The sequence below is a fragment of the Pipistrellus hanaki genome (genome assembly GCF_964339955.1).
Source record: "Pipistrellus hanaki genome assembly, chromosome: 8".
Lineage (NCBI taxonomy): Eukaryota > Metazoa > Chordata > Mammalia > Chiroptera > Vespertilionidae > Pipistrellus > Pipistrellus hanaki.
Window position 1 is genome coordinate 54,640,492 of NC_140510.1, and position 141,706 is coordinate 54,782,197.

Here is a 141,706-nt window from a genome sequence, read left to right on the forward strand (position 1 = left end):
AGGAGCACAGAATTCTTAAATGTGAAGGCTGGGTGAGCTTCAGCATAGCAGGCTCCAGGAGGTGGGCAAGGCTATTAGACCCATCTCTCCCGCTCTGCCCGGCTTTCCCTCAGGCAACTCCTCAGGTGGACTGTCTCTCCAGGCGAACAGTGAGGCCCAAAGAAGCTCCCAGCATACCCCCTTCCATAAACTTCGGATCTCCCATGGGACTGAGACGGGTGGCCTGGACTGGTGAGAGTCTCAGGGGCTGGGCAGTGCTGACTGGCTGGTCTGGGTCATGTGTCCACTGCCACTTTGACAGTCCCTCCAGGGTCAGTGGACTGGGGAGAGGGCCATCTTCAGAGGAAATTCGGGGAATGGAGGGTGGCTGCACACAGAATAAGCAAGTGGCGGTCCTGGGTGGCCAGAGAGTGCTCCCACAGTGAGGTGTGTGCTCAGGTAAAGCCACGCCAGGAGGCCAGGGCGCCTCCTGCCAAGCTCCTCATTTGGAGCAGAACCTGCAGCTGCCAGGACCTGCACCTCCGAAAGCCCCCGCCAGCTTCAAAGGGGCCTGTCTGCTCGCCCGCTTTGATCTCAGACGGGCCTCGCTAAGAATCGTGATCAAAAGAACGTGTGCGATTCCAGGTATGCGCAGACACCATCTCGGGCAGACAGAGCCGAGGCTTTCATCCCGGCTGCGGGAGCTGCTGTCTGCAGAGACGTATGTGTCCTCAGAAGCACGGTTCTTTTTATGTTGGAAATGCAGCAACAGATGCTTCTCTGGAAGTCACAGGGATGAGAGCGTGGAGCCCAGTCCGGCCAGGCTGAGGTTGGGTGAGGAAGACCAGCGTCAGGCAGTGAGGACCCAGGCAGCAGGACTCCAGGTGCGGAGGCCTGACCCAGCTAAGCCGCTGTATGTCCCTGCAGGTTGCTACCCCCTCCACTCTCCACCCCCCACCCCCCACCCCGGGGCCAGTGTGAACTTTTATAATGGCAACCACCATTATGCACAGTGAGTGACATTATGTGCCATGGCGTTTGGGGCCAGGTGACCCCTGCAGATCCTTCCAGTCCAATATTTTATGATTCTCAGCTCCTGGCACAAGATGGTGGGTTGGAACTCTTGGACTGAATGGAACACACACTTTGTGGTCACTTCTGAAAGGCAGTCTTTCCAATTCCAGTCTCCGGTCTGGGAGCGGAGGAAAGAGTGTTTCGGCAAGGGCTGTAAAGCAGGCAGGTGATTCCCAGGGAGGATGGTGAGGGTGGGTCACCTGGTCGCCAGTGGCCTCAGCACATGGACACCAGGTGGGAGGGAAGAGGAGACAGGCCAACACAGGTCATTCCTTAAAGGAGCTTAACAGTGAGGACTGGGGGAGGGGCAAAGACTGAGAGATGGTGCTGAGAAAGTAGACAGACCCACAAGGCAGGCTGAATGCAAAGGGCAGAGGAACCAGAACCAGGGCAGAGTGTAGAAGCAGGGGTGAAGCTGTGACTGGAGCCACGAGATTGACCTTGGAGGGGGCCCCTCTTCTGCTATCGAGGGAGGTGGTGCAGGAGCAGCTGGGCTTTGGTTACTCAGTGATGGGAAGTCAAGGTTGTGCTAAGGGAGGTTGTGCCCAGCCTGGAGGAGCCATCAGTCTGCAGGGCACGTGACCTCAGCACCACGCTCCACAGCTGAACCTTGCAGAGTGTACAGGGCAAGGGAGATGGGAAGAAGGAGAACAGGACCTGCTCCTTACCGGGCCTGGGAGGGACGGGTGTGTCCCTGGGCACACTGTGACAGGTCAATGGACTAGGAGCTAAGGACCAGGAAGGACCCTGTGGGGTGGTCCTCCTCATGGCTCAGGTTTTCTCCCATGCTCACCTATGGGTGCTCCCTCAATACACATCTGATCCCAAGGCCTCCTTCAAGTTGAACGGGACCTCCCTAAGGTCCTGGCATAAGAATCTCTCATCCAGTGCATCACAATTGGGCCCTGTTCCAAAAACAGATGGCTCACTCCCCGAGGTGGTGGCAGTGTTGGGGACACTTAGCATGGCTCCCCCTGAAGGGATGAATGGTCGTCCTTGAGCTCCTGTTTCAGAACTTGCCGTGAGCTGATCTGGATTGAAGAGTCTGAGTTCAGGGGAGTGTTTGTGGGACTGTGAGAAGGCATCAGGTTGGAACAGGAGAAGAAATTAAATTTCTGTTGGCGTTTGGAGGTTGCTCTGGGTAAGCACCAGGAGGCAAGAAAAGCTGACCTCATCAGGAGGAGGTGGCATGGGCCAGAGAAGCAGATCAGATGCCGATATCAGGCAATCAGAAGGGCGTACTCATTCTCCTCTCCTGTCACCAGGAGAGGAAGTGCTCCAGGCCTTTAAATTAAAATCAATTTCTGTTCAATCTTTGGCTAACTTGGTTTGTGATCTCTTTCAGGTTGGATGGAGGTATAGTAGAAACAAGGCCTCTTTGATTGACACCTAGACGTGACCTTGACCTGCCCTTTCCAGGGTGACTGGGAGGCTGGGTGATGGACAGGCGGCCTCTGCCCAGGGTGGCTCCTGGGGCGCTTTGTGCAGTGACAAGCCCTTGGCGATGCTGGCAGCAAGTTCCCATCCAGCTGGTCCCAAGTCTCGGTCCTATGGGACTCAGAGACCAGTGAACCATGGTGTCTACAGGTGGCAGTCCCTGCTGAGGGCTGGCACCATGCGATGTGGGAGCTTGGGCATGATTGGTTTTGAAGGGTTCCCAAGCAGTTCTGGCCAAGACATGGTGAGCCTGAGGGCATGGGGTGTTCTTTGAACAAAGGTCCTCCCCTCAACATACTCACCAGTCTCAGCTCTGCTTGGGAGAAAATGCCCATGTGCCTGGGACGGCACCTGCCTGAGGCCCACAGCTCACCAGGGCCGAGAACTCCCGCCCCACGGTTTGCCTTGTGTCAGGAGCTGAGCATCTTCTGTGTGCTGGCGCCCTTGAGGACACGGAACACACGACGGAGCTGAGACCCAGTGGAGGTGGGGAGGTGCGGCGAGGCCAGGCACGGAAGGCCTGGAAAGGCTGGAAGGAGCTCCATGGCTCGCTGGTCTCTGAGTCCCATGCACCTTCAGGAGGAAGGTGGCCTGGGTCTCTGCAAGGAGCTGTGACCTATTCAAGGACTCATGGCTCCTCTGGAAGAGGCCCCTCATGTCCCAGTGGGTCCTCGGGGCGGGCCCCTGTTATCGCAGGGCTCTTCCAGGAGGGGTGGGGCTCAGACACCCATCCATCTGTTTGCTCCATGTCAGCTGGGACGGGCAGGCCCAGGCTGGCCGCTTCAAGAGTTTCCTGGTGCTCAGAGCACACTGTGCAGACCCTCGGGACACAGTGCCGACTCCCAGTCTGTGAGGATAGGACCTGGGGCCTTCCCCACTGTGACGGGAGGTCCCTGTAGCTCCGAGGTGCCTTCAGGGTGTCAGAGCAGACAGATGGAGCTGGCACTCAGCTCGGCCCAGCCCACACTTGGTCCACAGCCCAGAGCTCTCCTGCTTCTGCTCCTTTAAACCCAGTGTCTATGCCGACCAGGACACCTCCATCCACCCGTGTCCTCCCACCCCCAACACCCCGACTCCCTGCTCCCAGCGCCCCTTTTTTGGGGTTGCCCTGTAGATACCCCCGAGCCCTCAGCACTTTTTGCCCTGACCACCAAGGTTGGTGGCCATTTCTTATTTGTCTCTGTGGGTCCCACCCTAAGAGCACGATGCTGCAGCAGGGCATGTCCCCACCCATGGTTTGGGCCAGGACCCCTGCATCCGGGGGTTCTGGGCAAGAAGAAAGTAGGGGCTTGTGGAAGAGTATTGAGGATGCCCAATGGGACGTCAGCGTGTCCTCCGCCGAGTGACCACAGGCGGCCCAGCTGCACACGTCCCGCTTCTGTGTCGAACTCGGGTGGGATGGGGGTTACCCTGAGCCCTCCCTCCCATCTCCATCTCAACAGGACGGCTTATTGCTCAGGCGCTCTGCTCAGGGCAGTGTGAGCTACCAGCGCTGGGCCTGCATGTCCCACAGTTGTTAGCTCCTGCTTAAGATTAAATCCGACAAGCCGTGTCTCTTATCTCTTAAATTAAAATAATTATGGTCAGCGCAATGGTTGGCCCCTAACTCCGACACATCGCCCAGAAAATTCTATGGAGCCCAAGCCCAGTTGCAGGGTGGGCGCCGGCTCAGTGGGCATTTGGGGCCACCAATCCACATTTCCGGTCACTGAGGCCCCCGGGACCAACCCATAACCTGGGGTCTGCATGAGGTGGGGGCAGAGGACAGAGCCAGGGCCCCTTTCCCCGGTCAGCAGCGAGCTTCCATCTTTAACCTGACGGCAGCGTGAGAAGGGGGCGGCTCTGGGTAGGGAGGGTGGGGAAGACGCCCCCTCCCATTTTGGATCCTGTGGGCTTGGTTCCAGACATACTGAACGGCTGGTGGCCCCACAGTCCAACTCATCCCCAGGGCTTCACAATTCACGAGTGTTCTGTGGGCGGGGTCACCATGTCCCAGCCCGGGCACAGCCGGCTCCTTGTCTTCGGGTGGGCAGCTGGGGGCGAGGGGTTGCTCACGCCGGCTGTGAGTCAGGCCCGGCCTGCCAGGCCGGCCACCCACTCCGCCCTAGAAACAGACGTGCAGGGTGGGAGGCAGAAGGTCAGGCTATTCTGGGATCTGGGACATGACGAGGACCAGCCAAGCCCCTGCTGGGGCCTTAGTCCCTTCTGTGTGAGATGGGGACTGTGGGGGTGGCCTCTGAGGCCACTCCGAGGGGCAGGGCCACCAGCACAGAAAGCACAGGTCCCTGAGACCCTCTGTGCGTGGGGAGGAGCTGTCCCTAGTCCAGGGGTGCCTGTGGGAACCATGGCTCACCAGTCCTAGTGCCTGGGGACAATTTTGGAACCAGCCTGGCCTCCTGCTGCCTCTTTTCCAGGAGCCACTTAGCTCCAAGGGCAAAGAGCTCTCGTCTATGTGGGTATAAGTGATGGTGGGGCGAGTGTTGTGCTCACCTTCACTTCCCAAGGACACAGAGGGGAAAGAGGGAGGTCTGTGTGTGGCCAGTGGGGTCTGATGGGTCAGGGCCAAGTTCAGGGCCAGTGAGGTGATGAGATGCTGTTGGGCCTGCTGTCTGCCCCACAGTAGAGGGTGGAAGGGGTCAGAAATGGTACATTGTGCCTGGGAGGGCATCAGGGACCAGAGTGGGCACCACCATGACTCTTTCCCAAGCCCCCCTTGTCCCCAGGCTGAGCCCAAAGCTGGCCTTCCTCCATCTGTAGTTCCTCTGCTGTCTTAACCCTCACCTCCCCCCGACTTATCCCACTGCACCTGTTCCAGCCACTCTGACCCCTCATACCCAAGAGCCTTTCTCCGTCCTCGCTGTCCCCATAGCACTGGGCCAGGCACTGGTGACATGAAAGCTCTCCTGGCCAGCGTCTCCTGGCCCCCATCCCCAATCTTTCTCCCTCTGGCTTCCTTCTCCTTCCCAGGAGAGCTCCTTCATGCCAGCCGGCGGGCCACAGGTTGCTGTGAGTCCCCGTCCTTACAGGTTTCCACGGCAAAGAGCACAGGCACTGCCCGACACCCTCCCCACCATCAGGCTCACCAGACTGGCCTGGTTCCCTGGAGTCATGCTCCACCCTGGGGAGGTGTCTCTGTGGGAGGGGGAGGGAGGGTCTATCTGATTGGTGGGCCTGTAGAAGGTAGGTAAGCAGAAGAGTGTGAGTGACAGGTGGCATCCCAAGTGTGTGTGTGTGTGTGTGTGTGTGTGCGCGCGCGCGCAGCACCCTTCACCTGGAGGAAAACCCCTCCCAACCTGAGGTCCTGGCGTGGCCGCCAGAGGAAACCTGCTCCAGCCCCGGTTCACAGCCGGTGTGGGGCCCCAGGAGGGGGGACAGGGCAGCTGGAGAGGGGCTGAGCGGAAACAAGAACCCCCTTCTCCTCCCAGCCTGCCCTGTTTGGCTCTGTCTCAGCTCCCGGACCAAGTATGAGACAGTAAATGCATTCAGTGGAGACGTGGTCCCAGCCCTGCCCAGAGGTCAGGGGAGCATGGAGGAGGGGCAATGGGGTGTCCTGTCAGTTGAGCTGGGGCAGGGAGGGGCCGGAGGGAGTAAAGGGGAACTTCCCCAAGACTCAGCAGCAGAGAGGGGCTCGGGGCCTGGTGTTCACACCGGGAGTGCTGCCTGGGGTGGCCTCCGGGCAGGCGGGTCCTCTCTGTGGACCCAACTATTTGGCTCAGAAAAGGTGCCATGATTGTGAAACAGGCCAAGAGCACAGTCGGGGTGAGGTGAGGGTGGGGAGAAGGGGTCTCAGCCGTGGGAGGCAGGGTCCAGTCATGGTGTGGCAGACAGACTCTGAGAGGCCCCATCCCCGCTCCCTGCAAAAGCTCCTGGTCCTTCCTCCTCCTCCGAAGCCCCAGCAGCTGCGGCCTCCTTCCAGGGCAGCAAACCTGACCCCCAAGCTAAAGATCAGCAGGGCCAACATTTACTGTCGGGCAGACTCAGTCTCCCCCTTGGGGGATGTCCAGTGTCTAAAAGGCCCGAGAAGCACGCCTCAGGGCAGCGTGCCAAAATCAGTGTCTCCACTCCCCTGAAAGGACAGAGGGTCTGGTAGCCTGGCCGGGGGACAGCCCCCCATGTCCAGGAGGCCAGTCTTATAGGACCCTTCTCAGGAGAGCCACCCAATGCAGCCAGGCAGTAGAGGGCAGGTCTGGGGGCTGACCCATGGGGGCTGAAGTGGCTCTTCCATCTCCCTCAGCCCTTTGTTTGTCTGTCCTGGATTCCAGAGCCCTGCCCCCACCCTCTCCAAGACAGTGGCCCGGTCCCCAGGTAGGGTCCTCTGTGATGTGCTCCAGGATGGGTTTCCTCTGGAATCTGCAAACACACATCTGCCTTCAGAGCCAACAAGTAAATGAAACCACATGGGATGGTTTGAAGCTTCTAGACACTTTTATACCGTAATAAAAACAGGCGAACTAAGCCCCAGGAGGCGCAGGCTCAGTCTGTCTCCAGCCAGGAAGACACAGGAGCCACAGTGTGGTCAGGGGGCCGGGGAGCCAGAAATGCCCTTTCCTCAATGCTGACTGTTGAAATCTAGCACATCCGTCAAGGCCAGTTTCCACGCCACCTCTTCCAGGCTTCTCTCCAGGGTTTCCTCCATTTCTGTGCTGCTGCTTCGTCACCTCCAGTCTTGATTCATTTGGAGATACCCTCATGTGGGTCTCCCCACTGGAGCAGGGTCCTCTCTCACCACTGGTCTTGGGCACCTCAGGGCTGACAGTAAACCCAGACTGGGGTCCCTCAGAGGGAGGGGCTGTGGTTTGGGATGAAATGACACCGTCCTTAGCTCACAAGGATGTGAGGACAGCTGGAGTCTCCAGCTTCAGGGCCAGCTCCAACCCACCCTGCTGGGTGACCATGGGGACTGCTGGGACCCCAGGAGCCCCCCCCCCCCCCCTGCTCTGCTTTGAGCCTAAGCTGGCAGATTCCGGGCACGCAGCCCAGTGGGGAGGGGCTGAGCCATTTCTTCCAGACACACAGACACTTCCCTCAGCTCAGCTCAAAGGGCAGAGACGATGACAGGTGCCATCGCCCAGGCAGCCTGTCACTGGGAAGCAGCTGCCCCCTGTCAGCAGCCTGAGGCTCAGGACAGCCAGGCCTGTCAGAGCTCCAGCCCAGCCTCCCACCCAGCAGGCCCTGCTTCCTGGGGCTCACACGCCTGACTCCAGCTGGGTCCAGAGGCTGGGGGTAGACCAGACCCTGCTGGGAGGTGGGGTGTGAGGCTCAAACAGTGACCTAGGGCCCAGGGAAGCTGCTGGTGGGGGACGTTTGGGGGTTTCAGGGAAGGGGCTGATTGTGTGGGTCGGGGGGGTGGGGGCAGAGGTAGGGACAGGAGAAAAGTGGGTGTGTCAGGCCAGAGGCCAGGAAGGGCCCAGCTGGCTGAAGGCCAAGGGCCAGGCTGCAAGGCAGACCCCGAGTGGGGAATTCTGGAGATGTTTTGGGGGGCCAAGGGGCTGGATGGCACCACTTGTAGTGGTGGGGGTCCCTGCGGGTTCTGGCCCAAAGCGGTCCCTCCAGAGTAGGTCAGGGGTCCTGGAGGTGGGGCGGGGTAGGGGGTTTCTCACCCTGAGGAGCTCTAAGAGAGATGAAGGTGCTCAAGCTCCGGTCTGACTGATTGTGTGTGGGGGCAGATGTGACAGCGGCCAGTGAGAGCACTGAGTCTGCCTGTCACGAAGCTGAGGCCAGAATCAGGCCGGTCGGGCCGACGTGGCTGAAACTTCCTGGGAAGGTACCTGTATGGCATGTTGACCAAAAAGCAGCAGCTCCCCAGTGTGCCATGGGGCTTCCGAGTATTTGGTGTGCCGTCGAGAACCTGCATTTTGTTTTGTGCCTTTGACATCACCCTGGGAGGGGCCTACCTCTCCCTGGCTGCCCCGGGAGCAGGGAGCAGTGCACGGAGGAGCGAGGCCACCAGCCTGCTGAGCTGGGGACAGGGACAGGCAGAGGAGAAGAAGCACTGTGGGGATAGAGGTCGAGTCACGAGGAAGAGCTGGGCTGAGTGCCTGGGGCCCAGGCCACACCCTTGGCCACCCCTGAGCCAGCCTCCACTGGCTGCCCAGTGTCCAGCAGGGGCCATTTTTAGCCTTGCTGGAGGCAGGCCACAGCCTGGCCAGTCAGCTACGGTGACCTTGTCAGGGGTCACGCCACACTCGCAGGGGCCACTGCAAGGAAGGGCCAGTCCTGGGCTAGGGCTGGTGGGGAGGCAGGAGCAGGGGTGGCCTGCTTGACCCTGGGGTGGACACTTCACCAGCCCTGCCTCCTGCCTGCCTTCCCGGAGCTGGTCCCCAGGAATCAGCCTCATAGGGTGTTTGCCAGGGCCCGAGGGTGACGGTCTCACAGTTATTATAACCGCAGGCTGGAGGCAGGAGGGGTGGAGGAGAGGGTGGTAAGGGGGTGCATCCTGCCCCCCGTACAGTATCCCCTCCTTCTCTCTGTGCTTTGTGGTTGGGGGGGCCCACAGGTGGACTCGCTGCTCACAGAGACTGAGAGGTACCAAGGCATCCTGGGAAAAACAACCAACCAGGAAGCTGGAGGTCGGGGCTCTGGGGCCACACAGAAGTCCCTCTGGTGCAGGAAATTCAAAAGCATTTTGTGCTCAGGGTTGGCGTCCAGGGTGAGACTTCTTCCAGACGGATTTGGCGGCCACTTCTGGGGTGTGGGCGGGCACGCCAGAGCCATACTGAGGGACCTGCCCTGTCAGGGGTGCAGAGGCCCTGCCAGAGAGGGCTGTGTCCTGTGGGTAGTTAGGTAAGATTGAGCCACACCCTCCTCGTTCCCCACAGCTCATAGTTTGCCAACTGTTTTCTGGTCCTTCCTCTCCATCTACACTGCAGGGCCGAGGGCTCAACATCGCAAGGGAGACAGCTGAGCTGGCCAGGTGTCCACCTCCTCTGAGGCTGCCAGTCATTCTCACCCAGCTGTTTGCACACTTTGCGGTGAGGGGTGGGGTCTCTGAGCTGTGTGACCTTGGGCAGGCCGTTAACCTCTCTGGGCCTCAGCTTCCTTTCCTATGCCTGGAGGCTGACCGCGTCCTGCATCCCGCTGAGCTGAGAACTGAGCAAGCATCGCAGACTTTGAGGGCACACAGCCTCCACGTGGAATGACTACCCCAGCCCGGGGTGCAGCTGGGAGGGTGGACAGGCAGCGCAGCGGAGTGACCGCTGGGTGGGTACCCATGGCAGGTGGGACAGCCAGGGACAAGCGTGCCCACTGGGACGGCTTTGACTTCTGGAAGACACTTGTTTCCAGCCCGAAGAGCGCTGCCATTTCCCACAGCGTGCTGTCTTCTCCAGCCACTGGAGAAGGCTGCCTCTCCCCTTTCAGGCTCGCTCTGTGACCTCAGTGTCCCCGCAGCTCGGGGCCATCCACGAGAACTATAGAGGTGGGGCTGCCCTGCCCCAGGCTGTCAGCTGGGGGGCCACTGTCCCTGAGGTGTGAAGCCATCCCTCTGGCTCCCCGGCCCCCTGACCACACTGTGGCTCCTGTGTCTTCCTGCTGGAGACAGACTGAGCCTGTGCCTCCTGCAGGCACCACCCTTATGTGACAGGCATCCTACCCCAAGCCTATCACATGGGATGAGGTCTGAGCTTGCACCCTCCCCCTCAATGCCAGCTGAGTCAAGGACTGGGCCCTCAGCACATTCACTTTGGAGGCCTGGCCGGCAAACCCAGGCCACCAGGGACTGGCCCTGCACTTTAAAAAAGATGTTTGTGCCTTGTCGCCCCACGGGCGCTTTCTTGAGCTTGAGCGCCCCCTGCCGTGGGAGTCAGTTGTGGAGAAGCCCTGAGGGTCCAACCTCCCCTATTTCCTTAAGTCCTGGGGTCCTGGGCTGCCTGAAGGTCCACACCCAGGGAGGACACTGCCAACTCAGATGCTCTCAGCCCCCCTGGCTCCCAAGGCCCGGATGTGTACAAGATACACTTGGGCAATTTGGGACAAACAGTAGAAGTCACTCAGCATCAGTAAGAAACAATGTGTCCTGTTTGAGGCTCTGGCTTCTGGGGAAGCAGCCAGGACACAGTGGCCGTAGCTCATGTTGCTAAGAAATCAGCAAGCAGGCCTACGCACTCATGAGGTGCCAGTTAAATTCTGAGGGCCTGGCCAAGAATGACGCTGCAGTGTCTGGACAGACCAGGTACCTCAGGACGCCCGATAGCTGGGAGTACCAGTACGGCTTCCCTCGGGGCCCTCTGGAAGGACACCACCAAGCTCATCAAAGGCAGGGAAATGCACTGGCTTTCTGTGCCTGGAACCCATGTCAAATAAGCTAAGGTGTGTGTGTGTGGAGGGATGGGAGTAGGTGGGGGGGAGGGGGCGCAGCGCGAGCAGAGGGCGTGGCAGCTGCTGGGGCCCATGGGTCTTTCTCCCAAGGCCTGCCCCACCCTCTCCTACCTGCTTACCACGCGAGGATCCATACCTGGCCTTCAAGTGCTGCCTATTTCTGTCCCTCTGATCTCTCTCTGTGGAAACCCAGATGCTGCAGGAGGAAGTACAGATCCTCTAGCTTGAGGCAGAAGCCAATGGGAGGAGAAAGCTATGGGTCTTGGTGGGGGCCAGGCACATTCAGGGGCAGACCCAGTTCACCTGTGGGAGGGACTATACCTTCGCGCTCCCAGCGCATCGGACTGGGCTAGTGACGTGCCCCAGGGTCGCTGGGTCACTGGGAGATGGTAGCTCCTCCAAGCTGGGACTGTGAGTCAGTAGTTCCCCAGGAGCTAGGACCTCACCTGGCAGCCGGAAGATGCCTTGTCAGCACTGACTCAGGTGGCTGGAAAGCTGGGGTCTCCATGCAAGGCCCTGGCCACTCACCACTGCTCCATCTGGGCAAATGGCACGGTTGCCCCTCAGGGGGCTGCCATCGGATAGTCAATGGCAAAGAGGACCTGGGAGTGGCTTGGAGCAGCCCAACCAGCCTTCAAAGGGCTTGGAAGCCACAGGGAGATAAAATCACGTGGACCCTCAAAGGGTCAAAGGCCAGGGAACTACACGTGGTTGTCCTTCTCCTTTCCTGAGTGCCAAGAGCATCACCTCCTGTTTTCAAGATCACCTTGTGAAGACGGGAGGCAGAGTGGCCACATGACGTTGGGGGCACGAGGCTCCCGGTAAGGGAAGCACCTGAGGCCGGGCTCCCAGGTGCCTTTGGGGGCTCAGCCTGCACTGCCTCCACACAGCACCCCTGTTCGCAGGAAAACAGAGGCCTCGGAGACTGAGTGCTGTGAGGGATCGGCCACTTCCTTTCCACCGGCCCAGGATGAGCAGGGTTAATACAGCCACCCGCAGCCACACTGAGCTTGACAGTCAGAGGGCCGGCCTCACGCTGGATGCAGGGGCATTGTTTTGACACTCTCACGGACAGCCACCTGCCAGACCCCAAAGGCCCCACTGTGCAGGGACAGGAGAGAAGACAGGAAGGAATGCCCTCTGTGTGGGGAGGGCTGGTCAGGGTCTCGTCGGGCAGCTGTCCTCCCAGCCTGCCAGTGGGCTCGAAGCCACTGAACTCGCTAGAGTAACCAGGGAAATGGGGATCAGACCCATCCACCAAAGCAGGCTGTACGTAGCCTCGGCACCAAGAAGCCTTCGCTGGACATTGTGTTACATTATTAATTTGTATAATGTAATCTCTTCTGATGTTCATATCACCGTGCACACACGGTAGCAAAGTGTTACAACTGGAGAAGTGTTGAGCCAGGAAGAGCCGGGTAACCCGCTCCCCCACCCCCCAGACGTCTCCATGCAGCTGATGCCCCTGGCTGGGCCCCTCCCCTCCCGGTAACATCTACTGCGTAAACAACAGTGGTCACTTATTTTAAAGTTTTTCTTGTTTTATCTATTTATTTAATCATGAATATACGTGGCTTTCATCATAAAAGAATGCTTTCCCCAAAAAGTTGCTTGTTTGCTTTTTAAAACTGGAATATTTGCAAATGATTCTGTCCCGGTAACTTCCCGGCTATGCTCAGTGGACACGCAGGAAAGGGTGTGGGAGGAGCAGTGTCTCCAGGCCTCAGTCCTGCTCAGGCCCCTCCCCACTCCCCACAGCTCTCCTCCAGCACAAGCCCGCTAGCTGACAGGTGTCAGCTCCTGCCGAGGAGTCAGCCCCCTGGCAGCACCATCTGGTCCTGGGGTGAGGCCACAGCACTGGCCTTGGAGGAGCAACAGCCCCTGCTGGCCCCGCCCCTGCCGCCCTGCAGACCACCACCCACCCAACCCTCCCTCTGCAGAGGGAGAGCCCCTGCCCAGATCTGCAGCTGCCTCAGGGGGGCTCCCAGTCTGGAGGCAGCTCAGGACAGGGGTCTGGGACCGCAGGTCTGGCTGAGGGAGCCTCCGCCTGGTTGACCGGCCCTGATGTTGATCCTCATCTCACATGGAGACCCTGTCTGCCTCCAAGATGTGGCACCAGGAGAGGAGCAGAGGAGCCCCAGGGGCCGGAGCCTCCCTGTGAAGCTGGGGGCAGCCACATCGGAGGACGGAGGACTCTCTGCTGCCCAGAGCAGCACCCAGCAGACGGAGAGCAACCCATCTCTACCAGCTCTCGGTGTCACCCAGCTTCACACCACCAGACCCTCAGGATGAGTCCTCTTATTGCTCTCTGTCTTCATCCAGCGGACACTTTATCCAGAAGGGGCAGGTGGACACGGCTTAGAGAAGGCAGCTGCGGACACCCAGCTGCCCAGACTGCTGTTTCCCTTTCCCTCATCCTCCCTCACTGGCTCACTGCTCCTCCTGTGGCCCTTCCCTGACCCCCACCTTTCCTGGGTGTGCTGCCTGGGCATCGGTGTGAGCTTACACTGACCTCAGACGGGGGTCTGTCCCTCACCAAAGGGCTGCAGCCTCCCTGATGAAGCAGCTTGTTCACCTGCCCCTCTCACCTAAACCTCACCCCTGCCTACAGTACTTCCCTCACCCCCACCTGCAGTCCTGCCCTCACCCCCACCTGCAGTCTTCCCTCACCCCCACCTGTAGGTCCTGAGATGCTCCTCTCTGGCTCGGTGCCCCATCATGGGAATCTGGCGGGAGACCTGGGTCCAACAGCCTCTGTCTGACTGCAGCTCCCTGCCAGGTGTCAGGAAGGAGCAAGGCTGAGGGTCCTGCATGTCCTTCTGCCCTGCCAGCAGTCCTGGGCTCTGTCTGCACTCACAGCTCCAGCGACCACCGCACCAGCTGTCAGCAGCACATCCCGGGCACCCGGCAGTCTAGCTGGCCCAGGCTCAGAGGTGCTGCTTCTGTGCTGTCTGCTCATAGCCCACCCAGGTGCTCCCCCAAGCCTGCCCATGCTGTCCATCCCTGGACCTACACCACCAAGGGGTGGGAAGCTGTGTAGGAGCTGGGGGCCAGGGGCTCTCCAGGGCTGGCCTTTGGGTCAGTCCAGGTGGTCACCTGCTCAGGCCACTTCCCACACCCTCACCTGGCCTCTGTTCAAAGCAGCGTTCCTAAGAGCCCTGCAGGGAGGAACCCACACCCACTGGTCATGTGTGATGGGCCCCTGTGCTGCCTAGAAATGAGGCAGGAAGCCCAGGAATGGCCACTCACCTACTCCGAGTGGTACAAAGGAAGACCTACCAGGGAGATGTGTGTGTGCCGTACTTATGAGCCAGAGAATGGTGAGAAGAAGCAGCAACAAAGATACTCGGTTCTCCCAGAGAGAAGGATGCAGGGTGCGGGGGGGGGGGGGGGGGGATTGCTGACTTTTCTTTTTAAATATATTTTATTGATTTTTTACAGAGAGGAAGAGAGAGGGACAGAGAGTTAGAAACTTCAATAAGAGAGAAACATCAATCAGCTGCCTCCTACACACACCCCACTGGGGATGTGCCTGCAACCAAGGTACATGCCCTTGAATAGAATCGAACCCGGGACCCTTCAGTCCGCAAGCTGATGCTCCATCCACTAAGCCAAACCGGTTAGAGCTGCTGACTTTTCTTCATACTCTTCTGTATTACTTTACTTTCTGGAATTAAAAAGAAATCAATAAAATAAGTAAGAAAGAACAATGAAAAGACTCTTATTTTCATGAAATAGAAACTAGAAATCCTTGCCATTGGAATTACATGGAGCAGAAACCATTGCTCACACATTTTCTGACATGGGATTGTGGGTGGGGCAGCCAGCCTGGGACCTGGGCACCCCGAGGTGGGGAGAGATCACCGGAGGTCAAGGTCTCCTGTCAAACATCTCTCCTGTCCCTGGAGGTTGTTTGTGATCTTGTGCTTGTCAGGGAGCCGTTGAGACAAAAAGCAGCCATGTTCTGAGCGCCATTCCTCCAGCTTCTGGGAGGACAGGCCCAGGGGTGGAGTCCGGCTTTCAGGGGTGCATATTGATGACGAAGAATTTAATGGCGTGTTACAACTGCTGGCTGGGGGCAGGATCTGCCTACCCGTGCTGGTGACTGGTCCCGGCCTGGTCAGGCCCCCTCTCGCCACCTTCTCCGGGCCACAGCTCTGCCCTGCAAGGTCCTGCGGCTCTTTCTTTCCGCTTCCGTTTGGGGCTGAGGTGGTTGGTGAGGGTGGCCCAGAGGCCCATGGAGCTCCCCTCTCCTGCCTGCCATGGAAATGCCCAGTGCAAACAAGTTCTACAGTGTTCCTGGGTTTGCCAGCTGGAGCCGGCTGCCATGGGAGGCGAGAGATGGTCCCCCTGAACTGGACAGGAGAGGGCTGGGCTCACAGGCAGTGGAGCGGCTTAATCCACAGCACTCACCAGGCGGCCTGGGATGGCTCAAAGGAGGGAGGAGCCAGGGATCGGGTTGGGGCCAGGGATCGGGTTGTACTCTGAGCATAAAAATAAATGTAGCTTTCTTTTGTATTCCTAGGCTGTTGAGGCCTGGGACATAAACATATATATGTTTATATAAAATATGCATATAAATTACATCTCATATTATGTACCAATTGGTTGTGAGTTATACATGCACAAAGTATACATAAATTATATATCATATTTATATATAAATATAAAAAGTGTTTTATCCATATTTATATTTCATCTATTTATATATTAATATATTGCTTTTCTGCTTTCTATTCTCACTTAATAATTTATGTTGCAATTCTTTCCCTACAGGACATACAGACCTCTCTGAATCTTTCTGATGGCTGCGTAGCCAGCCGCTGCGAGGATGGCCTATGATTTATTCATTCACTTCATCTTTGACAGGGATTTGGTTCATGTCCAGTTTTCACTGGTGCACACAGTGCTGCAGTGAATACATGCTTCTCTTCCTTTATTGTTAATGTGTGAAATTAGTAGATTTTTGAGTATTGAACCATCCTTGCATCTTTTTTTAAAATATTTTATTGATTTTTTTACAGAGAGGAATAGAGAGTTAGAAACATCGGTGAGAGAGAAACATTAATCAGCTGCCTCCTGCACCCCCCCCACTGGGGATGTGCCCCCAACCAAGGTACATGCCCTTGACCGGAATCAAACCTGGGACCTTTCAGTCCACAGACTGACGCTCTATCCACTGAGCCAAACTGGTTTTGGCCATCCTTGCATTCTTGACGGGAATATTAACAAGGCAGGGCCCTTCATTTTTCTATGTACTAATAAATTATGCTTCTTAATATTTTGTTTAAGATGTTGATAACAAAAGTCTGTAGTCACCACACGTGTCCCAGGGTACAGTTCTGGTGAGCTTGCTTGGGGGTATGGGGGAAGATGGGGGCCATGCCCAGAGGCCTGGAGGGTTTCTAGTTGACGCCGCTGTGGGCCAGAACCCTCAGCCTTCCACCCAGACCAGAGGCTAAGAGTCCTCAGTTGAGGGCACGAGAGAGCCCTGGCCACACCCGAACCTAGAAGACTGAAGGCCATCAAAATTTCCACGGCCTGGGCTCCAGCTGCCACTTAATTATTCAAGGCAAGTTCCATTAATGCTAATCTAATAACCTTCTACCAAGAGAAGAGAGCTGAGCAGGTATAAAGGCAGCTTTGGCTTCTAAACATCAAACTGAAAAGAAAGAGGGAACCAGAACCGCTCAGATGCTCAAAGGTGAGGAGGGAGAGAGAGAGCTCTGAGCAAGGCCCTGCCATTTCTTACCCCGAGGGCAACAGCAGGTGCTGGAGCAGGTGGCGAGTGGCTGCGCAGGCCGGTGGGGGCGGGGGAGGGGCAGGAGAAGCCCTCAGGGCCTAGGGCTCAGGGTCCTCCCTATTCCAGCTGCATAGAGAGATGGTGCTTTATGCCACAGACTGCTGCCACCAGACACTCCTGGGAGACAGGTTGGCAGGTGAGATTCTACTGGCACATAGCACAGAGAATATTCCAGAAGTCACATGTACCCCAAGGTGCAAGGCAATTTCTAGGCTCCAGCTTCAAACAACAGGAATTTCCATTTCCCCAGGGCCATCCCCAAAAATCACCCCAGCAAAGGCAGCCTCTGTCTCTCTGTCCACAGCTCAGATGTTACCTTTGAAGTTCTGGGATTCCTGAGTTTGGCTGGCCTTTGAGGAGGCAGGTTTAGGAGCTCACTTTTACAAATGAAAGCCTGGGGGCTCCCGGAGTGCTGAGACACAGGCGGGGCTTCTGAGCTGGGACAGGAAGGACGGAGGACCGGAAGCGCCTGCGCTGATCCAGGCCAAGGCGGGTCCTCGCAGGGAATGGGCAACTGTGTCAGAGGTTTCTGCTTGAGCGGCGCCAGTTTTCTCCGTGTGATTGATAAGCTTCCCCGACACATCCCCCGAGCTCCAGCCTCTCCTCACCCCTCCCTCTAACATTTCCTTTCGCCTGCCAGTCCTCCTGTCCTCCTGTGACAGCATGCTTTGGCAGAAGCTTACAGCTGTCCTGGGCCTTCAGCTCATGACAGAGGCCGAGCCCACGTCTGCCAGGCATGGAGTGCCCCCACTCCAGGGCCCCTCAGGCCCAGGGCAGACATTCCTCACCAGCGGTGGCTCACACAGGTCTCCAAGGTGCTTGACGTCTGGGCCCCTATTGCCCAGCACACATGGCACCCTGGTGTTCATACGAGCCTGCACAGCGTGGGGGCTTGGTAGGTGTCACACACTGAGGGTGAGCAGGAGGCCCCCGGCAATTCTCAGGGTGACCTCTGCCCTGATCCTGCCCACCTGCCTCACCCCTGCCTTTCTCCATCACCCTTCCTCCAGGAAGCCTTCCTGGACGGATGTGGCCATGGTGAGCACTGGTAGCTTCACCTCCATCCTTCTGTCCTCAGATGCCCAGGACCACACAGAATCCCCGAGGGACAGGCTAGGGTCGGTGGTGGGAAAATCTTTCTGACTCGATGTCCATCATGTTTCCTCACTCCAGTGTACAACCAAATAGCTCCTTTGAGAAACATTGTACTGCTTTTATTTAAAAAGAAATAGCTGTTCAATGCTGTTTTTGAAAGTCACACATTCAGAAAGTGTAAGAATAAAAGGAAAAAGAAACCCTGTGAATCTCACCAGCCAGAGAGGAGAGTTTGGTGTATTTCCTTCCAAACTCTGCACTGACTGCCTGGAGATAATTTTTTTAGGACCGGGATTATATTTGTTAGCACTAATAAATATTTGCACTTGTGCACAGAAATTATCCTGGGTAATTTCCCACATTGATAAATATAGATGTAACTCATATTTATGCAATATATAAAGTATATAACTATGTCATACATGTGCTTTGTGTGTTTGCATCTGCTCACTGGACATTACATGCGTGCAAACACACCCACATGCGTCATGTAGTTCCATTCATTTTAGGGCTGCGCTCCGTCTCGGATGTGCAGTGGTTTATTTAACCAGCTTCACCTTGATAGACACTTGGCTCGGTTCTACTTATTCAGAATAGGAAATAATGCATCAGTGAGCATCTTTGTATTCTTGCGTGAGCGAGTGGCATTGCGGGGTCAGAGCGTGCATAGATTAGCGTTTGACGGGCCTGGCAGCTCCCAGATGGCGGGGCCTCTCACCTTGTCAGCACCGGTGACGACAGCCTGTCACACAGGCCAGTCTGCGAGGCCGGAAACGCCTTCCATTTGAGTTCTTCACATTATGAGTGTGATGAAGGCGTCTTCATGTGCCTACTGACTGTATGGCCAACAAAGTAAAGAAAACGTTTGCTACCTCACAGAAATAAATTTCAAATGGATAAAAGATTTACGCATTTTTAAAACTAATAAAAGTAGCATTGTGTAACATAGGAGGGGAAGTCTTTTCTTAGTGTAACAAGGTCAGAAAGCTTTTTAAAGACACGTTTGATTACAACTTAAGGTAAGGGTAAAAGCTGTCGTGCTGAAGTTGAAAAGAAACAACACAATGGAATAATGGTTCTAAAATAAGACACAAACGAATATAAAATGACAGTTTTGGGAGGAAAATTATTCGCAATCCACTGGAATGTGTGGACTTCTCTGGAGTCCCTGGGATGACAGTCATCACCAAACAGAGGACCACAGAGGACAGCACCGTGGCCATGAGGGCTCAGAACTTCCTGGATGAACATGGGGGAGGGGCTCCAAGGATGGCTGTGGTCCCTGGACTGCTCTGGGATGGGGGACACATGGCTCCTGGAGAAGGACACGTAGAACAAGGTGTGGCCGATGTGTTCCTGGAGGGGTGCAGGGGTGTGTCCAAGTTGGGGATGCTTTGGTCTCAGCTGCAGAGGAACTAGAAAAAGGTCAGGAGAGCAGCGCTACCTTTACTCGGTCCGCAGGTGAGGGGGATCTGCATGGTCATTGTCGGGCCAGCAGGGAACGTGGAGTTAGTGCAAGTGTGGTACAACCCTCGGGGTAGGGGGAAGGGAGGGATGGCACCAGGTGAGCAACCCTTTAGCTCCTAGAGTGAAGAGGCAGCAGATAACGTCTGCTGTTGGAAACTCAACTGTGCTACCATGTGGGCAGTGTGATGGCTTAAGGCTCAGAGGTGGGCACTGGGAGCAGGCTCTGGGCCGCTGGGGGCAGGATTGGAGCCACTGGGGGCAGGATTGGAGCCACCGGGGGCAGGCTCAGGGCCTCTGGTTTCATCACAAGCCCCTGTTCCTCAGTGCCCCTTCTTCCTCAGCACTGGCAAGTCTGCCCTCCCCAGAGCCCCATGCAGTTCGGAGCAGCCTGTGGCTGACTTGCTGTGAGGCTTGGCAGTTAGACCACCATGTGAGCCCCGCTGCCTGTCCCCTTCCCACTGCTGGAGCCAGTCAGGTCCCACGTGGTCAGGCAGCAGACAACACGCATAGAGAGAAGGAGACAGAAATGGATCCTTAGACACAAAGCGTAGCCACGACAAAAGAGCTTTCCGTCTCGGAGCTTTGAGGCAGCACTCCATTACATTAATAGCATAAAGACAAAGACGTGATATTTTAACAGGTGGTTATTCTGACAGCTGTATGAGTTATCAACAGCTGCGTAACAAATCTCCCCCAAACGTAGCAGCTTAAAACAATAGACATCCATCATCTCACAGTGTCTGTGGCTGGGAATCTGGGCTCAGCCGGGCAGGTGCCTCTGCCTCGAGGTCTCACCAGGCTGCCATCAGGTGCTGGCCATAGCAACTGCATCTGCAGGCTCGACGGGGAAGGATCCACCTCCCCAGTCACTCTCTGGTTGCTTGTGGCCTGGCAGGCTGCTGGCCAGTGGTCTCTCAGTTCCTCATGTGGACACAGATGGCAGCTGCCTTCCTTTACAGCCTGTCCAGCAGGGACACTCTTCACCTCCGCTGTATCCTTGGGAGGCACTACTCACGGGCCGCACAGACACCAGGAGAGAGAAGAGGAGGCCCAGAATGTGTGGCTTCATTTCACAGCCACCCAGCAGCTTAGGTGGAGACCTGTGAGAAGGAGGGAATGGAGAGGCTTTCCCAATCTCACACGAGTTGTACATTACATTGTTAAACCACTCAGCAGTGACGCGCAGCATGAGTTATGATGGTGTTTAAGACAGGCCTTGGAAATTCATGGGGCTTAATTGGAGCCATTGCGTAGGCTGCATGGCTACTGTGGTCACTCGTGGATGTGACAATGAAAGGAGGAGGGAGGGCCTCCTCTCCCCAGGGGAAAAGCCTGCCTTTGCTCTGGGGGGTGCCTGGCCCCTCAGGGTCCCCGCTGTGTAGGGGAGCACCCTCTAGGCACGCCACATGATTGGAGCCAGAGGCCAGCCCTCTGCACCCAGGTCCCCCTAGATTCAAGTCACATTGTTCATCAAGCTTTGAAGCCCCATGAGTCCATGTGTGAATCCTTCTTATCAGTTGATTTAGAGTCTATGGTGAGGAGGGGAAGAAGCACAGAGCCCCCCTCTGGTCTCAGGAACACTTCACAGAGGCCCATGGCTATGAGACGAGGGGGATGGAAGGGCCAAGGATGGCACCCGGGCTCAGGGTGGCTGGGAATGCCCTGAGTAGGCTTCTCAGCTGGCCCCTTTGGCTTTCTGGGCTGGGTGGCGTTGCCATGGGGCTGTCCTATATACCTCTGGCCCCTGCGCAGCAGATGCCAAACACCCTCCCAGCAGTGAGAGAGAGATGAATTGGGGCACCATCCACGGCTGAGGAACACGCTCCTGGCCATGTTCCCCAAACAGCCAAAGGCTCTGACCAGGAAAACTCCCCGCCCTGGGACGGGTTCGACATCCCTGATATGGAGTGGAAGTGTTACCACCTTCCTTGCTTACAGTGAATGAGACCTTTGGAGACAGCAAGCTTACAAGGGACCACTGTGCCCCCACTCAGTGGTCAGCCTTGGCCAGCGTTGGGCGGGGCTCTGGTGGAGTGGGCTGAGCCTCAAGGCTGTAGGGCACATAGCAGAGAGAGGCCCAGGAGTCCTGGCCCAGCTGACTCAGAAAGCAGGACTGGCTAAGGGGACTATCCTTTCAACAGCACAGTGCAGTGCGAGGTCCCCCTTCCATCAGGCACTTTTAAAGCCGACAATCAGAGGGGATGTGAGTAACTTCCAATATGTCTCAAACTAATAGGTACCTGAAAGTCTAGCCCACAAAAACGTCACTTTAAATCCCACCGTGCCCCACCCCACACACACTGCCAGTGCTTTCCCTCCAGCAGCCACAGCCGCCTTGCTTTCCACTTTCTCTCACTTTTCCTTCTATGCTGTCTTCAGTCTTCACTCCTCCCTCCCTCCGAGTATGCAAATTAACCACTATCTTTGTTGGGTTAATTTGCATACTCACTCTGATTGGCTGGTGGGTGTGCTTGTGTGGTGGAGTGGTGGTTAATTTGCATATCACTCTTTATTAGATTTGATATTGAAAAGATGAAAATGTCTAATACACATCGAATACTTTCCTCTCTCAATAATGGGGAAAGAAAACATGTAAGCAGAGAATCAGTAAGGACCTAGCAGACTTGAACACCGCTATAAACAACTATGTTAGTTGACTTAACTAACATTCAGAGAACATTCTCGCAAAAACACCAGAATAGGCATTCTTCTCACGAGCACTTTTGAATCAAGATACGCCTCATTCTGGACTGTGAAGTGAGCTCAATACATTTTAAAAGATCCAAGGAATACAAAGCACGCTGCCTAACAAAAGTGGAATTAAAATAGAAATCAATAGCAGAAGGATACTAGAAAATTCACAAATATGTGGGAACTCAATAACACACTTCTAAATACCCCACAGTTCAAAGAAGAAATACAGAAAGAAAGTAAGAAAAAATTTTGAACTAAATGACAATGAAAGTAAAGCATGTCGGAACTGGAGAGGCTGCCGCGAAAGCAGTATTTACACAGCCCTACGTGCTTGTCTTAGCAAAACAGCAAGGCCTCACTCACATTATGGCCTCAGCTTCCTCCTTAAAAACCAGGAAAAGAGGAGTGAGCTCACCCCGTGTAAATAGATGGGGCAGAATCACAATTGCAGTGAAAATCAATGACATAGGAGAAAAGTAAATAGAATAAATCCATGCAACCAAAGCCAGTTCTTAGAGTAGATCAATAAAAGTGGTAAACCTCTGGTTGGACCAGCCAGGAATAAAGGGGAGAAGACAAATAACCAATATCGGCAATGAGGAGGCGACAGATTCTATAGATAGTGAAAGAATAATAAGGGGATATTATGAACAACTTTATGCTAAGCTGACAGCTTAGATGAAATGTTTCAAATTCCTTGAAATCAGCAAAGCTTGCTGGAGTAGAAACACGTGTCTGAATTCATAACCTTCTATCTATTAAACAAATTGAATTTGTAGCTAAAAGCTCTCCCACCAAAAAAACTTCCAGGCCCAGGAGGATTCACTGATGCATTTGATCAAACATGAAGAAATAATACCCTCTCCACAGACTCTTCCAGAAAATTGGAGACAAGGACACATGTCCTAGCTCATTCTATGAACCAACATTCCTTTGCTACCCAAACCAGACAGAGATTTTATAAGAAAATGGCAGATGAGTATCTCATGAATATAGATATTTCTATTTGTAACTAAATGTTAGTCAATTAGATCAATACCCTAGGCCTGTTTGGAAATTAAAACTTATCTCTGTAGATGATAATAATGCATTTGATAAAACCCAGCATCCATTTCTGTGGAAAACTCTGCGCAAATTTGTAATGAAACAAGCATCACCTACCTAACCAAGGTGTCTATGAACATCACTGCTAACGTCATTCTTCGTGAACACTGGATACTTTCTCTCCAGGATCAAAAATAAGGCGGGTGCCTGCTCTCACCCCCTCTCTTCAACATTATGTGATCAGGCTAGTCAGTGTGGTAAGTTACAAAAGAGAAATTCAAGGGTTCTGACTGGAAAAGGAGTTTAGCTGTCTTTAGGTAACTTGATCATCTATGGAGAAAACCCACTGGGATTTACAGGGAAGTTATGAGAACTAACAATTGAGTGGAGCAAAGTTGCAGGGTACAAGATCAACACATTAAAATAAACATCAAAATTCTATGTCCTGCATGGCTAGTGTGGCTCAGTGGTTGAGCCTTGACCTATGTGATCCAGGAGGTCATGGTTCCATTCCTGGTCAGGGCACATGCCTGGATTGCAGACTTAATCCCCAGGAGGGGGTGTGCAGGAGGCAGTCAATCAATGATTACCTTTCATCATTGATGATTCTATTTCTCTCTCCCTCTTCCTTTCTCTCTGAAATCAATAAAAATATATATATTTAAAATTGTTTTCTATATCCTGGAAACAAACAAGTGGAATTTGAAATGTAAAGAACATTTACAATAGCATCCACAATCCTATATAATAAATCCTATATAATAAAAGCCCAGCGACCATAACAGCAGAATGACCAGAACAACTGCTTGACCAGTCACTATGAGATGCACTGACCACCTCTTGGTCCCTTTTCCTGGCCGGCAGGCTCTGAGTGCCGATGGCAAACGGGGAACCAGGGTGGTGGGGGGATGCCGGCGGTGCCAGGCCATTAACTTGGTGCTGTTTATCATATGTTAGAAGTTGCCGTTAAAACTCTGTGATCTGTCCTCCATTTACTCTATGACTTAAACTCCTATGACTTTGTCCCTTGCTCAGTCCACACTGACCACAGAGGACTCTGCTGGGTTTTGGCCATGCCCTCACCTCAGGGCCTTTGCACATGCTATTCTCAATGCCTAGGAGGCCTTTCTCCTGGGGCTCATCTCTCTCTCTCTCCCTCTCTCTCTCTCTCTCTCTCTCTCTCTCTCTCTCTCACCACCATAACCTCCTTAGGCCTTGTCTCTAATGTGACCTGTCAGAGGCTTATTTACAATCAACACTCTCCACCTCCCCAACACACACACACACACACACACACACACACACACACACTCCTCATTCACTTTGCTGCTTTAATCTTACCTGTATCCCCCACTGGTATCCTAAATGTTATATTTGTTCCTTTGCTGTCACTCCCCTGTGCTACACTCCCCTTCCCCCTCCCCCCAAGCGCGCTCATAGTATTATATTAGTTTCACAAGGGCAGGCACTTCTGTCCCTTCTGTTTCCTGCTGCGTTAGAAAGTCTCAGGACAGGGCTGTTACTTTCAGACACTCAGTACACAGGGGCTACACAAATGAACAACTCAGTGCCCCTCAGTCAGGATTCCTAGAGATACATTTTTACGTAGGGACTATCACACAACTATTTACACAAAGACAAAATGGGTTTACTTATATGGAACTTCCCCTCCTCGTGAATGGGGCTCACGGAAGCCATTATTTGAAGAGCTTCTCAGGCTCCGCTGCACAGATTCCCAGTGGTCCGGTCCCAAGAAAGCCTCAGGGGGAGGACCCAAGATGGCTGCTCGGGTATACACCTAGCCGCAGCAGCTCACAACAATTTCAAGGGAATACAACTAAAATGTAGAGTGGACATTGCCCAGAGCTACAGGTAGTCGACTGACTGAAAACTCTACAATAGGAAGGAGGGAGAAAACCAGAAGGAAAATCAGAGGAGCTGAAAAAAAGCCTAAGGTACGGAGACATGCTGCGCGCTCGCACACACGCGCGCGCGGAGAGGTCGCAGCCGGAGAGGAGGAGAGGGCTGGGTGCTGCCTGGCGTTCCCTAGCAGGAAGGAAATAGAACCCCCAGCCTGGGCTGAACCCCCGAACCGGCAGCGCTGAGCCCCAAGTTATGTGCCAGACCCTGGGGACCCAGGCTCCGGCAGGGGGAGACAATCCCGGGGGACGGCGAAATGCGGGGCCCCCGGAGTCGCGCGCACATGGCGCGCAGAGGACTGAATGTTGACTCTGATGCTGGATTACCCTAGCCGGAAGAAACAAAGCCTCCGGCGGCAGCTCTGAGCCTCAGTCCAGACCGCCCCGAACTCCAGGTCTGGGCCAGTCCCTGGGGACCCAGGCTCGGGCAGGGGGAGAGGGAGCTGTGAGGTGGAGTCCTGGGAGCGCGGCGAAAGGCCGAGCCCCCGGAGTCGCGCACACTGTGCGCAGAGGACAGTCTGTTGACTCTGATCCTGGACTCCCCTAGTGGGAGGGAGAAAGAAAGCCCCAGACTGGAGGAACGCCACGAGGAGCAGGAGCCCCTGCCGGACACCGGCCAGCCGGGTGCCAGCAAGGAGCTGGGCGACGGGGCCCCCAGTGGGGGGGGTGCCCCTGAGCCTTCGACTGCTGAGCGCTGGCAACGGAGCCAAGGACGGGGGCTGCTTCCTGGGCGGCGCCGACCCCGGCAACAGGCTGGAGCAGCGCGGGAGCCCGCGGAGAACAAAGGGGTGCCACAGGCCAACCTGCTGAGCTCCCAGGACAAGGAGGAAGAAACCAAAGAAGTTCTCAATGTGAAGAAATCAAGTGAGAGCAAATGATAGTAAAATTACTTAAGAAAGAATACAAAGAAGATCTTGAAAAATCAAAGACTAAGTCAGAACTCAACGCACCAGCCAACATTGCAACATAAATGCGTTTTGTTTTGTTTTTTTAAAAGAAAAAAAAAAAGAGAGAAAAAAGGGACAGAATGTTGGAACAGCGGCGACCAGGCCTAGAGAGGCCAGGCACAAGGCAGTGGCAGCTGGGCCCGGAGCAGCAGTGGCCAGGCCCCAGAGCAGCAGCAGCCAGAACAAGAGCATCAACGGCCAGCACTGGAGCAGCCAGACCTGGGGCAGTGGCAGCCAGGCCTGAGGCAGAGGCGGCCAAGCCCAGGGTGGCCAGTTCAGGAACACCCAGACACGGAGTGGCTGGGCCCGGAGAAGCCCGGCCCAGAGCAGCCGGGTTGGGAGCAGCCAGGCCCAGAACAGCAGTAGCCAAGCACGGAGCATCCAGGCTGGGAGCGGCCAGGCTCGGAGCAGCCGGGTCGGGTGCGGCCAGGCCTGGAGCAGCGGCGGCCAGGCTGGGAGCGGCCAGGCCCGGAGCAGCTGGGTCTGGTGTGGCCAGGCCTGGAGCAGCAGCTGCCAGGCTGGGAGCGGCCAGGCCCAGAGCAACAGCTGCCAGGCTGGGAGCGGCCAGGCCCGGAGCAGCGACTGCCAGGCTGGGAGCGGCCAGGCCCGGAGCAGCCGGGTCTGGTGCGGCCAGGCCTGGAGCAGCAGCTGCCAGGCTGGGAGCGGCTAGGCCCGGAGCAGCCGGGTCTGGTGCGGCCAGGCCAGGAGCAGCGGCTGCCAGGCTGGGAGCGGCCAGGCCCGGAGCAGCCGGGTCTGGTGCGGCCAGGCCAGGAGCAGCGGCTGCCAGGCTGGGAGCGGCCAGGCCCGGAGCAGCGGCTGCCAGGCTGGGAGCGGCCAGGCCCGGAGCAGCCGGGTCTGGTGCGGCCAGGCCAGGAGCAGCGGCTGCCAGGCTGGGAGCGGCCAGGCCCGGAGCAGCGGCTGCCAGGCTGGGAGCGGCCAGGCCCGGAGCAGCCGGGTCTGGTGCGGCCAGGCCCGGAGCAGTGGCTGCCAGGCTGGGAGTGGCCAGGCCCGGAGAAGCGGCTGCCAGGCTGGGAGTGGCCAGGCCCGGAGAAGCGGCTGCCAGGCTGGGAGCGGCCAGGCCCGGAGCAGCAGCTGCCGGGCTGGGAGCGGCCAGGCCCGGAGCAGCCGGGTCTTGTGCGGCCAGGCCCGGAGCAGCGACTGCCAGGCTGGGAGCGGCCAGGCCCGAAGCAGCCGGGTCTGGTGCGGCCAGGCCCGGAGCAGCAGCTGCCAGGCTGGGAGCGGCCAGGCCCGGAGCAGCCGGGTCTGGTGCGGCCAGGCCCGGAGCAGTGGCTGCCAGGCTGGGAGCGGCCAGGCCCGGAGCAGCAGCTGCCAGGCCCGGAGCAGCAGGGTCTGGTGCGGCCAGGCCAGGAGCAATGGCTGCCAGGCTGGGAGCAGCCAGGCCCGGAGCAGCGGCTGTCAGGCTGGGAGCGGCCAGGCCCGGAGCGGCCGGGACCGGAGCAACTGGTCCCAGAGCAGCCGGGTCGGGTGCGGCCAGGCCTGTAGCAGCAACAGCCAAGTCCAGAGCAACTAGGTCGGGAGTGGCAGTGACCAGACCCGGAGCAGCTGGTTGTGGAACGAACCAGAGCAACAGAGGCCAGGCCCGGAGCAGCCAGGCCCGAAACAGCTCGCTCCTCGCCTGTACCTGCCCACGGCTGCCTCTCAGACATGGCTGGAAACTTTTGCGGGAACTTGAGGGTCTGCTGAATCAAGTGATGAAGGCTTAGATCTGGATGTGTTGAGTTAGTATAGCGCTGGGGTGTTGATCTGTGAGTGCCTTGGGTGGGGCCTGGATGAGGCTGGTTGACCTATTTGGAAATGTCTTTTGTGTGAAGTGTATCATTGGGCATGTGGAGGTATTATTGATATGAGAAAATGCTAAGTAACAGATTTACTATCTTAAAAGGGATTTACTATCGGGGAGAGGGAGGGAGGAAGAGACTGAACATAAACTGTGCACCTATGGATGAGGACAATGGGGGATGGGGAGGGGGCAGAGGGTGGGGTGGGAACCTGGTGAAGGGGGGAAGAAATGAGGAACCTTTGTAATAATATGAACAATAAAGATTGATTTAAAAAAAAAAAAAAAAAAAAAAAAGGTCCCAGGTTCGATTCTGGTCAAGGGCATGTACCTTGGTTGCAGGCACACCGTCAGTAGGGAGTGTGTAAGAGGCAGCTGATCAATGATTCTCTCTCATGGATGTTTCTAACTCTCTATCCTTCTCTCTTCCCCTCTGTAAAAAATCAATAAAATATATATTTTTTTAAAAGAAAAAAAAAAAAAAAAAAAAAAGAAAGAAAGCCTCAGGGCGCAGGCACAGGCCCTCCTGCCAACAGCTCAGACAGCCTCCACCTGCAGCAGCCCAGCCTGAGCGGGGCCCTGAGCAGACGCACCATCGCACTGCCGTCCCATCTTGCCTTCCACTCTCCCAGAGCTGCCAGATAGGAAACAGGGGAGGGGAGTCCAGAGTGGGAAGGGCCCAACTTAGCATTATTTCTGGATCGATTGATTTTTTTAAAAATTTAAGCAGAAAAGTTTAACAAATCAGAAAATTGCTCTCATTTACTTGTGATGCATTTTGAATCAAACTATAGTCTCTAACTCTAAACATTAGCAAGAGGGGAAAAAATCTAAATTAAAAAAATTCCCACAATTAGCCCTAGCCAGTTTGACTCAGTGGCTAGAGCATCAACCCACAGACTGAAGAATCCTGGGTTTGATTCCTCAGTTTCAGGCTCGATCCCCAGCCCTGGTCAGGGTGGAAGCAACCAATTGATGTGTCTCTCTCACATCAGTGTTTCTCTGTCACTCCCTCTCCCTTCCACTTTCTCTAAGAATCAATGGGAAAAAATCCTTGGGTGAGAATTAACAAAACAAAATAAAAAATTTCTATAATTAGATAAAAATCCACTTTCTTAATTTTTATTTCAAGTCCACTTTGGGTTAAAACAGACCCTTAACACGCTGTCTCCATACATGGAAAGGCGTCCAAGAACTAGTAAGAAAATACAGAACAAACACAGGAAGGATTTCCGTTACATAATGAACTTTGTGTACACAAAAAAAAACAACTAATGATTGTTGGTTGCAGTTAACTATGAGGGTGGCATTGTGGGGGATTTGCACTTTTTTACATTACACAGTTCTATAAAGTTTAAACTATTAAGCTTGCATTATATTTGTCATCTCTGAATAATAACGGTATTTCCATTTTGGTGGGAAAATAAACAAAATGGAGGAAGGAAACATTTGCAACTTTTCTGGACCTTCTAAATATTCCAAATAGGCAGTTTATACAAATCAACTAAGAATAAGAAGACCCTTATTTTTGCCCCTAAAACCTCTTTGTTATTCCAAGAATGCTTGAAAAATCAGTATTGAAATCGTTTCAGTTCCCCAAAATGTCTCATTTGGTACACATTCTTTTCCTCTTGGCAAATGCTCATTTGAACTTAGCTGGCTGGGGGACACATATCTGTCAAAGATAAGCGTGAGAGCCCTGGAGAAAAGAGGGCAAATGCTGAGCCCTCCTCGCAGGGCCCCTCCCTGCTGCAGGAATGTCCTGCTCAGTGGACGTTGTCCTCGTCAGCCAAGCCTGTCCCCGGTGAGCAGAGGGCCACAGTGTGACACATGTTCCCCGTGAACCAACACTTCCACAGTGGGATGCTCAGAGTCTACCTGGAGGCCTCACTCGGGTAAACACCAGACCTAAAGGGTAGAACGTCCAGCTGCCAGAGTCTGATTGACTCATTGCCCTGAGGTCTGGAAGGCCCGGGAAGTCACTTGAAGCCATGGGCACTGCCCCAGCATGGCTGCTGCAAGAATGTGGCTGGTTCAGGACACTGGTGGGAGCTCGTCAGCCCTTGGCAGCTGGACTCCAGGGGTGTGAATGGAGGTGGGGTGGGGAGGGCTCATCCACTCAAGGTTCTATAACCTAAGCAAAGTCTGTTTTCTGGCCCAACCCTACTGTCTACCTAAATTTATGTTAATGTTCAAAAAAAGGGTTCCAAAACCATGATTGGCTCCCACTGTTTATAAAAGGAAGTAACTTTTCTCACCCTAGCACACTCAATTTCTCAGCCTTACTTACGCCTGTCCCCCCTGCCCTCCCCCATCCTCTGCCCTCAGACCTGGCTCTCCTGGCTGGAAGTACCCCTTTACTCAACCTGCCTCCTTTATTGTGTATTACAGAACCTAACATGACCCCCAGTGGGTCACACACTTGCATAATCTGCCCCCTTGAGTGTGGCTATGACTTGCTTCTAGCCAATGCACTGGAGCAAAAGTGATGAGATTTTCATGCCTGTGACTGTCATCTTTGCAGCCTGGAGTGGAGATTCTCCTATTGGCCTTAAAGAACCAGCTGCTGTGAATCCTTCTGTCTCACAGAAGCCAGTTCTGCAACAACCTGCATGAGCTGGAAGCAACCCTTCCCCAGTCAAGCCTCCAAATGAGACCTCAGCCCCACCAACACCCCGGTTACAATCTAGTGAGACACTAAGTGGAGAACCCATCTGGGCTGGGCCTGGACTCTGGACCTACAGAAACTGTGGGATGATAAATGGGTTTGTTTGAGCTGCTGTGCTGGTGGCAATTTGTATACAGCGTAGAAAATTCCTACTGCTATCCATTCATCACTGTTCGTGCACAAGCTGCTCTAGAAGAACTAACTTATTACTTCATGCACAATTAATAGCATAATTTTCTAAGTAACCCAGATGAGCGCACGATACCCCCACCATCAATGTCTCCAGGGCCTGGCACACCAGGAACCTCGGCAACTTTCATCAGCTGGTGGACTATATAAAACACTCACAGGTAGGTGTTCCATAGGAAGGGACATAATTTATGTATTTAAGATGCAAAAAGATGGTTAGTGCCTACAACAGGAGACTGGCCCCGAGTTCCCTTTTATGAAAGCGTTCCACCTGAAAGAGGACTCATACCTAATCCTCTGGCAGTCAGACCCCTGAAACCCACCTGAGTCTCCATAAAGCCAATTTGTATCGAGCCGCAGGTGTTGGTTTGCACTGGACAGACCCTGCAGTGGTTGCCCTCTGCTTAATCCAAAAGAATTTACCATTTCATGCACAACTGATAGCATAACCTTCTCTTAGTAACCCAAATGAAGCCCCAGTATTTGATTTAACATGAAATAATTAAAGGAACTACTACTAAAGACTAACCCAGCAACCAAAACATAATGCGATCATAGTTGAATTGTTAATCTTTTAACCAGAACCAAGTGAATACCCGATTCACCTTTCTCACAATGAACTTGGTTACATTACCAAGCTCCTACATCAGCCCTGAAAAATCAAATGCTAGACTGACTCAATATCGTTGACTTAATAAAGGAGCAAAAGAAGTCTCAATTTAATAAACAACCCTGTAATCACATTTGTAACCGCATGCCACTTGAGACTAAAGAAAACTAAGCATTTTGCCTCTTCAGGAAAGCTCCGTAATCTCTCAGCATTTCTGCTTGGAGCAGAAAGACACGAGTCCTCCGGGCAGACACATCGAGTGGCCAAGCTTGGCCGAGAGGCAGCGGTGCCCAGCCCAGCGCCTCCGAGAGGTCAGAGCCCGGTTCCGAGGACAGCAGGCCTGTAATCCTGAGATGAGGGCAGAGGGCGGGGTGTGTGTGAGGCAGAGGGCGTGGCTGTGCTGACTCTCCTGGCCTCTCACAACAGGTTCCCACCTGGTCACCAAGTTGAAATTCCACATCCCAGGTGCCCAGGGTCTTGGGACAATGTGTAGCTTCTCACCAGCCAGGGCACTTTTGAAAGTGAAAGGGGAGCCCTGACTGGTTTGGCTCAATGGATATAGCGTCAGCCTGAGGACTCAAGGGTCCCGGTCAAGAGCAGGTACCTTGGTTGCGGGCACATCCCCAGTAGGGAGTGTGAAGGAGGCAACTGATCGATGTTTCTCTCTCATTGATGTTTCTAACTCTCTACCCTTCTTTCTCTGTAAAAAATTAATCAAATATATTTTTAAAAAAAGAAAAAGAAAGTGAAATGGGAACCATTCCCAATCCTGCCAGGATTATTGACACGCACAGGCTGCCTCTGAGAGGCCAGGATGTCCGGTTGTCCTTCTCAAGCCACCTGGGAGATCCATGTTCACCAGCCCTTCCAGCTTGTTTCTGTCCCCTGACCACCTATCCCAGTCGTGTGATAGGCCAGCACCAGGCAGGGACTGTCTCAGTGCCGGGGCAGAGGGACGAAGGAGCAGGGTGTTCGAGAAGGCCCCCAATGGTCAGCCTGCCACACCGACAGGACTCCCCAGGCCCAGGGCCCAGTCCTGGTGCCCCTGGGCCAGCAGGACAGAGCACCGTATTTCCAGGTCACAGTGCACACCTCACATGTTCACAGGTGAGAATCCCAGGACACACAGGCACCTGGTGAGTGTGCCCAAGGCCCTGGAGGGCACAGGTGACCCTCCCCATGGGCAGAATAACAGCCTGTGGCCACAGCCCACTGAAGCTGGGTGGGCCCATGATATAGGGAAGCATCAGTCTCTCCAAGAACATGCAGTGACCCAGCAGGTCAGCTGTGTTTGAACCTGGAGCTGGAAGTCATACAGAGTCATCTCCACAGCCATGTCCAAACCCAGTGGCCAGAGAGCTGAGACAATGGTTGGGGTGGAGTCAGGGGCAGTGGGCAGGAGAGGGGATTGGGGGGCGGGGGCGGCAGAGGGAATAGACCAGCCATCCTGAGGAAGGGAAGGGGATGGAGGGGCAGCTGCCTGGTGACTCCCCTGGTTCTCGCGGTCCCCTGAGAGTCCTGCTGCACAATCCATCATGGGACCCCGTAGAACTGGGCTTCTTTTGGCACTTACCTTGTGCCACACTCTTTTGAAAGGATCTCTCTTTCTTGCAACACCAGGACTGCTGCCATTTCTAAGGCTGTGCTCTGTGCACAGGCTTCTCCACTGAATCTCCCCCAACCCCACTGGGAGCTGCTGGGTTGTTACCTGGGGTCTCAGGGCCTCTGGGAGCAGTTACCCCACAAGGTCAGGCAGGTCCCCATTTGCACCCCTGTTTTCCATCAGGATCTAGCCCCTCTCCCTCCTAGGCTGGCCTTCTGTCTTACAAACCCGGAGACTCCTCCCAGGCCCTTCCCTCTGCTGCCCCTTCTCACGGCCATGCCCAGAGGCTCTGTCTCCAATGCCTTCAACCCCAGTGGCCCTCCCTGCAAACCCCTGCCCGTCCCCCCACCGCCAGCACTCGCTCTCACTCTGCAGCTCCTCACCCAGCCCTGGCCCCCAGCAGACCCCTTTGGCCCCACCCCCCGCCTGGATTCCAAGGTTGATGGTCTATGACTCAGGTCAGGACAGCAGCACGGAATCCCAGGAGGGCTGGGCTGGGGTGCTGGTGGCAGTGGCCAGTACACCTCCATCCATGCACACCCCAGCCCCAGGCCCCCTTCTCTACTCCTGCCTGATCACTCCTGGAGAAAGGCCAGGCTCCGTTTTCATCAAGAAATGAGGCTATCTGTCACCGTGCCACCTGGCCACTCCAGGCAGAAATCAATTCCCTGAAAGCCAATTTGCTGATGGCAGAGTGAGTGATCGATTGCTGAGAGCCACCAAGCCTCCCACGGGAGGGGCACGTGTCGAAGAGATGAGAGCCTCACAAGCGTGCAGGCGATGGGGCCTCTGTGTGTGGCCGCTGGGTTTGTGCTTGGCAGGCCTGGCAGTGAGGGAAGCTCAGAGCCTCGCAATGGTTGGGAGCTGACTTTTTGGAAGAGCTGCTGAGGGTGCGAAGGACTGTCCAGCAGGCCCTGAGCACACTGTGGGCCCCGGGAGGGTTCTCTGATCCTGGAACAGGCCCCACCTGGAGCCTCAGCCAGGGGCGGGAGCTGTGGGCAGGCAGCGGCTCCAGGGAGGCCTCTCCCCTGGGTGGCCTGGCAGTGCCACTTTACCCTTAGGCCCTGCAGTCAGAGCCAGTGCCATCTGGGTCCCGGAGGCATTGCCCTCTCCGAAACGCTTGACATCCTGAGGCAGCCCCCTTCAGTGACGAGACCTCAGGCCTGAAGGGGAGGAGGCCCCTCTCGAGAGCCAAATCCTATCACTGGGGCTAGCAGCCACCGGGCAGAGAGAGGAGCCTGTGCAGGGAGAATGACAGCCCCACAGATGCCCACTGCCACTTCCAGGTCTGAGCCTTCTTCGTATGCTACATGGCAAGGGAAACCTGTAGCTAGACAAAGTTAATTTCATTAATACTCTGAGGGTGGCCAAAACCGGTTTGGCTCAGTGGATAGAGCGTCGGCCTGTGGACTGAAAGGTCCCAGGTTTGATTCCGGTCAAGAGCATGCACCTTGGTTGCGGGCACATCCCCGGTGAGGGGGTGTGCAGGAGGCAGCTGGTCAATGTTTCTCTCTCATTGGTGCTTCTAACTCTCTATCCCTCTCTGTAAACAATCAATAAAATAAAAAAATTAAAATTAAAAAAGACTCTGAGGGTGGAGGGTAGCCTGGGTTGCCCAGGCCATGCAGTGTCCTCTCAGGGTCCTGAAACACATAGGGCCGGGCTGGGGTTGAGCCAGGGAAGGGGCTGTGATGGGGCAGGCAGGTCAGAGGGAGGCACTGTGGGAAGGCCTGGACCCAACACCGTGGCCTTTGAAGATGGAGGAAAGGGTGGGTCACGACAGAGGAATGCAGAGTCTTCCTGGAGCTGGGGAAGGAAATAAAGGGGACCCTCCACTCTGTTTGCATGGTGGCTGCACCAGTTTGCATTCCCACCAGCAGTGAATGAGGCTTTCTCTCTCCACCTTCTCCTACACTTCTTATTACCTGTCTTGTTGATGATAGCCATTCTAAAAGGTGTGAGGTGCTATCTCATTGTGGTTTTGATTTGCATTTCCCTAATAACCAGTAAAGTTGAATATCTTTTCATGTATCTATTGGGCCATTTGTTTGTCTTCTTGGAAAAAGAGTCAATTCAGGTCCTTTGCTCATTTTCTAATTGAGTTGTTTGTTTTTTGCTGCTGTTGTTGAGTTAAATGATATTTTGGATAATAGTCCCTTATTATAGGTAAAAAGTTAATAATAGAGCTATCATATGACTCAGTAATCCCTCTTCTGAGTATCTACTCAAAAAATGTCAAAATAGTCTGGCCAGTGTGGCTCAGTGGTTGAGCATCGACCTATGAAATAGGAGGTCACGATTGGATTCCTGGTCAAGTCACATGACCCAGTTTCGTGCTTGATCCCCAATCTCAGCACGAAATGTGGGGCATGCAGGAGGCAGCCAATCAATGTCATATTAATGTTTCTCTCTTTTTCTCCCTCTCCCTTCCTCTCTGAAATCAATAAAAATAGGTTTAAAAATGTGAAAACACTTTTTTGTAAAGATACATGAACCCCAATATTCATTGCAGCATTATTCACAGTGGCCAAGACATGGAAATAACCTAAATGTCCATTGACCAATAATAAGTAAAGAAGATGTAGTGCATTGAAATATCAGTCAGCCATTTGAGACAACATGGATGGATCTTAGCATGTATCATGCTAAGTAAAATAAGTCAGATGGGAAAGGACAAAAAATATATAGTTTCACTCATATGTGGGATATCAGAAAGCAACCAATGAACCAAACTAAACCAACTCATTGAATCAGACAGCAGTATGGTGTTCACCAGAGGGGGTAGGGGATGAAGAGAGTAAAGGGGTCAGATACACAGTGATGGGAGAAGACTAGACTATGGGTGGTGAGCATACAATACAATATTCAGATGATGTGTTATAGATTTGCACACCCAAAACTTGTATAATCTTATTAACCAACTAGGGGCCCAGTGCACAAATTTGTGCACCTTGAAAGAAACTGTGGGCTGTGAGGCTGCAGTGGGCACAGGGGCAGGTCTCGGCCCATCCTCCACCCCTGCCCGGCCCCTCCAGCTATGTCCCCCCTTTCCTGTCTGCCAGCAGCCTTACTCCCACAGCTGCTGCTCCCACACGCTGATGGCGCAGAGTGATTGGGGCTGATACCAGCAGTGGGTGTGAGCAGTGGCTGCTGTCCCAATTGCCCCTCAGGAGCAGGGGGAAGTGGAAAAGCCCTCAGCTTGGGAGCAAAGAATTTTCAGTAATCACCAGATGTTCACCCTGATGACAGTGAGTGTGCCTTGGTCTGGCACCCCCACTCACCTGATCCACCATCTTGCCACAGCTGATGCTCACCATGTTCTGTGCATGCCCCCTGGTGTTCAGCACACATCATAACTACTGGTTGTTCTGCTATTCCATCTATTTGCATATTATGGTTTCATATATATAGATGTTACTGTAATACATTTAATTTTTTTTTAAAAAAAAGAGCAATAAATCAATGGGTGCAGGAAAATGTGCAGGTCTTCTTTTTTTGTTGTTGTTGATCCTCTTGCAAAGATATGTTTTCCCATTGATTTTTTTTTTAAGAGTGTATGGAAGGGTGAGATCCTCTTGCAAAGATATGTTTTCCCATTGATTTTTTTTTAAGAGTGTATGGAAGGGAGGAGAGAGAGAGAGAGAGAGAGAGAGAGAGAGAGAGAGAGAGAGAGAGAGAGAGAAAACATCAATGTGGGAGAAACACATCAACCGGCTGCCTCCTGCATGCTCCCCAACTAGGGCATCGAACCTGCAACCCAGACACATGCTCTTGACCTGGAATTAAACCTGAGACCCTTTGGTGCACGGGCCAACTCTCTAACCACTGAGAAGCACCTAACCACCAACCACTAAAGCTATTTAGCTCTTCTTGAGGGGCTGGATGGGGGGAGGGGGTATGTGTATTGTGTGTGTGTATATCTGTGTTTCTGTGTGTGTGTGCGCACGCACGCACAGGAACACTCCAGGCAAGGCCTTTGGGGGTAGGCTGACTCCCTGCAGCAGAAACTTCCAGTGAGGACCCTTCCTCCTCCTGCACGGGAGCCCTGCTCTGGAAGATTCCGTCGTCTGAGGACACAGGTAGGTAATTAGTGTGTGGTCCTCCTCTCATCCTCCAGGGCCCATCCAGGTGCTGGTCTCCGTCCGTGTGGCTGCTAGGAGCTTGTCTTCCCTGCAAAAGAGGAAGAACAACCCCCTGCATTGTCTTGGATGTGTAAGTAACGTCTCCCCTGTTTTTGAGGCTGAGGCCCTGCTGATCAGAGGGCGCTGGAGGGTCCGTAATGCAGAGAGGGCAGGAAAGGCAGCGGTCCAGGACCAGAGACCATGCGTGCAGACATGCTCCTGCTGGTCCCTGTGCCCAGAACCCGGAGACAGCAGGCACAGGGGAGGGGCCTGCGGAGGAACCGGATCAGCGGCTTCTCAGAAACCTATCTCAGCATGGCAGAGAGCAAGTGGGCCATAAGCCTGGACTGGTGTGGTCTGTGCCCACCCCACAGTCCTGACACACAGGCCCTGCTGCCTCAGCCACCCCTGGGCCTGCTGCCTGGTGGGCGAGGGCCGTCTTCTTCACGCAGGCTCCTGGTTCTAATGCCACCCTTCGGGACGCACCCTCACAGACACACCCCGAAACAGTCTTTTGCCAGCCCAGTCAGGCTGACAGATAAGTTAGCCCGGCCTGTGGCAGGAGAAGACTTGCCGATGCCTCGCTGAGAGCTGAGCCCTCCACTTCAAACGATCTTCTGGCTGTGTGCGTGTCAAGCCTTGCCTTCCTCGTCCACCCACACACAGTTCAGGTGCCAGGCGCTGGAGGGCACCTTCGTGATGTGGTGTGGCCTCTGTCCCCGCCCCTTTCCCAGGAGCACAGCACGGGGCTGGCAGGCCCACGGCTTCAAGCTCACCCCTGTCTCAGGGCTGCTGCTGACAACCGACCTCCTCCCAGAAGTGACTGTTGACCTCATAAGTTTGTCCCAAGAGACCCCAGGTGCCCATGGCGCTGGAAACGGGCAGCAGATCAGAGACAAGGGGCTCAGCTGGTTGCCAGTAAAATAGCAGGGTTCGGTTTTTGTTTTTTGCAGATACAGCAAAACTCCGTGACTGCAGGAACACAGCCCTGGGCCTCCCGGGCTTTGGAGCAGGTCCTCACACGTGCCGGATACATGTTGCTTTCCTTCTGGGGGACACCCGTCTGGGGAGCCGATCCAATGGAGTCAAACCACGAGCATAGGAGACAGTTCAGGATGCGAGCTGCACCGCTGCTCAGAGAGACGAGGTCCTGGAAACAACCGGTGCTCACCAGCCGCGAGTGCCGAGCAGGTGTGGCCTCGTGCGCACAAACAAACGTGTCCCCAGGGGCATGTGACATTGGAGTCCTTTGGGGTTGTCTTAACGTGGGGTGGTACTGGCATCTAGAGGGTGGAAGCCAGGACTGCTGCTGACCTCCCCACCATGCCCGGGCGGCCCCACCGGAACTCTTCACCCTGTGTCTGCAGTGCCGAGGTTGAAACACGCCCAGCTGCAGTCTTGACAGCTGATGGAAAGAACGGGGGCTCTAACATAGACCTGGCAGATGTCTGAAATGTAGCATCTGATGAGAAGGTGCATTTGTGGGTGAATGTGTGGGATCTGTGTCTGTCTCTGTAGCACATGTAACAGTCACCACACCCCACCTCCCCCCTCCACCCCCATCCCCTTATCCTTCTGTGCTAGCACAGCAGGAACCTGCGAGGGCTGTCCACACTGGCACTGACATTGAGGACTCACTCAGAGAAGGACACGGAGCGGCAGGCAGGTGTGTCATCTTTCTTCTTTTTACTTTAAAAATATTTCTTTACTTGCGACGTGTGCCCATTATTTGGCCTGCTCATGGGGAGAGCGGCCGGCATCTCCCTGGGAGGAGCCGGAGCTGAGCTTCTGCTCTGAAGGCGGCGGCTGCCTCTAGACATCCAAGGAGACAGATTTAGCGCGTGTTTCAAAAGGCATTTCCAGCCATTAATTCCGAGATGCCATTCTCGGCCCCCGGGCCCCTGCCGGGAGCCAGCCTCCCGGCTCCCCAGGTCCTTTCTGGGGCTCACAATACCTGCTCTCGGATGAATCACAAATCTAGGACAACCAGCTGGAAGTGGGAGAGGCAACCTGCTCTTTATCCACATCAGGGAAGGAAGAACCAGAAAGTCAGAGGGAGGAGGCGGGTGGCCACCGGGAAGCAGGTGGCTGGTGCCCAACTCCCAGCAGGGACCTGCAGGCAGGAGAGCACAGGGGCCCCCAGGGTGGCGGGACAGGCCCTGTAGCCTGGCTGCTCCGCCAGGCTGAGAAACACGCTGAGCCCCGGTTCCCATAAATCCGGCTTTTATGCGGCGATGAATGAGCTGAACAATGGATCTGTCTCAGGCCGCAGAGAACAGGCCCCGCCTGGGTCTCCCTCCCGCAGCCAGGAGCCTCAACCGGGTGGGTCCTGTGGTCTCGGGGCCTGTAAGCCTCATGAAGACAGACGCCTGTTTGGGTGCCCGCGAGGACAGTCCTGGCCACCTGGGTCTGTGGCTGGCCCGGCCTCTTCCCCAACCACAGAGGAAGTGCTTCGGCGGGCCCAGCTGCCTGCTGGCTCCTTCGTCCCATTGTGGTGGCCACGGACTTGGCCCTGGGCCTTGGGTGGTAACTCCCAACTTTCCCCAGGATGGGAACCCCTCCATGGACCCCTCCCACATGGGGCCAGCCTCTTCACAAACTCTCCACCTGCTGGCGCCCACCCTGCAGACGTCTCACAAGCTGTTATCTGCTCTACCTGCCACCACCATGGCCTCACTCTGCTGTGGCCCTCAGCCCTCCCACACCGCTGAGTGGACGGAGTGTACTGGGTGCGGATGGAGCCTGTCGGCCACTTCCCCTGGGCAGTACTAAAGGGCACGGGTACCCTCCCCCAGATAAGTGTCCCTGTAAAGCTCACATTCTCCAGACTGTCATCACCGTGGCCCTAGCCCTCCCCACGGCGAGGACGGCAGAGGGACCTTAGCACCCACTGCCCTCACTCGGCGCAGGGCCTCGGTGGTTTGTTTGCACCAGGCACCACGGGGAGAAATGCTGCCAGCCTAATCTCCACTCCCGGCCTCGCCTCCCGAGCAGCCACTCCCACTGCTACAGCTGGTCTGCTCCTATGTATTTCCAAAGAATAGGTTTGCTCTCTGTGATGGTCATTGGTATGTGTCACCTTGGCCAGGCCATGATAACTAGTTGTTGGGTGAAACACCAGTCTAGATGTCCCTGTGAAGGTATTTTTTAGATGAATGTAGATGGCCTAGCGTTATGTGGGTGGGCCTTGTCTAATCAGTTGAAGTCTTTAAGAGAAAAGACCTGTTCTTCCCCCCCCCAAAAAAAAGAATTCTGCCTCCAGGCTGTCTTTGGACTCAAGACGGTACCATCAGCTCTACCCTAGGTTGATGTCAACCTGCTCTAATCCCATGAACCAATTCCTTAAACTCACTCTTTCTCTCTCTCTCTCTCTCTCTCTCTCTCTCTCTCTCTCTCCCCCCCCCCCCCTTCTGTACACACACATCCTATTGGTTCTGTTTCTCTGGAGATCCTTGACTAATACACACTTGATGAGCAATCTCTGAAGTGGCCCCTGAGGCCATCCTACCCTATCCCCTCCCCCTTCCCCAGCTTCACACAAATCTCCCAAGCCTGCCAACCCCCCTCTCCTGGCCATCCTTCAGTGTATCTGCTCCAAGCCAGCCCCAAGACTGAATTCCCAGGAAAGATCTTTTCCCTCCAGCCTTGCAGAGACCAGACCCCATGGCCCAGCCACTGCTGCATAAGAGAGGGGTCCCACAGGGACGCTCAGAGACCACACGGGAGCCTGGGAGTGCAGGATGGCAGCGCAGAGGGGCTGTGGAGAAGCTTGCCCACACAGAGCTTCCAAATGCAATGACAACACACACCTTTGAGGACTGAGCATCCCTGAGGGCTGCCAGTGAGCCTCTGCTCCGGCTTTGCTGCCTGGGAGAGAGAGACAGGGAGCTGGGCAGGGGCGTCGGAGCTGGGCAGGAGGAGAGCGCTTCCCACCTGACCCAGGACCTCGCTGGCCCCCCTCCTCAGGGGGTGGGGGGGGAGGGCCTGACGCAGGCTGCCTCCTCTGTGGCCTAGAACCCACGATTAGACAAATTAAACTTGAGTAACTGTCCAGTAAGCTGCTGTCCTTTTCTGGCTACAGTCCATCTCAGCTGAACTGGGACCTGATCAGAAATTCTCACAAGTTAGATGAAGAAAGGGAAGATTTTTAAGAAGCATCATAAGGACTTCAGACATGTTGGCTTTGAAACCTGTATTGTACCTTTCCTGTCTGGGCTTTGACCATCTATTCCTCCCACACCCCATCTTTGGAGCCCAGCTTCAGGGATTCTGGGGGAATGGCGCCCTCTGGAGCCCATTCCTGGGATGCACAGTCCCTGTTTTCAAGGTTTGGGTTTCAAAGCCTGGATCTGAAAGATCTGAGGTCCAGATTCTTATAGCTTGGGTTCCAGCCCTTCAGAGTTGTCATACCTGCATCAAATGTGGCAGTAGTTCCTAGAAATGTTCACCTTGAGTGGGCCTCTCCAAGGCAACGTGGTTTTCATCCAAAAACTCTTCAAGTTCATCAGATTTCATGACATTTAATTAAATCCTTTCCTTAAAATGACAAGTACTGTCGGAAGTTGTGGCTTTGGGAACAAAATAGGTGACTGTGAAGGTGTCCCCTCACCTGGTGGGAGCAAAGGGGCAGACCTGGGTGGGTCACAGGCTTTGTGGAGGGAGCAGAGGGCCCTGCCCGGATGCCCAGGGACAGCTGTGTGGGCAGCCCGAGGACTCGGCTCTCACACTAACTGGGTGAACCCGGTGAAGCCCTGACCTGACCCCTGGGTTCAGTCCATCTGGTTCTCTGTGACCTCAGGTTCTCAGTGACCTCAACAAGAGGTGGTGCTGGTGCTCCTGAACCAGGCAGCAGGGGGCGCCCCAGACCACCTAATGGGAGCATTGCCGTGCAGGCTGAGGACAGGCCCCAGGCCTCACCCGATGTAGGTGAAGCAGCAGAGAAGGTAAGGGTCCCCAGGTAGTTGTCCTTGCTAGATCCCTTCCTGCACTGCTGCCGAGCTCTGCAGCCTGCCCTTCTGTCGGCCCAGTTAGCATGGAAGGGAAGCAGACAGGGTGGCCTTTGTCCTCTCCCTCCACCAAGACCAGAGCTTCTTCTCACCCCGGGCAGGTGGGGCCTTCAGAGGCCTCTGGTGCATCCTGTGCAGGTGGGGGCAGGGGCTGGAGGAGCCGGGGAGCTGACCTACCCCAGGCAGCGGTGGTCACCCAGGCTTCAGAGCAGAGTCACCAGGGAGATTTTATAAACACTAACCCGGGCCTTGCCCAGACAGTGACAGTAAAATCCCACCTTAGGAGACTGGGGGCTGGAAATCCCCATTAGCTAAAAGATTGGCACGTGGTCCCAAATGGGTAGCCAGGGTTAAGAACCTCTGCTTTGAGAACCAGGTGCTCGGCGCCCTAGTAACCAGATATAAATGCAGAGTCCCAGCCCACCACTGAGCTCTTGAGTCAGGGCCCTGAGAGATGGGGGCCCAGCGCTCTGCATTCTAAGGTGTCCCCTACGCGATCTGACCCTGCCCAGGTTGAGAACCTGCCCATGCCTCGTTATCCTGGCTGCTCTGGGGCCAGCGCAGAGGCATCTCCTGGGCTGGAATCTTGTTAGGAAAACAGAGTCCAACTTTCTGAATCAGAACCTGCACTTTAACAGGACCCCTGGGCAATCTGCGGCTCTAAGTTCCCCCTAAGTTCCCCATCGAACAGGAACAATACAAGGCTGGTGTGCGAGCCCCAGCAGGGGTGTTGGGGAGTGGCTGCTGAATGAGGGGGAGTTGTCCTCTAGGGGGCGGACAAGCAGGCCTCCCGGTGGGTCCTCCAGATGCGGTTCTCCAGGTGGGTCCTCCAGGTAAGAGCCTCCAGGTGCAGCTCTGCAGGTGGGGTAAGGGAAGGTCTGCAGTCAGGCCCAGAAGGGAGAGTGGCTTGATGGGTGCAGCAAGAGAGAAAAGGTGTGGGGTGGGCATGGGTGGCAGTGGCAGTGGCTGTGGAAGACCTAGGAGGTCAACCCAGGATGGAAGGCAGAATGCTAAGGGAGCTGTTGGTGGTGGTTTTGTGAACATGTTTTCCCTACATAAAAGTAATAAATTAACTATATATATATATGTGTATATATATATATATATATATATATATATATATATATATATATACACACACACACACACACACACACACACACAGAAAGAAGAAACAACAGGTATACGCATAGCTCCACCCTCCCACAGACCATCATTGCTCATCACTCATTTTTCAAGGTATTGTAGTTTCCACTGAATAGTTATATTTTTCACTTGAATGGGGACATGTGGGCAGACTCTGATGAAGCTGGGGACCTGAACCTCTAAATTCTGCTGAACCTCCTTTGTTGGGAGAAGCCATCCTTCCTACCCATCCGGGGGTCAGTCCCCCCTCATCTGAAGAACCTGCATAGTCTCCCCCGAAGTACTTGTCTTGCAGGGGGCTGCTGGTCCCCCTTGGCCCAGCCCACCATGTCTCTGCTTGTAGATATAAGACCAGCTCCTGAGGTTTAGAATTGACCTAGAGGATGAGGGACCCAGAGTCACAACATGTGACCATTTATGTCAACAGAAACCCAGGGAACAGATATGGGGGCCGGGGTGGAGGTGATATAATACTGCATGGACCTGAGGGTTGGCTTGGGTCTGCTCAGCAGGGATTCTGGATTTTCTCATGACAGGGAGTGGCTCGTTGACAAGGGGGCCGATGCAGAAGGAGGCTGAGAGGCCAGGCTGTTTGCCCCTGGAGGGGCAGGTGCCCAAACGCTTGTGGAGCCCGGGTGTGTGCTGGATGGATCTATCACCTGGGACCTGCTTGCCACCCTTCCCCGCCTCCCCCAATGACATGCCGTGCACTGTGGCTGCAAGAAGCACGTGGGTGAGGGAGCCCTCTGTGTGGACCCCTTGGGCAGGGTGAGGAGATGTGGCTACCATCGTGGGTTTAATCAGAGCAGCCGGACCCACAGAGACCCTGGGACCACTACCCTCCCGACACAGATTCAGTTACTGCGCTTACATAAGCAGGAGGCGCCGGTTGCAGATGCAAAGTTGGGTTGCACACCCCCACTTCCTGCCTGGGACTCTGCTCGGCCTGTTCTGAGGGGGGGGGGTCCCTATCCAGGGCTCCCTGGGTGTCCTGTCCTGCCTCCCAGCCCCCAGGCCAGCTCTGTGATTACCCTGCTCCTGGGGGGGGGGGGTGTCAACCCCAACGTCAAACTCAGAACGTCTTCCTCTCTTGGCACAGAGGGAGTGGATTCATGAGTGCCAGGGTTGAATTCATTCCTAAAACCCTCCAAAGGGGCCTGTCTAAGGATGTTTTCCTCCCAATTTCATCTTTGGATGAGACTGCAAAAGTGCCCCTGTGGGATTCCACTGCCAGCAGGGTCACAGAAGCCCTCAGTCCTCTGGCAGGAGATGAAATAAATTTAGTTTGACGGTTCCCGTAGGTGACGTCTCCGTCCTTGTCCCGCCTTTTATAAAGAGGAGCCTGCGTGCTGGTGGCTGACGCCCTCGAGCTGTGCACTGAGGCTGAGGGACGGCGCGGCCAGGTAACCTCGGACAGGCAGCTGGTTGGGGGGCAGAGGGGCTGCAGTTTTTAAAATTGTTAAAATTAAATAAGGCAATGAAACATGGGCTAGCCTCTGAATAATGGCTGGAAGCCACTGAAATTGCTGTGAAAACACTGGGGACTTGTCCTTTCACTGGAGCTTTTTTCCAGGAGCTGCCACTTTGGGGGTGGCGGGAAGAGCTGGGGGTCCGGGGGGGGGGTGGCCCCACCTTTCTGGTTCCTCCTGCGGCAGGTGGACCTGACCCAGTCCTTCGGTCAGTCGGTGGGGATGTGCCTGGGGAAGATGAAGACCTGCCTGGTGCCTGGGGTGGCCCTCTGCCTCTTGCTGGTGCCTCTGGTGGGTGAGTGGCTGCTCTGTCCCTCTTCGTGCCCCTCGGGGCAGTGGGTGCACGGCAGGGTCCTGCTCGGAGGCGCTCCTGCTGACTGCTCTCCTCTTTCTTTGCAGGGGCCAAGCCTGTGCAGGATGAGGGAGGTATTGCATCTGCCTCCAGTTTCTTTTCTCCTGCTGGTGGGGGCGGGGGAGGGGGGGAGAAGGGTTGGGTGGGCACTGCTTCTTATTCTGAGAAGATGAAGGGGAGCCCTGAGTCAGCTGGAGGTAAAGCCCTGTCCCTTCCCCAGACTGTGCCTCCAGGCCTCTGGGGACACACCAGGAAGGAGGGAGCCAGACTCTGCATGGTGTTGCAACCCTCCAAGCCCCTGAGGACGCAGACATTTCACCCAGTACAGTAGCATACAGATTCTGGGGGTGGGGATTGGGGGTGGTCTCCTTTGATATCCCACCAAGAGTCCCCCACAACCTCACACAGTGACCCCTCCCTGCTCAGTATGTTTGGGACAGGGGCCAGACTCCCTCGCCTCTCCCCACCCTCCTCACCAGGAGTCAGGGCAGGGCTAGCTCATCCCCCACCAGGAGGCCCCGGATGACCCGGGCTGTGCTCCCAGCTGGGAGGGTCCCTTCACTGCACTGGCCCTGCTGGGCACCTCCTGCCTGAGGCCCCCCCCCCCCCTGGAGGGCAACCAGGGCAGGACCAGGCCCAACCCCTGAGCCAGGCTGTCACATGTCTTTCAGACCCATATGCCGAGCTGCCAGCCATGCCCTACTGGCCCTTCTCCACCTCTGACTTCTGGAACTACGTGCAGTACTTCCAGACGCTGGGGGCCTACCCCCAGATCGAGGACATGGCCCGCACCTTCTTTGCTCACTTTCCCCTGGGAACCACCCTGGGCTTCCACGTCCCCTATCAGGAGGATTGAGGGGTTCCCAGCCTGGTGCCCCGGCCTCATCAATAAACTCCTGGCTTAAAATGCACAACACATGCTGTGGCTTTTTTTTTTTTTTTTTTTTTTCAAGACACAGCTGCACTCGGGACCCTTTTGCCTTCTCACCCCATCGGAAACCGATCTAACAAGCTGCAACTAGCTTTTCCATTGAAATAAAATAATAGAAAGGACTATCTATTTAACTGTAGATACTAGTATTTGGACCAGCATCTAACTACAGAAATTGTCACACCTAATCAGAAACGTAGGGCTTTGTGAAACGTGTGTGTTATGTGTCATGTTGGGTGGGATGGGTGATGGAACGTGATTTCATGCTCCGAGAGGCGTGGCAGGTGGTTCTTTACGATCACGGCTGCAGCTGCCGCTCTGAGCCTCACACAAGTTATCTCAAGAAGCTGGGAGATTATTGTGCTAGTTCTCACAGCCACAAGGGCGGGGTGGGAGGGGACTCTCCCGGGACCCAGGCATACGCTGTGAGGGACCTGGAAAGGGGGAAGGGGCATTGGCCCAGTGTGCAGGCCTGGTGCCTCCTGTGGCCACCCCACTAGCTCCATACCTCCACGGGGCTTCCTGCCTTCTCCTGTGACTTCTCCTCCCTGGGCTCAGGTTAAATTCTCCAGAGGAAGACTGTTGGCCAAGCTGATCCTGTTGGGAAAAGCTCATACATTCTTTGTCTCTCTTTCCCTCCCTTGAGCTAGTTTGAATTTGGTTTCTGTAAATTAACTGCAATTTTTTTTTAAAGTCCTGATTCCTATGATAGCTGGACATTAGGGTTGGTCTTAAATTCCTACTGGGGACAACTGGGCCTCAACCAAACATATCAGAAAAAAGACATCCTGACAGGAGTGTCTCTATACCAATGACTTGCTTCTCAATGTGTGTGTGTGTGTGTGTGTGTGTGTGTGTGAACATTTACGTTCCACCGAAATTCTTGTATCCCCAGTTAGGACAAGCATTATGGAATGGAGTCCCCAGCTGCCTCTCCATAGGCTGCCCTAATGACCGGGAGCCTTTCTAGGCAGATTCCACGGTGCCCTGGCCAGAACTATGTCCCCCATGGGGTGTCAGCAGCATCCCAGTTGCCCACAGCTGGGCTGCATGTATGTATGGGTTGTGAAAAGCCTTAGCAGACCCTTCTTTTCTCAGAGGAAAAAACCTCCACCCCCAGGTCACTCTCAGCAGATCTCTCCTTCCTCCCCTCCCTACCCCCGCCAATAAATAGCAGGCTGCCTACCTCACAGCCCCTTGGGATACCTCACTCTGGTGTTTAGGACTGAGATTTGGCTGTGACCCCCTCTTCACTCTATTTCTCATAACAGGTTCAGTTTCCTTCTATGCAACCCTCTCTTGGTTTCTTAGTCAGATCCACCTCCTGACCCATGTTCTCAGCCCCCTTCACCCCTCAACACTCCACTTTGGAGTTATGCACACAAGAAGCATTAGCCACTGGCATCATCACTGGAACCTGATGGCCGTGGGGACCATAATCCATGGTGATGGTTACCTGAGCTGCTTCTATGTTTAAGCTATTGTGATTGATGCTGCTGTGAATATGGGTGTGCAAATTATCTCAAAACTCTGCTTTCAATACTTTTGAGTCTATACCCAGAAGTGGAATTGCTGGATCTCACGGTAACTGAGTTTAATTTCGGAGAACCTCCATACCCTTTTCCACCACAGCTGCTCCATGTAGGTTCCCACCAACAATCCTCAGAGCTCCAGTTTCCCCACATCCTCCTGACTCTGTTATTTTCTGGGGTTTTGACAGCAGATGGGTGAAGAGGTATCACTGTGGTTTGATTTGCATTGGTGATCAGTGCTGTTGAACTTCTTTTCATGGGCTTTTGGCCATCCTTGTATCTTTTTTGGAGAAATGTCTATTTAGGTCCTTTACCCATTTTAAAAGGGGGTTATTTGTTGTTATTGTTGCATTTCAGTTCTCCATACATCTGATTTTAATTCTAATATCAGGTATATGGTTGGCAAATCTTTTCTCCCATTCTGGGCTGCCTTTTGACTCTCTTGACCATCCACATTCTTTAATGAGTATTGCTTGGGCACTCTGTGCCTGACCCTTTGGGCTGACCTGTCTGTGGCCGTGGGCTACCTGGATGTCACTGAGCAGCTCCCCTGTGCCCTGACAGGCAGGCAGGCGGGAAGGCCCATCCACTTCAGCCGGGACTCAGGGCCAGTCCTGTGGGCCCATAGGGAAACATAGAGTCGGTGGTCCTCCAATGTCTAGACATACCAGATCAAATAGAGAGAAAGGTAAGGGGGAGCGGGGAAATACCATAGAGTCGAGCTCCTTCGGCGTCTAGACATTCTCACGGAAGAGGCGGTCCGATGCCCGGAAGTGGGCCAGGGACACCCGGAACGCCTAGCGGAGATGAAGCCGGCGGTGGACGAGATGTTCCCCGAGGGCGCCGGGCCCTACGTGGACCTGGACGAGGTGAGGCGGGTGGTTGCGGGGCGGAAGTCGGGCTGTGGGGCGAGAGGAGGCGCCGGTCCAGTGAGAGGTGAGGGCCGTGCGTGTGTGCGGGCCGGCGTCCCCGGACCCGACCGTGCCCTCCCGGCTGACGACCGCCGGTGCCTGCAGCCAGAAGTCGGATCGCCCTGCGCGACTACGGAGGCCGCACGCGCGGGGCCGCGGGGCACGCGAGGGCCGTGGGGGTGACAGAGGGCAGGGCTGTGCTGTCGGCAGATCTCATCTGCTGGGTGGGAGACCGGAGCGAGGCTGGTACCGCACGGGAGCTGGGGGAAGGGCTGTTTAGCGTTCAGTGACTCTGCCCTTTGATGGGACGGTCTGCTCCCTGACCCTCTCCTGCGATTATACGGGGTACGAAGCAGCCTTGCGCGCGTGTTACCCCATCGCGGTGATCTCGTCTGCTGCCTGGCGCAGCTCCCGCCGCCGGTGGTCAGAGCCTCATTTTTTAAAAGTGTTGTGGGAAACACGTGACAACCCCCCCCCCAACCATAAAATTATTTTTGTTGCTACTTCATAACTGTAATTTTGCTACTGTTAGGAATCGTCATGTAAATATCTGTGTTTTCCGATGGTCTTAGGCGACCCTGCTAGCGGTTCTCAACCTGTAAAACCTAAGACCATCGGAAAACGTAGATATTTACATGATAATTCACTAACAGTAGCAAAATTATAGTTATGAAATAGCAACGAAAATAATTTCATGGTTGGGCATCACCACAATATAAAGAACTGTATTACAGGGTCACCACATTAGAAAGGTTGAGAACCACTGCTATAGGTGGAGATAGGGACAAGCCCCACACCGTACATAAGGGGCTGAGTCCACACGGCTTGTGGTGATGGGGAAGGGAGGAGGTGGAGAATCCTGGAAATTTCTCCCTGCCACTGAGAGCAGGGTGTGGGGACACATGAGATGCCTGCCTACTGAGAGCCAGGAAAGGTGCAGCAGAAGCCCTGGGGATGTTGGGAAGCCAGGCACAGCAGGGACTGGGGCCAAGGTACAGAATGCTGCCTCGGAGTTCTCTCCAGCCCTCACCTGCGATGCTGAAGGAGACTGCTGATCCTACGCTCATCAGGTTGCCCAGCTCTGGTTGTGGCTTGGTTTTACTGCCACCAGAGAGTTCTGGCACTTGGGGGTTCTGAACCCCAGTTAGCAGGTCGGTTCCCCGGGGGAAATGGTTTAGTTCTCAGAAGGAGCAGAGAGCAGTCCAGAGCAGAGCAGTGTTCAGACTCAGCGTTGTGGGCTTCTGGCCTCTGTGGCTACGCCCAGTAGGATTTCAGAATCTCTGCTGGAGGTTTAGGGAGAAGTGGTGCGTAAGGCAATGGCAGACTCTGAAGGCAAGGGGGAATTTAGGAATGTAGGCCCAGAGAAGACCAAAAACATTCACACCTCCATCCACACACACTTCCTTCACCTGGAACGGAATTTGGACTCTAGCCTGGGCACTTCTCTGTTCCTCGCCTTCCTCCTGTGTGGGGTGGCACAGGTCCTGAAAGACTGTTCTCTCCGAAAATGCTGCTATCACACCTGATCTCTCCCTTCTGCAGGCCGGAGGCAGCACCGGGCTTCTGATGGACTTGGCAGCCAATGAAAAGGCAGTTCACTCGGACTTCTTTAATGGTAAGGTGGCAGGGTTGGGTGCCAGTTTTAATCAGGACATTTCTTCTGCAAGCTGTGCAGTGGAGCGACTTGGTGACACAAGTGATTTAGATCATGGAACAGTAAAACCCAGATTCTGTGCCATTCTCATAACAGCACAGTTTATATAAAATAACAGTGTGGCTGTTACCACTGGCAGTCAGCCCTGTTTTTCAGAAGAGAGAAAAAAAAAAAAAAAAAAAAAAAAAAAAGCATAAAATTGCTCCCAGTCTTACATTCCAGGCATTGAGTTTGAGTCATAGATACACTTTTGCACACACGACGGGCATCTGGGTTTGGACAGTGACCTGAGTTGCAAGGCCCGAGGACCTGTCTGGCTTTCTCATCGCGCTGTCTCCAGATGGCTGGTTTTCCCGCCTGTTTGCCACTGGTCCTATCCCTGCGCTGCCTTCACAGAGAAGCAGCCACTCTCCAGCCTCACCCACCCCACCCCCAACATCAGAGACCATTGGTATTTAGACCTTCGTGGCCAGGTACCACAAGCATGTATGCAGTTTTAACAAAACACAGTGAAGCCTTTATATGAGATCTTCATGCACATTAGAGGAGCTGCTTTTCTTGGTCTCTCTGAGTGTTCCTAAGGTTATGTGAACTCTTACTGAGATTCAAGTCATCAGGAGTAACATAGTTACTTAGGGGGGGTGAGTGGTGTTTTCTCCCTTTGTCATCCTTTATCCCAAGGTGTGTGCTACTACAAAGAACTTTTGTCACTAGTTAGTGGCAGTTAGGACATTATTTTGTCCGTCACATTGGTTTACAGGGTATTAAAGGCCCTCAAAAGCAGAGTCCAGGCTATTTTTTCTGGCTCCTTTTGAGCCACCCGTTGCCTGAAAGGAGAACTAGTCTGCCTAGTTAGGTACAGACTTCCCAGGGAGCCTGGCTGTTCCCCTGAAGCAACGTCCCGGCTGCCACCAACTCGTGGCGGACCTGGGGGAAGTGACACTTGAGCCGGGCCCTGAGAACAGAGTAGCATTTGTCTCAGTTCTCTAATCACGGGGGCCTGGGAAACATTGTGGAAGGCGGGGCCTTTCCTGAGCTGCCTGGGCAGAAATGCCAGCTCATGGCCTGGCATGGCTTCAGAGGTCCCTAATGCTGGCCCCGCAGAAGTGTGACCTCTGACTCCTAACACCACTCATTCTGATGACCTCCTTCCGAGCCTGATGCATCCTCCACCAGCCCCTAGCTGCAAACATCATGATGTTTCAGTGTTCAGTATTTCCAAACATACTTCCAATGAGAAAGCATCTGTGAGGGCCCCAGGCTGCCTTGCCAAGTGGGCATTTATCAACAGCAATTTAGGGCCCTTACATCCTTGAGTCAGGCTAGAGAAGAACATAGAAGAGCTTGTGCCGTGTCAGAGGGCCCTCCGACTGTTCTCAGGTGCACACTGCCTGTCAGCTTGTGAGCATCCCGTGTTCAGAAGCCATCACTGTAAGAGGGCCATGCGGGCTTTAGATGGGGCTTCTGAGTCCTTTCTGCTCGCTGACTGAGGTTCCGATGGCCTGTGTCCCACAGGCAGTGGCGTCTAACCATGGCCGAGGCTCATCCTCTTCACTCACTATTTCACAAAACAGCACCAGACGGGGCAGGTAGGGATAGTTCCATGACAAGAGCCCTGACAAAGGTGGACAGCAATGTTTCTAGGAGCTGACACCTGAGCAGAGGTTCGGAAGGTGTGAGGGTTAGGTAGGGTTGACGATGCGAGCACTCACAGCTGCAGGACCGCCCACCAGGCCAGGCAGTGAGAATGCAGGCATTGGTGGGACTGACCGTCAGGGTGGCTGGAGAGGCATGAACGCAGGGTGAGGGGATGGGAGTGGAGCTTCTGTCTCCTGGCACCTCGCCCACCCTCTCGAGCTCGTCACCCCTGCACCTTTTCAGTGCATAGGCCACATGAATGGGCTTTGCACAAATTTTCCCCGTTGCAAAAAGATACATGTGTGTGGTAGGGAATTTAGAAGAAAATATATATTAAAGTAAGTGAAAGGGGAAAACGATCATGGCTTTGTCCACCTATCGCAGTAAGTAGTGTGCTGTGAAAAGGCGGCGTTTCTGCCTATGGGAACGGGGCTTGGACTGTTTCTCCAGCATGTCTTCAGTCTGACTTTAAAGAGAGTCATTCTCACATGGCTCAGGCCTTCCACCGCCTCTCCTCTCCCCATTTCCTTCTCATGGAGAGCAGTGGGGGGCTTGTGCTCTTCAGCTGCCTAGCCTTACCTCCATGTCACCAGAGTGCGGCCTTGGCCGAGGTGCTCACAAATGGGTGCTGACATGTCCTGGTGCTCAGTCATGGCTGGGAGATGGTCACCTTGTGGTCAGGAACACACCCTATTGCATTTCTTCAGCTTGTCATCTGAATAGAAACATGAAACATGCGTTCTAGACAGCACTGCCCTTGAACTGCATCTGAGCCTGGTGGGTAGAATCGAGTCTGTCCTAGGAGAAGCCCCTTTATGTTATTAGATTGTCCAGTGTTTTCTGTGTTTGAATGACTACATAATTCATTGTGAAGTCATCTTTCACCTGTGTGCCCAACTGATGCATGGTTTTGTTCATTTATGTAGATTTTGAAGATCTCTTTGATGATGATGACATCCAGTGAGGCGCTGTCCCATGCTGCGTGTGGTCAAGCCTTTGCTGCGTGAGCGTGTGGTGGACCCTCAGGACAGTCCCAGTGGTTCTGCAGAACGGCGGGAACACCTGAAATGAGGAGATGGTTAACTGAGAAAGGACGGTTTCAGCCATCTGGGTGAGGCCATTCCTCACTTCAATAAAAAAAGCAGTCATCACTGCGGGGTAATTTTCATTCTCGCATTTCTGAGTGAACATTGCAGTCCCTGAAGCTCCCTTTGTGCATGTGTGTGCACGTGTGTGTGGGCATGCTGAGAGGAACGCGACGGTGGCACAGAAATCAGTGCACTGCTTCCTGTATGCAGTACTGAATAACTTGGATGGTTCACGGAGGGGGAGTTGGTGTGAGACCCGTCAGAAATTTAGGGCATGCAGGGGTCCTAGTTGCACTGTTGTGACAGGCTCCCCCTCCCCCCACCAGCGCGTGTGCCACCTTCACATTAGAGCAGCTGCTGTCCCCAAACCTGAGGTCTGAAAAAATCAGGACAACTAGCTAATGACAGAAAGAGATACCTTCTACATGAGAAATGCATACATTGGTCTATTACTAAGGAGAATGTAACATCTAAGGGGATTAAGTTATTTAAAGTTTCTTATTGGTCCAGTTCAGCAATTCATAATGACTGTAAAAATTAAGATTGCTATTTCAAATCAATCTCAAAGTAAAGACATTTCTTCGCTGGGAAATACCCCTGCCACAGGACTTAGTAGTCAGTCCTGTGGCAGGGGTATTTCCTAGCAAAGAAATGTCTAGGGTTAAGCAGAGCCACTTAATAGGTGAGTCAGATACACCAACCTTTTCTATGGGAACGTGCTGACAGCATTGCCCTAATGGCCTCTTGATGCGAGACATTCTCCCTGGAGAGGAGGGGAGGTTTTACACAGGGAAGTGTAACCTCGGCCTCATCTGTGAGTGCTGAGTGGGCTGCAGTCTGTCGCTGTGACAGTGCACCTGTCCTGAGGGCGTAGCAGCCCCACGCCCCGGAGCAGTGCGGACTGTGTGTCTGAAAACCCTTCACCTGAAGCTCACTTTGCCCTGCCTGGGTCGCCATGGAGATTGCTCCTGTGTCGGTCTCCCCGTTCAGACTTAAGGCTGGAGTGTGCAGCCTGGTTTCAGAGAGCGGCGATTCTCAGCCGTGTCTTGAGATTACTTCATGAGCAGTTTTTACAGTTTCCTAACTGGGTTCCCAAAACAGGCCTAGGAGATTTGGTAGGGGAGCAAGTAGGTATTTGGGTAAATTCCTTAGTGACCAATGATTACCCTATGGCAACAATTTTTAAACTAATGACAAATTCTGTTGCACATCAAAAATGTTCTTTGCTGATCTGACAAAAAAATGGCTATACGGTAACTTTGATTCATTCACACTGGATGGCTATTGATTGTTGTGTTCACTGTTGTCTTTTTTTACTTGAAAAGTAAAAGAGGTCAGTGCCCTGACTAAACAGTCAGGTATTGCCTGCTGTAAAACTTCCTACGGCACACGGTTGAAAATCGCTGCTCTACGGTCATCACTGGGAAATTTACAAGAGTCTGAGGATCTTGCACTGCACTGTGGATACAACTCAGACCTGCCAGTGGCCCCCATTTGTCCCTGTGGGGTGCTGGGGATCAACTCCCTCCTGCTTGGGCCTCCGTTTCCGCATTGGTAAATGAAGCTCTTGGTCCGGGAGGTCCCTTCTAGTTCCCGGGCCTCTTGTCTATGGCAGCAAGGAGTGATCAAGGCACTGTGTTTCCTGTCCCAAGACTCCGAGTGCTCATCATTCTCACATCAGCCCACTGGACCTCCTAGCATCTGCCTTGGGATCACAGCATTGTGCAAAAATGCCCCTCTGCTGGGCCTGCCACACACACACACACACACACACACACACACACACATGTGATGCCTGCTGCCACCCCGGGGACAAGGAATCTGACGGGTCCTTGGTCAAGAGCTGCATTCCCTGTCCCCGGAGATCATGGTGCCGGGAGACAAATGGCAGACTTGGAAGGAACACTGGGCTCACAAAGGGCTTGGGTGTTCATAGTTACCGACGTGGAGAACTTAGAATGGCATGAATCAAGTGACATGCGAGAAATGAATGGGCACAGGACACTGAAAAGACAGTTTACAGAGAACCAACCTCAAAGGCCAGTTGGGTGTAGGTGTACCAGTACACTTGTGAGTACAAAAAACAGAGTTTATTTCCATGTGAACAACTGTAGACCTACTTTGCTCAATCCTTACATATGGCATGTGCGTATATATGTACAATTCCATTCGCCTTCTCCTAGATCCCACCTTAGCCCACAGACTGATGATACATGTATGTATGTGATCATGTGTGTGAATTGTTTCACAAAAGTTCGGTCTCATAGTCCCATGGGTGGGACAGTAAATGAATAGCCTGTGCAATCCCAGTGTGAAAGTTGTGAGCAGGGGGCAGGGACAGGCCCCACAAGAGGATGCCCTTGGAGGTGAGCTGCAGCTGGCAGGCGGAGGAGGGAGAATTGGGAGAGGGAGAGAACAGACCAGCTGTGTGCAAGGTTCGGGAGCAGGGGCAGGTGGGTGAGCGGGTCCCCAGCTGTGGTGCGGGGTGCTGGGTGCAGGGATGGCCTTTCTTCCCGTCTTCTGGGTCTGCCCCAGTTTGCAACTAATGCAGAGAAGGAAGGCCTACCTTCCAACGTCAAGGGCCATTAACTCACAGAGCTCCAAAGCAGAGACTAGTTTCTCAGCTGAGTCCCCGAGCTTGGAGAGATTGTCAGCCAGGGTCTGGCAGACCCACAGATTGGGGTGCAGGTTTCCCTGAAGAAGGTGAGCTGGGCTCTTCCAGAGATGGTGCCTCTCTTCAGCCGGAATCAGCCCCGCAGGGCAGTGATTTCTGTGCGCTGGACTTCACCTGCGCTGTGGCAATAGAGATGAATTTGCACAATCTGAGGGTCATTTGTGAGTTGATAGAAGGGATCTGCGTGGGGACCCTGGGTGACTTGTTCCCACCACTATCCTTGGAAGGTGGAGTTGGTTTGGTTTTGTTTGTTTGTTCTCTTTTTCCTGTTGAATCAACTTTAAACATTATTTTGCTGAGACTTAATTTATCCTGTCACTTGGAAAGCTCACTCCATCCCCAACTGTGCCCAGTGCAATTAAGTCAGTGTTGAAATAACCTGCTGGAACTTCTGCTGAAACAGGAGAACCACTGAGCCTGCCATGATAACAACATTTAGAGAGTGAGCTGCATTTTTTCCTTAGCATCTTGCTGACGATTGTAATAATCCCCAAAGATCCGCTCACTGAAGGCCAACTTGGAGTTCAGCACTGTGTCCTCAGCACGTTCTTGGGGGGTGGTGGGTGGGGGCGGGATAGATAGTGCACTCAGTTTGCATATGAACCAATGACCTCACCAAGGACTGGGCAGAGGAGGACACTCAGGCCCAGGCCATGGTTCCACCTCCAAGACATGAGACCTGAAGGAAGTTACATAACTTCCCTGCCTCTGTTTTCTATCCACACAAATGAAGGCTACACTTAGCTCAAGAAAAAGTTAAAATTTTCTGGTCAGCAAAAACTGTCATGGAGCCCTGGCCAGTTTGGCTCAGTAGTTAGGTCGTCAGCCCATTGAAGGGTTGTGAGTTCAATTCTGGATCAAGGGCATGCACCTCAGTTGCAGACTCAGTCCCTGGCCCAGTAGGGTGCTTGTCGGAAGCAACTAGTCAATGTATCTCTCTTGCATAGATGTTTCTCCCCCTCCCCTTTCTCCATTCCCTCCCCCTCTCTCTAAAGATCTATGGAAAAAACTATCTTTGGGTGAGGATTAAATTAAAAAAACAAACAAAAAACTGTGGAGGAATTGTCCAGCTGCAAACTGAGGAGAAGGACAGTATCCATGGTTGCACCTTGCCCTGTGTACTGAGGGTGAGTAGCCAGAGGAGTCCAGGTCCTCTCCCATTTGTATGACATCCCAGTGCAGACAAAGCTCACCCTGGGGATGCAGGTCAGAGAGTGGTTGCTTTGAGTTAGTGGAGGTGGCAGGGGAGGAATTGACTGGAAATGTGGGGGGATTACCTGGTTGTATTTAACTGTCAATACTCATCAAACCAAGTGCTTGAGATCTGAGCATTTGCATACATGCACATTGTACATCAATAATATTTTAAAAGAAAAGCATATCAATCAGCTCTGGCTGCCATCATAAAGTACCACAGACAGGGCAGCCTGAACAATGGACATTTGTCTCGTCAATGTTCTAGGGGCTGGAAGTCCAAGATCAAGGTCCTGTCAGGATTGGTTTCTGGTAAGACCTCTCTCCTTGGCTTATGGACGCCACCTTTATCCTGTGTCTTCTCATAGCTTTTTCTCTGTGCAGGGGGCTCCTGGTGTCTCTTCCTCTTATAAGGACACCAGTCCCATTGGATGAGGAGCCTACCTGAATGACATCATTTAGCTGTAATTCCCTCCTCAAAGGCCCCTTCTCTGAAACAGTCACATTGGGGATTGGGGTTTCAACATAGGAATTTGGGGGGAACATGATTCCATAACAAAATACTTTTATTTGTTTTAGTTAATTAAATCTATTTTTATTGATTTCATGGAGAAAGTTAGGGATTTTAGTAAAAATAAAACAAATAGGTTTATAACTTCTCCCTGATCTAGGTGTCCATAGTCAGAACCTAAAGTAAAAAAGATGCTACTCCTGCTCTTTTCACAAGGCAGAAAAGAATTTTCAAGAGGTTATTTCCTGCCCAATCGGCATGGCTCAGTAGTTGAGCATCGACCTATGAACTAGAAGGTCAATTTTATTCCCAGTCAGGACACATGCCTGGGGGGTGAGGGGGAGGTATGCAGGAGACAAACAAACAATGATTATCTTTCATCTTGATATTTCTATGTTTCCCTCTCCCTCTCCCTCTCCCTCTCCCTCTCCCTCTCCCTCTCCTTGGCTCTCTGAAATCAATTATATATATAAAGAGGTTATTTCCTTGTCACTAACTTTATTGAGATGCACTTTACATGCAGTAAAATGCACCCATTTTAAGTGTCAGGCAGTGTTTTGGCAAATGTTGGCACCCCTCTAACTTCCGTCACATGAAAGACACAGGACATTTCCATCACTCCAAACCCAAGTGTTCTCTCTTTTGTAGTAAGAAACCTCTCCATCTGGCCCTGGCCAGGTGGCTCGGTTAGTTGGAGTATTGACCTGTACACCAAAAGGTGGTGGGTTTGATCCCTGATCGGAGAGTGTGTGGAAGGCAACTGATTGATATTTTTCTGTCTCTCCCTGAAAAATCAATTTTAAAAAATATCCTCAGGTGAGGATTAAAAAATAAACTGGTAATGGTAAAATATACATTCTAAAACAAAACACAAAAAAACAAAACAAAACAAAAAACCCCTGCAGATGCTGCCATCCTCTTGCTCAGTCAGAACTGTGGCCATCCTTGTCTAATTGGGAGAAGGCACCCCACAGAAGGGGGGACAATTAGAGGCCTCCCCTCAGTTTTTGAAAGCTGACCAGAACAGCAACTCACATCACCTGGAAGAGGATAACTGGGAGATGTGAAGTATGGATGATGTTGGCAGCTTTCTCCGCTGTATAGACAAAGACCATCTGGAAGAAGAGATCAGCCTGAGTCCACAACACATCCAACAAGTGACCAAGCCACCACAAGGGTATTTCCACCACGGAGCTTCCAGGTATCCCACATAGAGCTGAATCTGCCTTTCCTACGTAATACATACATTCTAGCTCATAATTGAGACGGCATTGCTTTCACCTGCAGCAGGATCTTTGGGTTTGGTGAAATGCAGATGGCTAATAAGAAATCTGAATGGATGATTGAATGTTTGATCTTGGTTGTGGTCATAATGCCCAACTATATTAATTTGACAAAGCTCATAAAACTTTACATTTATAAATAAGTAAATAATAACTCCATAAAGTATCAGAAGGAACATTCCATTTAGAAAAATTTACAGTAAACATATTAAATCTACAGTAAGATATTAAAAACTTCTCCAAACACACACATTTACTCTAAATTAATTTTTTAAAATTTCCATTGTTCCATGATTATTGTCAAAAAGACTACCCTTTCTCTATTTGACACTTTTCTCAAAGATTAATTTACCATTTATTCATGGTCAACTTTAGGTTACAGTACATTCTGTTTATATATAGTTTATTCTTTTTATAGTGTATACTATATATCTATCTTTATGCCAATCTCATGATAACTTGGCTGAATTTACAGTAGATCTTGAATTAGGTAATAGATACCTTCAAACTTAGTTTCTTTTTTAAAAACGATTTTGATTCTCCTAGAACCTTTTCTTTCTATAAAAATCTTAAAGATTTTATTTTATTTTATTTATTTATTTTTTAAATTGGTAACTTATCCACAGCACTGTAAGTTACTATAATATTTTTTTAAATATATTTTATTGATTTTGTACAGAGAGGAAGGGAGAGAGACAGAGAGTTAGAAACATCGATGAGAGAGAGTCATTGATCAGCTGCCTATTTGCACACCCCCCACTGGGGACATGCCCGCAACCAAGGTACATGCCCTTGACCGGAATCGAACCCGGGACCCTTCAGTCCCCAAGCCGACGCTCTATCCATTGAGCCAAACCGGTTTCGGCAAAAAAATCTTAAAAGATTTTAAATTCCTAAAGCCTGCTGGTATTTTGATTGTGAATGTTTAAAATTTATAAATAAATTTTGAGAGAATTCGCATCTTAACAACACTAAAAAAATTTAATCCATGAACATGGTATATCTTTCCATTTAATTGTAGGCCTTTGTTATTTTCTTTTAATAATGTGTTATATTACTTAGTGTTTCTCTTATCAGTATTTTTCAGTCTTCAGGATGAGGCCTGCAAAGGGCCAGGGTCTTCTAGCTCAACCCTTAGATGGGAACCCTAAGGCCTATGCATGTGTAGGATAATGGCCAGAGGGTGGAGAAAAATCTTTTCTGGTACTCCTGGATGTGAAAGCCCAATGCTGTAGTTGTTTCCCATTGGTAAAGTAAAAATGGGAGATATAATTGGATGGGGAGACATGGAGCTGGACTGGAAGGCTGAGATTAAGGTGGAAGTTATAAAAACTGGAATGTTTGAATGCACTTCATTGGAGTGACTGCATCTCTTCTGCATGAATGTATTATTGAAACAGATACTATGTCTGATCAGGGAGCATGTCCTTACCTAGCATTATAAAACAGCAGGCATGGATGTTCACCCTTTGGCCAGCATTAATTAGACATACTATGTGGGAGTCCATAGGCTTGCCTGAGCCTGCACTGGTTGTTAATTTGAAACAGCATAGGAGATTAGCACTTTAATAAGCAACATGTTAGAACCACTTGAGGGGCTGCCAGGTTCTGCTGCCACATGGGCAGTGTCCTATGATCAGCTCTTGATTGGCCAACGAGATGAGGGTTCTTGGTGGAAGGACAGCATGTTTGGAAGTTCAGCTACCCTGTGACCAATTGAAGCTGGAATGCGTGTTATCAGATTCTCTGTGTAACAGTGCCGTGTGGCCTGTGGGAAAAGCAGAGGCTTGTGGAGACTGACAGCAGACTCCAGGCTTGAATTAGCAGTTCTCCTGTTAGCATCAGCAGTTATCACAGTGGCTTCAATAGTGCAACACTTACAGCACACTAAAGGAGACTTGTATCATGGGCAGCTCTCGAGAATGCTTTTCCTCAGTCTCAGGAAGGAGCCAGCCGCAGCTCGGCTTCATGTGGGAAGGATCCCAATGCACGTTTATCAAGCAGCCACATAGCTCTCAGAACTCACCAGCTTACTGTCGTAAGTTGGTTAGAAGATTGGACTTGATGCAGGGTCTGAGGGTAATAAAACACTACATTGATATTATGATAATATCAGAAACTGAAGAGCAGGTGGGGACTGACTTAAGTCAGTGCTGATGCAGGTGACTAACAGCCTGTTTGATAAACCAGCAAAGATACAAAGACCCTCCCACTTGCTGAAATCCTTAGAAATAACACAAGTGGAAGCCACCTTCAACATCTCCCAGGCAACTGAAAATAACTTCATCCATCGCCTCTCCCTGGAATAAGGAAGAAACAGTGTGTGGCTGGGTTGTCTTGATTTTGGAGGTTGCACGTTTCACAATTGGGAATGTTGCCAGCTCCCACCCCTCCCCAAGAGGAGGCCAAATTCGAGTGGTGGACTGAACAATAGGTTGTCTAAAGATCTCTATGGATGCCCTTGGCCCTGATGATCCCCAGCAGATGTGATCTGGAGGTACCAGCAACTCACACTCCTGGGGCTCTTGCTCAGAGCTAAAGCCCGTGAGTGCCACCCAGTGGCAACCACTGGGATTTTGGAACAAAGTATTTCCAGGTGCAGGGATATGATGTTCACTATTTGAGACACAATTACTAGCTTGCTATTAGGCATTAATTGAAAGTGTCCCTAGGACTGCGGACAGAAAGTAATCTTGAAACCCAAGATAACCACCATGTCTTGGGTGATGTTAGAGAAACTATGATAAGGAGAGCAGTGCCCAGAAGGCGTGTGAGGGGTTTCTCTCCGGCTGACTTCAGAACCACTTGAGGGGCTGCCAGGTTCTGCTGCCTCATGGGCAGTGTCCTATGATCAGCTCTTGATTGGCCAACGAGATGAGGGTTCTCGGTGAAAGGACAGCATGTTTGGAAGTTCAGCTACCCTGAACTTCATGGAGAACAATTGATGGATAACCCTGGTTGAGGAAGGCAGAAACCAGCTAGCTCAGTGGAGCTGAACTGCATGCTGGTTTCCTTGTCATGATGGAAGAATTAAACAGTGGATATCCTGTGTGGGAGTGTCCACTCACTCTCAGGCAGTAGCCAATAACCCAGCTGTGACCAGGAAGGTGGGCAATGGGAAACTGGACTCTTAATAAGCACACCCCCCTACTGGGGACTGAGCCCGCAACCCGGGCATGTGCCCTTGACCAGAATCGAACCCAGGACCCTTCAGTCTGCAGGCCAATGCTCTATACACTGAGCCAAAACAGCTACGGTAAAGGGATGCTGGGTTAGGGAATCTCTCTGAAATGTCACTGAAATCTCTCTGAAATGTCACTCTTCATTACTAAATGCCTATCCATCCATCCATTCATCCTCATCTTTTCTGGATTCCTTATTCTGTCCATTTGTCTGTCTATTTCTGCAGCATGCTATGCTATCACAATTAATATAACTTTTCATGTATCTTGATATTTGGTAATAAGTCCTCTGTCATTTTTCTTTTTCTTCACCATCAGGCTTGGTTATTTAGCACTTCCTAAGTATGGGTGAGGGTATGCATTTTAGAATCAGCTTGTCCATTTAAACAAAATAAAAATTAGTTGGATTTTTTTAAAAAATATATATTTTATTTATTTTGTACAGAGAGGAAGGGAGAGAGATAGAGAGTTAGAAACATCGATGAGAGAGAGTCATCGATCAGCTGCCTCTTGCACACCCCCTACCGGGTATATGCCCGCAACCAAGGTACATGCCCTTTGACCGGAATTGAACCCGGGACCCTTCAGTCCCCAAGCCGACGCTCTATCCATTGAGCCAAACCGGTTTCGGCTGGATTTTTTATTGAGATTGCATTGAATCTATACACCATCTTCGTTGACTTTACAATTCTGAGGACAAGGCAGATATCCCTCTATTCACTTAGACGTGTAAGTCCATCACCACCAAGATACTGAACAGTTCCAATACTACAACGACTCTTCTGGCATTGGGGACTAGGAATCTGTACCGCAGGCCCCTGATTTCCCATTAGTGTGGAAGCGCTACACGTTCAGTAGAATCCATACTTGGAATTTTGACCTTTCCCAAGCTGGTGATACACGGTCCAGTGTTTGTGATGCTGGGCAGCCATATGATCAGGAAGGTCAACAACTAACATTGGATTATGCTCTTGTTCTGAGCATCTTTAAGGCGATTTAGGCTCTAATGTTCAATGGGTTGGTTATACTACATGCATTTTTTACCATTACCTGGCTGTAACCCTATCGTAAGGTAAGGAGCACCCCTATTTGAGACTAGCAGGAATTCTCACATCAGAGAATCGTCTATCGATTGCACCTGCGTTTGTACATGCGGTGACTGGGCGGGAAGGTCCGTCTATCGCTCCTAGTTCCAGCGGCTCAGGCGATCCTGCTCCCTCCCCGGCCAGTCCCAAGCCGCCTGCCCTGCCTCGGTGGTCTCCGAGCTGTAGGCACTTTGAAGGAGGTGATGCTGATGCCGGCTCTGAGGGCCTGCAAGGGCGGGAGCGTCCCCTGCCCGGCAGCCAGCACGGAGAGGGCGGGACGAGGCCGACGCTAAGGGCGTCAGGTCGCGCGGGGCAGAGGGCAGGGCCGGCTCCCTGGACACGCTCTCCGCGCCTGCGCTCTGTTTGATGTTCCCAACAGGCACCTCAAGGGCACCCTTATCGTGACGTCACGACGGCGCGTCGGCCCCGAAAGAAGACCCCGCGCGACCGCGTCCCCTCGGGTCCTTGAGCCGGAGCCGACGGCGGAGCTATGGCCTTGACACTGTTGAGGTTGGCTCCCGTGCCCGCGTCCGCGCGGGGCCTCGCGGCGGTGGCCCAGCGCTCGGTGAGGCGGCGGCGGGCGGGGGGTCTGGCCTGTCCTCCCGGTGCCACCCCTTCCCCTGTCCCCGGGCCTCTGGGCGGCGGCTTTCGGTGGAACTGTCTGGGGACACGCTCCTGTCCGCTCACCCCCCAGTTCCCGAGTCGCGGACAGAACTCAGGGGCCGAGCACTTTTCTCGGCCTCCATATCCCAGGGGCACGAGGCGAACCGGCCGCCTGCTGCCCTTGGGTGGGAGGCCGGTCTGCAAGCCCCGCACCCCGGGCAGGTGTGCGGTGCGCGGACGTATGAGCAGGTGCGGTGAGCGCCTAAGAGCCTGGCACGCACTCCCTGATGCACCGTGTCCTGTAGCAGCTCTGACAGCCAGCCCGGGTGGTGGCCTGCCATAGAGCGGAAGGTGTCTGGGTTGGATTTGGAAGGATTGTGGGAACCCCTGTGGTAGCGAACAGTGACGGATGACATTGTACGCGGAGGGTTTGGAGAAGCAGAACTGTGACTGGAAACCTTAGGAATACATCACTGTGTGGCTGTGGCTTTGCTAGTCACTTTTGCCTTTCGGTTGTATTTGTGTGTGTGTGTTTGTGTGTGTGTGTATGTGTGTGTGTGTGTGTGTGCGCGGTGGGGGAGGGTTGTTAGGAAGATTGTTATGGCTTTGGTGCAAAAATAAATTGGGGATATTGGAGACAGGAGATGAGGCAGGTTTTTGCATTGTAGGTGAGAGAGGTAAGGGCATCTATGGATCCGAGGGATAGGAAGGTGACTCGCTCCAGAGAGATTTAAGACTCAGGATCAGTAGGATATTGTGAGTGATTGTGGAGTTGGAGGAATGAGGAGAATATGAAAGATGACTCCATGCTTGCACTGTTTTCCTTGGTTGGTGGTGGAAAGAGAGCTTGTGAGGGAGCAGAGTTGGGTATGGGGTGTGGATGCGAAATCTCGGTTTTAGGTCTGTTAGCTTTTAGGAATTATCAGGACACTTAGAGCTGTTTGAAGACAGTGAGATGATCAGGACAGAAGACTAAGACTAGAGAAATGTTCTTTATTTCCTTCCTACCTTCCCCCCCCCCACTCTCCCTACACTCTGCCTTACTTTCATCTATCCAGTTTTTATTAAACATAGTATGCATAATCTTTTCAGTTAATCCCCCTGTCCTTAAGAATTTGCCTTGAGGGTGGGACAGGGAGACCTGTAATTAAACAAACAAATAGGTAATAAAGTTGTAGATATTGGCATTTTTATAACCAATGGCCTTCTTGGCATTTTACCTAATAGCTGCTCGTGCCTACAGAAGCCAGCATGCCCACATTTGCTGTTGTGTTTTTCAGGGAGGAATCCATACGAGTGTACAGGGCCAGAGGCGGTTTGGCCCTTTGGCATTCATATTTGGTGACAAAACAACAAAAAAGCTGACAAAATTCAGCAAAGTGATAACCGTCGAAGGCAATATATGTTCTGGAAAAAGCAAGCTTGCAAAAATAGTAGCAGAGAAACTAGGTATGAATCTGTGTCATGCAGAATGACAATATCGTTTGAGATGTCTTGTTGCTTCCCTGGGGTTGATGTTACTTTAATATTGGCTAGGTAGAATTGGGCTAAGGTGGGTATTTTGCATTTAAAAATATTTACTAAAGAGCTGTTTTTAACTTTCATATTTGGAAAATTAAAAAATCCTTGCCATTCTCAAGTTGATGGAAATGGAGCACTTTGGCATGAGCTGTCTTATTTGAGCTTTATAACAGCCTCTGAAATGAGGCATATAATGACAGTCATCACAGATGGGTAAACTCAGTATGAAGCTGAAGGCACACAGCTGTTTAGGGCAAAGCCAGGTGCCAGCCCCCTTTCCTACTCCCGGTGTGGGTGTTTGTCCTCCAAGTCTTCCTGTGGTCCTTAATGAGCACCTGCCTGCTTCCATACGGGGCTCCCATAGTTGTGGGCTGAGTTCATGTGGGGTGGTGGTACAGGGGGACCTGTTGCATTGAAACCTGTGAGCTGACATGCTTCTCTCATGCCTGTTTTAGATATGTCTTCAGTGTCTTTAGTGCTCCCTTGAGCACACCTGTGTCTGGTGTGCAGGTTACAGTCCCCAGGTCATCACCAGTGAGCCTCAGTGATGGTGTTCAGATGGGCGTGGTTCCTGTTAGTGCATGCTGCTTGCTGATAGGGTGTGAAGCACCCACCTCTCTTTCCACGTGGTCTGTCTCTCCTCAGGGTTGAAGTACTTTCCTGAAGCAGGAATACACTATGCAGACAGCACTACGGGGGATGGAAAACCTCTGGATATGCAGTTTAGTGGCAACTGCAGTTTGGAGAAGTTTTATGATGATCCCAAAAGTAATGATGGCAACAGTTATCGCCTGCAGTCCTGGTTGTATGCCAATCGCCTCCTGCAGTACGCAGACGCCTTAGAACACTTGCTGAGCACAGGTACAGTATCCATGGCCAGGTAGCTGGTGAGCATGTTCTGCACTTGAACCCTGTTGTGAAGCTCAACCACTTTAGATTGCCACTGTCTATGTTCTGGCAGGTTCCATATACACAGATTGCACAATGAGATGCAGGATAATGCTCTTTATCCAAATGGTGTCAGAGGGTCTAGTTATTATCTTTTCTAATATGTTATTAGTGATACTTTTTCCTCTATGAATGTAAGCCCTGATTTTGGTCAGCTCTGCTCCTGACAAAAAAAAAAATGTGGCTTTGATGCTCTGTGCCAGGACCAGCTCACAGGAGCCACGTGGAGCCTGCAGTCAGTAGTGACACTCCATTCACTCCAGGTTCTTCCTGAAGCATACTTCAGCCCTGCCTCAGGACTTCCATTTCTTAAAAAGAAACCTTTTAATTGAAAATGTGTTTCCTTTTGTGCTACACATATTTATTCATTAAATATTTAGTGAGTGCCAGTTGTGTTCTAGAAACTAGGCTATCACAGGAAGTCAGTCCCCACCCCTGGGGCTTACATTTTAGTAGGTGAGGGGCTTACATTTTAGTAGAAGAGACACTGAGTAAAAGGGAAAAATTGATGCCATGTCAGGTAGTGCGTGGTAGGTGCAGAGAGGAAGGGGTTTGGAGCAGGGCTGGAGGCTACTCTTCCAGATGGGAAGGTCAGGGGGGGCCTTGCCCAGCACTGCAGGGCTGAGTGCAGGGAGATGGGCCAGGAGCCCCGGGGACCAACACTCTGAGCATGGAGAGCCTCTGTGTGCTGCAGTGACAGTCAGGAGGCCATCCTGTGGGAGCGTAGTGAATGAGGCTGGGAGTTGAGAGGGATGAGGCCAGAGAAGTAGCCTGGGCGAGTTGGTCAGTTGTTGGTTTTTCTCCTGAAGGAGAGGAGGCCATTGAGATTGGAGTGGAGGGGTGACAGGATCTGGCTGCAGTTTGGAATTGCCTCTGTGGGTGAATGAGAGCAGCCTGAGGCTGGGGGGCAGTTGGGGCTGGAACTGAGCTGGAGCCTGGCCTGGTCAGAGGTTAGGAGGCTTGTACTGGGAGGGCCGCTGCAGAATTGGTGCTAAGTAGTTAGATGGGAATGACTTTAGGAGAAAGCTGGCCGTTAGCTGTGAGTGGGGTATTGGCCGGAGGGGAGCTGAGGAGGAGCCTGGTCTCACCAGGGTTGGGGCAGAAGCAGGATCATGATGGGCTTGGTGGGCGGGGAAAACTTTGGTTTAAACTGGAAACACTTTCTAGTAATCTGATGCTTTTGTTGCAGCTGGCACAATGAATCAGTATGTTCTCTTGCCAAACCAAAAAATACTTGTTTTAAAACCAGTTCCCACTTAGAAGTGTATCTATGTTTTTTTGAAAATATTTGGAATTGTAAACAACTTTTTCCCCCTTTCTAAAATGAAATTACACATTTCCAGTGCTGTAGTTATCATGTCTGATTTTTGGTGTCTGTTTCCCTCCTTGAAACAGGGCAGGGTGTCGTGTTGGAACGCTCCATCTTCAGCGACTTTGTGTTCCTGGAGGCAATGTACAAGCAGGGCTTCATCCGGAGGCAGTGTGAGTCCCATCTCGAGCCATTCCTGGGTTGTCAGGGCTGTGATACACCACTTTTAGCTGGTGTGCATTCTGGGAGCATCTGCCATTATTTAGTAACCTCATGGGAAACAAATGGCTCCTCCACCCTCTCTCCCCTAGGGTTACATCTACTGTGAAAGTGGGGTGATGTCCTGGGCTGGGAGCACACAGCTGAACCCCCAGCTCCCTCACGGCCTTCTCCAAGAACCCCCCTTCCCCCCAGCTCTCTGCTCTGTCTAGCAGGACACCAAAGCTATTTTTCTTTGGTCAATAGATTTAATTTCCCTGAAATATGACTTTTCTAGTATATTATTTAATTAAGTGTCTTTCATCTCCTATGCCTGCACCTGGTGACAGCTGGTATTATCACCACCCTTTTCTCCATCAGGGTGCTGCACTGAGGCTTTTAGGGACAGTAGCTCTGTGTGGGGGTATTGTTAAAGTCTGACAAGTGACATGTGAACAGGAATAAAGACCTGGGTAAAGGTCGTCTGACCACAAGAGGTGATAGAAGCCTGCCCTGCAGGGTGTTATTGTACCAGGAGTGTGCTGGGTGGGGTGGGCAGGGCAGGGTGGGGCTGGGAAAAGGCCATGTCAGCGTGCCCATGGACCTTTTCCTGTGTGCTCTGCCTGCTGGAGGGGAGGCGGGGGTGGCTCATCTCTGGAGGGCAGAGTAAGCATTGCTGGTTAGTGAATGGGGGGTGGAGGCATACCGGTGATGAGTGAGGCCAGGCTGTCTGCTCCTGTGTGCCTACCCACCCTGCTGTTGAGGGTGTCCACTGCATGCCTGTAAAAGAAGCAGCAGGAGCCCTGGCCTCTGACCATGGTACCGACCCCCGCTGGACATACTGAGCGGTAGTTATAGTCGGTCTGGAGGGCAGGCTGTGTGCAGGCTCTATCTCAGAAGCTGTATCAGAGGCTCCTCTGAACTGCAGTATGGAGGCAGTGTTAAAGCAGCACAGGCGGCTAGTTGCAGTAAAATGCATGTGTGTCCTTGGTACTGTCCGGGTGCTGTGGAAGCGTACAGGATGTCTAACCAGCTGGGACATGGTGTGTTCTGTCAGGTCCTTGGATAGTGAACCCTGGCGAGCCATGCTCAGTGCAGCAGGATAAGTGAGGACAGGGCATGAGGAGGAGCTGCCCCTCAGCTAGGATGCTAGGACTTTTCCTGAAAGGACTGAGGAGCCCCTGTAGTGTTTTAGGCATGTGAGGGATGTGAGATTTGAGTTCATGAATCTGGAGGGATGTCTGGTGAGAGGAAATTGGAGGAGGAGGAGTGTATCGTAGGGTGGGGGCCACACGGGGCAGTGGGTGGTAGGTGCAGAGCCTGCTGAGGTGGGTGGATCTGAGACAGAGCAGGTGCATATGGCAAGCTTGAGGTCAACCTGTGTTCTTGGGCTCAGAAAGTGGGGAGAGTAAAAGTGGACCTGCCTGGGAGGAGGACCCGCAAGGGCAGCAGTTGGGCGTGCCGAGTCAGATTCTTGTGAGAAAGCTGTGGCAAAGTCCTCAAGCAGCTGCGTGTCTGAGCTGAAGTCCTGAGGGTCTGGGCTGGCGATGAGTGTGGAGGGTAAGCACTGCAGAGCCCACAGAGTGAAAGGTGAGGCCTGAGACTGGAATCCTTTGGGGCTTCCAGATTCCAGGAAGGAAGGCCAGTGCAGAATTGCGCCTGAATGGTCAGAAATACACACAGGGTAGTGCGGACAGTCAGTGCCACCTAGCAAGAGGCATTGCAGTGCTGGGTTGGGGGAAAGAGATCACTTGCGGGGGGGGTGGGGTGGGGGTGGTGGCATACAAGGAGGTGAGATTGCCTAAGAAATTGGAACATGAACAGGAATATAGAGGAAGCTCTAACCTGATGGTGGGAGGGATGGGTCTGGTTCCAGGGTGAGTGGATGGGAAGCAAACTCAAGGCCGAGTGTTCTCTGCATGGACAGATGTGAGCTGGTTAGGGTCAGGGAGCAGCATCCACAGGGAGCCGTGGCCATTCACTCTGATTCCACCTCATCACGAGTCTCATGCTTCCCAGCTGCCTTGGACCAGCGGCCTGTCCTGAATTGCCTTGAAAACCAGAGCTGCCAGGAGTGGTCACCTGAGTGTTTGCTTTACAGCAAGATAGTTTTCTTTCCATGTATGTTAGTGTGATCACAAAGTGTGTCACTTTTGGAAGTTTCCACCACATGACAGTGTGCAGACCATGCTTTCTTAACAGTGCTCCTGTGTGGGCAAGGCTGGTGGCTCCATTCTAGTGACCTGCAGTGTGCCCTTCAGTGGGTTTCTGCTACTATCCAGCTGTGCTCTTCTTCATAGCAGCAGGCATATTCCTTAGCATCACAGTCCTAACAGGCATGCTATCTTCAGTTTATTCTCTGCAATGACAGCTAGCATGGGTAGCTCTGTATAGCTGAATAAATTTACTGAAACACACTGAGCCCGGAGAAATGTAGCGACATTATTTCAGTTGAGTTATTTGAAAAACGAAGTATATGAAGTGTCTTTTACTCCTTAGAGAAGATCTGTTATGATGAAGAAATAAATACACATATAAGAGGTGTATATGACCCATCCCTGTTGCCTAGGAAGTAAAGGTGGACCCTTAACACATTGCAGACCAGTAGTTTTATTGCTAGCTTTATCCTATGGCCAGATAAGTTTCCATTGAACGAGTACAAAAATATTTTACATAAATGTTAAAGGCACGCTTTAAAATTAAATACCCCTTGCATTTTGAAGTTATTTATTACACGTTCTTACAAGGTAATATCTTTTAAAAATATGATACTTTGTAAAACACTGTGTAATATGAAGCGAGCATTCTCGTGATCCGTCGGCAATGTGTTAAGTGAGTCCAAGACGCATTTAAAAAGCCTAAGGCTGTTAAAGTCAGGGTGACCTCTCTGGGTGGTACTCTAGGGATGTGGAAGTGCAGGGTTGCTGTGCGAGGGTCCCTGGCACCTGCAGAGCCATCCCAGGGCCAGTGTGCAGCTGCACTGACAGCTGACTGGCTCTGAGAAGTGCATACGCCTTTGTCCTTGTATTTGAAGAAGAGTATGTTTTAGAAACCTCTACGTTGGACTGTTAGATGACAGATGGCGCCTCTCTTATGTTTGCCAGGTGTGGATCATTACAACGAGGTGAAGAAAGTGACCATCTGCGATTACCTGCCTCCTCACCTGGTGATCTACATCGACATGCCTGTTCCAGAGGTCCAAGCTCAGATTCAGAAGAAGGGAGATGTAAGTCAGCTTTTCATTGAGGCCTATTTCTGTTTGCACCCTCCTTGTCTCTCACAGCGACATCTGCAGGAGTCAGAAATGACTGCTGGGGCTCATAGGGTGTGGCACACGTGGCCCCAAGAGAGCAGGCACTTTCACAAGGACTGAAGGGCCCCTGGCCAGTTTCTGCTCTCCACCAGTGCCCTGTTGTCCTCTTGGCCTGCATCTTCTAAACCAGCAGTCGCCAACCGGTGGTCCACGGACCACTGGTGGTCTGTGAGGTCCGAAAGGTTGGCGACCGCTGTTGTAAACCATTCTGTAGGACAGAAGGTCTGCTAATAGGACTCCCCTCAGCCATGTACCTTTTGCTCTCTAATGGAGATTTCATGCCCCTTATTTTCCTATGAATCAAAACTGATTTCTGCATCCCACTACTTTCTGTTTAACTCTTTTCCTACTTACTGAAGAGTAGAATTGTCATCTCAAATATATCCATTTACTCTCTGTGGCCTTCGTTGGGACCGGGTTAGTGGCGCTGGCTCTGCAGTATGATGGGGACATGGGTAACTGATAAAGACCATGTGCCCTGTGACTGCTTCCTGTTTGGAAATATCACTCCCACAGGGAACATTTTCCTGGGGAAGAAGGACCTTGTTTCTTTTTAAATATATTTTTATTGATTTCATAGAGGAAGGGAGAGGGAGAGAGAGATAGAAACATCAATGATGAGAGAGAATCATTGATTGGCTGCCTCCTGCACGCCTTCTATTGGGGATCAAGCCTGCAACCCAAGCGTGTGCCCTTGACTGGAACCGAACTGGGACCCTTCAGTCCGCAGGCCAATGCTCTAGCCACTGAGCCAAACCAGCCAGAGAAGGGCCTTCTCTTTGACACTGAGATGAAGATGAGAGTAATCCTAAGTGGTCCCAAGGCTGCTTCCTATCACCCAGAGTCCCTGCAGTGCCCAGCACGAGTTCTAAGAAATCGCTGGCCACTGATTGTGTCCACAGTTCATACCTGCACAGGTAAAGGCAGAGAAGGCTGAGCCTTCACACCGATACTCTTCTGTTTGTTTAGCCACATGAGATGAAGATCACCCCTGCCTATCTTCAGGACATCGAGAACGCCTATAAGACGACCTTCCTTCCTGAAATGAGGTGAGTCAAGGATGTGACTATTTATGAGACCACAGTCCCTGCCGCCAAGGGAGCTCTCTGTGTGTGCAGGGATGTTGTCTGGGTGTTTAATCTGCTGTTAAGCAAGAATGACAGCATACTTCCAGTGTGATTTGGCGGGGTTTTTGGTTGGTTGATTGGTTTTTTGGTTTGCTTATTTTGTGAAAACATTTCTTGTTAATAGTTTTAAAAATTTTTTATGCTTTAAGTAAACTGAAGCTCTGTTTCATCATGGGTTTCAGCATGAGAAAACTTACATATTTTTACTTTAGATGGTACTTAAACATTCACACTGACCTAGAAGGGATGTTTGGTGGTGTTCAGGGAACTGGTATGGACAGGCATGAAGATAAGCAGTGTCTATGGATACTTTAAATGGAATCTGAATTGGTGTTTGGGTTAAGTGGCTCCTGTAAATCCATATACCGCTGGGCGGAATCAACTTCTTCCATGTGCAGACTATCTGTTCAAACAACAGTGTCATGAAGGGAAACACATGCAGGAGGCCAGTGTGGACAGGAGGGAGTGTGAGCAGCAGTGTAAAATCTGTTATAGTGTGGTGTTCATCTGGAAAAGTTAGATCACACACAAACACACCAACACACACATGTATGCCTACAGCAAGTTCTTATAACACAGAAGAAAAACTGAATGAAACCAGCAGCCTGTTGACCATGGCCTGCGGAGGTGGTAATGTTTGGCACCTTAGTAGCGGGTCTCATGTGTATCTTGGTTTGAGTATAGCTTGTGAATTCTTGAGGTTTTTATTCTATAGGTTACATCCCATGAATAGGATGGTGCTCTGGAGTAAGGACGCCTAAATGAGAAAATGTCCTGTGTCTGTTGTGGATGATCTGTGGGAAGCATAGTCTATCCTCGGCATTCTGCTGTCCCCTTCAGGAATGGGCTCTAATGGGTGGCCTTGCAGGCCTCTGGCCAGATGTGGCCTAGGGTCTCCATCTAGTTGGTCTGGAGATGGAAGGAGGCAGCCTCCTTCACTGGTAAGGTATAGTCTTACCAACTTGCAGCTTTCAGTCATCTCCTGACTGGGTGAGCAGGTCTCTAACGGCCATGTGGAGAGGAAGTGGGCAGAGGAAATGACACTCTGTTGTCCCCTTCTCTCCGGGATCCAACCATGGTTTTGCAGTGCCAAGGACAATGGGAAGGGAGTTGCTCTCCTGTTGCACAGTTTGATTGAAAAAGCTTATTTTGATGGTTCATTTGCCTCTGAAATTCTAGATTCCAGCAGCTCAGGTAATCTGTGTGTGTATCTACCATGACCACTGGGCTGCTTGTCAATGCATGTGTCTCACTGAGGCCCTGGCCTCCTTTGTACTTTCCTGTAATGAGTGCAGCTGTTGGAGACAGTCTGCATAGCAGTGCTGGTGACTTGTGTGCCCTGCTCTCTGTAAAAACACAGGTGGCTCTGGTTTCTCACCCTCATGGGATGGAAGCAGCAGGGAAGGCAGGAGGAGACCTGCTGTTGTCACTATCCAGTCACAGGCACATTCCTACTTGTAACTTGTCCTGATCCAGGCAGGCCATGGGCCAGTGCAAGGCCCAGCCCAGCGCCCAGTTCAAGGATGTGTTCTGTTCCTGTTTGTAATGGCAACTTCAAGGTTAAGTGCTCATTTGTACAGTAATGTAAGCTTGGAAAATTTACACTGACTCTCCTCTTTTTCTACAGTGAAAAATGTGAAGTTTTACAGTACAGTGTAAGGGAAGCTCAAGATGCAGTAAAGGTAAGTAAAGACTGAAAAATTTATGATTATTAAGTCCAATTCATGTATAAGCTTCTTGCAAATCAGATTATTAGTTCGGTTCTCAGTAGTCTGGGAAACAGCTGTGTTTTACAATCAAAGGGAATTCCTTCCACACCAATCACACTCTTTGGACATTATTTTCTTGTAAAGTATTCTTCTTCTGTGATCTTAAAATGATGAAGTGGTGGATACAAAGAACTGTGAGTTACCTGTTCCAAAATATACAGAAGGTAACACTGAAACTTGATTTATTAACAAGGAAGATTTAGTATGTCAAGACACCAGCTTCCCCCAAATAAGTAGGTGCATTTTATAAAAATTCAAGTGAATCTCAGTATAATTAATGAGTAATGGCCACAAATTTTAAAAAAGAGTAATATAAAAATATTTGCCCTCCCAACTACAAAAGCATATTACAAAATTATGGCAATGAAAGCACTGTGGTACTAATACTAGAATAAATGAATACATGAATGGAACAGCACAGAGTCCAGAAACAGGTGCACGTGTGTGCTCACGTGTGTGTGCTTTGTGTGTGTGTGTGTGTGTGCACCTGCAGTGTGTGAAACTTGATTTGGTAAAGACAGTATTTTAAAGGATAATAAAGTAGAGGAAAACACTTTATTTCTTGAAAGGAATTGAGGCAGTTGACCATTCATTTGATAAAAAAGAAAAGTACTATCTCACATCTTATATATTAAGCACAGCCCACCCAGTGTGGCTCAGGAATCAAGAAGTCACCGGTTCAGTTTCTGGTCAGGGCACATGCCTGGGTTGTGGACTTATCCCTGGTAGGGGTGTACAGGAGGCAGCCGATTGATGTTTCTCTCTTATCATTTATGTTTCTGTCTCTCTAGCCCTCTCCTTTCCTCTCTCTAAAAAATTAGTAAGAACATGAAAAAGAGCATTAATTACTAAAAAAATTAAGAATTTTAGAAGAAGAAACAGATTTTGTGATCTGGGATTGAGCTGCAGGTGGTGACGTACCAGAAGGATCACAGACCTGCCTGCTTCCCTATGAAACACCCTAAGCTGCCTCCAGGCTCGGAGGAGAGAGAGCAGGGCTCTCATGTGGGAGGCCTGTGCTCAGCTGGCTCTGGGTCAGCTTGAGAGTTCCTTGTAGGTCTCATTTATTCTGCTCTTCACTGATTCAGCCACATTTCATTCCTTCCCAGCCTTCTGCGTTTGTAGTGCTGACTTGTTTAAGGTTATTGTGAAATGTTTGATAGAATAGATGGCATGTGTTTGAGAAGAAGAGTGATGCATTTTAGCTCTAAGACTGTCATTATTTGAGTTCTTATTGAATACTAGGGGCCAGGTGCATGAAATTCATGCACTTGAGGGAGGGGGCAGTGTCTCTCAGCCCAGCCAGTGCCCTCTCACAGTCCAGGAACCCATGTCCAACTGACGGCTTAGGCCCCCTCCCTTGGGGAGCAGGTCTACCATCCTGAGCGCTGCCACAGAGGCAGAAGAGGCTCCCACCGCTGCTGCGCTCCCCAGCGGGAGCCCGACTCAGGGCTTCTGGCTGAGTGGCACACCCCTGTGGGAGTGCACTGACCACCAGGGGACAGCCCCTGCATTGAGCGTCTAGTGACCAGCCATTCTACCATCTGGTTGATTTGCATATTAGCCTTTTATTATATGGGATATCCAAATTCTTGAAACTTAGATGACTTTTCCCAGTTGGTTGTGTTTGGGGAGAGAGTGCATCCTAAAGGTGCTCTTCTGGGAGGCCAGGCTGCTCCTGGCTGCAGGCTCTGGGCTGAGAACGTGGGTCATGGGACTTTTCAAAGGAATGCATTCACTTTCTTGTTATTCTGTTGCTCCTGGAATGAAGTTGCTTGAGAGGAAGTGAGTAGTCTGTCACAAATGTAGGTCTCCTCCCTAGTCTGACTCCTTCTTACCTGCCTCTTTTTCTCCCAGACTGTCAGGTAATGTCTCCTGTGTCAGCTGGGCAAGATGCCCACATTGAGGGGTCCTCACTAAGTCCCCCGCCTCACTGAAGGCCATCTGTTTTGACTCCCTTTCTTTTTCACTTTTATGGTGTGATTCTTCCTGCCAGATATTTATAGTTTTTGGTGTATTAAAGTGTTGTGTTATTTAAAATTAGACTTTTATTAAAATTGGAATTCCCGCTGTCCAGGTGGTGGAGGACATTGAATACCTCAAGTTTGACAAGGGGCCGTGGCTTGACCAGACTGACAGTACCTTCTACCATCTGCGAATGCTGTGAGTATGGGGACATTGAGAGCGGCGGGGACGGGGAGGGCTGGTGTTTGAGTTTGATATGTTGCCTGCTGCAACATGGATTTGTGAAGCAATTATGTTTCAAGTTAGGTATTAACAGGCCAACATGTATTGAGGCAGATTTCCTCTTTCTTTCCAAACTGGCTGTGATCTGATATTGAATTGATTGATTGTGTTATTAATTCAGCAGCTACAGTACCTTCACTATGTGCCAGGCACTGTTTCAAATGTAAAGGAATTAGTATCAAGTAAAACACCTCATCCCATCAAACATATATTTTGTGGGGGAGATAGAGTACCCACATCAATAGAACTGTGTCGGTACTAAAGGCTGAAAGAAGGCAATCCTGGGTAACAGGACAGCAAGTGACTGAAAACATTGTTGGGGGAGATGTGAGAAAGGTCTGTTTTCTGAAGAGGCCCGAGTGACGCAGGGAGTGGGTTTGTGGTAACTGGGGGTGAGCATGGGACAAGGAGGGCAGGTCACAGATAAGTCCTGGGCTGGAACTTGGTGGGAGAGTGTGCCCAGCAGCCCAGCCAGTGTGGCTGGAGCAGAGGAGAGTAGAGGAGTCAGTGGTTTAACCTGGTAAGGAGGGTGAGGGACTCTGAAAAGATGGCAGATCAAGGGATCAGAGGTCAAAGTCACATCCACACATAATGGAAAGCTGGGAAACTAACGCCCATATTACAATGAAATCACCTGTTTCTGCCACCACAGAAACCAGTGCTAGCAGTTTAATGCTGGTTCTTGCAATCTCTCTCTCTCTCTCTCTCTCTCTCTCTCTCTCTCTCTCTCTCTCTAATGTGTGTGCTTATATATTTCTAAATAAAAATTACCTTGCATATATCTTTTCTATTTTTAGTATCATGAGCATGTCCCTGGTTTATTAAGTATTTAGAATTTTGATTTGAATGGCCTTTCATGTCTGCTATTGAATCTATTGGCTGAGATAGAAATCAGGGGTGGCAAATCCAGCCCTGGGGGCCAAATCCAGCTTGGGGGGCCAAATCCAGCCCTCAGCTGCACAGAGTGTGCCTCACATTTTTAAAGTAAATTACATTACAGTAAAGGATTACTCACATTACAGTAAAGGATTGTAAGGAAAAAAGTCTGCATGACAGCAATTATATATAGTCCTCAAAGCCTAAAATACTTACGGTGTGGCCCTTTACTGAGAGAGTTTGTCAGCCCTGAGATACACCATCTCTTAAATATTGATCTTTCCAGTCATTTCAATTTCTTCATATCCATAGTACAGTAATGAGCATATTATAAACATTTTTGTCCCATTTCAGGTTACTCGCTTAAGGTATAAAATTGGAGTTACTGGCTAGATTGTATGAATGAATGCATTTTACAACTCCTGATATAGTCTAAAATTATTCTCCCGAAAATGTGTGCCATTTTGCAAGCTCATATCTGTCTTCTGAAAGTACCTATGAAGACAGTATCTATATATGTAAAAAGCCAGTGACCTGAATGCTGTAATGGAACCAACAGTTGCTATGATGCCCACTAGTTGCTATGATGCCCACTACAGCTAGCAAACTGGCCAATGAGGGTGGGGTCCGTCGGCTAATCTTCCATGGCCCTTCCTCTAGCCAGTCCCACCCCCAATTGCTCCCCTTACCCCAATAGGGGATGGGGCTGGCTCGCCAACCACTTGTGGCCCCTCTCCCTGGATGCCCCCACTCCCAATCGGCCCCCCTCACACCATGGGCTCGCGGCCCCCCACTCCGATCAGGGGCAGGGCTGGCCAGCCAACCACCCGCTGCCCTTCCCCCAACTGACCCCGTCCCTCATTGGCCCTCCCCCACACACCAATCAGGAGTGGGGCCGGCCAGCCAACCACCCACGGCCCCTCCCTCCAGCTAGCCCCACCCCCTGATTAGCCCTCACCACCCCAATCAGCCTACAGCCCCTCCCCCCAGCCTGTTCGGACCCCGATCAGTCCCCCGCCTCACCCCTCGTCCTATCAAGGGCAAGGACCTCGGCTACTGCCCACAGCCCCTCCCCTGATTGCCGGCCAATCACCCGCAGTCCCTCCCCCCAGCTGACCTGGCCCTGATTTGGCTCCGATTGGGGTGGGGTCCTGCTCCACCCCAATTCGGGGCCATGCTGGCTAGACCCCACCTGTGCATGAATTCGTGCGCTGGGCCTCTAGTAGTTCAAATAAAAAGCAAACAAAATCTTGTGATTTTGATACCAGAAAAAATTATTTGCTTTATTTTGCACTTTATAAACTCTGAACTTCAAATAATTTATATTTTTATTTCTCCTCTATAAATTTTGTGATATTTATTGATCTTTTTAAAGAACCCACTTTTTGTTGATGTTCTTGATTATTTTTCTGTTTCCAATGTCATTGATACCTAAAGTTTTTATTACTTCTTTTTCTTTAGTCTGCTTCCTTTAGGCTTCAGTTGCCCTCTAGCTTTAGTTTCCTAAGATAGAAGCTTAGAAGATTGATTTCAAGTCTTTTTCTACTATATACCTTTAGTGCTATAAATTTCTCTAGTTTAATTTCATTGTGATCTGAGAACTTGCTTTGTATGATTTCTTCTCTGTTGTATTGGGTGAGATGTTCTGTGTGATCTTGATTGGTGTTCCAGTTGAACACGAGAAGGTGGATTCTGCTGTTACTGAATGGAATGTTTTATAAATGTGAGGTGGGCTGATGGACAGGTGTTCGGGTCTCCTGTTTCCTCACTGCTTCCTGTCCGCTGGGTCTGTCAGACACTGAGGGAGAAGCATTTAGGTCTTCAGCTAACATATCGGGCTTGTCTTTTTCTCTTTTGAGTTTCTCTTTATTTTTGTTTATTTTTGTTCATTTTTGCCTCATGCATTTTGATGCCATGTTGTTAGGTGCATGGGTGTTTAGGGTTGTATTTCTTCTTGGAGAATGAGCTCACTTATCATTACATAATGCCCCTCTTTATCCCGGGTAATTTTTCTAGTTCTGAAGTCTGCTTTGTCTGAAATTGATACAACTATTCTAGCCTTTGATTTGCGTAGGTAGGGTCTGTCCTCCTCCATCTCTTCACGTCCAACTGAGTCTTTGTATTTAAAGTGGGTTTCTGGTGGACGACATGCAGGGCAAGAATGGTGGTTTCAGGCACTTCACTTCTCAGAGCTGAAACTGGAAATCCTTTAGTTTTCTAAAGCTCTGTGGTCAGCTTTCTCTTTTGTTTGGATGATTATATTAATTTTTTTGTCTAGATGTTTTTGTAAATGTCCCTAAATGATATTTTATACAGTATTAGTCTGAATCTTGTTTTAAAAATCTACATCTTTTCTTTAACTGCTGCATAGTGTTCTAGCTCTAGGTCTGATGTCTTGAGGTCTCAGCCTTAATCATAGTCACTCTTCTTGTCAGCACTGTATCTCGAAGGTGTTTCAGAAACTCTTGATTCCACAGCTCTCTTGCCAGGTGGAGCTCTCCTCATTTCATAGGTAGGGAAAACAGGTCTCAGAGCTCTGACTGGCCGTGGTCATGTGACAGTGGTCCAGAAGGTGTGGTGTCTGGCTCTTGGTCCCTCCCTGTGGTCTTATGCATGATCATCTTACCCTCCCTCGAGGCTCTCATCAGCTCAGGTGTAAGTCCTGGTTGAATGTCGCCTCCTACTTCAGCTGTCACTTGCCTGAACTCTGCTTTCATCTCCTGGTCCCATTCCTTTCCTGAAATCCCACCCTAAAGTCATGTGTTTGTCTCCAGTGATTTCTTTCCCTTACATTCCTCTTTCATCACTTCTGCTACTGTTGGGGTTTGATCCCCTCATTCACCATCTGCAGTCCTCCAGTCAGTTACTCCTTCATCCCACCATCCCCTCTGCACACGCACATCAGGTCAATTTTCATCAGAATGTCATAGGGACACTTTTCTCCTTACATCAGGTCCTGAAGTGGCAGAGCTGTGTTTAGTCAGGGGGCCAAGTCTCACTTTCTAGGATTAATTCACAGCCCTAACCCTCTGGTCTGCCCATCAGGCTGCCTCACAAGTCTCCCTCCCCGACCTGCCCAGGAAATATGTGAAAATCTGAGCTATCTTCTAAGACTGTAGTCACCTTTGTTTTTCCTGGAAACCTCCCCTCAACTTTTCCAGGCTATTATTGTATGTGGATTTATATGTGATTCTTGATAGTATTATATCTGTTGGGCAAAATATGTGAAATCTTTTTTTTTTTTAAATTATATTTTATTGATATTTTACAGAGAGGAGGAAGGGAGAGAGAGAGAGAGAGCTAGAAATGTCGATGAGAGAGAAACATTGACCAGCTGCCTCTTGCACACCCCCTACCTGGGATGTGATGTGCCCGCAACCAATGTACATGCTCTTGACTGGAATCGAACCTGGACCTTTCAGTCCGCAGACCGACGCTCTACCATTGAGCCAAACCCGTTTTGGCATAAATATGTGAAATCTTATATAATAAAGAGGTGCAATGCAAATTGACTGTCATGTCCTCACAAGATGGCTGCCTACAACCAAGCTGGCAGGGGGGTTAGTGTGGACAACCAAATGACTGAACAGGCAGGCTGTGTGGGGTGACCAGGCCAGCAGGGGGTTAGTGAGGGACAACCAAACAACTGAACAGCAGGCTACGTGGGGCGACCAGGCTGGTGGGGAGGCCGTGAGGGGTGAGTAGGTAAGCGGGAGGAGAGGGGGCAGCTGGAAGCAACCAGGCCAGTAGGGGAGGCAGTTGGGGACGACCAGGCTGGCAGGGCGCAATTAGGAGCAACCAGGCCAGCAGGGAGGGGACAGTTGGGGGCAACCTGGCCAGCAGCGGAGGGCAGTTAGGGGCAACCAGGCTGGCAGGGAGGCCAGTAAGGAGTAACCTAGCGTGGGTGGGGGTAGTTAGGAGCAACCAGGCTGGTAGGGAGGGGCCCTTTGTGGGCAACTTGGCCAGCAGCAGCGGGTAGTTAGGGGCGACCAGGCTGGCGCGCAGAGCCAGTGACGGTCTATCAAGATGGCAGGGGGTGTCAGTTAGGGGCAACCAGATAGACAGGCAGGTGCACAATTAGGAGCTAGCAGTCCAGGATTGTGAGAGGGATCCTGGATTGGAGAGGGTGCAGGCTAGGCTGAGGAACCCCTTCCTACCTCCTGTGCACGAATTTCATTTTCATGCATCAGGCCTCAAGTATCAAATAAGAGAAGGTGACTCTCCTGACATTCTATGGAGACTGGGCCATGTGCAATCACTTTTTGAGTCTTTCCATTAGTAATACAGTGTCATTTTTTGAACGCAATCTGGAATCATTCTAGACTGTGTCCAAAATTCCTGTCTTATAATCATAATTTTAGTAATTACTTAGTTGTGTGGTTATCAGAGCATAAAAAAAAGATCCTATAATTCCCGCAAAGCTCAAAATTATAACATTCAATTGTTTCAGTTCATTTATTGCAAATGTTCTTGTTCTATCCTCCTCCCAGTTTGTGCTCCTCTGCCCTCTCCCCAAAGATATTTCATAACAGTTTACAGTTGTAATGGTATTTGTTTTCCAGTACCACTTTTAATTTGGGAGACTCAAGTGAAAATTATGACCAATTCTCTGAGATAGTTACTGTAAACATGCCATTTACTAGTTATACTCATTTTGTCTAGAACTTGACCAAATTACTGGTAAAGAGCAATGTTGTACCGTCTCAGTTACCTGTGTTGGTATGTAATTATGTTTGTGTGTGCTGATGCGGAGTGGTAACTGGTTTTCAACCTTGAGAGCACTCTGTGCTCTTAACTGTGATCCGTAGCTTACTGGTGCCCGTGCTGTCGGCTTCACTCCTGTGCTGAGTGGTTACAGCCGGGCCTCCGCCTTCCTGCTGCTCCCTCAGAGCCCTCCCTCTTTGAGTCCTGTGTTCCGTGGCTCCTGGAGGATGTCTTTCTGAGGTGCATGCCCAGTGCTGCAGAACTGAGTTGTGAGTGTGGGATCAGAAATGTAGTCCTCCACACAGGACTTCACACTTCAGGAAAGACTAAAAAGATGCTTTGGATGTGCTTTAGGATAAAGTATAGACATTCTATTAACTGGGGAATAGTTGAGTCATGAAACATAATTTACTGTTGTTGTTTTTTGTCTTTTCATATTTTGTTTTAAAATATGTGGTCTAGCACCTCCTATTATAAACCAAACTTGAGTACATTTAATCTCATTTAAATGCACTTTGGCTCATGATGTTAAGAGGCTATATTACTCTCAGCCAGTTTGAGTTCTCCTTAATCAGACTGAGTGCTCTGTGAACAGAATGTTTTGTTTCATTGCTTTTGCTTCCTGGGTCATAAAATTATGCCTTCCTGTTGTCCTCATTCCTTCCTTATCTTCAATCTGTCTATAGATGATTAGAGATAAAGATATCTTCTGAGGTCACAATTCAGGCTCATAGTGAGGCACTGAAGGAGCAGTATAGCAGTTTAAAAAAGTCTGAACCATCACAGATACTTTTTTAATCTTCAAAAACAGTTTGAAGGGTGTTTGTCCAGGTCCATCCCTTTGGGGAGGTTATGTGAAAATATAGTTCTGCCAAATCAAACATAGATGGCGCTGTTGTTCTGTGCATTCCTTTAAGATCCCAGGCCAGGCCAAGCCAGTAAGTCCTTTCAAATTTTCCACAATTTTTTTTTTTTAGGATTTTCAAGCTGTAGAGAAAACCAAATCTTACATACCTTGATATTTGGATATTTGTTAACATTTAAACATATGAACTTCATTTTTACTTGAAACTGTTTATTGTGAGGTCACTTTAAAAAAAATAGTCCTTGTATAATAAAAATAAAATCTATTTCTGTAAGATGTGTATTTACACATTATTGATATATGCTTATGAAATGTATTCTAAAACCAATTCCTGTTAGAAGAGAAAGATTCTGGTCTGAGTTGTGTGCACTACACCATGTGCATGGTAGGCGAAGTCCACATCGGGACCCTAGGCAAGCAGTCAGTTATCCTGGCAGAATTTCCGGAGTGATATCTGGTTGGGGATTATTCAGTCATTGCACGAGTGATGTGACTTTTACTGTGACACCTGGGTATGCCTTTATCTGATGTCTATGCACCTACTGTGAGTCCTGGTGCTCTGTAGCCCTCTGTGGGAAAGGAACAGGATCACTGAGCCCTGGATCAGATCAGGCTATTCCGAATGCAGTGAGGCCTGCTCGTGGTGTGGGGACAGGCTTGGGTTTGCCTGGTAGGTCTGGACTTGCTCTCACTAAGTGGCTGAAAGCCAGAGACATTTAAAAAACTTCCATTTGGACCATTACAAGCAGAAACATCTGCCATTATAACTCCTTAATGGAAAAGTGGCCGTTTAAAATAATTATTTTCTTTGTTTTGAGCCCTTAAAGAAAGGAGACTTTATTTTAATGTTTCTTTCTAAAAGCCCCAAAAAAGCTTTTCATCTTCAAGTATAGTGGTTATATTCAGACTAAATTTAATTTAAGCAAATTACAGAAGTATAAATATTTTAGCATCCAGCAAAACAAAATGGAGAAACAAGAAGATGACCGTATGATTTGTATTTATCGGTGCCGAGAAGGCAGAGAGCTAGACCTGCCAGGAGCACTGGTGCAACAGCCCATCCTGTGTGGGAACACACCCCACTCCCCAAGCCCTGAGTCTCAGAGCCCTTACCCTGCAGATGGTGTTGGTCTTTGGGAGAGTGGCAGGCATGATGCTGTGCTGTCAACCCGGTGGACCGGCCTGATTTAAGGCTCTTTCTCAAAATGCATTCATTTTGCAAGTTTTTAATGAGTACTCTATAAATGACATTGAAATATATGGTATTTGTTGTTACCTTTTTATTCCTGCTATGCCTATATTTAAAGCACACTATGGGCCCTGGCTGGTTTGGCTCAGTGGTTAGAGTGTTAGCCTATGGACTGAAGGGTCCCAGGTTTGATTCTGGCCAAAGGCACATGCCTGGGTTGTGGGTTTGATCCCCAGTAGTGGGTGTGCAGGTGGCAGCCAATCAGTGATTCTCATCATTGATGTTTCTGTCTCCCTCTCTCTTCCTCTCTGAAATCAATAAAGAAGAATATTTTTTAAAAAGAATAAGTAAAGCACACTGTGGATCCTTTTTTATGTTTCCAATTTGTATCCATTCCCAAAGATAGTCATTTGGCCACTGAAGCTTTTGAAAGACTCCACTGAGTCTGTGAAAGTCATCCCAAGAGCAGCGCCATGAGGAGCAGAGGGTCTTTGGGGTGAAAGTTGTGCTTCAAGATGACTGCTTAGGAATGAATGGCATTTATTTGAATGTATTAATTTTTAAATATGGATGTGTTTAAAAACCAGCCTTACAACTTATTTCATTATTTATGTTGATGGTTTAGTGTGACCCATGTTTGTCTTATTTCCTAGGGTTCAGGATAAGTTGAAGGTGCTGAATTACACGACCATTCCAATCTATCTCCCAGAAATCACGATTGGAGCTCACCAGAGTGGCCGAGTCTTCCGTGAATTCCATGAGGTGAGACCTTTGAAGCAGAGAGCTGACCTGCTGTGGGTCTCAAACAACTGGGAACGGCATCTCTTCTCTGAAAAATGATTCTGTTCATTGTTTTGATTTGTTTCTTTTCAGTGAAAGAGCTTTCTTTTCATTGAAATGATTCTCCTTTTCTCCCTTTATCCTGGTCTGTAAAGCTGACATGGCTCCTCAGACGGCCAGGCCATGAAGAGGAAGATATTCTGGGCAGTGTGTGCGCAAGCGACATTCCTCGTCAGCTTGTTATCTTGGTGTAAAAATGTTCTGGGTTCCTTAGCTTTATCTCCATGTCATTAATACTAACTTTGACTTCTGCTGTTGCCTCGCTCTTCGTGGTTCATAAGTAGTGGAGGGGTGACCCAGTTGGACAGCAGTGAGGGCAGAGGTCAGGGGGGTCAGCTGCTTTATTGGTCTTACCTGATTTCCATACCTTTTTAGTGAATTATTTTCACAATGGTTAGGGGAGTCATTTCAGGCAAGATTCCATGAACTTAGAGAAACTGCATCGGTTCTGGTTTGAAACCCAGTGGGTGAATGAGACAGAGCCTTCTCTGGAATGCTGGTGCCAGTGGAAGAGTCGGAACATGAACCCTTTCTCCATCAGCTGTGGTTGGGGTTGTTAATGGCAAGCGTGTGAAATAATTTATTTAAATTAGACAAGCTAAGTAGGCAGCATTTGGGTAAATAGGTAAATACTTTTGCACAACTATAATTCTTAGAGTTGAGGCTTGCAAATTGCTTGAAGTGATTGGGTGTCCCAGTATGTCCCACCACTTCCTTTCTTACTTGAGGTCCTTGGCATTTTCTTTTAAGTAAGTTCTTCTAGTTGTTTTGGAAGTGATTTTATTCAGTGTGGAAATTTTAGGAAACTCAGAGTTAGCTACAGTGGGTATGTTTGTATGTTTCGTGCTGGCCTCTGGGTGTGAGTACTTGCAGAGTCTGCGTCTGTCTGAGGGGAGCTGTGCGGGTCTCCGGTTTGGTCGTGGCAAGGCTTAGCTGTGCCACCTCTGCCACTTGCAAAGGCTAGGAAACCTGCTTGGCGATGTTCCCACTCTGCATTTAATGGCTGTGGAGTCCATCTTACAGATGGCTTCCTTTTCTTCTGGCATCACGGCTACGCCTCTGTGCAGCCTCCATGATCTTACTTCAGTTTGTCCTAAAGCTTCCTGCCTGGCCCAGCCTGACCTTATAGCCCCTCTTTGTAATATGCAGAGGCAGCTGACCACACAGCCCTTCCTGGACTCAGACCGAGTTCAGATCCTGTAATGTGCTAATCTGGCTCCTGCAGAGTCTGCTGTCATCACAGCCTGGAGGGCATCTGTGGTCGCTCAGTGCTGTCTGTTAGTCCAGACCACTGGGGCCTGGGGACTCAATGTGCTGTGCAGAGAGAGGGTTTGAAAACATACATAAATTACTAGTGAGAAAGTTTTGCCCTTTAAATTAAAAAAATTATTCTGATTATATCTTTAGCATCTGGCCCACTTCTGATGGTCTCACTTTTATACAAAGGAACAGGGCAAGCTCAGGAATTTTGTAGTCATTGATGTGTGTGTGGAATTAGTAACTTAGCTTCATTTTTATAGGTTTTTTTTTCATGCTCTATTGTTTATAATGAGGATACTGGCTGTCTACTTGCATTACTGGTGTGAAGTGTCCTTTTAAAATAAAATAAAAAAACAGTAGCACTGGGGTCTGAAGCTGTGGCCCTGGTGGAGAGGTGACTCTGGATGATGTCAGCAGCCACACTCTCCTGATGTCAGGTTTTGTAGGCACTAGGCTCTTCCGTCTTGTTCTGTCACACATTTGTGCCATTGTTCTTTATCTCGGTTACTCATTTCACATGTTTATTGAGTATATACTGGTGCCAGATTGTCTTAGACATTGGGGACAGCAGTGCCTACGATGGGCAAGATCCTGGCCCTTACAGAGCTTACATCACAGTGGAAGGAAACAAAACAAAAAGTTAAAAAAAAAACCAAAACAAAAAAAAACAGTTGAACAGTGGTGACCAGTGCTGTGGACAAAAATTAAATTTCCAGCAGAGGTTAGGACAGAGCTACGGTGAGGGGAGCTAAGCTTAAATATCTTGGTTGTGGCCCAGGAAGGCCTCACAAGGAGGAGTGTGGGCAGAGATGCAGGAGGTGGGAGTGGCTGGGGCACCGAGCGGGGAGCCCCAGATGCAGGGCTGAGGGGAGGCTTCTCCTGCACAATTCAGACACAGGAAGGAGGACTGTGCTGGAGCAGAGGGAGGGAGGGAGGGGGCAGGGGGTAAGGGAGAGATGGCTTGTCCTGGGTAGGATATGGTAAGAAGGAGGACGTGTGTTACACACTATGTCTTGGGAATGTTCTGTTTCTAACTTGAGAGAAGATTGGCCAAGGGTGCAGGGGGAGCATCAGAAGGCTGTTCACAGAATACATGTCAGAGGGCAGAGTCATCGTACAACTTTGGAAAAGTCATATTGGGGGTAGAACCCCCAGGATCTGTTGAGATTTGGTGTTGGAAAGTGGGAGAGAGAAGTGAGCTGACTGCTACATTAGGGCTCAGAAACTGGAACTCTGGGTGGGAATTGGTTGATATTAGACAACACAGAGGTACAGGCTTCAGGGAAAAATCAAGAATTCACTGCTGGACATGGTATGTTCGAGACACTTAGTATCCCCATGAGGAGATGTTGAGTAACATGTCTAATGGGTTTGGAGTCTGGCAGTAAGTGAGGGTTGTAACTATGAATTTAGAAGTCGTCAGCATGCAGTTGACATTGGAAGTCACGGTGCTGGTGACCTCTGTAAGAACAGAGGGAGTGGAAAGCCTCAGGTCGAGAAGTTGAGGAGTCCCAGAGAACCAGATTAGTCATGTCTTCATGGAGCGTATGTTTCAGTGTGTGTGCTTCATTGATTATAACTGGGCGACAGCTCGTGTCTATAGGAGTTTTCATTTCTTCTGTTAATATGTGCCTATCTATGAAGTATAGATTGTTATTTCTCTCAGTTTAGCAAGAAAGAGTAAGCCAGATTACCCCTGGAAAAGTAGACCTGGTACCCAGAGCAGGGGAGACTCCATCTGGTGGTGTAATCATGTGGGGATGCTCCCAAGAGATGCAACAGACTGAAGAGCTGAAAAAGAGCCGATTATATAGACAGTGCCCTTCATGTGTGGCATTTCTAGGTGGCCTGCTCATAGTTGTAACGACGCTGCATAGTCAGGAAAGTTCTATGAACCAGCAGCTGGGCCATCGTCTGACAACTGTGGCAAACACAGGATGTTTCAAATGGAACATGATTATTCAAAAGTCCCGTGATAGAAAAAGAAAAATACAAGCCAGCAAATGACCATTTTATCTGTTAATCTCATTCCTGCTTTTTACTTTCCTTGCCGAAAGTAAACATCTAGTTCATGCTGAGTAGAGGTTGTCACTGTGCTGTCCTGTCTTGTTTCTGAGCTCATGGGGAGAGTTTGTAGGGCCCACCAGTTAGTGTCTGCTTGCTGTAAGTTAGTTTTAGATACTCTTTCTCAGGTGAGGCAGTTCCCTCTTATCACTACTTTCCAAAGCCTTTCTGTCAGTCTGGTACTGAGTTTACCACCCCTTATCTGCCCTGGATGATCTTTCTCCTCTTTCTGTAAATATGGTCAGTTATAGGGACTGATTTTCTGAGGTGAGGCCACACGTTGAATCCTGGGTAAGTCCCACCTGTGGGCGCATCACCCTCTTCATGTATAGCTGGATCTAATACGCACGTTTAATTTAGGGTTGTGCATCTATGTTCCTGAGAGGCTGGCTGGTAATTTTCCTTTCTCAAAGTAACCTTGTCATATTTACAGAGTATCCTTATCATCATCCTGCCAGCATCATACACTGAGCTGTCACTTTTATTCTCTGGAAAATTGAGTAAGATGGGCGTGCTTCTTCCTGCCATGTTTGCAAAGATTCACTAGTGGGCTCTGTTGGAATATTTTAAATTATCAACTCATTTTCTTTAATAGTCACAGAAAATTTAATGTTCAAGTTACATTTTTAAAGTCATTTGCCCCATTTTGTATAAATTTTCTGATTTCTTGGCATGAAGTTTTTGTCTTTTTTTATGTTTTTAACTTGGTCGCGCCTGCAAATAGCCACTGCCCTGCTCTCCCTCCCCTTTGGAGGGAGCTTATTGCCCAGGGAGCCAGCTTCTTGCTTGGCTTTATCTGCTATACATCCGACTGACTGATCACTGTTCTGTTTCCTTTTTCATTTACTACTTTTCTATCTTCTTAAGGTAAAAGGTGGGTCGTTGATTTCTGGCTTGTCTTACTGTTCGATATATTTATTCAAAGCTGGACATGTTGCCCTCCAAACTTAGCTTAGCTAGATTTCATAATGTTATCGTTGCATAATCATTCAATTTAAAGTATTTTCTAATTATAACCTAATTTCCTTTTTGACCAGTATGCTAATTTGAATTATTCTAGATAACTTAAAAGCAGTGGGGATCTTTCTAAATATCTTTCTGTTACTGATTTCTGGCTTAGTTCCATTCCAGTCAGATTATACTTGTCACAATTTCAGTCCTTGGGGTGTGATTGAGGCTGACCTTCTGACTGTGCATGTGGTTAATTTTGGAACGTTCCCTGGTCCTCGGGGAGAGGGTCTCCTTCCTACACTGTGTGCAGTGCAGTTGGTCTCATGGGGTGAAGTCTGTTTGCCACATTCTTTGCACTGTCCTCCTTCTCACTGGCCTTTTCTCTCCCGTCAGCTTGTGGTCAGAGATGTGGAGATCTGCCTTCTCCGTCTGTCCAGTTGTGCTCTGTGTGGATTGAGAGGCTGTGTCATTAGAGGAAGACAGGTTTAAATTACTGTCAATTCTCAGTGGAGTTACTGTTTTATAGGTTCTGAACTTGTTCTCACTATCTTTGGTTCTTACCTAAAGTTTACTTCTTTTAATGCTTAGGCAGCATCTGCAGTCTTGTTTTGCTTAGTATTTGCATGGTAGAGTTGTTTTTCTGCATCTTTTAATTTCAACCTTTTTGTATCTTCATATTTCCAGTGGGCACCTTGTAACCTGAAAACAGTTGTGTTTTTACTTCTGCTCAGTCTGAAAGTTGGGAATATTTATCTGTTCACACTTAATACAATGACAGATACATTTATGTTTAAGTAGTAGCGTACCTTATTGCATATTTTATATTGTTCTTACATGTTTTATGTATTTTTTTTTTCCTGTCTTCTTTTGGGTTAAAATTCTTAACCCTATTCTTCCCCCTCCCTCCCATTTGTTTACTAGTTATTCTTTTTTCATGGGTTTTAGTGGCTAACATGGTGATTAAAATAGTCATCCTTGATTTATTAAAATCTAGCACTAGTCAGTAGTTCTCTCATCCCAGAACAGTGTGGGATCTCAGGAGACTTTTCCTCCACCTACCCAGCTCTTGTCACATCCATTTCTCCGTGTGTTTGAAGCCTGGAGACGTGGCCCCTGTTTGATGTGGCTGGTGCTCTTTCCTCCCTGGGCTCGTGCTTGCCCTTAGGATTGGTCCTTGGCCGGAGGATCCTGCTGACAGTCTCACTATGTTTGCAGTGGTCTTTATGTCTTCATTCTATCGATGTTTCAAATTTACAAAAATAACAAGAATAGGAAAATAACTTCTCTGAACCTTTGTGATCAAATGGTGCCAAATACCGGTAGCCTCAAACATTTTAAAGCTGAGGTTTTTGGGTATGGCTCCTGCACAGCACCTGCTGGGCACCCAGGTCTCAGGTGTGGCTCGTGCACAGCACCTCCTGGGCACTCCTTGGGAAAACCGGCTCTCAGGTCCCAGTGCCAGCCCAGGATCAGGTCCTCTTGGATGGGCCAGTTGTCCACTGTCGTGATGTCTGACTCTTAAGGACAAGGACCTTCTCCGGCAGAGTTAGGGGACTGGTGTTCATATGTTGCTGTCACTAATCCCAGACCCGGTTCCAGGGTGATCAGTCACCCCGGTAATGTTCTCCAGGGCAGAAGGGCCCCTCCCTGGATAATGGATTGCATTTGATTGTCTTGTCTCTGTAGTCTCTTTGAATCTGATAGTTCCTCAAGCTTTCCTTGTCATTTCCTTTACACTTTTGAAGATCACAAACAGGTATTTTTAGTGTCCCTCCATCTGACTGTTCACTTGCTGTTGCCCATGATCAGATTGAGGCTGAGTTTCGGTTTTGTTGGCTTGCCACAGAACTCCTTGCATCTTGTCAGGTGGCACTGGTTCCCATCTGTCCTGTCACGGGTTGTATTGACTTTGGTCCCTTGACTAAGATTGTGTCTTCACTCTTCGTAATTAGTAAATGTTTGAGGAGCATACTTTGAAACTGTCAATGTCCGGTTCCTCCTCAAGCTTTCATTCTACCATTCATTGATTTTCTTGGCTAAATTATGAATATGATCGTTGCCAAATTATACTTTTCCTGATTCTGTGAGTCCTACATCATAAGTTAGCATTCTGTTGTGAGGACTTGCTTTCTCTTCTCCCTGCCGCGTCATCTAGTAGTATTTATTTATGTCACTAGGGAACCACCTGACCTTCCTCCCACACTGTTCCTGCCCTTCTGTGTCTCCCAGGACTTCCTGAGCCCTTGAGACCCATGGAAGCCAGATGCAGGTGTCAGTCACATGGACCCACAGGGAACAGCCCTTCTGGCCCAGTGACCCCCCTGTGGTAGCCAAAGTGTGTGTTGGAATCAGAGAGCTGAAATGCAGCACCCTGACATCTTCCTGCCCCTCTGGTCCTATAGCCCCAGCACCTGCACAGGAGCGGTCCTGCCTCGTTGACCACCGTCACAGCCATGGTCACTGCGCTCTCATGCAGGCTCTTCTGCCTGTGGGAACGCCTGGTGGCTGCTGTTCCAGGCCCACCTGCCTGTGCCCGGGAGGCCAGACTCTGTGGACTGTGCCACAGGGCCCCTTCTCCCCAACTGCCACTAGCAGGAGCGGGCATTGAGCTGTCTGTCCTCCAACATCAGTGCTGCCGTGACAGCCCCTCCCTTCCTTCTGCAGCGGCAGCTCTGGGTTCTGGGCAGCTAACAGCTCCCTCAGTGGCTCCTCCTTTTTTGGCTTCTTCACCCACCCACACTGACTGAGGCCTCGTGTTAAATGTAGCCCAGTGCTCCTACTGTGCTTCCTGCTGGACTCACCGGGACTTCTTCAGTGCGTTTTCGCATGGTGCTGGGCAGAGCACAGGAAGGAACATGCTGTCGCCCTGATGTCTGCCTGGGTCACTCCCGTCCAGTTCTCACCCAGGTGTCCCCTTCGTTGCCTCGTCACTCTCCTGACATGATGGGACACTGGATTGGGTTGCATTTATAGGCCCCTGCCAGGACAGAAGCTGTCTCAGGCAGAGCTATGCTGTGCACGGTGCCTGTGGAGCCCGTCACTCACAGCAGGGTGTGCAGGGCACCAATGCTCACCTTGTCTGCTTTCTCTCACAGCTGCCAGGCCGCAAGTACTGCCCCGGGTATAATGCGGACGTGGGCGACAAGTGGATCTGGCTGAAGTGACGGACCACCCTCTGCTAGAGCGGTATTGCCGTGTTGAAGAAGCTTCCAGTCTGCTGACTCTCGTGGCCTCCTCGTAGCTGTAAAACTGGGGGGAAGTAAACGTGGGAGAAATGGCAGTCCTCCCTGCAGTGCAGTCAGGGTGGACAGGAGCATCGGGGCCTGCAGCTTTATGTTGTAGCGTGTAATTATCACAGGGGCAAAGGAAGTCTGCTTGGGGAGGGTGGGGGGGGACCGGGCTTCACTAGAAGGGTTTCTTCTCCCACCTGTGTCCGTGCTGTGCAGGCTGGTTCATGGCTTCTTCAGACTCGAGAAATAAACTGCTTCAGTGTCACTTGTCTCCATTAGACTCTGCTCACACACGGGCATGTCACACATGTGCCCACACTCATTTGCCATTCCGCTCACCGCTTACTGTGATGTGGTTTGCTTTAATTCAGAAACATACTAAGATTTAACCATTTATTCTGCTTGTTCTAACAGTCTGTTAGAGAAAAGTAAAAAAAGTAAAGAGGGAATACCAAAAAGTGGAAGGATTAGCACAGACTATAGAGCAGTGTGTTCGGGAATTGTGTGTGATGAGCAACACCCCTGGGCTCATGAGTCCATCCTCTGAGGGACCATCTGAGCTCACAGTGTCGGTGGGATAAAACAAAAGCAAATAACGTGCTCTCCACTCTCCGAGAATCAGTTGTCAGTGGAAGAGAGGAGAGGGTTCGAAATCCCATTTCCTCCTTCACCTCCACTAAAACTTAGAAAACTAGATGACATGCCTTGTAAGCTCATTGCAGATTTCGGCATTTTAGTTCAGGGGTTAAGCTGTACGTTGTGAATTCTATTCAGTGAGTTTTTCTATAGAGTCCCACTGTGTTAAATGTAGCTTCTAGCCACATTTAATGAATTAAAATTAAATGCAGCTAATTCAGTTCCTCAGTTCACACTGGCCACAGCTCAAGTGCTCAGTAGCCACATGGCCCTCAGTTCCGTGCTGCACATCATGAGGGAGGTTCCATCAGGCGTCCCCACCATGGAGCGTGCCTGCGCTCCCCCATCCCTTTCTCTCTGTGTGTGGCTTTTAAGAATTGATAATAAAGTTTCCCAGCAGTGTTAGTTGGAGTTCAGATCTAAGTGGCCAGAGTTTTGCATTTCACTAAGAACAAGCAGCTTCAGTGATTGAGAGAGCAGCTAGGCTCCAGGCCAGCCAAGGGTGTGTCTTGGTCTGAATGCCTCCCAAAGCCATTAAGGAGAGGAGGAAGGAAAGAGGAAAGCATCTAATTATCTGGGCTGCTCTCATGTCCGGGTGGTAAGCAGGCTCTGTTCTTCGCACCGAGAGTTCCTCAACAGTATGTGAGGGGTCTGCTGTGGGTCAGCTTGTCAGACACAGGGCAGACCCTGGTACAGGTACCACCTTCAAACTTGTACCTGATGTACCTCCCCTAGTTGCGTGTGCTGTTTGTCATTTGTGCTGAGGGAGCACATCTCTATCATTTCACGGTGTTTTCTGAGAGTACTGTGCAGAGAAAGCAAATAGTGTCCAAGTCTCTAAACTGAAGGGCTGAGGAGGCAGCCCCATCTTTTTGGTTCAGAGTAGGACATGACTTAGTTCCCAGGAATGCTTACAACCCTTAAAAGAAACCCAGGGTTGAAATAAAACTTCATTCAAATGTTTTTATTTTTTATTTTCTTAGAAAGGGAGAGGGAGAGAGTGAAACATCAATTGGCTGCCTCCGACTGAGGACTGAATCCACAACCTGGGCCTGTGCCCTGGTGGGGAATCAAACCGGCAGTCTTTCGGTGCATGGGATGATGTTCAACCCACTAAGTCACACTGGCCAGGACAAAACTGCCTTTTTAATATTCCACGTTGGAATATTTGATGCTTTGAGGGTCAGGAACCGAGCTTGTAACGTGTAGTTTTATGTCTTCCAGCCACTTGTTCACATTCACGAGAATTTTGTGTTAAGGAGAATCACAGATAATAGGTATTTCACCCAGGCTCCTGGATGAGGTCACAGAGCAGAGAATGTGTTTGGAAACAAGACTCCCACTGTCGCAGCTCCCTAGGGATGGGGACAGCAGGGCACATTTAAACAAAAGCTCCAGCCTCCTTGAGCATCATCCTAGCTCTCCCATCTCACCAGAGGAGAAGCCCCCAGTGGAACACCATAGCCTTTTGCTGTCCCCAGGAGTGGGCATGTGTGTCCCTATCAGGGAGGCATCTATGCCTTCAGGAGAGGACGGTCTGGGGCTGCAGGGAGGGCCAGACAGATGGGTGGTTCACAGTGAGATCGCTGGGCAGCTTCCCAAACGGAGCTGGCTGCCATTCTTGTTTTCTTGTCTCCTCCAACCTCTATTTTGTGTCTTACTTGTCTTCTCTTCTTTGTTCTCATGGTTCGTGGAGCTCATATGCTCTTTGATTTGTTTGAAAACAGAAGTATATAAAAATACAAAGGGTCTCCTGTGCCTGAAATACAGGTGCTCCTTTACTCATGTTGGACTATATCCCGATAAGCCCATTGTGGGTTGAAATGCATTTAATGCTGTACATATGTTCACGGGCGAATGCAACCATCAGCACAGTCAACTCAGAGCGTTTCGTCGTCTTATAAGGAAACCTGGCCTCCTGTAGCTGTGTGCACCTGCCTTCCGAAGCGTGCTCCACGGTCCCTGTGCTTTGGTAAACGATGACGATAGCACACACTCCATGGTACCTTGAACCTTGTGTGTTCCCACTGTCCCAAGTCAGGTTCAGGGGAGGCATCGGCTTTCCTGGGGTAATGGGGCAACTGGTGTTGGAGTGAATGTTCACATGTCCCCTCCCAGGTAGTGTGACCTCTAAGGCCAGGTGTTGGGTGGAACATGGGGCAGGACCTCCACTTTCCCAAAGCTGGGCACAGTCCCTGTCTTAGGTCACGGGAACCTAGCTCTCTGTGCTGCCGCCCCACGGCTCCAGGCTTCAGGGAGAACCAGGAGCGCACGGCCTATCCCTTTGGCCCTGCTGGTTTGCTGGGGCTGCTGGTGTTTGGGGAGAGTGTTGGCATCCGCTCCGGGAAATTTGCTCTGGGGCAGATGCACTTACTCTTGCAGGTGCTAGTTTAGGGAATCAGACTCCTTGGTTGTGATTAATGGAGATCCATCTGCCCATGAGAAACTAAGTTTAACAGAAGTTTCGGCCCTCAGCTTCCGCATGACACCCCAGCCACAGGCAGACGGTGTGTTTCTGTTGGCCAGGTCCCAAGTAACATCAGCGCTGGAGAACAGTCCCCAGAAATCTGAAAAAAATGTTAAACAAGGAAGGAAAATGTTCAATCAACCAAAACAAACAGAGATACAATCTCAAGGCCCTGGGTGTTTGCTCTGCTGGATCTAGAGGCTGAAAAACGAGAGGGCAGGAGAACCGTGATAAAAAACGCGCTCATCCCTGCTGATGGGACAGGTGTGTCATTCAGACTCTTGGTCCCAGGCTGGGGAAGGCCTGCACCTGGGAGTCCCCTTCCACATTAGCTCCGTTGGGGAACCTTGGCCCGGGGATCATACAGTTATATGTGTGCGATGGAGTCATCTCAACCACACAGACAGGGCTTAGTTACCTCATACAAAAGACAAAAATTGGTGTTTCCGGGTCAGCAGGAGCCACTCTTTAGACCACAATGACAAAGTTATTCCATGTGCACTGTCTGGAAATCTAATAATTGACATTTAGCAGTAATAGTTACTTTTATATAATCCAGATCTATGAAACATTACCTTAAAAGTTGTAATCTTAGCAAGTCTCCCTGTGAGACAGTGTGAAGTCACTTACACAATGGAAATAAAACCAAAAGAAAAATGTCAAAGTTACTTTAGAAGACCGAATTCTGGCTGTGTTTTGGGGTTACTTTAGTGAATTTGTTAGCAATAGCAAAGATACGTACTGTTATTACACTACTTACAGATAGGATTGAACGTAAGCAACTAACAGAGTTATCTAAATGTGCTGCAGTTGCAGAACATTGTCTAAGAATTATCAACCAAATGGTTTCCATTCAGGCCATTGATTAATCACCCCATAGCAATAAAACTAAGAGAAAAATCAGAATGATTCCAGTAGAGAAGCGTCTTGCCATGGACCTGGACCTTCAGAAGCTCCCTCGATGGGGCAACTCGGAGGCAATCCACTTCTGTCTCAGGCTGTGTAGACAGCTCAGTGTAAACTCAACTGTAGCTCAGAGGTGGGGTGTGGGCGAGGGAGCCTTTGGTGAGCAGGAGTCCTAGGCAGTGTTTTCCTGGTGTCCACGGTCTGGAGAAGGACAGTCCTCTTTCTGGGAGCTGCCTCTGCCTGAGGGACGGGGCAGAGAGAAGACATCTAAACAATAACCTGAGGGTGTGTGACCAGGACCAGGGGAGGGGTGGGTATCACCATTTAATAGTAATAGTTGCATTTACTTAATCCACTGGAGTGACCAATGACCATTTCCTCTCCCCTCACCCAAGAAGACTTTTGGGTCATTGATGGGCTGGGCCACCCTGAGAAAGGGCCCAAGCTCCTGAAAGTGAAACCGGGAAAATAACCTGTCATCAGGTCTCGAATACCTGTTGCCCTGAAAGCCAAACTCACAAGACAGGGGCTAAGGCGAAGAGAAGTTTATTCCAACTGCCAGCAACTGGGGAGATGGGAGACTTTTCTTGTCTTCAAAAACCCATCTCCCCCTCTTAATGCACACTGGGATTTTTTTTTTTTTTTTAAAGAAGAGAAAGGGAACGCAGAACAAAGAAATCAGAGTAAGGGAATGTATGTAGGGAGTACAAAGGGGTTCAGGTGATTTGCAGTCCCAGAATTTGAGTCCCTGTAGGGATCTTGGGTTTTGGTGAATGTCTTCATTACTGGTCCCCAGCAGGTCCACATGGATGCTAGACAGCTGCAGACACACCCTCCCTCCCACAATTCATCCTGATGTTACAAGTCAGTCAGGGGTACACGAGCCCAGGTGTGATGAGGAAATGGAAGAGTTGGGTCCACCACATTCCCCCTCATTTGTGTCCCCAACAGCCTGACAAGGGCATCCATCATTGTCTCCTCCAGCTGTGTCCAGATGTCTCCACGATCAGGACTCAGTGAGAGGCAGACAGAGGCACCATCTCCACTCTTGCTGCTGATGTTGAAGGGGCTTTTCTCCTTGTCAGCTGGATCAGAGGAAGGAGGGACGCGTGAGGCAGAGGAAACAAATGGGAAATGAGCAGCTAGACAGCAAGAAGAGTGACAGAGAGATGCTGTGGGGGGAGGAGGTGAGAGCACCTGGAGAGGGTGGGGTGGCTGAAGGGGGAGCCCAGAGGCCGTTCATCTCCTCACCACCCAGCTCTGGACACATACTACTGCCACCGAGAGCACAGAACTCCCTGTGAGGATAGAGAAGAATCAGACTCGAGGCTGAGAGCAGCAGCACAATCCTGTCCGAAGTCAGGGCCCACTTTAAGAAAAGTGTGGGGGCAAAAGAAAGTCACTGATGACTGAAGACAAAGAATCATTTTGTCAAAATGCAGAATGCAGAATGTGGTCTGTGTCTGGGGCACCACCCAGGGAGCCTTGGAGGTGATGTCCCCTGGAAGCCATGTTTTCCTGGAGGTCATGTCCCTCTGAGGTGGCGCCCCCTGGAGGTGAGGCCTTGGTCCACTCCGGAGCAAGCCCAGGACTCTGCCCTCTGGGTGGAAGCGCTGCTGCTGGGTGCCCCACAGGACAACCTGGCTGTGCGACCCTGGCAGCCAGACCTCTGACCCTGCCCACCCCCCAGTGCAGATCTGCAATTGGTGTTTCTGCTCGCCTCTGCCCACCTGCCCATACATCCTTCCCAAGGCTGGAGCTCACCTGCCAAGGCCATGGAGCCCCCAGCCCAGAGCTGGTCTCTTCCTGTGACCCTGGGCTTTGGAGCTGTGGAATCTGAGCCCTGGAGCTGGCGGATCTGAAGTAAAACCTCCCAGCAGTTGCCGACACTGAGAGCTTGGTACTCTATCCCTGGGGTCACCAGCAGGGCCGGAGAAATGGCCTCATATGACAGTGACCTGACAATGGGCAGAGGCTGGTTGGCAGTACACTCTATCTCTGACAGGGGAGAAAAGCAGGCTATCTTGGGTCCCTTTGCCGATTCTCTTTTTTGAGGGGAGAAAAGCCAGCTGTGAGCCTCACGCAGCGGGAGATGCAGCTCCACCGATCCCGCTTCCGCCAATCTGATTGGCTTTGTGGTGGTTTGGGTGGTAAAGCCCTGGAAGGTCCCCTTTGCCACCAGAGCCTTGAGAACAGGGACGGTCGTGAGTGAGGGTAAAATGATCTGAACTGGAAGGGAGGCATGTGCAAAGGCACCTCTCATCTGCAAGGGAGAGATCACACGACTGGCAGTCATGAGTCTGCATGTGACAGACCAGGTAGACCAGAAGCCCAGGTGAAACCCGTGAGGAGACCACATTGACTGTGAGAACAGAAAAAAAAAAGAAGAGGAAGAGACTCTCTGATCAGATATGTTCCTGGTCTCTGCTTGCTGCTGACCAGTGTGAGAACTGGGGCGGGGACTGACCCAGCACACTGACCCCCACCCAGCTGGAGGGAGCCCCACTCACCAGGAACAGCCTGCTCTTCAGCAAACAGTGACTAGTTAAGTGGCATGAAACACATACCAATACTTCTCTCAGTTTTATTAGGATTCTCTGTAGTTTTATTTTCAGTAGTGTTTGAGCTAATGGTTTGACAAATGTGGAATCAGAGTTCACTAGCACAGACAACAGGAAATGTCCATGCAAAACCCACAGCTTTCTGTGCACTGGCAGAAACCGGTTAAAGATTATAACAGAAAAGCAGGCTGCGTTCAGAATCCCTGCAAAAATCTGCACGAAGGAACAGGCCTAAGAACAGCTGTAGGGGGAACGTCACAGAACGTGGCTAACAGAAGCGAGGACCTGAGGACATTGAGAACCACATCCTGCTAAACAGGCTCACACCATTAACTCATCAAGTCAGCGCAAGTCTAGCTGCAACCCACAATGCAGCAGGAAGATTCCTTGTGCAACTTAACAGCGATGCTCAAATTTGTTTTTTATGTGTGTTTTTTTAATCTTTATTGTTAAATTTTTTTAAAAAATTATTTTTTTATTGATTTCAGAGAGGAAGGGAGAGGGAAAAAGGAACAGAAACATCAGTGACGAAAGAAAATCATTGATTGGCTGCCTCTTACATGCCTGTCACTGGGGATCGAGCTGCAACCTGGGCATGTGCCCTGACCAGGAATAGAACTGTGACCTCCTGGTTCATAGGTTGACGTTCAACCACTGAGCCACACCGGCCCAACAGTGATGCTCAAATCTGAGTGGAAGTGTACATTGCAAACAATTTTTAGAAAAGCAAAGGGTTTTCCTAAGAGCTGTGAGAGCACAGGAGTCGAGGGCCATCCCTGCCGGGCCCTCATTGCCACGTGCTGACCAGAGCACCTCCTTCTTATCCCCAGTTGCCCAATCTGTCAGATAGGGCCCTGAGGCCGGGCTGTGCGTGGGTCACAGAAGACAGACGGAGGTTGGTTTGAGGATCTGAAGGCACATGTGTCAGAAAGGTTGCTGTGGTCATCACTGGCCTCAGATCCAATGGATCACTTCCTGGGAACACCTTCTCTGCCCGTCCAGATTGGCCACACCCTCAGTGTGGTGCACCCTGGGACCTTGGGGGCTTTCAGAGGCCTCATGCCCAGGAGCACCCACTTAATGGTCCCCTGGGGATGCAGCTGATCTCAGGTGTCAGGAACTTCAGCCCCACCATTTCCCAAATCTCCTTGCTGGTGAGAATTCCCTGGCGTTCTCCTTAAAAAACAGATTCTTGGGCCCCTTTCTAGACTGGCTAAGAGAGAAGCTCAGTGGTCATCCAGGGCCCATATGCTCATGGGAGAGCCTGGGACATGCTGTTTCTATGCTCAGGTGCCCCCTCACTCCACGTGGGCTGTCCTACCACTCACGGCTGTCAGCCCGCATGTGCTGAGACCTCCTGCCTTCCTCTCTGAGCCTGAGACCAGGTCTGACTTTGCTCAGCTCTGAATCTCAGCACCTGGCCTATGGTGGGTGTTGGTTGAATGAATCAGTGACCTAGCTGTGAGTTTTAGCAATTATTTCTGTGTTCATTTTCTCAAGTTGTAGTAGGGAGTCTCCCTCATGGGATGAGGGTGGGTTTGTATGTGAAAGAGCTTCATGCCTATTAATGCTCTCACTAGGATGTTAACAGCACTGACACGCAGCCTGTGCCCCTGCCCAAGCGGCCTCCTCTGTCACCCACCACGTGCTACCTGTCAGCGTCTGCCGTCTGCATGTAGCTCTGTGGCCAGGGGACCGTGTGCTGGGCCCAGTGAGGAGCTCTCCCTCTTCAGCACAGGAACCTTGGGGGTCCCTCTGAAGGGACTGGCCAGGAGAGGTCTCCCGGGGAACTCACCTTCCTTTCCTGGGTCAGTGGCCCCTTGAGGAACATGGGTTGGGGGAGGGAGGGAGGAGGAGAGGATGTGCGGCAGGGAGGGATCCGTGTTATCAGCAGAGCAGCCCGTCTGAGGAGCCTAATCGCCTGCTTCCTGTGGACCATTGATCCTCTAATGGCCTTCCCTAGCTTTAGGCCAGCTGTCTGCCATTAAGGGTGCTCACAGCCTTTGGAAAAAAAATTATATTTTCATGGTATCAGCAGGAAAATAGGAAATGGCTTGGAAAACAGGGCGACATAAAACAATGGTTTAAGGAGACCCAGCTTTGGATAAACAGTCCTGGTCGCCCTTTGGAATCTAGGATTTAAACACACTCAGGAATGTGCTCTGAGCCGAGAGATAAACAACCTCAAAACAACTAGGCCAGCACTTCTGCCTGGCAAGCCTGGCTGGTTGACGCAGGGGGCGCCTGGCTGCTGCTGGCAGAGGGAGCTCCCCCCACCTCCCCCCAACACACACACACAGCTGCTCCCAAAGCCAGGGCTCATCCTGCGGCCTCAGCAGTGACACCCGCCCTCGAACAGGTGTGCCGCTGTCCAGGGGCCCTGCACGTGCTGTGCCCGTGTGGGGACCAGGGGCCCTGCCAGGTGGCCTGTGGTCCACGCCCACGGTGCCCTGCTGCCAAGGGCGTGTGTGTCGTGGCCTGTCTGCTTCTAGGATCTATCTGAAGGCAGGCTCCAGGATTCACTGGGGGAGAAGGGCTGGCCTTTGGACAGAGCTCCTGTGATTTTCTATAGGATTAGGGAATTTTTGACTTGGTGTTAAAGATAAACTTTCACAAGGAATCTGCCCATTGGCTCTTCTGCAGTGAAATTTAGGATAGCCTGCACAACTGGAGCTGAAGGTGACCCCAAGTTAGCAATATATTCAACACTCATCCTACAAGCTTTGCCCCCCACCATCGTATTTGACCCTTCGGTCATCCCCACCTGATGGGGACCAGCATTGCAGCCTACAGGGATGTAGGTCCAGGGGTGGAGTGGGGGTACTGCTCAGGGAGCTCGGATCCCTAAGGATGGGCTCCTGTGGGAGCCGGGTGGATTCCCAGGGGTCTTGCTTCCAGGGTTTCTTTCATCATTGGCCACCTCTGCTGTGTAGTGAGTACCAGGCTGATGAGCTCAAGGGGCATCTTGTTAGTCTGAAGCTATGGTCTGAGCACACCTGCCCCCCCTCCCCCCGCCCACACACACACAAACACACTCCCAACTTTCAAATCAAATTCCAGTGTCGGCCCATTCTCACCTAAGCAGAAGCCTTTGCCAACAGTCTTGGGCTCCTTTCTTGTTAGGATGCTACAACAGGTCTTGCCCCTCAGCCTGCTCTTAACCAAGTCAGCCCACCTGGTGGTTGAGACCCTTCGCCACCTGCCTTCCCAATTCATATTCATGAACATTGTGGGGAAATATTTGCCAATAATAACATGCGGTACTTTTTTTAAACCTCTCTTGTACAGGGAGCAGCAACAGTGGCTCCTGCTCTGCAGTTCTGGCCCAGGATTCTTTGTGAGCCTTGGGTTCTGTCCACATGAGGAAGTACCGCTCCCTCTGTGAGAACATGGTGGTTGACTGTTGTTGCTTACAGCTGTTTGCCACATACCCTCTCACAGTCAAGTTGTTTCAAATTTTCAAATCCTTGAAGATGTCCACGTACCTGAGTTTCCTTCTTTAGGATTAGTATCCTCAGTTCTTGCATCTGGCAGAGCCTCTGAACCTCCTCCCTGCTCCATCCCAGGTGCTCAGCTCTGGGGAGTCACAAATGGCAGCCCTGCAGCCCCAACTCACAACTGGACTACACTTCCCAGCATCCTGTGCTATTAGTGATTACAATTCCCAGCATCCTCTACTATTAGGTACCATACTGTGCTGTTAGGGACTGCTGTGCTATGAGTTCTGGTTATTGGAGAGTTGGGGAGCAGTTTGGGTTCCCTGCATACCCGGCTCTGGAAGCTCCTCCATACCCTTCCTCCCTTCCTGAGATAGAGTCCCCAGGGTGCTCTTGGAAGCTGCCTGCTCCAGATGGCAGACCCTCCAAGTTGGACCCCTCCATGCCCAAACTTGGAGCAAGAACTAAGCTTTCCTGGTATAGTGCAACCCATACCTGGGGCTGGGTTATCACAGCCTGTCTCTGCCACAAACATGGTCCCATAACCAGTAGATGGCAGAAGGCCAGAGGTTTTTGTCCCCCATGCACCAAGACCTCCATGTCTGTTCCCAGGGGATTGTCAGCTTCACCTCACTCCAAGGAAGGCCCCTCTGGTGCCATCCTGTTCTGGAGTCCTGTGGCACTGCTGCCTGTGGATGAACCCACTCCCCACCCTGGAGCCTCTCCCGGAGCTGCTGTGAGCAGGTCTGGCAGGGCCGGGCGCTGTCCCCAGAACAGGCCGTGCTGCAGCGACAGCTGTGTTCCCTTAGGCTGGCACAGCTGCGGTGTGCCCACGGAGAGATTAAAATTACTGTCAAACCAGCTGAGGCCTGAGCAGCGGCCACATAGCCTGCAACTCCAGGAGACTGGGTGACAGCACCACCGTCCAGGCTCAGGCTCTCAGTAAACATCGCTCGCTCCATGCACCACTTTTTCCTAAAAGAACACATTTCCCCTTGTTGGGCTTGTCCTGCATGAAAAGGAAGAGCTTTTACAGGGGCCAGCAGCCCGCCAGTGCAGAAAAGAGCAGTAACACAGCCTTCCCGCTCCCTTCACCTCACAGTACATCAGCCCCATTTTATGGCCAGTGATCTACAGACTTCATTTCCCATTAAGTGAAAATGAGAATTGTCTTGCGTGATGCATTATCTAGACAGTCCTGCCAGAAATGAAGTATGCTCAGGTTCAAAACAAAATACACAGGTGTCCTTGAGCGTGGGCGGTCTTTGAGGGCCCAGTTTCTGAGCTGGCCTGCCTCTCCTGGGCGGGTGGGAATGAAGGCAAAGGACCTAGCCCCCTGGAGAGTCCACACTGAGCTTAGAGCCACGTGAGAGCCCCCGGGGTGTGCCAAGCTGGGATTTTGATTTCCTGTGTGGAAAGGAGAGAGCTGAATGAATTCCTAGGTTCCCAGGCTGGGCCCCTCCCCTGCCCCTGCCCAGATCTTGCAGCTTGTCCACAGGCAACAAACCTCGCCAGCTCCTCCAGGCCCCAGGAGGAGATGGGGGACTGTCCCTGCTTGCAGCACCACAGTCAGATAGGGGCAAGGCTGTGGGGGAGTGGATGTGATCTCAGCAAGGCTGGGAACTTAGACACTTTTCAAAATGGCCTTGCTGAGTCCCCAGCTCTCTGCTTCACCCATGAAGACTTCATTTCAGAGCAATAGCGGTTTGTCCAATGCCACGGAGCCTGTAGGAGCCGGAGCCCCTCTCCGCTCTGCGGGAGCCTGAGGGCAGCCTTCACCACTGTGAGGGCCAAGTGGCCATGTGGTGAGGACCCAAGGAGGAGGCATGAGACAGGCTGGGAGTATGCAGACCAAAGGACAGGTGGAATTTGAGTTAGATCCTGAAAATGGGGGTGTGCCCAGTGGAGGTATGGACTGGGGCACATGGTCACATGGCTTTGAGGGCTTCACTAGGATGGGACAGTGATAGGGTCTCCCCAGGTGGCACATGAAAGAAAGGGATATGGTCAGTGGATGTGAAACTCACCCATCTGTGTCTTGCCCAGTGAGGCCAGAGCTCATTCATCCTTCCAACTATTTTCTCTTCCCCAGCTTCTCCCCGACTCTGTCCCTGCTTCATTCCCTGCCCCTTTCCCACACCAGCTTCCCCATCCCAGGCCACCCAAGGAACCCGAATCAGGGTGGGTGCTGGGTGGTCGCGGTGGGGCAGGGAGAGGCCATGGGAACTGAGAGCCTCAGAGTGCTATCCCCTTCCCCACCACCCTCCCCCACCCCCATTTTGACATCCCTCCTGCACAAGCTCACTGGCCAGGCCACTGTCTTGGGGCCCAGTTTTGCTGCGCAGACCTTTGTGGAATCGGAACCCTGTAGCAGTCCCCCCTTTGTGGCCGGCCTGGGTGCCTCCACCCCAGTAGGCTGCCTTCTCACCATCTGGAGGCTGCAAGTCCAGATCAGGGTGTCAGTGGGGCCAGTTTCCTGGAGGCTGTGGGAGACTCTGTCCCGGCCTCTCCCCAGCTGCTGGTTTGCTGGCAGATCCTCACTCCTTGCTGGTGGATCTCTGCTTTACCTGCACGGGGTGCGCTTCCTGTGTGCCTGTGTCCCCATTTCCCCTTTTATGAGGACAACAGTCACATAGGATTAGAGACCCACCCTAGACCAAGTTGACCTCGTCTTAACCAATCACAGCTGCAATAACCCTATTTCCAAATAGGGTCCCATTCTAAGGTTCTGGGATTAGGGCTTCACCGCATGAATTTGGGGAGGTGGGGCCACAACTCAACCCACAGAAACTGAGTAGGTGAATGTGAACTTGATAAAACCATGACCCTCAGTCCTCACGACATGGCCCTTCTTGTTTTGTGGCTCAGGACATCCAAGTATGCCACCCTTCACCCTCCCTCGTTGTCCCCGTGGCCCTCCTGACCAGCCTGGGAGCTGTGCAAACTGGTTCCTCATCTCTCCGCACAAATTCTAGGTGACTCCAGTCTAAATGGGCCACATACCCGTCATTTAGCTCCAGATCCCTCAACTTTCTCAAGCATCTTGACCTTCACGGTTATTCAACCACACACATGGCCATGACCCTGAGCATTAACATGACATTTCCCAGAGTGCAGCAGTCCTATGGTCTGAACCACAGCCTCCAACCTCCCAGCTCGCTTTCTCCGTTACCGCGGACACCTGCTCTATCACCTGGCTGAGAGGTCAGCTCTAATGCTTTTCAGGCATTTGGGTTACAAGAAATAGAACCAACTTAAATGATTGAGGCAAATCCAGGAACTGATGGTTTGAGGCAGAGCGGGAGTCAGGGGCCTGGGAGGCCGTCGGATCTTTTTATATTTCCCCCTCTCTTCCCTCTTCTTTCACTCTCTCTTTCTCAATTTGATTTGACTTTGTTTTTCAAACAGGTGTCTCCAGCCACTGTCAAAGTGGCTGCAGGCCTGGATTCTTACGGCTTGTGATCTAGAAGGAAGAAAGATGACTTTCCTGCAGAGTCTAGACGATGAATCTCATGGAAGAGCTTGGGGAGGCTGTGCCTGACCATCCCTGAAGGCCCCTCTGGAGCTGGGCCATTGGGCTCCACCTTTTTGACTCTGAGAGAGTGTTTGACTCCAAGCACATGAACCATCGTATTAATCAGACTTATGCCAACAGCTGCTGACGCTTGTCAAGGAAGCATTTCTGATGCTAATCCCTCTAAGCCAGTTTAGTTCTTGGATCAACTTTCTACACAGTACAGTCAACCAAATTGTTTCCATTTTTATTTTCAGTGACAATTTGACTCATCCATTTTGGGAGGATTTCTGGCTTTTGTTTTTCAACCATGCCCGATGTCAACAACTCTATCTTCTACTCTAATGAGCCTTCTTTTCTAATTATTAACTTCTGCACAGCCGCATTTCTTGAAAATTTGCTCCGATCTAAATTTTGGTAAGAATTTTAAATGCTTCTGTCAACCTGAATGTTAACAAAGTTGACCTGTATTTTTACATGCTGCCAGTTTCATTTTCTGTTGATTATTGACACTAATCTCCCGTTCCTGGTTCAGTTTCAGAGTTCTCAATGTTGACAGTGACTTTTCGTTCCATTTTTTAGCTGTAACTTTTACTGTGTGCGGCTTCAATTTGTGTTGGTTTTATTTGGTGTTATTTCTCCCGGTCATATTAATGTTGAATACAAATTAACCGTTTGTTTTTCAATCGTTTGTATTTCTTAGCTAGTCCTGGACAATGGTGAGCGATGGCTGCTAGAGAATTGCGCTTGGCCTCTCTGTTTTATGGCTCATTCCATCTTTCATCAGTGTATCATTACTATGAACCATGAAGAAGCATCTACTCTGCCTGAACAGTGTTTACTGCGAGTCAAAATGCCTTCAGATAAATGCAGCAAGGTCAGAGCCCTCCCTTGGTCCCTTGGAGCTGAGCGTCGCTCCTATAAGAAAAGCGATGAAAAAGAATGCTTGGGAATGAAGTGATGGCTTACATGGTCTCGTCCATCCACTTCTTGAGGTCTCTCATTCCCTCCAGCCTTCTCTGTTGGCTTTATCCAGCTTGTGACCCACAGCGTCCCTCTGTCCACCGACGCACCCTCCCTACGCTCGTCTGCCTGTTCCCAGGGTTGTTATACAGGTGCAAGACAGATGGCCAGTAGAGGGCTGACCCCACTCCCCCCTTCCCTGTACCTTCAGGCTGCAGGAAAATGCAGAAGCCTCCCCTGGGGCCCTCCTGAGCAGGTGGTGCTCACAGCAGTGGCCCAGGCTGCACAGGCTCCTAGCAGGTCCCTCCTCAGCAGGGACGGCAGGTTTCCCCTCTCTGCCCCTTCCCTCACTGTCAGCACCTGCTCTGGCTTCTCACTGGGCTGGGCAAACAGGAGCCTTCCTGCAATCTCACCGAGAGCCTTACCTGCATCCGCATCTCATCCTGTGCTTATCTTCTTTGTGGGGAGTAAAGCTCAATCGCCACCTCTGGGCCCTGGGATGAGGCTCCGGGCAGAGCCAGAGGCAGGGCAGATCTGTGGTGTCTACTTTGGTCCAACGTCCACCCTTCTAGGACCAGAGGTCGGGCTCCATGTCAAAGACCACCACTCACCAGCCCTGTGACCCAGGATGCCCTTCACTGGGCTCTCCGCTGGGGTGCTGATAGTCTTGCCCCCGAACTGGGTTGAGTGAGTTGTTGCTCTTAAAACAGTTCACACAGAAGCCAGCTCAACCCCCGACCCTGTCTGCTGTAATGATGCGTGTTTCCTGCTCCTCGGTCAGACCCAGGCTTGTAAAGGTGCCGACACACGTGCTCTTCCTCCTGAACGTGTGCGGCCACGTGTGTTTTATACCCTCACAGTCCAGGCCTGAAATTAAAGAGGGCGGGAGGCCATGAAGCAGCCCACGTCTGCTCTGACTCCATCCAAACCCGAGGGATGAGGCCTGGCCTGGCCCTGGGACAGGAAGACCCCTCTCCTGACCCCCATTCCTCTCAGAGTCACAATGAAATCTATACACATGTCCCTAGAAGCCCCTCCTTGCTCTTCAGGAAATTTGCCGGCAGCCACAGCCTCGCCGTGATTTAGACTAACGCACGCTTTGTCCGCACCTTCTCCAGCTCCTGGTGGCCCGGGAGGCATCGCGACGTCCCCTCTTCCTGGTCTGATGATCTATCCACAGGTCTGGGCCCGTTCGCCCCTCAATGGAGACAGAGCTAAAGCCCAGAGTTCCTACTCTCAGTGTGCAAATCCTCGAGAAAACAAAGAATGGGTCAGTTTAACATGGGGACAGAGACTGAGCAAAGGTTCAGTGAGCAGCCAGCCAGGGCCTCGCCTGGACGAGAAATGTCAGAGGGGACACCTAAGCAGAGTGCGGGGGAAGAGCCAAGCGAGTGAACGGCACTGCGGGAAAGGGCACCAGCCCGTGCAGGCAGCGTGTGTGTGTGTGTGTGTGTGTGTGTGTGTGTGTGGGCGGGGGCTGGGGTGGTGGCCGGAGAGAAGGCCCCTGCTTTTAGCCCGGCACCAGGAATGAGTCGCACCTGCTTCCGGTGGGGGTGGGAGGGTTCCTCTTCCAGAAAAAAAGGGTCAGCATGTAACCTGACCAACATTGGTCCATGCTGCCTGTCACTACTCGAGCTAAATAAGCAGAGACAGGGTTGAATCGTATATGAACATTCATTCCAGTCCTGCCGGCAGCACGGAGAGCAGCAGGTCAGCCACGGCAATCTGCTCTGCGCCCACCATAAGCCCGCTGCTCATACAGCAAAAGCACAAAGGAAAGTAGGCAAAGGGCAGTGTACAGACATGCAGAAGGACTAGGGGTCTTCAAAGGGCTCAGTGATGTGCAGGGGCTGGGGTTGCATGGGGAAGTAGCCAAGGGAGTGCTGGATGGGCAGTTCACAGGTGAGCAGGCTGGAGGTCTGCAAAGGCCTGCAGGTGTGCAAAAAGGGCCCGGGATCTTCAAAGGGCTGGCGATCCGGGTTTCTGCAGCAACGTTGTCCATCTTTCCCTGGTAACAGGCAGCTCCACGTTTGGAGGAAGGGTTGCATTTCAGGTGAGCTCCCGCCAGGGTAGAATGCCTTGTTTAACCAGAATAAAACAGTCATGGTTAACAGAGCATGGTTAATATTTCTTACATCACTAGCTGGTTCCCCAGATTCTGTTGCTGCTCCTTTTACGCCCTCTGAAGGCAGGCGGTGGAGGCCCTGGGCAGAGCAGCAACCTCTCCCAAGTCCACAACTGTTGGTTGGATCACATCTGTCGTTTTTCTAGTGTGACCTGGGGGCAGTCCTTGTTGAGGACAGGCTTAACACAAGGCCTGACACTCAATTGGTGTCCCTAGTCTGAGACTTGACTCACAACTGATACCTTCTATCACTTTTGTCAGGGGGTGGCCTACAGCTGATGAGGAAATAAGACATTTGAGTGTGTGTGTGGGGGGGGGGTCCGGGACACTAGCAGCCTGACTCCGTATCCCTAATGCACATTCCTGCTAGCCTGTAGACTAGTCACTGCCCCTTCCTTAATTATCTGGTCTTGCAAGACGTGTTTTCCTAAATACTCCCATTTTACAGAGGCCATCAACCATGAACAATACACAATCCCCAGAGGGGGTTATCAGTGCTGGCGCCAGGCCAGGCCTTTTGGTGTGGTCTCACAGCCCCCATCCCAACACACGGGGCTTTGTGCAAAGCCTGAGAAAGTTCCAGAAGTATGATCCATATTTGGGAAACAAAGAAACCAAAGGGTATAAAGAGAAAGCTTCCTCCATATTGGCTTACTCAGAATTTGGAAACAGAATTTGAGTCACGGTACTAATACATCTAGAAATAAATGGGTCTTTCCTGTGTCTCCAGGTGCTCCTGTGTATTTTTCGGTCCCCTGGTAAATTCTGTAACACTGCTGGGGGCACACCTGTGCCCGACACACACCGAGATGGCTGCTGCCATGGGGCTGACCACATGCTGTGGCTGCCACCGCGTGAGCCTGTGTCCACGGGGAGGTGGGCCCGGGTGCTGTGTGCACTGGGACACGTGCACCTGCTCATGACAGGGGCTTTGCTTCTGTGTGTGTGTGTGTGTGTGTGTGTGGCGGAGGGGGGTGTGTGTGTGCCATGAGTACTCTCATGCTGGATTTTAAATTAGTTTTCTTTATTATTACTGAAAGTGGAAAATAATACACCTCTGCGATGGTATTAGCTCACCCTTCCACATAATAAATCTGTGCCGATGGCTTGTTTTTGTGCTGTTTGGTTGTCACGGCAACGGGCTGCGTTCACTAATAAGTTTGTTTTGAGAATTTTAACACTGGTTTGCCAAATGTTCTCTTTCTGCTGTTAGGGCTTAAGCTTCATAGGCTCTTTCATGGGGATTAACTTGGACTTCAGAATCCTTCAAGCTCTTAAAACGGCCAGAGCCTCCTCAACACACAGGATGGAAATGTCCCAGGAGAGACATTGTAAACACGCACAGATCGTGGGCTCCCGAGGAAGGAGCCACCCAGCCCACTGAAGCCTCGCTCTGGAGTGGAGGGCCTGCCCGGGCCAGTGCCTCTTCCGCTGGGGGACCAGAGCTGGAGCCTCCCACCCCAGGGCCAGAGCAAGCCCCCTGTCCCCCAGGCTGCCCAGCGGGGCTTCAAGACAAGGCACCCGATGAGACTCTGGCAGGTGCTATTGTCTCGTTGGGAGGAGGACCAAATGCACTTCCCTTAATCTAGGGGTGTCGAACTCAATCAGAGAAGGGGCCAAAATCTAAAATCCAGCCTAAATCGTGGGCCAAATGGTTTACTGAACAGTCATAAACTGACAATGTCATAAACTGACAGCGGAGCGCAGTGATGACAGCGCGGTGCGGGCCACATTGCAAGGCCTGGCAGGCTGGATTTGGCCCGCGGGCCTTGTGTTTGACACATGTGCCTTAATCACTTCCACCACACCACCTCCGAGTAGCCACTGAGGCCTCCTAGACCCGAGGGAGGGCAGCACCCCTAGGAAACCCCACATTGACCCAAAATGTGGAAATGTGGGCCCAGGGCTGGGACACAGGTTGGTGCTCAAGGATGTGGGGCGCGTATCAGTGGGGAGAGGAGATGATATTGACAAGAAGGGAGATACCTTATACCGAAGGACAAACAAAACTCACCATGTAAGTGGTGAAGTCTCTGTTTATGGGTGCAGAACAGAGCGGGCCCTCAGAGTGTGTCCAGTGTCCATGGACCCGGGTGCAGGGTGGCTGCATGGAGGGAGGAAGCCTTCAGGGGATACTGCTGCCATTATCTACTCCTATTTATTTATTTTCCTAATGACCAAGTAAGGAAAATGTACATCAGCACATTATAAAATTCAAAGATTCCTTCCCCCCAAAAAAATGGAAAAAGAAGAAAACATATAAGCCTCAAATAATAAGAAAAATCCTAAAACAGAGCCTTGTCCGAGGAGTGGCCTGTTAGGACTGAGGCTGTGACCACAGCTCCTGTCATTGGAACTGCATGTGTGTGGTGCCGGCTAGTGGACAGACGCACACTCCACCAAAAGATGGATTTTCAAACCAAGTGGGGGAGGAGGCACATACTTCTGAATCCTGCCTGACGACTATGCCAATTGTGGGGTCACTCCCTGCTAAATCCTGCTCACAGCGCTAATTGTGAGAGCAAGTTCCTTCTGAAACCCTGCTCGCTGTGCCATTGCCCCTGCATATAGTCCCTGGACATTTTGATTAAGATTCCCATGCTCAGAGTGGCCTTGGACATCTGGTGCATTCTCAGCAAAGCCTTGGTGCTCTAATTGGCCTGGACTATCCAGCAAACTCTGGCATGGTTCCCACACCAAGTGAGAGAGATTGGTTTTATTTCTCAATAAAATCTTTTGGGACAAGTGGCTTGGCACATGGAGGAAGAAGTCTGAATCCTATGTCTTTAAAGGTACACCCATCCATCCATCCATCAGAGAATTAAAACAGTAAAACCCCAAACACAAATGCTTTAGATGGAGTGATGCTGAAAATGTCTTCTTTTGTATGTCCAGTCCAGGATCATAAGGGGAAGTATGGATACCCGTGCCCACAGGAGAATGGGATCAGCTGTGAGAGAAGCACATCTTCGAAGTCCAAAAACAGAGTCAGAATTGGGGACGACTTCCCACACCAGTCTGGCAGGCCCTGAGGTGTCTGGGCTTTCATGGATCAGTCAGGAGACCAGTTGTCGCAGGAAGAGAAGTGGCAAAGGATGTGCACAGGCAACACAGATGCAGAGGAGAGGAAGAATGTGAGAGAGATGTAGATACAGCAGCGAGACTAGCAATCCCTGTGGGAGGCAGAGGGATGGAGCGTGTCCTTGCGTGGTTAGTAGGCGTCTGCAATTAGAACCCTCGGGAGACAGGCAGGACATAGGGGTCAGTGGAAGATGTCTAGTCATTGTCACTGCGGTGAAGGAGGTAATCACACAGGTTAGAATAGGGACACAAACATGCCCTTAGGATGTTACTTACACAACAAAAGTAGAGAGAAACAAATGCTGTAAATGGACCGCATGGGATTGGCTGTGGGAGCTTTGGGGAGTGCATTGGAATATCATAGGCCAGTGAAAGGCATAAAACATGTGGTGTGTGGCTCTGTGTTCACACCGAACTCTTCCTATAACATACAGTGGTGCCTCGCATAAAGAACGCCTCGCACAGCGAACGCTGCACACAACGAACTACATTTCATGATTCATACAACGAACTTCGTTTCACACAACGAAGTCGCCCGAGCTTCCACGACTGCTTCGCCCGAGCTTCCACGATCGCTGCCGATGTATTGCATCCTTCCGCGCAGGCACTGCAGGCAGTCGTTAGTCACTGCGCTTAACTTAAGCACGTATCGCGGCAATCGTTCTTCATTACGAATTAAATCACGCACGTATCACGGCAGTCGTCCTTTTAAGTTAAACTCAATACACTGTATCCGGATTCAGCTGAAGCAAACAGGATCAACGATCTTTACTCCGATACTCTTGTCCGTTATTTCCGGCAGATGTTGGAGAAAAGAGAAAAACAAACGACTTTGGACAGGTTTTTCATGAAACCATTGGCCAAAAAGCAGAAAATGGATGAAGATGTGCAAGATTCGGTAGACTCTACTTAGTCTGTCTTAAAATTAAAAAAATGTGTGTTTTGTTTTTTTTTAAAAAATATGTTTTTAGATGTATCTAAATAAAAATGATAACAAAAAATTTATCTTTTTTTATGTCATCTTAGCATATTTTATGCTACAGAACGAATTATTTTTTTTAACATGTATTGTTATGGGAAAACGCGTTTCACATAACGAACTTTTCGCATAACAAACTTGCTCCTGGAACGAATTAAGTTCGTTGTGTGAGGCACCACTGTATTGTTAACAACAAAACAACAAAATGGTTTCAGAGCAACCATGGCGATTGGGACCCAGTTTATGTAAAATCCTAAACATGCATTTTATGGACGAGGATAGATTTTTCTCTCACCTCAAATGTCGTCTCCCCCGGATGTGTTTGGGGTCCTTTCCCAGCAGCCCTGCCCCATGTGTCCCCTCCTTAGCTCACTTGTCTCCCAAAGGGGGAGGGGGCGCTTCCTTCTCTGGGTTCGGATCTGGAGGGGTCCCGCCTGGCCGCTGAGCTGGGAGGCTTCTGGCTGTCTCTTCATTTTCTGGAGTGTTTGATTTTGTTCACTTGGGCATGTTTCGTTTCTACAGAAACAAGTAATACATTTTCAGAGATAAGGCCAGAGCTGGGTGTGGTAGCTGAGCATTCCTTCCCTGGCTGTGCCTTTGAGGAAGTCCAGACATTTATCAGGCCCCGGGGGAATCTGAGAAGTGCGCCCGGCAGTCGGAGCCGCCAGTCCTGGGATAAGGGACCTTCCCATCTGCTCCCGGGTTCTGGCTTTCAAAGCCTCACGCATCCTTATTGCCGTTATCACCGCTATCATCCCGGGACCCTCCGCGGCGCCTGCCGGGCAGCGAGGAGACGTGGCCTCGCTCAGAGAGGCCAACAGGGCCTCCAGGAGGCGTGGGCGCCGGGCTTGGGCCTGGCGTGGACGGCCAGCCTCAGGGACAGCCTGGGCCCACACCTTTCTGAGCTCCTTCCACCCCACTGTGACCCTGAGGTGTTACCCACGGCTCCGTCCCACTTTTCTTCTTCTTTTTTTTTTTTTTTTTTAAAAAACACGTTTTTATTGATTTCAGAGAGGAAGGGAGGGGAAGAGAGAGAGAGAAACATCAATGACGAGAGAGAATCATTGACTGACTGCCTCCTACGCGCCCCCTAATGGGGATGGAGCCTGAAGCCCTGGCGTGTGCCCTGATGCAGAATCAAACTGTGACCTCCTGGTTCGAATTTATGTCTTCGGCTCACAGTTCCCCCTCTGGAGCAGCCCAGCCCAGGTCCCTCGGGGACAGGCGTATGGACTCAGCTGAGGGCTGGGCTCCTTCTGGAGAAGGGGAGGCTGAGCTGACCAGGGCACACCTGTTTCCTGCCCCAGACTCACCTCATACAAGGAGGGACAGGGAGAGGTGGGCTCCCTCCGGGGGACAGGCAGCCCCGGGTGGGAGGGGAGTGTGCCTGTGTGAGGCCTGGCTCTCTGTCACTTACCTGGTGGAGACACTGATGACAGAGGCAATCTCCTACCCCACCCCGCCCCCACCCCTGCCCTCAGTTCAATCCAACTGCCCCGTCTCTGTAAGGTGGGGGTCTGACCCGTCCCTGTGGGGGGTGACTCCTCCCTAGGAACCACCTGGACAAGGTAGAGTGAGAAGGCTTTGTCCTGGGGACCAGGGCACCCGCCCCTCAGCATGGCCCTCCCCCTGCAAGTAAGGGGGCTGGAGGCCCGGCATCCCAGGAACCTCACCCTCAAATTGATTCCCTGGCAACCTAAGAGCCAAGGCCAAGTCCTTATCCAAGGCCTCTCTCTCTCTGCCTGAGCTCCCTCTGCTTATGTTTCCACCCCGTCAACAGAATGCCGGCAGCCAGTCCTGGGGGCGCCGCCTGTGTGACTGTGCTCTCAGGGCTTCCAAAGGGTCTGGGGCAGGAGTGCAGTCCTGCTGGTTTATGAGCGCAGGCGAGTTCAGAGGGACTTCTCAGGGCCTGAGATAGTGTCCCTCATGGAAACATCCCGCGGCCGGTGGCCGTGTCAGTGTTAATGGTGCCGTTTATAAAAGAGGTTTTAATTAGGCGGTGTTCACCCACTGTGCGGCCCCCTGCCTGGGTCCTCGTCCTTCGGATTAAGTGGCTGAGCATGAGGGCCGCCCTTCGCTGCTGTCTCTGTAACTCTGCTCTTCACGGGCCTGGCTTTCTTTCTCAGAGAGAGATGGAGGTGTTATGTAATACTCATATAATGTTTATGTAGTAGGGTGCTGCTGGAATCCTACCAGGTAGGAGGTTATCTGAGGTTTGTTTCTTGAAAAGACAGCTCCTCGGTTATGACCTTCCCATGTTAGCAGAACAACGGGCTCCCATGATTTCCCGTCTTATCCATAGGTCACTTAGCATGCTCAGGGGAGTGCCCCGCCTGCCTGACCCAGGAGGAGGTGGGGCAGGCATTCCCTCCCAGCCTCAGAGTCCCCATAGCTAGGAAGACAATGATCACAGTGTCTGGAGGTCTCTGTCCCTATCTGGCCGGGTCACCATGAGAATTAGCACCCATAGGTCTCTGCACCAATCTAGTCCAGCATGTAGAGTTGTTTCGGGCACAAGGTAAATTCTCTGACGTATGCGCTGAGTGAAGGAAGTCAGTCATTATCACAACAATCACTTCTTCCTTATTCTCACTCAGCTGCCACCACCTCATCCTACCTGTCACCTTGGCCTGGGCCTTGCCTCCTGCTGGCTGGCATGGCCCCACACCCCTTGTTTACAGCCCATCACGCTCAGGTTTATGGTGCCAAGCAGGCTCCTCTTTGCCAGGCCACTGACTATGCAAGCAACAGAGACACCGGGCCCCTGCTGGCCCTCTGGAAGGTTCTGAACTTACTCCATTTACAAAATCTACAGAAACGCTGGAACACCCTGAGCACGGCCTGGTCTAGCTCATTGAGCAGCAGCATTTCTTCACTCATTCCTTCATTCAAAAAGTGTTTGTTCAAAAGTTACCATGAGCCAGATGCCATAGAAGGCTTTTAAATACACCGAGTGGCCAGATTATTATGATCTCTAAATGCATAATTATCTGGCCACTCAGTGCATATCCTATATAATAAAAGGCTAATATGCAAATTGTCCCCTCAACCAGGAGTTTGACCAGCAGGCAGGCCAGCCAACTGCCCATGTCCCCTCCCCCTGGCCAGGCTGGCCGGACCCCACCCATGCATGAATTCATGCAACGGACCTCTAATACACACACACACACTGAGTGACCAGATTATTGTGCTTTCAGAGGTCATAATAATCTGGCCACTCAGTGTATATCACCTCACTTCCGTGTCCTCACTGAAAATTCAGAAAACCAGGCCCAGAGGGGTGCCTGCACTCCCGGTGAGCAGTGAAGGAGCCCAGGTTGGCATGGAGCTCCATCTCGGCTGTGGTTGCACAGCCCCATCGCACATGATTCCTGGGGGAGGCAGGGCTCAGTGGTGGTCAGGACAGAAGGACCACGGAGCGACGGTATTACTGTCACGCCCTCTGTTACAGCCTCGGAGCGGTTCTGACAAATTAACAAGGCTGATGGTTTCCTTGTAGACAGCTCAGTCTCCCCCATGTAGATGCCTTCCCTCAACCTTTTAATGGCACCGTCAGAGGATCATTGTAGTGGGTGCTCTTTATGAGGTGGTGACCAGGCTCCATGTGTCCCCATGGAGGCCACCAAGGGAAGTTCATGACTGTTGTCTTGGGAGTTGGCTTGCTGGGTTAATGACATGGTACTTGGTTCAAGACGGGGCTTGTGCTTTTGAGTTAAGAGACAGACGGATCTGTTCCATCTGCTTCTGGTCAGGAGGCCCCGTGGGGATCTGGGCAGCCCGTGCCTTTGGCCCTTCTGTCCTGGCCAGCTGCTATCTGAGGTCCCCCTCCTCTCCGAAGGGCAGGCTCTACCTTCTGCTCACAGAGGAAACGGATGTTCTTTCCTAGGCTGCCAGGAGGACAGGAGGATCAGACGCCGTGGAGCTGAGAACACCATCGTCCACACCGAGAAACTGAGGCTGGAAGGGCTGAGCAACAGGGTCTCACCAGAGCTGGGTCCAGGGTCTAGGACCAGGGGTGCCCTCTGTCCATCTGCCCACACTTTCCTCCTTCTCTGAAAGGGGCAGGCGTCTGGTGCGGTTCTGCCAGGTTCTGCAGCGTTGGCCCAAGTCCCAACCCCAGTGGGCCCTAGGTTGCCTGGGCTCCTGTTTTGTTGGGGCACCAACTGTCCTGCCAACTGTGCTGCCTCAGGGCCCAGGCTCTGCGGCCACTTCCCCACGGGCTCCCCCACGCCAGCCCACCCGGTGACGGCACCGCAGCCTGTCTCCCGGTTCCACGGGGTTACACCCTCGTCTCCCTCACCTCCTGGAGCAAACACACCTGGAGGGTGGAGAGCTCTCATCACCTGCCCCAGGAGGCGACCTCTGATCTTCTTAGGGTCACAGGCTCCTGGATGAGGTGAACCTGGAATGTGACCTTATTTGAGAATAGGATTTTTGCAGATGGAATTAGCTGAGCATCTTGAGATGAAATCCGTTATCAGGGGTGGGCCCTAAGATGTAAGGACCTGTGTCCTCATCATGAGAGGAGAAACCACAGGACACAGGAAGGAGGGATGCCAAGACTGCTGCCAACCCCGGGTCGGGGACAGGCCTGGGGCAGCATCTGGGCTCCATCTTACACTTGCGGCTGCACAAGAATTGGGAGCTCTGCTGCTGCTTGTTGAGAAGGCTCGGTCAGCGGCTCTGTGCCATCCACCCCCCGAGGGCACATGCTCCAGGAAAAGGCCCTGCTGGCGTCCACTGATCAGAGGTGCAGAAGCCAGGATGCTGTTCGCCTCACCAAAGCATTTTCAGGTGAGATGAAGCCCAGGGAAGCTGCAGCTGAGGGTGGCGAGCGTGAGGCATTCCAAGGTGGGCTGTGTCTGCTCAGCCAGGAGCTGTACCAATGGGCTTGAGCTATTCTGGCTGCCATTTCCCCAGGGCATCTGTCATAATGAAATAATGTGTGTTGAGATAATGTGTCAGAAGTGCATCTCTGTGTTGGGTAATTGCTGAGTGTTCACTGTTGATGGAGCAGCTGAGCGTGTGTACCTGGCTCTCGCAGCTCCATCACCCGTCCTCACAGGCACAAAGAGGACCAGGCCAGAGGCCCAGAGGGCAGAACCAGTGGGAGGGAGAGAGCTCCTGCAGAATGTCGGGAAACGCCCGGGTGGGCGGGGGGGGTGGGCGGGGGGTCCCTCCAGGACATCCCAACCAGGGCCCCCATCAGAGGCCCACGAAGCTCCAGACTTCACCCACGGCCACAGTGTCTTGAGCCCCACTCCTCAGGACCAGCGCCATAAGCTCAGGTGCCATCTAGAGGGAGTGGAGGGGCGATGAAGGCTCAGAGATCAAACATCCACCTCTCAGACTGATTTAATCACAATGTTGGGTGAGACTGCAGCCTGGCAGCTGGGGCTCTTGAGCAAGACCCCCTCAGACTGAAGAACAAAGGTGTCACGTCCCGGGCATGTGAGCGAGGTGGGACTATCGGACCATCTACCACGCACGTGCAACATGAGCATGCAGGGACAAAGGTGTGAGGCGAAAATAATTGATTCTGATTCGTTTTCCAACCTCCCTCTCCCCACAGACAGGATCTGATGTGTTTTTCTTTTGGCCACATTTGAAACCAAACCAGTGTGAAGATGTGTGTGTGCACATCTGGGATGAGTGGAGGAGGACTGGGCCATCTACATCTCAGCCCCCAGCTCTGACCCTGAATGAGTGCAGAGCTCCTCCCCTTGCACACAGCATCTCTGTGAGTCCATGTTCCCGTCTCTAGAGAGTGCCAAGAACATGTCACCTACAGCGTCTGTTTCTCTCTCTCTCTCTCTCTCTCTCTCTCTCTCTCTCTCTCTTTTTTTTTTTTTTTTTTTACTGAACTGGCGGCCCCAGCAGATGAGGCTGTGGGGACAGATGGGAACCTTTTGAGAGAGGCTGACTCAGCGAGGGGGCCTGGGTTTCATGGATACAGGAAGGCAGGGTGGTGAGTGCAGTGTGCAGGCCGGGACTTGGCTACCGCAGAGCACGGCCTGCCCGAGGAAGCAGCCTCCTTCCCTGCCTCTGAGAGCAAGGTACACGCTCCCTCTCCATGACAGCATATTCCTGTAGCTGAGCTGACTGCAATGCGCACTGAGGTAACTGCCAAGTGTGGCTGGGGTTGGGCCTGTCTCTGCGCCCTGCAGGGCTTCCTGAACAAAACCTTTGAGAACTTGCGTCACTCTGGGTCACGGGCGGGCGAGCAGATGAATCTGATATTGCCCTGCCCTTGATCTCGGAGCCAGTGTGGGAGGGGGGGGCTGCGCCAGGAGGCAGGGGTGGAGGGGGCGCTGAAGACTGATGCCCTTGGGAGCCATATAAACAAGAGAGAAAAATTGCAAAATTTAGGTATAAAAGTGAATATTTATTTGAAATGAGAAAAAAAAAGGCATCTAATAACAGTACTTTAAAACAGACAGGTACCTTGAGTAACACGAAAAGCCAGAGAGTTGCGTCATTGGTCGTTAATACTAGTAACTTCCTGGCCGCGTGCTTCTTGGCGGCCTCTCTGTACAGCTGCATGATGTCAGTTTCTATAGGGCACTCTCCTCCAGCGGGGTTGGCCAACGTGTTTTTATTGTCCAAAGTTCAGGAAGCTTACATTTTACTTTGCAATCACTACTGATACTGTCAAGAGAAACATCAGGGCTGTCAAATGTAGGAAAGCTTCCGTCATATTTCTTCCACATGTGCGCTTTCAATGCCCGCGGGTTGCACGTTTTCTTGGGTGGAGACTGCTCAGTGCTCTTTGAACTGATGGTGCTGTGGCCTCGCTTCGCTCTTAGGTGGTTTTAGGGAGGCAGGAGCTACACTTTTCTCGCAAGGATCTTCCCCGGGGAGGGCCTGTGTGTGGCTGGGAGAGCTGCCCCGGAACAAGTGTGGCCCTGATGCCACCTGCCGGGGTCTGTGAGGACGCAGTGCCTCTGTGCAGGTGCTGGGCCACCCACACGTTTCATCACTGTGAGCTCCAGTGCTGTGTTATTATTATTCTTTATCGTTATTGTTGATAATCCTACCAGATTTCTTCAGGGCACAGTGGTCACCCGTGTTGATGCTCTTGGATGGATTTTCTTAAACACGGGCCTCTGTGGCAGGTGCTTCTTCTGTTCAGGTGTCCAGAGCACAGACTCTTGTCATTCTCCCTGTGAGGGAGCCCCAGGGGCAGCTGCAGGGACAGCCCAGGGGACTGTACCCAGCAGGCCGGATGCAGACAGAGGGAACTGTGCCATGGTACGGCCCTGCCTATGATGATAGCTGTAGCGCAGGGGAACCCCAGCTCCGTCCCTGAATGGACGAAGGCCATTGGAGCAGCTCTTTCCCTGGCATTATCCCAGGGTACGTGGTGGCTCTAATTTTAGAAAGTGGTTGTCATGGCAACAGGATGTGGCTTTTTGTTAAATATAGCAGCTGCTCCATTTTGTGTTGCCCTGTGGACAGGAGCATACTTTGCCTTGGAAAATACTAAGGATGCGATCATCATAGCCAGGATGAAAATGCTGGTTTTCCCCTGAGCCCTGAGAATGTGCGTGCGGAGTACTGTTCTCAGAGGCCCTGAGAGTCTTGCCTGAGGGCCGGGCTGCCTGAAGCTCTGAATGGAGACAAGGAGGGCAGAAGCCCTGCTGCTGCAGGGCCAGGAGCCTAGGCTGAGGAATAGGATCACAGTCCTGGGTCCCTGCTCTGGCACCATAAGAGTGTTGTTTGCAGGATGGGATGACATAGCTCCGACCCCCTGGTGCCTGGGCAGATCAATCCTGCACCCAGGGCCTCTTCTGGTGCCTCTCCACAGGCAGCAGCACCCAGCCCACCACACGTTGATGACCCACAATGACAGTTGTGAGTTCAGCACAGCCTTACCCCCGATCCTGATGCTCCCCACAAAGGAAGACCAACAGACAGAGCCTCACGCAGCCTCTCCAGGAGCCACCCACTGACTCAGACATGGGGAGGGCTGAATTTCTTCTGGAGGCTCCAGGGGTAAATTTATTGCCTTGTCTTTTCTACTTTCCAGAAGCTTCACACACTCCTTGGCTTGTGGCCCCCTTTCCCTATCTTAAAGTCCATCGTCATTGTGTCTGTTCATCTATTGTTACGTCTCTCTCTGACTACAGCTGGGAGAGGTCCACTTTCTGATGATGGCAGCTGGGAATGTTCACAGGTACTTAGATTCCTAATATTTCTAAAAAAAAAAAAAAAATTGAGGGGACCAGTGGGTGAAAGAGATTAACCAAAGAACGCATATGCATATATGCATAACCTATGGACACAGACAATAGTGTCGTAAGGGCCTGGGCTGGGGAGCGAGTACAGGCTAGAAGGGGTCAATGGGGAAAAAAGGGGACATCTGTAATATTTTCAACAATAACAATGCATTTTTAAAAATTATTGACTAAAGAGCAAAATCATAAATACTCGAGCATACCTGGTTTCCATCCTTGCCTTCACTCTTCTATTCATCTATTCTTCTACCCATCCATCCACCCATCCATTCATATATACATCTACTCACCCACCAATCCATCCATTCATCTACCCATCCCCCTACACATCCATCCATCCATCCATCCATCCACCCATCCATATACTTGCCACCAATCCTCCCATTTATCCATCCATTTATCCATCCATCCATCCATCCATCCATCCATCCATCTACCCATCCATCTACCCATCCATCTATCCATCCATCTAAAGCCCTAGCATAAGAATACATTGATCCCAAAGGCATTTTCGCCAGGAGAGATGGCCTCACCACAACCAGGAGGGCCCCCAGAGGCCTTCCCACACTTACTCTAAGTCAGAGGCCACCAGAGCCTTTTTCATCAGAGGGCTCCTGCAAAGACCACTTGGTCTCTCAGAAGACTACCTCAGGACTTAGACTGTCCACAGACATTATTGCCTGGATGTGGCCTCCCCAGGCAGACAGGAGCATGTCCCAGGTCTCAGACACAGCCAAGAAAAGACTCTCCCAAAGGCCTTTGTGAATGGCAGTGGCCTCATTGCTTCCCCTGACCAGTGGGAACCCAGAGGCAAACCATGGCTGGAGAGCAAGGCCTACTGACCATCACCCTTAGCTCTGGAATCTTCCCACCAGCTGGGGATTCACCTTGACCCTCAGGGGACACATGTTCAAGTCCAAGGAGAGCGAATGGGAGGGGGCTCTCATTGCCCAGCTTCACTTTCAGACACACTCCTGCTCTTTTCTACCTCCAAATGTGAGTCCAGAGTGACCTTGGCACTGGGGGTCCTCAGGTCAGAGTGGGAGGGGTCACTGAGGTGCTCAGATACAGTCCTGTTCTCCAGGTGGGGCATCCTCACCTATACCACTCACCTGAACTGAGCACCCAGGGCTCTCTGCCATCCAGTGTTGCCCAGAGGCCATGCTTGGCCACCAGTCCAGATGTGCCCTGACTTTCCTGCCTAGCTCTGCCGAGACTGCCCTGAGGTCAGAGGGCAGAACCCCAGAGGCTGTGCTGGTCAAGCTTTTGCTTTTTCTCTGGAGATGATCAACGCTGGTCTGAGGTGGTTACTTCTAAACAAGCCATCTGTTCCCACCAGTCAGGAAATAAAGCTCAACGCGATGCTGACCATGGTGGGCCTTGGTGCCCACCCTCTTGGAGCAGCTTCCCACAGTGTTCTGCAGGGCCTCCAGGACCTTCCCAGTCCAGCTGACTACATTTTACAAACTATCAGCTGCAATGGGGGAGAGGCCCATCCTGTTTCAGTGCCACCATGTTGTTGGAGGTATATTTTATTTATAAAATGAAGCAGGAATGACTTGGGGGAAGCTCACACTGTGCCTGCTTGGTGGGAAGGGGAGCCGTTCACCAGCTGTATTTAGGCTTTGTGCAGTGTCCTCCATGCACCGTAAAACAGTGGCCCCATCCTGGACTCAGGTAGCTGACACAAACCAGGACCCAGGCCGGTGAGCCCATACCCAGGACTCAGCAGGGATTCTCTGCAGGATGCAGACGATGGTCCATGCAGCCATCCAGGAAAGTCCTGAGGCTGATACCCTTGTGACTGGTGTCAGGAGAGGCCCCAGATCCCGAGAGGGCCCCGCTGGTGGGGTGGCCATAAGTCTAACATATGACCTCCGTCCACCTGCTAGTGCTCATCCCCACTCAGTTTTATTCTGAGGCAGCATGGATGGCTTTGCACGGACAGTGTAGCCCCTACCTGCTCTGCCCCACTGGTGCCCAATGCCCAACAATCCCCAATCAATCTGATTTTGGACTTGAGACACTTTGGGGTAAGTGAGGTCCTTTCCCTTAGGGGGCGCCCTGCAGTCCCCCCAGGGGTTGAACCGGCTGTCACTGCCCACGCCTGTGGACGTGCCGTGAACTCAGGGCCTCCTCACGTCTCCCCTGATCTCCATCTGCTCAGCCTCTCCTGGTGCCGGGCGCCCACGCCCTGAGCGGGAGGGCAGGAACGCACAGATGCCACCTTTCCCAGGAACTGTTGAGAAACAATGGCCAGCCTCTGCGGTACTTTCCCAAATTCCACCAGCAGCCCAGCCAGCAGCACACTCAACCAGGACAGGATGTCATGACCTCCTGCCGAGCCCCCGAAACAGAAAACTCCTAGAGGTGTGTGGGAGACACCAATTAGCCGCACCTCTCAATGGCTCCTTTGATCCAACTTCCTCCAGGCAAACACCTGCAATGCCCACCTGGCTCCCGGGGAGGGGATTACCTGCCAAGCCAGGCCTAGGCTGCGGATCCCAGGGCTACACGCCTCCTGTCTCCTTGGGAGAGCTGGAACCAGGCGCGGGCAGCCTTTCTCTGGCTTAAACTGGCCGAAAGGAGGTGCTGGGTGCTGCCCAGCAGAACTGAAGGACAGGCAGGAGCACAGTCTCCCCCAGGGCCCCTGGGCTGCCCTTATGTGGGTCTGTCGGAGCAGCTGGCAGCCCCAGTGTTGGAGAGCAAGGCCAGGAGGGCAGGAAGCTGCCAGGTACAGGTTGTCACTGGTACTAGGCTGGGCTGCACACACCGTGGGACCAGCTGGACAATTGCTGGGGTGCCTCACAGCAGCAGAGGGACCAGGAGGCCTTGCTGGGTGGGGCAGCTCTGAGAAGCAACAGAGACATGCCTTGGAGGTGAGGGAGGCCAGGGAGCAGCCCTGCTGGGAGTCTGGCAGCAGCAACCCGGGGGTGTCACTGCAGCTTCTGAGTCCTGGTACCAGGGTCTGGACCAGGGTGACAAGCCACATCCTAAGACCTTTCAGTCCCCTTCCACAAAACTGTCCCCCAAGAACAGTTTCTGGGCAGGGTGTTCCTAAAGGATGCAAAGAACAGGGTGACCAGGAGGTGCCCCTGTGTGATGGGCAACTGGCCCTGAAGGCAGGTCTCAGCCTCAAACCCTTCTGAGGTGCCTTGTCCAGGTCCCAGCCCCACTCATCCTCACCGGGCCCCCAGCTGGGCCACAAAGCCCTGTCCTTGGGCACAGGAGTTCCTGTCCCCGAGAGCAGATCCCTACTCTAAAGCCTCTCTCTAACGCTAATGGAATGGCAGCCTTTTCCTTGAAGTGATAGCAACTTACAGCTCACGATAGGCACTTCAGAATATTACTCTATTTTTTGGAAATTAATGTAAAAATAAATAAGATGAGGTTGTTTGGACTTGGGGGCCGCAGGGTGCTGACAACAGAGCCCCAGCCCCTCCCCTCGCCCCAACTCAGCAGCTAGAATCGCTCTTCAGGGTTGTCCCCAAGTGAAGTGGGTGGGTGGCTCCAGGGGCTCGTGCCTTAGTCAGTCATTGACCAAGGACAGCCCCTGGGGCCACAACCTCAGGCAAGGAAGGTTCCCCGGCCAACAATTCCCCAGGGGTCACCCTGAGGGGTGACCTGGCACCCCTTCTCTCTGTCAGGGGCATCTTTGGGCTGACGGGAGCTGGGCACTGGGGCTGTGCAGGCCCTGGACATAGCACTTAGCTGGAGAGCTATAGTCTCTGAAGAAGTCATGTATCAAGAACCGGAATGAATGGTTTTCTTGGAGTTTTCCTACCATTGTCTGCTCTTTCCTTGTCTGCACAAAAAGGGGAAGGCCTCATAGGACATCTCTACATAGGAGAGGAGACTTCGATCCACAGGCTAGGCCAACACCTCTCTTTCTTCCCTCAGGTAGATGGAGGCCTCCTGTCAGCTGTACCCTCCCACCCCCCAAACACAATTCCCTCCTGCATGGGCCCTGGGGTGCTCAGAGCTCCTGGAGTCCAAGCCAGGGCAGCACCAGGGCAGCGCTGTTGTGGAGTTGGATGGCCCTTCGACATGGAGGAACTTCCCCCTGTGCAGCCGTGGGCAGCCTGGCCTGGGGTCTGCTCGGTAATCAGTCCTCTGGGTCAGATTCTCTCCCAGATCTGGATTGGGACTGAGACCAGGGCAGGGGTCCAATCTGAATGGAAAACCTTGACGGGTCGGTGCATTTTCCCGTCTAGAACGTGCTGGCGTCGGGGAGGCTTGGTATTGGGTTAGCCTGGTTTCCCAGCCGGAATCCGATGCTGGAACCACTTTAAAGGGTTTATAACAAGGTTGGAAAGGAGATGCGTGGCCAGGCTGCGCAGAGTCTGACTGCCCGGCCTGTGGGTGGGGCTGTGGGGTCTGTGGGCGGGGCCGGGTGGGGCGAGAGAGCTGGTGGCTACAGGTTGGAGGCTCCTCGTTAATCTTTCCACTTTACAGACCTGCCTCCACCCAGCCTCCGGAGGAGAGTTTCCACAGCGCCGGTCTTGTTTGTGCTTGTTTTTCCTAACCCACATCGAGCGCACGTACCCCGGATTCCTCTGCGCCAGGCCTGCGCTGGATACTTCCAGGTTCCGGATACTCTATAAAGTGCGCTCTTTTGTCCTGTTTACAGAGGAGGGGAAAGAAGGCCCAGGACTGCTTCAAGCAGAGTCGCCACCCAATCCCTCAGCTTTCCAAGTTCAGGCCTTTCTTCCAGCTCTTCTCATTCCCACCAAAGTACCTCTGATCAGCGTAACTGCCTAAGTTGAGAGCCCAAGTTCCCTCCCGACTGTCCCTGGCGGAGTCACGACCCGGAGAAGGAAAGTGTTCCCTGAAGACCCTGCAGGGCAGCCACAGTCCATTGTCCTGCTTCGAAGACTCATTCTCCTTTCTTTCGTTTTCAAACATTTGAATGTGGCCTAAAAACCAATGTGCATAATTCATGCAGCAATGTTTCTGTTTGGGCATATTTATTTTCTGAAAAAATCCTCAAGGGTATGCCTTTTAATTGAGAGCATGTTAAAGTCTTGGAATTGTGCTCGAGGGCTGGAAAGATCGCTGTTCTGTCCTGGCCCTGCTGTGCGCTGCCTGTGACCTCACAAACCATCTCATCTTGCTCAACACCCTTGCCATCAACAGCGCTAATTTATGTGAAAAGCAAAACACATTGTCATTGAGAAAAGCCATCACTCCCGAGGACACGGCCCCTTCTTGGCCCCCGAGTGGCTTGCTTATGATGTTGTTTGGCGACCTAACCCGGTCATGCTCCCCCATCTCGCAGGCCCTCGGCATCCTAGGCCCACACCCCTCAGACAGCCCACCTGGGGCCTCACCTCAAGTGCACACGAGCAGGCAGCCAGAAGCCAGCAAGCGGAGTCCAGATGGGCTGGTGGAGACCCTGTAATGATCCCCACTCTCTCACCTGCGGCCTTGGGCCACCACCCTGGCCCAGCCCGGTTTCCTTCGGGGGAGCAGAACCCTCCCCCACCCCTTCCAGCACCTGTGGTGATGACCAGAGGTGACAGATGCAAAAATGCTTCCACCTCATCAAGTCACATTGAATCATCAGCTACCTCAGCTATCTTCAATATTATTGTTGGCTAATATGGGACACTGGTACCTGCCCCTGGGGGTGACTTCTGCCTTGAGGCCCTCCAGAAAAAGAGACTGACGTTCAGACAGCCCAGGAGTGTCTAGTGGGAGGCGGGGGCGAGGGATTGGCAGGAGGTTCAGGCAGTTTGACTCCAGGGCCCTCCCTACTGGACCCTGACCACCAGCCATCATTCCCTCCTTTGGCTCAGGCAGGGCACTGGGGTGTGCGTTGAACTTCCCACAGGCAAGCCCAGCACCCAGCGCGGAGGACGTGGCCATTGGGACGCGGGCTCTGTGTGTGTCTCCTCCCTCCTATAAAGGAAAGCGGTCCCAGAAGCGGGACCTGGCCCAACGAGGTCCAGTCCACATGTGACCATGACGACTTCGGAATGGCCCCGAAGGGCCGAGTCCCTGCCGTCCCAGGAGAACGCAGCCCTGCCTTTGCGGCATCCAGAAAAAGGAATACTCCTCTCTGAACCCATTTCTTGGCAGCCAGGCCAGCAGCTTGATTCAAAACACACCCGTGGCTTCGGAGAGAATAACTCCAGTGCAGCCTGGGGATAGCCGGGGGCAGGACGTGCTCTTTTTAAAGCAATTATTGAAGTCATCTGGAAGTCAAACAAGATCCACGAGAACAGAGTCGCCAAAGGGAAGGGGCTGTGGGACTCGATCTGGAAACGTCTGCGGGAAGTGCAGGGTCCGTCCCATTGGGCTGGGGTCAGCCCCCGAAGGTGCCCCTGGCCTGGGCGAACCTCCTCTGTGCTGGACCACGGAATGGGTCCTGACATTTCCAGGCAAGGGCAACAATGAATGCCCAGCTGGCAAATGTCAACCTGCATAGGAAACCATGACGCTTTAGAGGAACCCAGCTATGGGTCTTGGTGTAACTCTGAGGTCGGCTAGATCTAAACCGGAGCTGTGTTTTCGGGCCCTTGAGGTTCTGGGAGCCTCCTCCTCTGAGTTTCCCGCGGTGGCATCCACCCGAGACGGTTTTACATCTGAGGCTGCTGTGTACCCCTCGCTGAAATCTGCTCATAAAACCCAACACTTAGGCCGGCAGTAACGAGGGCAGGGGCACTGAAGGTCCTGGACCACCCAGTCCAGATTCCCAGGTCAACATGACTGGTGCAGGCATGGACAGAAGTCTCCTCTGGTCAGTGACCCCTTTGAGCATGGTCTCCTGGTTTTGATGTTTATACGGTTGAGTTAGGAAGAACATTTTTACTCTGTAAGATCCCCTCCACTTTCCAAATGTTTTCTCAATTACTTGTGCATGCACAAAATGCACACATGTGCACACATGCACTCGCATGCGCGCACGTACACACACCATACATATGTTTATATTTACATGCATGCGCACAATACACACATACATATACATGCGCACTTGCGCACACACACACTTCAACTCGGGATGGGGGAGGTAGAACAGTACCAGGCTCAGTCACTGCTGGAGAGAGCGATGGCCAGTGGACACTATGCTCTGCCTAGTGGTCCAACAAGGGCATGAGCAACCTAGGTTTCGTCGCCGTTGGGGTGCACTTTAGACATGAGCAAGCGTGTTCTCTGTACTCCAGATTCTCCCTGCACTTAATACAAAACACTTATAAAGCCAGCATACAGGGGCGTGGGACTTGGCCCTGGGGCCTTGAGGATGGTTCCGAGGGCACCTGTCAGCTTCCTGAGCCTGTTTCCTAGCTAGAAAGCCAGTTGAAAAGTCTCAGAGGGAGGATCACTGGGGCTGATGCTCTGTGACTATCAGGAAGGGACCGCAGAAGACGGAGCAGGCTGGCACAGCACAGTGGGCTCTTTCCCAGCCCCGTGATTCTGGGAGGGTTCTGATCATGACCTTTGACCCCTTTCTGAGTGAGCCACCCTAAGGATTGTCAATACTCTGGTCCTGCTTATGGCAGGCCGCAATGTCGGACTATGACGCCAGCACGTCTGCTCTCCATGATGCATGGGACCACTGTGCCCTCAGCAAAGGTGCCAGCCACCAAAAGGCCAGGGAGCAACCCTGAGCAGAGGGGCCCACTTTGCATGCAGACTGTTGTGTCCCTGAGGGAGAGGCAGACATTGAGCCAAGGAGAGAAACAGTGGTGTTTTCACACCCAAACCCGCGGAGCCTCTGACGCTGGGACTGGGATCGGGATGCTGGCCATGGGGATAGCACCCAGTGACAAGGGTGGAGGGACCTGGCAGATGAGCAAAGAACTGGGCAGGTGCCTGGGGGCCCTGCAGGTGCTGGAGTTCGTGGAACAGCTGCCCAGAAGTCCCCGGCTGAGCAGAGACACTTGGATTTCCACTTCTAAGTCAACCCTGTTGCCATGAGTGTCCTTCAGAGGGAAGCTCATTTGCCTCTTAGAACATGTTCTGTCATTGGGTGAAGGTGACTTGCCTTCCTGTGTTTGTCGTGCTGTGCTGGAGTTATATTCACCCAGTGGGATCACGTTCTTATCATCCTTCCAATGCTTTGCGTTGGCAGGGCCTTGCCCATGAGCCCAGGTACTTGCTGTGGTGACTCCCCTTCCACAGTGACCCCCTCACCCACCCCGGACGATATTCTGGGCTGGGGTGTGAAAGAGAAGCCTGCCATCCCCCCCCCCCCCCCCCCCCAGCACCAAAGGAGAGGTTCCACCATCTCTATTGCATTTCAAACGCAGCAGCCTCAGCTGACGGGGGAACTGCCTGTCACCGCAAGGGCATGAGCAACCTGGGTTTCGTCGCCGTTGAACTCGGCTGCACCTGAGACAGATGTCAGTGCTGCCACGATGCTTCGTTTCTGCTTAATTTGTCTTTATTTTGTTTAGTTTCCGTCAGACTTTGAAATGAGCAGGGGTTGGTTCAGGGGGCAGCAGCCTGCTGTGTTCCCTGTGTGCCTTCTCTGCCTTTTTTAAAAAAACAAACACGTTTCCCTTTAATATATTTGACCATTCAGCCCAGGTAGTTTCGTGTTTTTCTATATGACTTTGAATATGTTGATTATCTTTTGTAAAGCAATAAAAACAAGAAAGGCTCCCAATAGAAAAAGAGCAAAGAATAAGAATAGATGGCAATACACACATAAAACAATGATAGCTCACTAGAATCCAAACAAATACACGGTAAAACAAACAAAAGAATTGGATAATACTTTTTAAAAACCCAATTCCGTTGATTGAAGTGACTGGAGGACAGGACTCCTGCTCGCCAGGACACACTGAATTAGGGGACCGTGGTGCAGGAAAACCCCGTGTAGACATGTCAGCCTGCACAGCGTCACAGCAGAGACCAGGTGGAAACAAAATGTGCTTTGGGCCGGGGATTCCCATTGTTAGGAGTATGTGCTGAGAAAAGGACCAAAGGGGCAGATGCAACGTTAGTCCAGCATGGGCCCCCTCGTGTAGGGGGCCGTAGCCAAACAGGCCAGCACCACTGCGAACACTGGGAAGAGTGCAGAAATCCTACAAAGAGAGTGTTATATAGACACGCTGCTTGGAGTCTGTGCATCAGAATGAAGCCAGTCGCACTCACGGAAAAGGTGTAAGACACGGAGAGAGATCTGACGGGTCTCAGACATATGCACCCATACACACATGCACACACATACGGCCAGTCCACGAAGGGGGGCAGGACACAATATGTAGCACTTTCTTAATTATTGATCACTCAGTGTGTTTTTAGAGTCCATGACTCAGCTCTCTGGGCTGACAGAAGGGTGCAGTTGACCATTTAATTGCTTTGTTCCTGAGGCTTGTGTCAATAACCCTATGACTCGTCCCCACCAAGGAATGCCTGGGCTCTGCGGGTGTGACGTTGTGCTGTGACCCTGGGGTGAATGGGATTCTTCCTATGAGCACTGACGCCCCACGATGACAGTGATGATGGAGCAGACACCCTGCTTCCTGGCTCTGCTGAGGAGGCCCAGACGCTGTGACGACGCAGGAGCAGTGAGCACACCGCTCCCAGATCTTGGTTTCTAACACCACCCTCAGGAAGGGAACACGGCTCCTTGGAGAAATGACTGATGCTGGCTCTGGGGCAGGAAGTACAAGCTGTGGGCTGAGCACAGGCAGTATGAAGTGGGGAAAAGAGCACGTCCTACTGGGGAACCTGAGTGTGCTGCTGCAGCCAACCACAAGGCCCCCATCAGCGGGGATGTGTGATGCAGACAGGAGGTGCTCGGCTGTGGTATGATCAGAAGGCGCTTCACCTGTGTCCTCTTTTCTACCAGAACACACGGTCTCCTCTGATTATGAGAAAGACATGGAGCCTTTCTATAAAAATTTGGCCAGTCCTCCCTAAAATTGTCATGGTTACCAAAAATAAGGGAAGCCTGAGGAACTCACAGCCAAGAGGAGCCTAAAGATACAAGTAAATATAACGGATCTTGGGTGGGATCCTGAGGGGAAACAGGAGAAGCCTGCCTGGACCTTGGTTCTCACAGTGCACCACCATCAACTCCTGACGGTGGGAAGCACACACACCGCGGTGTGAGCTTAGAGGAAATAGGTGTGTGGGGATCTGTACTATCTTTGCAAATTCTCTGTAAATCTAAAACTATTCTAAAAGAAAAGACTTATTTTTTTTTAAAAAAAGCTAAAAGTGGTTACTCCCTCATCAAATATGTGTGCGCTTCCTGGAAGCAAGTAGGACCTAAAAATAGAGAGCAGTGATGGTGTGGAGGGGAACTGGAGCTGAGGCTTGGGAGGTCAGGAGGGAGGGATGGGGGGCTGCTGCTTCCAGGCAGGCAGGTGGGCCGGATCTGAGAATGGCTGGCCAGGTGGGCAGTGCTGGCTCCTCTCAGCTCCTCTCCTTTGGCCATGCCTGCCTGCTGGCCTCTGCTTTTAACCACCAGCTCCTTCTTTCTGCTGCCCCTTTCTCCAGCGTCCAGCTCTCCTGGAACATCCCTCTCCCTGCAGCCCCTCTTCCCTTCAGCGGCCTCCCTTCCATGGCCTTCTCTCATCCCTCCTATTGCTCCCAGCTGTACTGGATGCCACTCCCTGCTCTCCCTCCACATCTGTCCCTTCCACTCTTTCCCTTCCCCATCCCTCCCTTTCCCCACTATCGACTTAACGTTGGCACTCAAGTTTATTTTAATTCTTTGTTCTCTTGCTTGAATAGGGTTTGATACTTCCAAATTTTAAAAAGCAGGTAAGATGAACAGGTCAAGCGCAGAGAATGGGCGGTGTGAACATTTCACTGGGACCCTGTCCTGTGTTCCACTGGAACCAAGGGGGTCATCACGCCACAGATCGCTCACTGTCTTCATGTCAGTGAGGACTGGACCTGAGGACAGTTCGAACAGATTTACGAGTTGCCGGGCCACAACGTCCAAGTGCAGCCACCACAGCCCACACCCAGTCTCAGCAAACCTGCCCTCTGTGGTTCAGTTAAGGCTTTTTGCCTCTTACCTCACTGGCACAGAGAGACCAGCACTTCTGTGCATTCACATGGAGGCCATGCCCCTTGCACAATCTTAGTCTTCACCGACTGTATGGGTTTCCTGCAGCTGCTGTAACAAATGACCACAAACAGGGTGGCTTACAACAGCAGAGACTGGAAGTCTGAAATCAAGGCAGAGCCATGCTCCCACGGAGGCTCAAGGAGAGAGTCCTTCCATGGCTCTTCCGGCTTCCTGTGGCTCCAGATGATCCTTGGCTTGTGGCTGCTTCAGCCAGCCTCAGCCTCTGTCTTCAGGTGGCCTCTCTGAGTGTCTCGGGTCTCCGTCTCCTCCTTCTCCTAAGGACACCAGTCACTGGATCCAGGACCCACCCAGATAACTCAGATGACCCAATCTCAGATCTTTATCTCAGTTCCATCTGCAATGACCCCTATTCCAGAGGAGGTCCTGTTGGGAGGCCCGGGTGGGCACACCTTTTGGGAGACCACTATTCACCCAGCACATCTATTAGGATTTGGTTTGTTTTTACTAATCAAATCCAATCACACGAGGCCCTCCAGAACTAGACTGTGCTTTGGAGAGTATTCCTGTGGCATTCTCCTGATAAGGCAAGGTTTACAAGGTCTTCCATGGACTTCCATGATTTTTCTTGTTTTTAATGTACTGGCCTCAGGACACCAGATATTTACAAGGATAGCTGAACAATAATTTCTGGCAGTTTTGCAGAAATCTAATTTCATGTTAGTTTCAGCTCCGATTTCTAGAGAGAAGGCAATGTGCTTATTGTACAAATATTTATCTAGCATCCTGCATGTGCCAGGCCTGGGGGACAATGGTGAATGAAAACAGACTAGTGTCTGCATCCAAGGACTGGACTGTCACAGGAGGGACAAATGACAGATACAGGGTCCAAACTGAACGGACAACCCACTCCTCTGTCCCTCTCTGTCCCCTTCCCATGCCAGAGGATGAGGACTCCATGGTATTCCAGTCACGCTCTGTGACTCCAAGTCCAATACTATAAGTCACAAATCACGAGGCCAGTACGTTGACCTCCATGGCAGTGTCCACTCAAGGCCTTACCCTGCTGCCCACAAAGTGCTGCCTCCAGGGCACTGCCGGGCCTGGGGTGGGGGTAGCCAGCTGAATCACGGCCCCTGGAACCTGTGCAGAAGGGGCGTTGCTGATGGGCTTGTGGCAGGGAGGGCATGCTGGACCCAGTGGCATTACAGGTCCTACCGGAGGGAGGTGGTGGGAGGAAGAGGAGAAGATGTGACCAATAGGCAGAGATTAGAGAGAAGAGGTCACAAGCCAAAGAGGAGGATCACAGTCCCACAGGAGGGAGGGGGAGGAGCTTAGGGAGAGGACTCCGTGTGGGCGCCTGGCTGCCCACAGAGATGACCCAGGCACGCAGCGCCCACTGAAGCACCCGCAGTGGGCGGGGACGGCAGCTCTGGGAGACTGGCTGCCCCTCTCCTGTCGCCTCCTGAGCCCAGACCTGAGACCCGGCCTGCCACCAACCGAAGGGCAGGCTCTCCCCTTCTCCCTCTTCCCCACTTAGCCACCTGCACCCCCCTCCTGCCATGGTTACTACCTCTTTCTGACCCAATGCCAACCGTGGCTCCACCCCCTGACTCCAGCCTCCTTCCTCCTTGGCTCCAGCCCCAGATCCCAAGGCCACCGTCTCCTGTAGGCTTGCTCTTTGGCCCCCTCGCCCCAGGTCCCACGGGACACACCGTGGTCCTGTCACTGAAACACAACTTCTGGGAGAACCCGGGGTTGCTGTGTGTGCCTGGGCGAGGGATGGAGCCCCACACCTCCTACCAGTGTGCCCCTTGCACCTCCCCCACCATGCCCCACCCCCGCAGGCGCCCCCACCTCGGCCTTGGTGTGCAGTGGGAACATTATGAAACCGTACCCCTCCTCTTGCCAACTGGCTGCTGTGGATGGCAGGGGCCCAGTAGAGGACAAGCCATTCCGGCACCATGATGGAACCGGCTGGCACGGGCAGAAGTGAGGACAGACAAGAGCACAGGCCTTCCCGGCAGGCAGGCGAGGTGAGTGGCACCCTTTGAAATCCCACGTTAGATGCTAGGAGGCCGCAGGGCTGTGTGGGTGTTGGGGGGGGGGGGTGCCAGGGAGGAAGCCAGTGGGGATGGAGGAGCGTTACCCAACAGCTGGCGCCACAAGTCCTGCGGTGAGTTATCTCTCTCAGGGCCCTCCGCCTGGGGGCTCCTGCTGCCTCCCACGAGGGGCCGGCAGCCAGGGCTCCCAGCGGGACACTGTCATGTTCAAAACATGGAGGAGAGCAAACAGGCCCAGGTGAGCTCCCTGGGGGGCTGACCTAGGAGACCGATGGGTAGGACAGCCTGGACGGCGGCGGGGTGTGCTCCGTGGGGGTCTAAGGTGAGGAGGGGGTAGCCTTGCCATTTGCACCGCAAGCATGAGGGAAGCCTGTGGGGAAAGGTGAACAAACAGCAGAATAAGCAGAGTCCCCGGGGTACACGCTAGTCCCTCAGTCTCCTGGCCAGGCAGGTGGGGCCCGCCCAGGGGCACCCCGTCTCAGGACAGGAGCCCTGTCCTTGGGGAGCCTTGTTCCCTGCAGCCCACACGGCAGCCTTTCCATTTGACACTCAGCCTGGGACCTGCTGGACAGAGCGTAACAAAGAAGAAGAGGGACGTGCTGACCAACCGCTCTTGCACCCGTCCCCCGCCTCTGACAGGTTCGGGGAGCGGAGGGGGTGGCTGTGGTTGCGAAAGGTGGCGGAGGGCTCCTGTGTTCAGCTGCAGTCCCTGTGGTGGTGGATCCGGGAGCCGCCCTGTGGGGTTAAATTGTACGGAACTAAGTACTCGCGCAGATGAGGGCACGTGAAACGGATGACAGCTGAATACGGTGGGTGGGTTGAATTGCCATCAGTTTCGTGGCTCTGATTCTCTGCTGCATTCCCTGCAGATGTTGCCTCTGGGGAACATGGGCGAAGGGGGCTGTTTCTTACAACGGTATGGAAATCTGTGATTATCTCAAATTAAAAGTTTGGTTTGTTTTTTAAGAAGACTGCAGCCTATCAGAGATTTCACCTTTTCTCCAGGGAGAGCCGCCAGGGTCACAGGAAAGCAGTGGTGAGCAGGACTGAAGGAATATTCTAGATTAGCCAGTGGCCCAGGGCCTCACTTCGTGGCTGGAAGCTTGAGCTGGGCCAGGGCTCACAATACCAAAGGTGCCCCATCTCTTGGGTAGGACCTTGGGCCTGTGGCTGCACCTGATGGAGTATGACAACACTGCCACCCAACACTCAAGCTTAGCCTGGACAAGACCATGTGAGCCGGGGCCAGGGAGGGCCGGGGAGGGCCGGGGAGGGCCGGGGAGGGCCGGAGAGGGCTGGGGAGGGCTGGGGAGGGCCGAGGAGAGGGGACAGTGACTCAGGACCTGCTCTCCACAGCCCAGTGGTCCTCCCCATACCCTGTCAGCACCACCCAGACTGCATCTGAAGGCCCAGCTCCACCTGAGAACCAAGCTTCCTTATACTTGACAAACATGGTCTAGGGCCGCCTCCACATTGTCCGGTGCGGGTTGCCAAGGGGGAGCTCAGACCCACTGCCTTCCTTGGTTTGCAGAGACTGAAATTGTAACGGAGTGAGTGAGACTTGCCCAGCTATGTTGATACTATATTTCCTTCTGGGTTGGGAAGTCGAGGGAACCTCCCAGTAAATATGGGTTGGCCAAGCCACAAGCTCTTAAAAGCCAATTTTAGACCTTTGCCAAACCCCTAAATTCCATGGAAGAGTTGATTCCTATTAAATTCACATAAAGTCATACCACGTGTGAAGGGGCTTTCTGACCTATGTCCTCCTCCAGTGGGCATCGTGTGTCCAGACAGCAAGGCAGTGTGAGCCCGAGGGCCTGGAGACAGCCCTTGCCTGTCCCCGAGGGAGCAGCCTCCAGGACCTGCCCCAGGACCCAGGCCTCAGTTTCCCCGCCTGCAGCAGAGGGGAGGTGCTCAGCTCCAGGCCTGGTGCATAGGGAGTTCGCAGAGAACGACAGCTCCCCGGGGCCCCTGCGGGTTCGTGTGTGAATTTCCGCTGAGAAGTTGCTCACAGTGTGGAACCCCACACGCTTGTCTCTTTTCGGCGGCACTGAACACCGTGAGCACCGCTGCTGTGCTGACCAGGGGCCGTGGGAACGGCAGCCAGTGGGACAAGCCCAGGCCGAGCTGCTGCGATGCCTGCTCCACGGGCTGGTCGCATGCCGCCCGAGTGGCCCACGTGGGTGATATCAAAGGAGGTGGCTCCACAGGACAAAGGGACAGTCCCAGACCTCCGACGGGCACCTGTCCTGCAGTGTCACTGGCCAGACGCCGAAGGACAGGATGGGGGTTGTGTCTTCCTTACTCCTCTGTCACAAATGTGGCAAGCGCACTCAAAGTGGCCTAGGTCTGTGAGTTCCGGAAGGTTCCCCTGGGCCAGGTGCTGCCCTCCGCCCTCGCTCACAGCTGCTTCTCTGTGCAGCTGTTGGCCTCAGGGCATCCCTGCCCTGAAGCCCTGACATTCACCTCGAGGCTTCATGCTTCTGGCTCCCTTCCGGCCCACTTTCTGGAGGGTCACTCCTTGGCCAGTCCCGCGGCGGTGGAGGTGGGTGAGGAGGAGGAGGGCGCCCTCCGGTACCACCTAAGAGGGAAGGGCAGAGAGAAGGGTGGGCTGCTTCCCAAAGAGCAGAGAACACAATTCCCAGAAGGAAGGACTGCCGAGTGAAAAGTAAACACAGGGATGCGTCCTACATGCCAGACAGGAAGATCCTATGGCACCACCATTGGAGGCATGCAGATGGCCAGGAGCACATGCAGAGAGGCCCTCAGGAAAATGCCAATCGCAGCCACGGTGAGATGCCACTGCACGGGTAGGGGATCGCTGGATGCCATCAGCTGGGGAGGAGGTGGAGAAACTGCAGCCCTCATTCTGCTGGTGGGGATCAAAGTGGTGCAGCTGCCGTGGAAAACATTGGGTGGTTCCACGTGGGCATTGCTCATCCATAGGAAGGACAACAGCAGGCCGCACTTAATGTAGTCGATGGGCTCTTGAAAACTGCGACAGTAAGTGAAACAAAGCACACAAAGCCAATTTTACTAGAGGTTAGTTGATAGAAACAGAATTAAGTTCCTAGATATATAGAAATGTCACAAAAACAACATCAAACTTCTAAATAAAGGCCCCAAACACTTCTAATGTTAAACATTGAAATCAACGTAAGCTGCACGTAATTTAAGAAAGATTAATAAAGTTAAATAGCTCAGCCGATGTGGCTCAATGGTCGAGCATTGACCTATGAACCAGAGGTCACAGTTGATTCCCTGTCAGGGTGCTTGCCTGGATTATGGGCTCTATTCCTAGTGGGAGGCATGCAAGAGGCAGTCGATGGTTGATTCTCTCTCATCATTGTTGTTTCTATCTCTCCCTCTCCCTTCCTCTTTGAAATCAATAAAAATATATTAAAACAACAACAACAACAACAACGAGTAAGATAATGATTTTCCAACCCATTCCCTTCAGCTCAGGGCATAAAGGTGGGGCCCCCAGGAGCACCCAGACCCCCGAAGATGGAGACAGTGTAGACAGCACATCCTCTCACGTGACATCCCTGTGATGTGAGAGGATCCCGGAGTCCCTGGAGGAAACCTGGGAGACTGTGTTCATAGACAGTGGCCCCTTGGGAATTGATTTTTTTTTCTTACTAGCGTTATAATGAAATGTTGGTGAACAAAGTGACATTATTTGAGGATTTGCTGTAAAGTATTGATTCTTGATATAATGTGATGAACCCTGAAAACAATTCATTGAAAGTAACAAAAGCCACACAGTGTACAATTCCATTTACGAGAAGTGTGCAGAAGAGGCAAATGCACAGAGACAGAAAGGAGTAGTGTCTGCGGAGTTGGGGAGATGATGGAAGGTTGGGGAGATGGCTAAGGTGCAGGGCTTCCTTTGGAGGTGTGAGAATGTTCTGAACAGATTGTGGTAATGGTTGCACAGCTCTGTAAATGAACTAAAGGTCGTTGAATTGTGAATGGTAAATGGGTGAATTAGCTATGCAATCTTTAATAATAAAAGTGTAATATGCTAATTAGACCAGACGTCCTTCTGGATGACCATCCGGATGAAGTCAGGGCTGAGGGAAAGCCCGGGTTCCGGGTTCCGGGTGTCAGAAGGACGTCTTCTGTTAACAAAAACAAAAGAAAACTATACCTGGGTTCGATGCTTGCTGACCACCTTAAGTCCCAGTCACAGCTGAGGTCTTCAAAAAAAAAAAAGTATATATATATTTATAATTAATTTTTTACAGAGAAGAAGGGAGAGGAATAGAGAGTTAGAAAGATCGATGAGAGAGAAACATTGATCAGCTGCCTCCTGCACACCCCCTACTGGGGATGTGCCTGCAACCAAGGTACATGCCCTTGACTGGAATCGAACCTGGAGGGTTAGGACTCAGTGTGCCCTTGAGTCCGCAGGCCGATACTCTAGCCACTGAGGCAAACTGGTTAGGGCCACAGCTGAGGTCTTGCTGGGGGTTCTAGTTCTTCTCAGAGGCTCTGGGCAGTGGACACCAAGGGAGCTCTCTCCTCGGATTTTGTGATTTCTGTTCTTTGCTTGGCCCCACAGCCTGAGAGGTAGAACATGCCCTGATGGGGACAGGAGAGTGTCCTCTGGCACCAGGCAGACGCTCACTGGTGGTGATGACACATTCCCTAATGGCACATTCACTCCAGGCAGAGCCGTGTGCTTAGGTGGAAGCCCCTCCCCCTGGCAGAGACGGTACAGGGCAGGAGGACATGCGCCCCTTCTCCAGAACTTGGCCTTGGCCTTGTGTATTTGTGGGGGTGAGGGACTGGATACCTGGGTTTGGACAATGGGTGGGATATGTCGTAGGGCAGAAAGCTGGGCAGCTGAAGGGAGTTGTCCCCTTGGGTCCTCTCCCCAGAGACAAAGGGAACACCAGAGCAGTGAGCCAGAATCAGGACAGACGACAGAAGTGATAAGAACTCTGGTGTGGACTGCAAACGTCCTGTGATAACTCGGCCTCTCAAGCTCTGGGTTGGGCTCTGTGTCCCAGAAGGAGTCGGAGTCAGGCTGGAAGGTCTCCCCTGGGTGGGCCTCGAGGCACCAGGTGAACTGGACCCTCAGCTCCTGGAGGATCCGCAGTGGGTGTGCTGCAGGTGCTCAGGAATGGTCCCAGCCTGGGCCACCGTGGTGATGGGGGCAGATCCCAAGCCAGAGGGAGGACACCTGTGCTGGAGATCGGAGGGTTAGGACTCAGTGTGCCCTAATGGCCGGTGCCCGCTGCTGGGCCACCTCAGGGGCCACGTGTCCTCTCTGAGCCCCTTCTCTCATCAGAGGAGAGAGAGCCCAGTCCCAGGAGACCAGATAATGCCTTGTAAACCAGAGCAGGGCGTCTTCAGCCCTAAGGGTGGCCCCAGCCCGCCCTCCCCTGCCTACCTGCTCTTGCCCATCCAGCCAGTCACTGTGAGGCTCTAGAGCCTTGAGACCTGAGTCCCCAGCCAAGACCAGACTTAGAGCAGCTCAGGCCGGGCTTTGTGTTCCCGCAGCTCAGGTTTCTCTGGCAGCTTCATCCTCCCAAGCATGCCCTCCTCCAGACTCCTCCCGCCCAGCCTGCTGCGGGTCACTGCAGGTCACTGTCTTAGCGGAGGAGCTGGAGGTGCATTGGATCCGCTGCTGATGGCCAGCTCAGATAACACCCGTGGGCGCTGCTCGCTGCTCCGGCAGAGCCCTATCTGCTCATCGAGACCTCCCTCCTCAGTCCCTCGCCCCCACTGCCACGGATGCCAGGCCCATTGTCCCAGCTGGCAGCCCCAGGAGAAAGGAAATTGGTCTTGATCCTTACAGGCCGAGTGGCTATCCCCGCACTGACAGGGGCATCTCGGCAAGTGAGGACCGAATGCCCCTCTGGGGCAAGTGTCTAGGGGCTGTCACACTGGTCACCTCAGATTGTCTCATCCCCAAGAGGTCCGAGAGCGTCAGTGACCTGTATCATGGCAAAGCCTGGGACCCAGGCCTCCAAGTCCAGCCTGCAGCCTTGGGGCCCATGGGTACAAAGATGCACGAATCCATGGATTCACAGGCCAACCCTTCCTGGCATCCAGCAGTCACCATGCATGTGGAAAGCGGATTCTTTTCGTCTACAAATTTTTTGGGAGAAAAGTGATATTACATTATTTTCTGCTAAAGAAAAATAATGTGAACAAATGAAAGGCCTGGGAAAATGCCATGCTAAAGTCTTTAACAATTAATTACAAGAGGCTGCCATGAGAGGGTGGTCACGCAGGTTAATGCAGACGCAATAGAGGCCGGAAGCCCTAATCCCCTGGCATGACCTTGGGTGTTTTTTGTTGGCTTCCTGACCTTTCGTGCCTTTTTAGTCTCCGTGATCCCTTCCTGGCTGTTATTCACCGGTGTGCTGGGCCTGGGTGTGGTCTGAGGGAGCAGGTGCTCCTGACATTCCCAGTGCTCGGCCACGCTCCTCTGTGTGACCCCCACACTTTCACTCAGGTCAGGGCTGTGCTGGGTGAGGACCCCCCCCCCCCCCCTCCACTCTGCCCCGGAGTCTCTGCCGGGAGCACGAAGAACTCAAATCAAGACTGTTTCTCTCCAGGAAAAGAGAGCTCTTAATTCACATCGCTGTGGACAGTACTAGGCATCACCTCTTTGAGGGGTACATAAGGTCTTGTACTCTGCCTTTTCCTGCTCCCTAATACATCGTTTTCTTATTACTTCATTATCTTGAGAATTTTTTAGAGGCAATATAATATTCAATCCATTCAGTGTACCATAAATTACCTATCCATTCCCCGACTGACAGGCATCCAATTTACCCCGGGAGTTGTATAATTCTGCAGTAAACCTCTTCATGCATAGCTTTTGTCCATTTTTGGAATTTTCTTTTAGAATGATTTCCCAGAAACGTTACCACGAGGTCAAATGGAACAAACAATTTTACGATTCTTGTTATGTACTGCCAAGCGTCTTTCCACACAGCCTGTCTGGTTCACGGTGCCCGGGAATGCGGGTGGGCAGGTAGAGTGGTGGGGCACGGCTGCTCAGCGCTGGGTCATGCCTGGCCGAGGGGCGCAGGAGACAGTGGAGGAGGGAGTGGGGCAGCTCAGCAGGTCTTTGGAGAAATCCAATGGAGTGAGAGTGGAGAGGCACATGTCTGATCCAGCCGGGCTCGTCCTCCAGGCTGGGGGAGGAGGGGGTCCACAGAGCCTGGAGGAGACACATGCAGACACAGATTGAACCAAAGGCCAGGCCCCCAGCGAACATCTGAGCCACTGAGATTTTATCAGGACAACCGATTGCTCAGCCACTGACCAGCCATCCAATTCCTAGGGCATATGTGGCCCCATAGAGGTGTCACCCAGGAGATACTCACTCAGACAGTCCTTTGATGGCCAGGCGTGGGGCAGTTTGAGTGCCATCATCAATAACAATAGATTCTAACCCAGCAAGAACCACGAGTTCATGCTGATATGAAAACAGAGGAATAAATGAAGGTGTGTGTGTGTGAGGGGGTCCTCCCTGCAGTGAAATTGAACTAAAGGTGTAGACGGGGTGATGGAGTTAGACATACAGCTCACAGGTTATGCCTGATTCAGATTAGGGTCTTGGGAGGTGCTGATGTGACTGGTGGGAAGTCAGTCGGAGTCTCAGACTGCAGCCTCACAAATGCCAAATGGGGAATTGACTTGATGGGAAGCTGGGGATGTGCTCACCAAGTGACTGAACAGCAGCCTCCTGGTGTGGTGCAGACGCCCATGTCCTCATCTCTGGGTGGCCCTGCCCCAGATGTGTCACCTGGATCCAACCCTGACTGTTATTCACCGGTGTGCTAGGCCTGGGTGTGGTCTGAGGGAGCAGGTGCTCCTGACATAATAACTGCCCTGCAGTGTCCAGGGCTGTCAGGTTTGGGGAAGACTGAGAGGCTGAGGAACCGCTCCAGGAAAAGGAGCCTGAAAGGCCATGTTCACCGTGTCTGTGACTCTGGGGTGGACTCTGGCCTGGCAAAGTAGCCACAGAGGGAAATATTGGTTGGGATAACTGGCAAAATAGGAATATGAAGTCTGGATTACTTACTTATGACCATTGCATTATTGTTTCATTTCCTGTTAAGCATGCTCTGTTCTTAGAAAATACACAAAGTATTTGTGTGTTTTAGGGGAAAGGACACAGTGTTGGCAGTTTACTCTCAAACAGCTCAGGGAGAAATGTATATTTATGAATATGTATATACTAGAGGCTCAGCACATGATTAAATCGTGCACATGCAGGGTCTCCTAGGCCTAGCCTGCCATCAGGGCCATGTCTGCCACCCCATGATGCCTTGTATA

General features: G+C 51.8%; 3 protein-coding genes and 1 long non-coding RNA gene across 4 annotated transcripts; all 4 read left to right on the plus strand.

Annotated features, from left to right (window-relative positions):
* Positions 1-44,607: 44,607 nt before the first annotated feature.
* OTOS (otospiralin) lies at positions 44,608-45,593 on the plus strand (the record flags this gene model as incomplete). Its single annotated transcript, XM_084893000.1, has 3 exons — positions 44,608-44,680; positions 44,785-44,811; positions 45,409-45,593. The coding sequence occupies 3 exons, from the start codon at positions 44,608-44,610 to the stop codon at positions 45,591-45,593; spliced, it is 285 nt and encodes a 94-aa protein (XP_084749126.1).
* A 2,334-nt stretch (positions 45,594-47,927) lies between these two features.
* COPS9 (COP9 signalosome subunit 9) lies at positions 47,928-52,554 on the plus strand. Its single transcript, XM_084892112.1, has 3 exons — positions 47,928-48,069; positions 49,654-49,726; positions 52,330-52,554. Exons 1-3 carry the CDS (start codon positions 48,007-48,009, stop codon positions 52,365-52,367), a joined length of 174 nt encoding a protein of 57 aa, XP_084748238.1. The 5' UTR covers positions 47,928-48,006; the 3' UTR covers positions 52,368-52,554.
* A 10,234-nt stretch (positions 52,555-62,788) lies between these two features.
* Positions 62,789-91,699, plus strand: NDUFA10 (NADH:ubiquinone oxidoreductase subunit A10). Its single transcript, XM_084892178.1, has 10 exons — positions 62,789-62,985; positions 64,304-64,472; positions 65,190-65,405; positions 66,888-66,974; positions 70,104-70,225; positions 71,282-71,361; positions 73,067-73,121; positions 75,286-75,371; positions 83,743-83,851; positions 91,300-91,699. Exons 1-10 carry the CDS (start codon positions 62,911-62,913, stop codon positions 91,366-91,368), a joined length of 1,068 nt encoding a protein of 355 aa, XP_084748304.1. The 5' UTR covers positions 62,789-62,910; the 3' UTR covers positions 91,369-91,699.
* Positions 91,700-133,978: 42,279 nt separating this feature from the next.
* On the plus strand, positions 133,979-134,604 carry LOC311626401. Its single transcript, XR_014795677.1, has 3 exons — positions 133,979-134,038; positions 134,367-134,435; positions 134,554-134,604. It is a non-coding gene; the product is annotated as an uncharacterized lncRNA (long non-coding RNA).
* Positions 134,605-141,706: the final 7,102 nt, after the last annotated feature.

What these genes read in the sequence shown, in the direction of transcription:
- COPS9 (XM_084892112.1), top strand. Translation starts at nt 48,007, where the DNA reads ATGAAGCCGGCGGTGGACGAGATGTTCCCCGAGGGCGCCGGGCCCTAC. An exon ending in CCTACGTGGACCTGGACGAG is followed by an intron (nt 48,070 to 49,653) that starts GTGAGGCGGGTG and finishes TCCCTTCTGCAG; the next exon opens with GCCGGAGGCAGCACCGGGCT. An exon ending in TCACTCGGACTTCTTTAATG is followed by an intron (nt 49,727 to 52,329) that starts GTAAGGTGGCAG and finishes TCATTTATGTAG; the next exon opens with ATTTTGAAGATCTCTTTGAT.
- NDUFA10 (XM_084892178.1), top strand. Translation starts at nt 62,911, where the DNA reads ATGGCCTTGACACTGTTGAGGTTGGCTCCCGTGCCCGCGTCCGCGCGG. An exon ending in CGGCGGTGGCCCAGCGCTCG is followed by an intron (nt 62,986 to 64,303) that starts GTGAGGCGGCGG and finishes TGTGTTTTTCAG; the next exon opens with GGAGGAATCCATACGAGTGT. An exon ending in AGATTCAGAAGAAGGGAGAT is followed by an intron (nt 70,226 to 71,281) that starts GTAAGTCAGCTT and finishes CTGTTTGTTTAG; the next exon opens with CCACATGAGATGAAGATCAC.